Here is a 127,862-nt window from a genome sequence, read left to right as displayed (position 1 = left end):
AATATTTGTTCAAGTGTACAGGACTATAGACAAAAATTTGACATCTTAAAAAGGTCTTGGAAGAACAAATAAAGAGCAAATACATCAACAAAAAGGGAAGCTTAAAGCGTCTGAAGAAAACTGCTCCTGAAGTGATGACGTCATCAGAAGCTGTGAATCACCAGAAGCTGCAGTTCATCAGGAGATGCAACTTAAAGTTTCAAAAGCTGTTTAAAGGAATCAAACTCGTCTATGATTGAAGAAGACTGGAAAAGTATTACAACGACTATTTTGGAAGGCATTGGATGCTAATTCTTCAAAGAGCGTTGACATAGTACGTTTGTACGAAGTGTACAACCACTATCTCCACTACTCTGTTTTTGTCTCTGCTACAAGACAAGAAAAACAGCTCTGTCTGCAACAATGTTTCTTCTCAAAGGGAATACATTTGAAATCGATCCTTCATAGGACAACAACCATATTAGGCAAATGATCATTGGTGATTGATCAAAAGCTTCAAACGACTCTATTTTGAATGTGCTGGCAATTCAACGTCTCTTTCACACCTCTATATAAAAGAGTGAAAACTCAGAGTTTCATAAGAACAATACCATGAATTAAGTAAGCCAAAATTATGCTGAAATTGTTCTACACTTTAAAGTTCACTTAGAGTTTCTTATCAAAGCTCATATCTTAGAAATTCTAGAGTCTTTAGAGTTTGTATCTAATTTGTATTGTGAACACCACTGATTGTATATCAAGTGTTCAACCTCAAACATTTTTCTTGTAATTCTGTTTGAATTAAGAAGTCTCTTGCAGATGTGTTTGAGCAATAGAAGTCTCTTGATTGTGTTCAGGAGCATAAGAAGTCTCTTGCAGTTGCACTTGAGCATTTGAAGTCTCTTACTAAGTTTAGTAGTGAGCAATTGTAATCAGATATTACATAGTGAACTTTCCTTGGAAGTGCAAGGGGGACAAGACTGATTTCCGATTTGTGGAAGGAACCTGTATAAATTGCTTGTGTCTTTCTTCTCTCTCTCTATCTCTGTTTTATCTGCTGCAATTAATCTGAACTTCTCTTCAGAAGTAGAACTCTATCTGCTTCTGATCTGTATTTTCAGTTAGAAGAAAAAGCCAACACAATTCAACCCTTCCTTCTTGTGTTTTTCTCACCTTCATACATAACACTCTCTTCAGTTTTGTCATCTTGGGGGATCCTCAAAGAAATATTAGTCATTATTGCACATAATATGGCTATCATTTGTATGGGTCATATAGAACGAGAGAAATAGAAGAATTTTCAAGCATGAAGAGATCTCTCTGAATCACCTTCTTGAGAAAATAAAACTACTAACGTTTAGGTGGTTGAAGGGGAAATATCCTACTTTTGCTTTTGATTATCGTTATTGGTGGCAATACCCTCTTTTGCGATTGGGATCAATCTCTTAACTCTTGATCCATCTTTTTTTTCTCTCCTTTCTCATGTTTGACTTATTTTGTATATGGATTTTTTAATCCAATTCCTTCTAGCACACCTTATGTTGAGAGAGATTAGATTCGTAGTAATATATTTCATTTTAGCTTATTAAAAAAATTATTATTATTATATTTTTATAAGAGCCAACACATATGAAATGTAAAAAAATGGAGAAGGACATATTTAAACTCGTGCATTAACATAGTAAATGTCTTTTTAATGTGTACTCCTTCCGTTTTTAAATATAAGCAAAATTGACTTTTTAGGTTCATTTATTTAATGATGTATGTGGTTTATAATATGAATGAATCTAAAACATCAATTTTACTTATATTTAAAAACGGATGAAGTAAGTCGTATTTAAGGGGGTAATGAATGAGCTTGGTCCATCTACTTTAGATTTTTTGAAATCAAATATCCTCCCAAAAAGGGTCCGAATCAAAACCATATTCATACGGAACTACATGTACCGAAAAAATAAGCAAACATTTGTTTTTTTCTTTTACAAACATCTATATTACAATATTTTTTAAATCAATAATCTTAATAAAGAATTCTACAAATAGCAAATCAGTACTCAGTACTCCATGCTAATCCAATTGTACACATTGGATTGGGAAGAGTGATAACAATATAATAAATACAACATGCATATAAATTTATGTTGTCCCATAACCCATTCCTAGCAAAGTCTACTACAACCAACCAACTAAGATATTTTCATCACATACACTATACTGGAAATAAAAAAAATTGAATACTACATTTGTAGACACCAAATCATTCGTTAAATTAAATACACTAGCAGTCTAGTAGATACTATAATATTCAAAAAAGTGGAAAAGTAAATGGGCAGTGTATTAAGGTGTATGGTCATAATAATACAACGTGTGGAGAAAACTGCAGCCAACGAAAGCCATCAGAAACATCTTTTATTAACTAAGCTGAAAAGAAAAAGTTAAAATTAGAACAATCTTATAACCATTGAAAAATGAGTGATGGAAAATAAACCCATCAAATTGTAAACAAACACATTTCATGTGACCTATGACCAATTTGTGGCTCATTTATTAATCACGCTGGTTTAAGATTAGTTTCACGCTTAGTTGTCAAAAAAACAAAAAAGAAACCTTCTATTCTATGTTGTCACCGTTCCGATCCGTGCCATTTTGAAAGCGATTTACTCTTTTTTTTTTTTTTTGTTGCAAAGTATACAAATTAGGAAATTAATTGAGAATCTGGTTTGTAAAATAAATACTAAATATTATTTGCAGTTTTAGAACATCGCCACGTATTAGATGCAATAATTAAATATTTTCGTCAAGATCACTTTTTAACTCCAAATCGCTGTATAAAATGTTTTTCTCTTCCTTTTCAATTTAAGGGGTAATTAAGTTTCTGGTCCTTATAAATATTCACAGTTTTGTGTTTAATCTCTACAAAATAAAATCACACTTTATAGTTCTTATGACATTTTCCTTAATCATTTTAGAGACAAAAAATGTTGATGGAAATTTTTGACAAAGACTAAAAGTGTTGATGAATTTTTTTTATAGGACTAAAAATAAAATTCTGAATATTTATAGGGACAATTTACTTAATTAACCCTTAATTTAAATATTTGAGTTTTGTTTTCTTTTTGTTGTGATTTAGTCATCTTAGTGCGACGTTGTTTTGTCTGTTGTATTTGTGTGTTATTTTTTGTTTTTTTGGTCTTGTTCAAGTGTTTGTTTGTTTCATAATGTCATATCAGCTTCCATCTAGTGCAAATTACAAATTACAGTCGATTACAGTTGTCATGTTGCGGATCCAAAGACACGAGTATTATGAAAACTTCAATATCGACATATTTGTAGCTTTATATACTTTGTTGTATTGTGAGCTTGTTTGCAAATTTATCATTATTGAATTTTAACAAATTTGTATTGTATTAACGTACTTTATAAATAAATATCACACTAAAATGAAAAATAAAAACAAACATTATCGATGAAATCATAAGAACATTGGGAAAAGACTACAAATATTTGGAAATAATTATTTATTTATATAATAATAATTGTATACATAGAAAATTGGTGTAGAAAATAAATAAAAATGAGAAAGATAGACAATTGGTGTCGTTAAGGCACAGAAGCATTAAATGAGAGTTGGTTGATCGTAGTTTCTTTCAATCTTCTTTTCTCTTACACATTAAGCATTCTCCAACCAAGACCTTTCTCTTATAAATATCAACATTTTCATATTATTATTCTCAATTTTTTCTTCCTTTTTTTATTTATTACTATTTATTTCCATTATTTTATTATTATATAACTCCTCCTTAAACCCAAATCTTTGTACCATCAATTTCAAACCGAACGTACTTTACCAATTCTTCTTGTTCTTGTTGTTTTGTTTGTATCGATTCGTGCGATTTTTTTGTGTGAAAATCTAGATAAATGGATTTTGTACCAAATCCATGTCCTTCTCGTTCTTCTTTGTTCGGTTCTTTTGGGAATTTCGTTGACAAAGTTAAACAATTTGGTACCCTCGCAATTTCTGTTATCATTGGAAACATTTTCTCTGCGATCTTGACCTTCTGTTTTGCATTAGGTTTGATTCTTTTCTACAATTATTTCTCTAATTCTTTGTTTTGTTTCTGTATTTTGGGTGAATTTGCAATGTCAATGTGTTGTGTTTTATGATAATTTTGTTTTTCAATTTGTTGAAAATGATTCAGATGATTTTGTTTATGTGAAATTTAGAAGAAAAAAATGAAACTTGGGAGGTGGGTTTATGATATTTTGTTGATTGGGTTTGGATTTTTCATTGTTTTGGTTATGTTTTCTAATTTTGTTATTTTTAATGTAAACAAAATTTACAAAATTGTAGGTTATTAATGATCTTCTATTTCTTGGATTTTTAACATTTAGATGTGACAATTTATATGTTTGAAGTTTTAAGGTTTAATGGTTTTTTTTGTTTGTTTTTTGAATAAGGTTTAATGGATTGTTTTGTTCTCTGCAGTTGGAACATTATTGGGTGCTTTGACAGGAGCTTTGATAGGTCAAGAGACCGAAAGCGGTTTCATTCGAGGTGCCGCTGTTGGTGCTATATCAGGAGCTGTTTTTTCTATTGAAGTTTTTGAATCATCTCTTGTTCTTTGGCATTCTGATGAATCTGGAATTGGTTGTCTTTTATACTTGGTGAGTAGGTTTTGTTAGAATGAGATCTTTTCTTGTGTTGGAAGCTTTTTATGAAGCTATAAGATCGCAAAGTTTTAGTCCCCTTTGAGTTTCTATTTATCATTCACATTCGTAATGGCATGTTGTGTAGCATGAATTTTGATCCTTTTGAGTTATGCAGATTGATGTTATTGTTAGCTTGTTGAGTGGAAGACTTGTGCGTGAGAGGATAGGTCCTGCAATGCTGAGTGCTGTTCAAAGTCAGGTACTTTTGTTTTGTTCAAAAGGATTTTATCAATGAGATAGAATTTTGGCTGCAATGTTCATTTATTTCATAGTATTTTTCTGACACTTTTTTTTATCAGATGGGTGCTGTTGAAACAAGCTTTGATGAGGTTCAAAACATCTTTGACATTGGTGGTTCCAAAGGGTTATCCGTAGATTCGGTTTCGAAGATCCCAAAAATCAAAATCACTGCTGACAATATTGAGGCATCAGGGGAGAAAGTTTCTTGTTCAGTTTGTCTCCAGGTTGGTTTTTTTGCACTTTTTATTGTCACTACTTACTATTATTAGTGCTTACCCCTGACATGAACATGAACAAAGTGTTATTCTGTAATTTGATTTTGATCGATATTGACATTTTCTGATTATTGGTATGTTTCCAGGACTTTCAACTTGGAGAGACAGTTAGAAGTTTACCTCATTGTCATCACATGTTTCATCTACCTTGCATAGATATGTGGCTTTTAAGGCATGGTTCTTGCCCATTATGCAGAAGGGATCTGTAATTTTGTATATGAATAGCACTGATCGTAAAAGAGGTTTTTTTCTTTTCTTTTTCTTTTTTGGTTTTGTTTATAAGCTTATTTAATTCTAGGTCTTAACTTACATTTGATTACAGCTACTGAGAGCTAATGCAGTTATGTGATATCATTGTACTAAATTAGTGTAAAGAAAATTTTGAGATAAACCATTTTCAGCTTCTTGTATATAGATATGACTTATATGAAGTAGACGACCCTTTTGTAGCTTGTCTCCATTCTGTTTTGTTCTATACTTCTATTTTATCTTTAGTTTTCTAAACAAAGAACAATACCATATGAGACAGTAATCTAGCCGTGTGGATTTGTTCTTGCCAAAGTTTATGGAGTCTCACTTTGTTATGGTGCATGTGAATGGTACCTAACACTTGCCCAATTCTGAACATGAACATTTTATACGAGCATTTAAGTGCATCTTTAGATTCACAGCGAGTTTAACAGAATCACGATGTGCACGGTGATATTTTTTTGGCTTAATTGATCTGCCGGTTTCTTAATTCATTTCTTTTATTCAATTTGGTCCCATAAGTCTTAACTTTCTCAAACACGTCCCTTAACTTTTTTATTTTATTCAATTTGGTCCAATTTTGATAATTTTAATCCCCTAAAAAAGGAGACCGTTGGATTACGAAGGTCTATAAGATTTTATAGTGTATCACCAACACCTAAACCAAGCAAATTTCATCATCTTCATCATAAATAAAAATACAGGAAAAAAATTCCAGAAAAAATAAAAAATAATCATTCACAACTTAATTCTTCCACCACTAACTCATCAGAATCACCCCAACAACAACACTAAATCGTTCATAATCACCTCCAAAACTAAATCATATTCAAAGTCATGCGTTTAACCCAAGAACAACACTATGCACTGACAACTTAGACAACAACATATATTTTTTTGGATCTGGATTTTTTAAAAACTAAATTTGTTCCTTCCATCTTCATCTCCCTTCATCGATCTGTTTTGTTAAATCCTTTGTTGATGAACAATAACACGAGATGGTCTTCGTCTCTATCGACGAACGGTACGATCTGGGTGTGGTTCGCTCGTCCTTTTCCAAATCGCGGATTTGTATTGTGTTGGATTGTTTCTTTTTGTTCAAATCATGAGTTCTTAGCTTCTATTTTAAATGAACGGGTACAAAGAAAGACATACATATGTCCTCCTACTTCCTGCAATTTTGGGATGAAGGTTGTTGCTATGTTGTTATCACCATCATCATGATTATGCTTTTCTGGTGGTAAGAAAAAATTAGAGAAGAAAGGAAGAAAGGGATTACGCGTGAGAAGAAGAAGTTTTTGAATCCTATTTTTGAAATGGGTTGGATTCAGAATCTTGAACATATGAATGTTCCTTCTGTTCAAAAACCCTACATTCCAATTTTTTTTACAAACCCAATCTTCATCATTCAACCTTAATTTTTCTTTATCAAAAGTTATATGAGCACCCCAATGTTGTAGATTTCAAGGCTGTTTGTGAAGAGGACGATTTTGTTCATTTGCAACCTGTTTTTGGTCGCTGGTGGAAGGTTTTTTTTCCTTCTGTTTTTTTGGTGTTGCTGTTTGGATTTTTAACATACCTGCTGTATGTTGTTGTTGTATGTGTGTTGTTCTTCGCTTGGCACTTCTAGGTTAAAATAAAAATTTCTGATTTTATTGATGAAGGATGAATGTAGATGAAGATGAATAAAGGGGTTTAAATTAGGTGTTAGCGATATACTATAAAATCTGATAGACATCCGTGATCCAACGGTCTCATTTTCTAGGGGATTAAAATTATCAAAATTGGACCAAATTGAATAAAAGAAATAAGTTAAGGGACGTGTTTGAGAAAGTTAAGACTTATGGAATCAAATTGAATAAAAGAAATGAGTTAAGGAACCGGTAGATCAATTAAGCCTATATTTTTTTTTTTTTTTGTATGAAAACTATATTTTGGAGCTTCAATAAAACTCGTTTAAGTTTTTTCAATTATTTCTGACAAAGATTGATATTTGCGGCATATTCAAAAGGACAAAACTTAGCTCTATACATGTTATTCACCAAATATAACATGTTCCATGAGTTAAATTATTCAATTAAACTTATGTTGAAGATCAGTAAAAGTATCACAAAAATAAGTACACCTAAGTTTTGTCCAATGCACCTGATCATGTGGCAATACTTGGAGTTAAACAACATTAGAGTGGAGACTGTAGTAGCACCCTATAGTCTATAGATGAATTGACGAGAGTGTAGACTCTAGTATAGTATATAAAATTTATGACTACATTGAGTGTTTTGCTAAGTTGAATTATGCGCAGTTGCAATTATCGGATCAAGATTAAACGGTTCATATTACAAATTTCGATCTTGACTGAACGATCTAAATGTAGTCGAATGTGTCCAGATTTGTGTCTTGTACTCTTGCTTGCTTCTCTTGTAACTTTTAAGATGCTTTATCATTTGTCAAACCTTAAACAATCAGTTAATGCTTAATGTGACAGGTGATCAACAGTACTAGTAGTTACTACTTATTTATTGGGATTGAAACTTTAGTTTGAAGACAAGAACTATCATACACAAAAAAAGTTTGAATGCCATAATAAACCATATCAAACCAAGCAGACAATGTTACCATATCAAACCAAATCGTCCTTTCAAAGTCACCAACTCCATCAATGTTACCATTGTTCACTCATCTACCACATTAAATATTTGTTTTCCATTCTTTGCAAGCTCTGGGACATTTAAGGATTTGGATTTGAGCCGTTCAATTTAGAATTTATGGTCGAGATCTTTGTGATATATCCAATTAAATATTGAGATTCAAGACAGAGTAAAACAAATATGTTTTCTGAACAGCCGACTATTCGGATCTAGGCGTTTACAAATAAAAATACTTTGGAGGCTAAAAAATAAACAGTTGAAAAAAAATACTGTGATATTTCAATGTAAATGTTATTTTAACAAAAAATATATTTAAAATAACATTAGATTCTTGTGAGTCAATGACACAAAGTATTTCTTCACCAAATGACATTACATTCTTTATAAATAGATATGTTTGGGAGGCTAAAAAATGACACAAAATCATATTCTTGTGAGTTAAGATTTGTCAGAAAATAATATAAAACAATTTCTTCTTTTCTCTAGTACACGAGAGCAATTGAGAGAACTTTATTTTGTAAACTACCATTGATCTATACGTTTAATGTGAATGTGCAAGTTACGTCAAGAATTCCAAAGTATCATGAAGGGGTTCGTCGGTATACTCATTTGCATCTACTTGACAAAAATTGGTGGGGGCGAATCGAACTTAAAGCTTAGTGTGTTCACACACTCTTTAAAATTTATGTGCCCTTTTTATCATGTTCATTTTCATCTTCTTCTTGTTCAAGTTTTACGGTAGTTTACAATATAGGTCCTTTAAATTAATTAGGTTAAGTTTTTTCTTCACCAAATAGGTCCTTTAAGTTATTTAGCTTTAACAATTTTGGGAATGTAAGTTATTCGGTGTTTAAAAGTCATAGTTAAATAACTTAAAGGATTCAAGTGGTATAATATTTTTTTTAATGGATTCATATGGTACAATTAAATAATTTAAAGGATATAAGTGTTACGAAAAAACTTAAAGATTAACTTCTTACAGTATAATTAAATAACTTAAGTCTTTTTAACCGGTGTCCATGAAACACTAGTTAATGAATGCTTTTACAGAGGGCTTGTTGTGTAGTTTATAGGTGTAACTTTTTTGTCATAAACATCTATTTCTCAAAGAAAAATGGTTGTGGTAATCTAGAGTACTTCCAAGTGTGTAAGTAAAACTTCATGGAAGATTGCACAAGCCAATAATTCAATATTTCAGATCAACTCGAGAAGCAATCCTTCTAAAATACTCTATTTATATATATAAAAAAATTACTCTATTTTAAATTAAGTGTTGTTTAAAGTTTTTTTAGAAGATTATATATGGGATTTTGGGGTCTCGAATTGGCCTCCCTGATAAATCTAAATGGACTTGCAAGTTGAATGAAAATAGTGGTGGAGCATGTGTTAGCTCAACTAAAATGGGAATTTCTGACATATTATTAATGCATTTGAAGGTAATTTGGTTGCTGCTATCAATTATAACCTTTGAAATTCACACCGCATGCTTCTATAGGCTACCACCAACCCCGACAAAATGTGAGAAATTTTCAATTTTTAGGTATTTAGTTTTTATGAAATTTTGATTTAGATTAAAAATTATATGTATAAATATTTTGTATTTTTATATTATAATTAATCATCTTTATTATTTCGAATGCCATCAATAATATAATATAAATTATTTTAATTTAAAATTATGTATTCTCTTTATATATTATAGATTGTAGATAATGTTATATAATGTATGCGGTTAAAATGTCAAAATATGCGGTTAAAAATATAATTTGCATACATAAATTTTTCAATTAATATTTTTGCTTATATTTTATTCCGGAAGAACTATATATTTGTGAAATATTTTATTAAACCATAAAAAAAGTTTGATTAATCTCTGTGTATAACCTGGCTAATTTCTTCTACTCTTTATATCTCTTCGGTTTCGAGTGGTTTTCGTACCATATAAAGTGGTTTAATAGAAGATTAAATCATATTTGTAACGCCCGTTTCGAATTATTTAATTATTTAATTGAGTCTATAAGTTATTAAGATGAGTTTATATTATATTTATATGATATATGTGTGATTTAAGAGGTTTATATGATTGAGGTGATTTTATGTGATTTATGAGGAGTTGTGACTTATTTTATTGTTTAATAAAATAAGATTTGAAAATAAAATAAATATTGAGTTTAGGGGTTGTTTTGAGATTTTAGAGAGTTTTGGGGGAGAAAGAGAAATAAGATAAGATAGATGGAGGAGATATAAATAGGGAAACCTAGTTTAGAGAAAAACATAACGTACGATCAGTTTTGGAGAAAAGGGAGAAAAAGCCAAGAGAAGAGCAAGAGAGATCTAGGGCTGCGATTTTCATCCTATAAGGTAAGGGTGAGACTAACTTACAATTCTATTAATCTATATAATTCTGATGATCATATTTAGCAAGTGTAGGTTTGAATTAGAGAAGTCGGAGAATTAGGGTTAATGATAGAATTTGATGATTAAACGGTGAAAAGTTGTTAGATTGATGTAGAAACTGTTCCTAGACCTTAGATAATGTATAGGATGAATTTTGGAATCAATGTTAGGCTTTAAACCATGAGAATTAGTGATTTTTATGAAAAACTGCACTTCTGCCCGTAGCGACATTCATCGCTCGCCTCCCGAGCCATGATCCTCGCCACGACGAGTGATGAACTTCATCGCTCGCCTCGCGAGCAAACCTTACCCTCCTCGCGAGTTGCACCTTGTAGCTCGCCATAACGAGCAGATGAACTCGCCTAGCGAGCTTGACCAGAGAGCATGCAAGATTTCGTGATTTTGACTTTTGAGTTGATCTTTATATGCTTTTGAGTGCCTGAACATGTCTAATAATGATTAGGAAAAAATGTAGAATGAGATTGAACCTGGAAAGATTTAGAATGAAACCTTTTGAATTCTGACCTGAACTCGCCACGGCGAGCAGAGGCTCTCGCCTCGCGAGTGACCCAGAAACAGAGTGCCTTGTTAGGATTTTGCGATCTGTGTCGCACAAGTTGTTAAGGGTTGAACCTTGGGGTAGTATTGAGACTTAATGATGATGTTAATTATAATCTGTGAAGCTGTTTAAGATGTGTTGATGTTGATTATGATGTGATATAATGTTATACGCATTACTTGAGTTATGAATGTATAATTGAGATGTTGTTGACTTGCACTTGATATTATTATGTCATGCTGTTTTCGTATACTGCCTATGTTGCTGTTGTTATTTAACTAAGCTGCATGGGTCAGTCTAAGTTGATGAAGATGATGATGTTCCAAATTATTGGATTATATAAGAGGTTGTTGTTCTAAGATGTTTAAGAGGTCGAGTCCATGCATTAGCATTTCATTGTTGGGGGCTTGATGCCCTGGAGCCTTGTACTCAACACGATGGAGCTTTAGCTCAAATAGCGATGGGGGCTTGATGCCCTGGAAGTATATTAATACTTATAGCGATGGGGGCTTGATGCCCTGGATTGGTACCACATGCATATAAGAGGTCTAAGTTGCATAGTCACATTGTCGAGTCAAAGATGATAAGTTGCCAAGATGTTGAGCTGTGTTCCATTTATGAACTATTTATGAAGTGATATGTGATATATTATTATCCATGATGTTATTATGATGTTTCCAAGGTGTTAAATATAATTGTTGAATTATATGTTTAATATTATTGTTTTGTGAAATCTCACCCCTTCTGCTTGGAAATGTTGCTATTCGTATGAGTAACTTGCAGGTGATCGAGAGTAGGTTGTTGTGTTTGCTGTCGTGAGTGGCCTTTCCTCACCGAGTCTTAGGTTGCTCTGATACGTAACGGGATGGGGTCTTTGATTGCATGCTTCTATTCCTTTACGTATTGATTTATTGATTTATAATTAAGTTGTTTGAATTGAATTTATGAGGTGTTTGATGAGGCCTGCGTGCCAAGATAATTTATGTTGAAGAATTTAATCCGCTGCTATTACGTTAATGATTTATGTTGAAAGATAATTTGTTAATTATCTGTTTTATGATTTTAGAAGTGTAGCATTCCGTTATATGTTGTTTACTCTGATAAATGTTTATGAAATTTTTAAGTTGGGAAAACGGGATGTTATAATATTGATGGTGTTATTTCTCAAACGAGATCGGTGAACTGAACTGTTTTATTCTGGAAGCGGCGCAGTTGTTAGTCTATCTTGCATAAACTCGATGGTACCACGACACGTTTGAAACAGAACGACCTGATCGTGACTCAACCCAATAATATCTTCAATGGTGATTTCTTTTTTTAAAAGTTACTTTTCTAATTCTAAAAACAACAGAATATGTTTACGTGATGCATAAGGTACTTTTGTGCTTGCGCAAATTATGAGTTTCCCGATAAAAAACATCATGTTGATGTAGGAGAAGCCCTTGGGTTGTTTAATGCACTTCAATGGATAGCAGTATAGTTTGATAGTGTGAATTTTGTGGTCGACTTGAAGATAACTCTGCTTATACTTTTAATTTCAATAGTAATGAGGTAACGAAGTTTGGTCAAGTCATTATAACATATGAGAATCTCTTCTAAGATTCTCTGAATTTTGAGGCAAAAATATAATAAAATATTATTCAGTCTTTTCTTCCCGCAGCAACTTGATTGTGACACATATGCTCGAAAGATTTTTTTTTGGAGCATGGAATGGCAATTCAAGCTTTGTAACCATGTTCATGGCGAATAGCTAGGAATGAGATCAAGTCTTCCTTACCACTTTCTTCCAATAAGATGAATGATATTCGTAAGATCAATTTTAAAATTTTTGTGACAATCTTTTTTTTTTTTTTTTTTCCTTTTTATTAGATATTCTGAAATTGTACAAGCTCAGAAAAGTATATATTGAAAAAATGTCAAAATCAGTTTGATCTAGTGAGTAGCAAAATAGAATAAAAAAAGTACTACCTTCGTTCCTTTTTAATTGTCATAATTTGACATTTTACACAAACCAAGACAATCAACAATTGATACTACTTTTGATGCAATAAATTATACTTTTACTATAATGACCTTATTCATTTAATATCTCATTTCATATATTTCTCTCTCCGCAATAAATAACTAAGGACAATATTGATAAAACAACATTTAATGTTGCATTGAACTTTGAAAGTGACAGTTAAATAGGAACAAAATTTTTATCCAAAAGTGACAATATTGGTAAAAAGGAACGGAGGGAGTAAATGATACAATTTCAAATTTCAGCACAACTATAAGTTCAACCAATCATTCTATTCAAATTAACCAACGTCCAAGATGTCTTTCAAACTTCAAATTTAATTAACTTAAACTAAAAGACAAAACAAACATTACATGCAACAGATTCGCAGATGAAGAAAGGCATAAAAAGTAAAAAAGGGAAGAAAATATGACCTAAAACATATTCGACCTAAAAACATGTGTGAATTTAAATAACTTTAGAGTGAACTTTGATAAATGGATGGTAAAGGATTCAATATTATACCAAAAAATTGAAATTCAAGTGTTAAAAGTTTTAAATCTAATCACTGCAATCGAAGCTTCTCAAATAATTGGTTTGCTATATTTCACACTAATAAATTCAAAAATCCTTTTTGAGGAACAATTACAAACTATGAGTGTGTTTGCATAGATAATGATAAATGAACCTCTAGATTAAAGTTAACAAAAAAGCCATCATTTGCATCCTAAAACGAGATTTTTATTTTTATTTTCTTTCAAAATTCACAACTAGCCAAATCATAACTCATGATTAAACATAAGCCAGCCACTATATGAAAATTCCTTCTTCACCAAAAGCCTCACCACTGGAGGAAGAAGATATTTGTTAAGACATCATTCAAGATCTTCATTCTCTTCATGCAATTTAAAATTTGCACACCTATATAAAATAACAACAGTATTACACAACAAAGTCTAAGTAACATAAGATGATGAAAGAGAAGATTTATTTATCAAGTCACCGTAAGATGATGAAAAACATATACTTTAAGTCTCAAACAATCTCTTGAAACAGAGAAAGAACGTCCCTTTCTTCCCGCAATTTAAACTTTGCACACCTATAATAATCAAACCGGTATTAGAGAATAATGGTCAAGTAATATTAGCTAAAACTAGAAAGTTAAAATATAAGTGGTAACATAAGAAACTCACTCGAGTCCCTTTGAAAACTCATCTTATGATTAAAATTAATTACTATGACTTGTACGGAAAATAAAGTATTAGAAGCTACATTCTTACCTTGAGTGGATATTCAGCACCTCGATATTGTCTCCTTTCAAGACATCCTTCAATGAAATTAGACTTGGAATATGTGGGATTACTTCAAAAAACTTTGAATGACTCCCATGAATTCGAAAAACTTTGAATCCATATTTCTCAGGTTCATAGAAGATAAAACAATTGTAGCAATGATATAACAATATGGCAGCACCTTCTTCAAAGTGTTTTATCGGCCATAAACCTGAACCCCATGTAATAAGACAGCCCGAAGGATTGAACGAAGTATCAATGTTGTAAACTTTAGTCCATGATTCTTCAATACCATATTCATTCATAACCCACACTGAAACATCAGATAAAAATGTCCAGTCACAAATGTAAAGAAATCCCTTTAATTCTCCCATGATATGTCTGTTATCAACAATTCCACTATTATGGTTTCCAAACACATGCGGAGGAGAAGGAAATGACTGCAACCTCTCACTTTCAAAACAGAAAAACAATATTGACCTTTGCTGATTTTCATATCTTATCCAATGAAGTGCACCATTCACACAAGTGGGATACTCGAGACTCAAAAAAGAAATTTGAGGATCCACTTCAACATTTCTCAATATTGTTGTTCCAAGTGTGTTTATCTGAAGGATCACACGGTCATTGGCACGTTTACCATGTCTTATCCACATTCTTATTACCTTATATTCATTAGTATTAGGTTGGAATCCAAAACCAACTTGTCCTACCATTCTTACCCGAGTTCGATTCGTGGTAGCTTCAGGAAGTCTTATGAACTCCCCTGTGACTGGGTTGCAGATCACTGAAGGGTTTCCGGTAGTTGGTTCAGACAAACAAAGTAAACCATTGCAAGAATTCACAATATCAAACTTATCATAATATTTGTTGCAAGCAGTATAACTATAACGGTTTGTTCTATCCCTATCAATGTTCTCATTGTTTTTCCCCGAAACTAATCTTGCAGCACGAACAGGGCGATTGAATTCATTACTGATCTCGCTTCTTTTATCCCTAAATGATATGAGAGGAAGCTTGAATATAGGCTCAAGCTTGACATGTTTGTTGCTTCCAATCTCAAACTTTTCAGGTTCACACTCAAGAAGGTACATGGTTCTCGACACTCTAATATCGTCAAGGGTCCGAATCATAAAACTAAGTGGTGCTCGCTCAAATTGCAATTTAGCAAAATGTGGTTCTGAAATAAGTCTTTTCCAAATTTTGCACACACATTTACAAATGAGAAGAGGCTTGACGGGAAGTCGAAGCAGAATATTGGCAGTGAGGTGAGATGGAAGATTGTCAAAAAAAGGGAAAAGTTCATCATGACTCTCTGCCTCATTATCAACTTTTGTTCTTGCAGCATCAATTGAAACCTTTTTTCTTTTCATGACTACAACAAGTTGTAAAAAGGAAAATAAACAAATTAAGTTAAATTCAATCACATAAAAAAGGGATTAAAATTTGATTGATATCATAGAGGACGAAAAAGAAACTAAGAATCAAACACGAGAAGACAAAAAGTTGCTTTCTTTCAATCTGAAGTACGAACTTCATATTAAAAATGACAACTGATGCAAATAATCGAAAGGAAATTTGGAAAAACAATTACAATCGAATTAACAAACTAAATAAACTGATGTAAGTCATGGAAAAATATTACAATATGATGTTGATTATTTATATAAATAAGGAAGAATGGTCGATAAAAATCAGAGTGAAAGAATTACCTTGAAGAAGCTCAGAACCCTAATTGATTTGCTCCAACAAGATTGGTGAAAGAATGAATGGATGCTCTTGAAACTTTATAGGGCGAAGGTGTTATACCCTTCATTTAAAAATGTTAATGCATACAATTATTAACAGTATTCTATTCTATATAAAATCTTGATTCTTCAAAATTGTAACCGATCCAACAAATCTTTTTAGTTACATGCATGGTGCATACGACGTTCAATGATGCTCCAAACATTCACTTTCCTCCAAAACCTCATAAATAATTTAGCAAAAGACACCAAAACCTCATTCTTCTTCAATTCCCATTTTCCACTAATTAATTATCACTAATTGTCATTGTTTCCATTACTCAATTCCCCAAACTCCATCCTCATTATTTCTGAATATTTCTCATTGTGACTATTCTTCTTCTTTTTGTAGAAGTATTGATCAATAAAAAATGCAATGCATGGTTTTTGTTTTGCTTTCATTCACTTTATTCAATGCCTCTTTTATGTGAGTTTTTCATTCATGTAATCATCTACATATTATTTTTCCAATTCAAGTTCAAAGTGTCTCAGCGTGTGTTTGTAGGATATTTTTGTTTCTCTTTTTTGTGTCACCGATTTATTTTTATTTTTATTCCTATTGCAGGTATCATTTTTCCGGAGGTGTGCAATTGTAGTTGTAGTCGTCAATCATGTTCATGTCTTCTACTTATCTTGGTTTGGTGATATGATTTTCGATGGAACTGTTAATTAATTGGAGGTTGGCTCATATTTCTAATTAAATCTTTGATTACAACATTAATCAAATTGAATGTAACTATCTGAATTCTTGACTATCTTTCCTGTTTTATGTTTCTTAATCTTTGCTTATTCCATATTAATCAGCTATAGTGTGGTAAGAACATTTACCTGGAACGGCAGCAAAGTATTCTTACAAATACTAGGCTTAAACGCACTTCTTACCCTCTAACTTTGCAAAAGTTGCAATTTTGACCCCCCTGTAAAAAAAAGGCTTAATTGCACTTTTGGACCCTTATCTTTCCAAAAGTTGCGGTTATGGCCCCCTAACTAATTTAAATACAAAACAGACCTCTATCTTTTGATTCTTTGGCAGTTTTGGACCTCCAGTCCATTCGTGGGGTGCCACGTGGCCCCCTAAATAATACACGTGGCACCTCACTAATGGACCGAGGGTCCAAAACTGCCAAAGAATCAAAACATAGGGGGCTGTTTTGTATTTAAATTAGTTAGGGGGACATAACCGCAACTTTTGGAAAGATAGGGGTCCAAAAGTGCAATTAAGCCTAAAAAAAATGGCAAAAGTGACCCTTTTGCAAAACACCAATTTTGACTTGGTCAATCATATGTGTCACGCCAGCTGTGTATATTTTGAATTAAAAAAATAAAAAAATCCACATATTTATCAATTGAATTAAAAAAACGAAAAAGGAAAAGAAAGAAAGAAAGTTGCACGTGAGAAGAAAAAAAATGAAAATATGAACACACCCCACTACCCATCTCTCTCTCCCTCACCTTCATCTCTCTCACTCTTGACTGTCTTTCTCATCTTCATCCTTATTCTTCTTCAAACTTATAGAATCATCTTCATAAATTCATCAATTCAAGCAAAACTCGTAAATCAGATATCTAACACAAAAACAATTTCAGATATCTAACAACAGAACCATAACGTTGAAGATTAGCACCTTCTAAAGGTGATGAACACTCATCTGATTTTGGTTGTTTTTGTTTGCTGATAAAGAGAAAGATAAAGATTCAGATTTTAACAACATAACTTCATTGTTACTTCTGCTACTACCCCTACTACCACTATCGTTGTATACATGATTCAATTCACGAAGGTTTTGAGGAGTTTGATAAAGAAAAGGGTTACTGTTTATAACATCTATAGTTGAAATGAGTGAAAGATCGCAGAGAAAAGGTAAAGGTGAATAATTAGGGTTAAGGTGAATGATAAGGCAGCGACAGTTCTGAACATATTAAAGTTCGATTTTGGTAAAATTTTGCAGAAATCCCACCCCAAATTTGTAGGTATGGGTTGGTGTAAGTTTATGAAGATTTTAAAAGGAAAAATAAAATACCGAAACGCAAGGAACAACCAGAACAATGATTGAAACTTGTGTATCTGAATTGAAATCGTTGAGATCTGAAAGCGAATTCGAAGTTGGTGTTGGTGTTGTATTGCAATATTCATAATATTTTTTATTTTAATTTTTTCTTTGTTTTAATTAATTTTTAAAAAGAGAATTGGAAATTGTTAGGTTAAGAGGATGAAGAAGGAGATTGATGAAGAATGAAGGGAAGAAGAAGATGCCTCACGTGCCTCACCTTATTTTCCTTCTATTTTTCATTTTTTTTATTCTCTAATTACACGCATGGATTTTTGTTTTTTTTATAATTTAAAAAATACATAGCTGGCAACTTTTTAAGTTATGTGGCGTGACACCTAGGATTGATCAGGTCAAAATTGATCTTTTGCAAAAGGGTTAAATATGGGGGGTCATTTTTGCCATTTTTTTTAATAGGGGCCAAAATTACAACTTTTGCAAAATTAGAGGGTAAAAAGTGCGTTTAAACTTAAATACTATTGAACTAATGAATATTAGAAGTCCTTTCTTCTAAATGACATTATTAAAATCTTGTTTTTATACACAAATCTCACTCCTGACATTTATGTTGATATAAGAAGTAAAAATTACTTTTATGTTTTGATTCTTGAAAATTGTTGTGTTGACACATATGATAGGACTGAAAAATACATGTAAAAGACGAAAATATTCCTGCGGCAGTTAACTACCGAAGTAAGGAACCAGCTGCAGTTAACTTCCGAAGTTCCTTCGGCAGTTAACTGCCGACAAAAAAAGAAAGAAAAAAAAAACCTCGGCACTTAAATGCCGAAGAACTCATATGTATTAACAACAATTTTCTTATGTTTTTCAACCCTATCATAAGTGTCAACAACAATTTTCTTGATTCTTTTATCTTTTGCAAGCTTTAACTCATGCTTCATTGTCATTATTATTTTAAAAAAAAGCTATTTATAGCGAAATCATCCCTTGATTTTTATTGTGGATTTCCGCTTTATTTGAACCAGTATCCCTTGATTTCCGCACAACTCTCTTTCCTCATTGGCTGATTTCTCCTTCATTATGAATTCGGCACAAGTTTATTCGTTTGATATAGTAAAGCTCTTTTTTTTTTTTTGGTACAAAAAAGAGGGCAAAGCCCATTTTATTTTGTAGTACTAAGAAAGTTTTCCAAAAGTTGGGTTAATTATTAATTTTGTTCATAACTCTATCCAAATGTTCCATCACTTGCTACTACATACATTAATAACAAATAACTTTTATGATTGTTTTGTCGGTGTATACACGCAGTTTATATGTATATGCTTATAAATTTCATTTCATATGTATGATATTGCAATTTCACTTTTAAAAATATTAGCTATTGATAATTAACTTTCCGTGGATTGCGTGATGTACTAGTAAGAAAAATATTAGCTATTGGTAAATGGAAATGTATTGAAGTAGTGACTTGACTATAATCTTTTTTCATATCCGGTTTTTTATGAGCTTAAACAATATTTTATGACTCCTACCTATTATCGTAGATACTGGTCTTTTTAATTTTATTTTTATTTTTATAGAAAAACAGTTGTAACATACCTTCTTTGAGATAATGAGCTTAATCATTTTGTTGTTTCCTTTATCTTTCATAGCTTTCCATTATCTTACATAGGTTACATAATGGAAACAACTTTTTTTTTGGAAACAACTTGTTGCACTATCTTTGAGGAGTTGCGCATATCAAATAGACAAATCATTGAAGACAATTAAATGAATGCATCATTTTTTTTATAAGGGAAATTCTAACATATGTTTTTTTTTTTTCTTCAAGTAGTTTAGTGGTTAGAGCTCACACAGTTTAATTGTGGAGAAATAGAGTGTTCGGAGTTCGAACTCCGAACCCTGCATATAAAATGCAATATTCCTACCAACTGAGTTCAGTTCACGGAGATTTCTAACATAAGTAATTCAATATAAAAAATTTATTTTGAAAAGGGTTACGATAAGCCAAAAAAAATCCAACCTGGCAATGACTTTTATTGAGAATCCTTTGACTTGTCCAAATGCTTATAGTCTTCCATTTCTTATTTTTTTTTTTTGAAAGAATTACTTTTCTTCTTCATGTTTAATTGATGTGAAAATCTTGTATGGTCATCACAAGATTAAATATATGCTATTTAGACATATACACGAAAAAAAATACACATCTTCAAAATGTAAGATTTACTTTTTATTAGGAAAATGTCATTTTTTTTATAGACGAAATGACAAAGTCATTATAAACTCACACACACTAATGGAGGTACCGGGGTTCGAACCCCGATCATGGCATCCGACCTAACAATTTCGACATTTTACCAGTTGAGCTAGGACTTATGGATAGAAAAATATCTCTTTACATGTTCAAAACACTATATATATATATATATATATATATATATATATATTTCACTATATATTTGATCTTGCGATCATACAAGAATAATTTTTCATTGCTTTAGATAACAATTTTATTTTGGGAGATCGTTGGTGGCCGGTGTGCAAAGTGACCAATTGCACCTTGATATCGTTTAAATACCTCAAATTTACTTCCATATATGAACATACATGATTTATTTCCATTATAAACACACACAAAACATGATTTGTTATAAAAATAACTATATATTATTTTATTATAGTATTATATTTTTTACTCAAATTATAGGGTGCTAAAATATGTTTACGTACAAAAATACTTGAGTAAGAGTGAAACATATACCTTTTAAATTAAGTTATGTTCTCTTGTCAAAAAAAATTAAGTTATGTTCAATGGCGAACCTTCGAAGAATAAACTCTGGAAGAGAGAAACAGCTTCTGATATAGAAATTAGTAGTGCATGATTAGGAACAACTCAAATCGAAATTTGCATCTACGTACATCATCAATTTTTATTTTTTTTAAAAGAAACTAATATTTAGTCGACTCATTCTATATTTAGAGAAGAGTTTGAAATTTTAAATGGCACATAGCAACATCCATCATTATCACATGATAAAAATAATAAAATTTTAGGAAAAGGTTAAAGTTCAACTGGGGGTGCAGTTGGCTTCCTCACCGCTAAAATACATATTTTCATCAGCAAAACGGTCTTTGTTCACCAACTTTATTAATTTAATAAATAAACACATAAACTAAGTAAATTAATCAAAAGAAGTTTCCAACAGGGGTACGATCATATTCATATATGAATTGAACACCCATATATTTGGCACCAACCTTTTGCTAATGTAAAATCAACGTCGATCGCGGATGAGAAATATATATAAGACGACTTTGACTTTTCCTTTTCCTTGTGAATCTTAAACCAAATCATAAAATGCACAGTCCTTCTAGACAACAATTCAAGTGATTCAATAGTAGTCAATGGATATGACTCTTCTAAACGTGTGTTGTTGATATTATGCATGTATTGTATATATAATAATATCCACTTATTTGTTGATCAATCAATCCTTCAACAAAAAAACTTATTTGGTAATCGATGGTTGATATTATCCTAATTAAAATGATAATATCTTGTTCAACCATCTGATCATGATCGAACGGTCAATAACGATTGACTTTGTAAATGCTGAAAAATTGCTACTACATATAATCCAACTCCGAATATTTGAATGTTTCATTTCATGATATACAATGAACTTTCCCATTACACGCTTCTTGACTCTGCCATTGACATTTACTTCACACGCATATAAAACATAACTAGTACGTTATTAGTGTTATTGACTCAAACCATATATATTTTCCGAAATTTTTTCATATCACATGATACTATAGCTAACTTCAATTCAACTCATCGATCATGGCTATTCTTTCTATCTCCTACCAAACCCATAATTCTCTGTATGTTTCACTGTTATTAACGTTAATACTATTTTTAGTTTCACAATCACAAAGGTGCTATGGTTCTAGTTCATTCGGTTTTGATATCCACCATCGGTTTTCTGATCCGGTGAAGGGTATTTTGGGTATTGACAACATTCCTGACAAGGGAAGTCGTGAATACTATGTTGCTATGGCCCACAGAGACCGTGTTTTTCGGGGTCGGCGTCTTGCTGACGGTGGTGATGTTGATCAGAAGCTTCTTACGTTTTCTCCAGATAACACCACCTACCAGATTAGTTTGTTTGGATAGTAAGTGTTTTTTCAACCACTATTTAATTTTTTGTTATATTTTAATTTCATCTTTTTTCTGGTTCATATATTTTATGATGTTCTTTTGACATAGCAACCACATATGTTTGTGTTTGTTACATGAATAAAGTTCATAGAATCACATGGGATACTTCTTTTTAGAAAGAAAAAGATTGGGGGAGAGAGAGAGAGTATCTGAATTCTTTATGTGATCTAGAGACCAAATCTTTAGCCTTTAATTACATTATTTCTTTTCCATTTTAGATAATTTTTGGAATTGAATAAATTTATTTAAAAGGACTAATTTGATTGAAGATTATTTTGTCAAAATAATTATTTTAAAATTTTATTTATTTCATTCATATACACACTAAATTGTACTCCCTCCATTTCAAAATAAATGTCGTTTTAGTCAAGAAAAATTGTTTCAAAATGAATGTTACTTTCAGTTTTCAATGCAATAATAAAATTTTCTTTTCATTTGTAGCATTCAATTAATATTTTCTATTTACACCCCATGTTTTTCTGGTTACACCCAAATTTTCTTAAATTTTTTTATAATACAAAAATTGCCCTTTTATATAAATTTTCTTAGAACCCTAATTTTATTCATTGTCAGTGAGTTTCACCCTCTTTTACCCCACAAAGCGATCGATCAAATAATTTGATGTTCAATATCAATCTCCATGAAAATTAAAGAGTGAATCAAAATATTTTTCATCTATACTCAATTGGATATAAGTAAGTGAATTTCTTCTTCTATTTGCTAGTTTCAATTTTTTTCCTTCAACTGCAATGATGCACTGTACGATTACGGTTTTAATTTACATTGGCAAGGTTAACTTAAATTCAGTTTAAGTAGGTTCATGTAAACTTAGTTTACATGAACCTACTTAAACTGAGTTTACATGAACCTACTTAAATTGAGTTAACATGAACCTACTTAAACTGAGTTTACATGAACCTACTTAAACTGAGTTTACAAAATCGCAGAACAAGGAAAACACAAAATCAGAACTGAGAACCCATAACAAGAAAAACACAATCGATTGAAGAACAACACTTGCTAACCTGATTTGCTTCGAATTTTCTTTGAAATCATGAATGGACGTGAGAAAGTATGGTTTTGAAAATCTTCGCAGAACACAATCGATCAATTGGAGAATTATGGTTTTGGAAGAAGGGTTTTGGGGTGTAACCAAAAAAGAAGGAATAGGCTTTTTGAAAATCAAATTTTATGAAAGGGTAATCTTGTCATTTTGGGGTGCAACCATGATTAACTAGGGTGCAAGTAGAAAAACTCAAAACAAAATCAATAGTTGATTATGATAATTCGGTAAAATAAAATTATCTTTCTTTTAATTAATGTATTTCTTAATATATGTTTAAACCTTAAACAACATTCATTTTGAAACGGATGTAGTATAAGAGTTGTGTTATATTAACAACCATTTTGTTGGCAACTTATGGACAACCTTAGATTTACAAAGAAAAAATATGTATTGACACGAAAGCCAAAACAATAAAAAGATAAAGTTGTCATAAAATGGTTGTACAAATATCATTTTCATTGTATATTGCCTAAATTTAAGAGATTAAATTGGTAATTTTTTCTTCTGTCAACAAAAAAAATTGGTATCTATAGTCTCCGAAATTTGTACAAAATAAAAAATTGTGTGTAAGTCTTAGCTCAATCAGCAAAAATGCTGAAATTGCTATGTTTGAACACTTGGATGGGGTTCGAACCCAACTCCTCCATTTGTGTGTATGATTTTCAATGACAATTGTTATTTAGTACTATCTCCGTCCCTAATTATAAGGCCCTTTTGAAAAAATAACGGGAATTAAAATAGTGGATATTTGTATTAAATATGTTTGTAATTACTATTGTTTTTACAATTTTATCCTTTAAGAAAGAGGGTTGGCTTATGTTTTCAACATTCTATTTATTGTTGATTGAAGAAAAAGATGTATAATAAATAGGGACATGTATGTAAAGAAATAATTAATGTAGTTGGAAATAGAAAAGGGGTCTTATAAAAAGGGACAATTTTTTTTTTTTTAAAATGGTCTTATAATTAGGGACGGAGTAGTAATTCATTCATTTATGTGTGAATTTTAGGTGGCTATTGTCATTTTGTCTATCGAAAAAATATATTTAATATGGACCTTTCAATCAGAAGGCTACATCAATTAGGATGATATCTGACAAAGTGAAATTACTCTCATTCCAGTGGCTTAAAGCTAGGTTGCATTCGTTTGCTTTCAGTTACCATGACTGGTGGCAACACCCTATGTCTTGTATGGGTATTTACATGTAATCTTCTTTGTTTTGGTTTAGTAATCATGGTGTCGGGTATTGTGGCACCGATGAACTGATATTGTATCTTTTTTAAGTGATTCTCTTTTGCACACTTTGTGCGAGATGAATCACTTATGGTTATTAATTCCATTTTGGCTTGTTCAAAAAAATCTTACTGTTTTTTAGTAAGATTACTGAAATATTACATTTTTTTCCCTTTTTTATTAGTTTAAAATTCTAATTTAGTGTTTTTTCTTTGACTCAAAATCCATTAGTTTAATGGGAGGTACATATTAGACAGCTCCCTTGATTATTCTTTTCATTTTTTGGGTTATGGAAAATCATATGTGTGTCATGTATCTTTTGTTTTTCTAAATTCAATATGAATCTAAAAATACTTGATGGGTTTTGCCTTTTTGTTATGCATTCTTGATGTGGATGATAATAGTGTATATATATGTAGAGTGATTATTCATTGCTTATTTTCTTCTCTTGGTTTGTATTTCAGTTTGCATTTTGCAAATGTTTCTGTTGGGACACCAGCTTCATCATATCTTGTTGCATTAGATACTGGGAGTGACTTATTCTGGCTCCCTTGCAATTGTACCAAATGTGTCCATGGTATACAGCTATCAACAGGACAGGTATACTAAATTGCATTTATCAAAATCTTACTATATATGTATCAAAACTATACTATAGTTAAATCTTCCACTACTGCTGTTATATCATCTCTACTATTTGAATTTAATGACACTTTCTGTATTACTTAACAGAAAATTGCTTTTAATATCTATGATAACAAAGAATCATCCACTAGCAAAAATGTGGCCTGCAATAGCAGCTTATGTGAGCAGAAGACACAGTGCTCTTCATCATCTGGTGGCACTTGTCCATATCAAGTTGAATATCTATCAGAAAATACTTCAACTACTGGTTTCTTGGTAGAGGATGTGTTGCACCTAATTACAGATAATGATGATCAAACTCAACATGCTAACCCACTAATTACTTTTGGGTAAATTTTTAACATCTTACTCAGTTATATATTGAACATTATTTTTGGTAAAGGATTAAATGTATTGAATATACATGCATACATATATAAATATTTTCAGAATGTATTGTTGTTTATCTTGCATTATACTGTAGGAAAATTAAAATTAAGCACTTAAATTAGAAACAGAAAAAATGAAATTTATTATCACTTATTCCTCACTGGATTTTGTAACGAAATTATAGAGGAGTGTCGTATTTGTTCTCTAAAATTCCATCACCAGTTTAACTATACAATATTTTTCTGGACTTGCTTTTTTTTGTTGGCAATTTTAACATCTGTGTTTGTCATTGAATGCGTTGCAGTTGTGGACAAGTTCAAACAGGGGCTTTTCTGGATGGGGCAGCTCCAAATGGTCTGTTTGGACTAGGAATGAGTGATGTATCTGTTCCAAGTATCTTAGCCAAACAAGGGCTAACTTCAAATTCTTTTTCAATGTGTTTTGCTGCTGATGGCCTTGGAAGAATCACATTTGGGGATAATAATAGTAGCTTGGACCAAGGAAAAACACCATTCAACATTAGGCCGTCGCAGTAAGTGGTTATTGTATATTTATATTTCTTAGACTTCATTTATGTTTTTAGCAGCTTGGTTAACATTAAGGTTTCTGAAGTAAAAAAAATTGATTAACCTGCTATACCAAATTAACCTCAAAGGTCTATCTTTAAACTATTTTTCTGAAAGGTTTATATCAGAAGCACTGTGTATTTGAAGTTTTAACTTTTAACATTATCATTTTTTTTGCAGTTCAACTTACAACATCACTGTCACCCAAATTATTGTGGGAGGAAATTCCGCTGATCTGGAGTTCAATGCAATATTCGACACTGGCACCTCATTTACATACCTAAACAACCCGGCTTATAAGCAAATTACTCAAAGTGTAAGTATCAGTATTCTTAATTAATTATTATAACTTTTTTAAATAGGTAACTGGAATTTCATTTCATTCCACTTGAGTTCTTATTAATTAATTATTCCATTGTTTTTGCAGTTTGATTCAAAAATTAAGCTACAAAGGCATTCATTTTCTAATTCTGATGATCTTCCCTTTGAGTACTGCTATGACTTAAGGTGATTATAGTTTATAGCTTGAAAGATTTCTTTTCTTTTTAATTTCAAATTAATCACACCAAGCACTGATTGTTGGATGTAGTTGGAGATATTTTCGGTATAATTGAAGTTTGTTAAGTTAGTTACAAGTTGGATAGTATTAGTTGCACATTAGTTAAGATTTGTTAGTTTAGCTACAATCACTATGTAAAGTGTATCATACACTCAGTGTAATCATCTTTTCTTATTCTACCATCTGTAAAGTGTATCAGCTGCAAATTTGTTAAGATTTCAACTTTGTTTGCAGAACAAACCAGACGATTGAAGTTCCCAATATTAACTTGACGATGAAAGGTGGAGACAATTATTTTGTCATGGACCCGATAATAACAAGTGGCGGGGTGAGAGCATGAAATATAACTTTTTAGTTCATGAAATTGATAACTAATGTTTTTCGTTTCTCTTAACCTTATAAATGATTCTTATGGTATTCATTCCAGGGTAACAATGGTGTTCTTTGTTTGGCTGTTTTGAAAAGCAACAATGTGAATATCATTGGACGTAAGTATTTTAATTGAATTGAAGCTTTTAATAAGTATGTGTTTGATTTTGTGATGAAGAGTGTCGTAATTGCAGCATTGATTATTATATTTATTTTCATGCAGAAAACTTCATGACTGGTTACCGGATAGTCTTTGATCGCGAGAACATGACTCTGGGTTGGAAGGAATCTAACTGTGAGTACAATTCATACCCTTTGTATTTCAAAATATATATCTTCCTTTAACTTTCCATTAGTTATTAATGAGAAATTATGTTATGTTATTATCAGGTTATGATGATGAACTCTCGAGTTTACCTGTTAACCGATCGCACGCCCCAGCCGTGTCTCCTGCTATGGCGGTGAATCCTGAAATACAATCTAACCCTTCAAATGGTCCTCAAAGGCTTCCATCTAGTCACTCATTTAAGAAAGAACCTGCATTAGCATTTACAGTGGCAATTATCCTGCTTTTAGCAATTTTTTTAGCATAGATTTAGCTGTCAAGTGCTGTATTATTTAGATTAGTAATTTTTTTTTTCAGAATACACGAGAGAGAAGCATTATTTCTATACCTTTTTTTTTCCTGGAGTCTTGATAGCATTTTGATTTGATAGGGTTGTAAATAATGTAAAAGCACATCAGCATAGTTTTATACCACATAATTTGTCTTTGGATTCTTATGATCTCTATTATATTTAGATCACATAATTTATTTGTTGAAAAAACCATCAATTTGATCTCTAAACTATAATCTCTCACCAATTTGAACCCTAAGACTATAGAAATATTACTCGTCGGCTTTCAAAATAAGAGAGCAATAATGATATAGGGACTAAGTTGATGGATTGAAGATAGTTTAGAAACTATATATTATATTTATATAATTCAAAAACTAAATTGGGGAGTGTTAGTTAAGGAACCAAATTAATGGTTTATTTTTTATTTGTCAGTTTTCAAATGCAAATTTGTGTTTGTTGTGGCTCAGTGAACTATTTTTTTATTTTAAAAAAATAAATCAAATTAAATCAAATAACTTAAATTTAATTTGAATAGCCTACACGAATCCTAAGTTCAAACTTCATCACCTTCATCGTAACACAAAAAGTTAATTTTAATTGACACGAACATTCACCCAACTCAAAATAACTTTCCTTGCAAACTCTTGAACATGATAGAGTATATGGATGTGTTTACCTCTGTTAAATTATACACATAAAAAAAATTACATAAGATTTAAAAGAATAATCATATTTGAATCAAAATTTTGATGTCCAATAATCATCTCTCTGATCTTAATCGACCATATTCAGAAACACAATCAACTAACCTGTTTGCATTTTCAATTCACAAGTCAACCAACAGTACCCAATGGTCCTAAAAAGCACATGATTGCAAATAACAGCACCGACTCGATAGCTACTTTTCATCTAAAACGAAGAAGAAAATTTCATTATGGTATACATTTTGTGAAATCACCAAACTGTTCAGACATAAAGTAGGATTTCAATAATTAGATTCCTTTTAACTAGAAACCTACATCAACAGAAAAACAAACAACTGCAATAATTAAAGCTTTGATATAACATGATAAAAAGACTTGGACTGCAAGCAATGGCAGCAACAAAACAAAATTACGATGGCTCGGTCTTAACCACCTCATACATTCCTCCTACATATTTGAGGAGCGTTATTCTTTGCTACTCCCTCCGTTTAAATAAGTATCGCTTTAACAAAAAAAAATTGTTTTAAAATAAATGTCACTTATATTTTTTAAGATAGAATTATTATTTTACTTCAAAATATATTTTAATTAATTGAGTATACAATACTTCCAAAACATTAAATAAGGTTAGTTTAAAAACCTTAAACAAAATCATTTTGAAACGGAGAGGGTGGTATCTAGTAAAAGCAATGAGTATATGCATAATATATTGCTTGATTTGGTTAAATAGTAGGGTGCTCTTTTCCCATCTCTCAACAATGAGGGGAACGACTTTGTGAAAAATGAAGGAGAGAAGGAAAAAAAAAATTAACAGTAGTCTCGTCAATAGGAGGTTAATTTTTCTTTGTAATACAAAATTTCTTTAATATGTTGGAACTCGAAAAAAATGCACTAGAGTAAAAATTTTTAAGGTTTTAGAGAGCCTGATTGCTTTCATTTATCATACTCTTAAACTTAAAAATATATTAATCATTAACATTTTTTTCATTCTCTACACAAAAAAACACTCTCAAATAAGGTGGAATATTTTCCTCTCTTTTTCTCTCCTCCTCTTCTCTCAAAGCATTCCCCTCCCACTCCATTCAAAATGTTTGCAAAAATTTAAATAATAAATATAAGCTTTGGAAAAACTAAAGTTAAATAACAATAATACTTTCCTGCACCATGTAAAAAGTAGAATAAATAGAACGTGGCCACTAACCTCAATTTCGGTCAAAACTAAATGTTATCACCAAACTTTAAAAATAAAAATAAAAACTTACAGTAAACTAAAACAATTCACTCCTCACACTAGGACACTGCCAAAAATATCTGTAATAATCAAAGAATCCTAATAATAATATATCATGGGGAATGACCTTTTCTTATTGTACTCATGAAGACCATGCAATCATAGCTTAACACTAGATTTAGTTGTTGTTTTACTAAAACATTAGATTCAGTTAGAGTATCATCTAATCTAATCTAATTAATTTATTCTGAATGAGTGTAAAAACTCTACGCCGTCAAATTCCACCTCGCTTAAAAAAAAAATAGTAACATTTTACACCAGAACAATTGAACCTTCCTTAGTTTGGAGCATAAAGTGAATTGTCTGTTTGTGATGAGAATGCTTAAACATTACTACTTCTTTGACAATACTAGTTAACGAACTAGTCTTCTAGGGCCACATTATCTCATCTAATAATTAAGCTTTTACCCCTTTAAAAACCCATTGAACTCATCTTTGATTTCCACAGATAGCAACAGCTAAAAAATAATCAAAGTACTCTTAATTGACATGGCTGTCATGGTTACATTCTTGAATTTGATTATCATTTTTTCAGTGGTTTCTACAGGAAAATCACTCAGCTTAAACTACTATGAAAAATCATGCCATGATCTGGAGTATATAGTTTTGAAGACTGTGACGGATGCTACTGCTAGGGACAAAACTGTTCCAGCAGCACTTCTCCGAATGCACTTCCATGATTGCTTCGTTCGAGTATTGCTATATTGAACTCCTTTCTTCTTGACATTGTTTTTTTCCTTTTCTGTTTCCTTTTCCCGCACACCATCTATAAATTTGATTTTTCATTTGCATGTGTCGTTTTTTCCTATACTTTTGAAGGGGTGTGATGCATCTGTGCTGCTAAATTCAAAAGGAAAAAACAAAGCAGAAAAGGATGGACCGCCAAACATTTCATTGCATGCATTCTATGTCATTGATGAAGCAAAGAAAGCATTAGAAGCTAAATGCCCTGGTGTAGTTTCTTGTGCTGATATTCTTGCTCTCGCAGCAAGGGACGCAGTTTATCTGGTAATAAAACAAAGCCAAGAACCAAAGCTCTCTTTCATTGAGACTCTGTTATGCTGTTTACTTTAGAATTGAAACATGTAGATATGGAAACTTGTATTTGTAAGTTTCAACTGATAACTGATGGTACATCTATGTATATTCTACAGTCTGGAGGACCTAAATGGAATGTTCCAAAAGGAAGAAAAGATGGAAGAACATCTAAGGCCAGTGAAACAAGACAATTACCAGCACCAACATTCAACATATCACAGCTGCAGCAAAGCTTCTCACAAAGAGCATTGTCTGTGGAAGACTTGGTAGCTCTGTCAGGTAAGCTATTCCTAAAGTTAAAAAACATCAAAACTTCACCATTTTTCATGCTTTCATTTATATCTTAATGGAGTTTGAAGTAACATGTTTTGACCCATATGTAGGAGGGCATACCTTAGGCTTCTCTCACTGCTCATCTTTCCAGAACAGAATCCAAAACTTTAATGCTACACATGACGTGGACCCTTCGTTACATCAATCATTTGCAGCAAAACTAAAATCAATTTGTCCGTTGAAAAATAAGGCCAAAAATGCTGGCACCACTATGGACCCTTCTGCAACAAATTTCGATAATACATATTACAAGTTGATCCTCCAACAAAAAGGCTTGTTTTCTTCTGATCAGGCTTTGCTTGACAGCCCAAAGACCAAGCAATTGGTTTCTAAGTTTGCCGCCTCACAAAAGGCTTTCTTTGATGCTTTTGCCAAGTCCATGATAAAAATGAGTAGTATCAATGGTGGGCAAGAAGTTAGGAAGGACTGCAGAAAGATCAATTAAAAAGCCTTAATTTAGTTGAAGTTAATTATGATATTTCAGACAAATTATTGTGTGAAAAGTGGTGAATCACATTTTGAAGATGGTAATAAAATTGTGTGTTTTCATTTATAGAGATATGTATTCTTTTTTTGCTTTTTAAGAAGCAGAGATATGTATTCTTATATCAGTGTTATAAAAATTCAAACTTGTCTTGGCAAATCAATTTAGAAATATAGTTATAAGTAGTCTTAACTCTCAAGTAACAAGTCAAAAAAGGTTTCGTTCAGCCCACGAGCCCTGCTTCTCAAAGTGGTGATTTTCGATTTTTCATGGGAAAAAGTAAGATATCGGTCTTTTCAAGAACATGGCCAACAAATGTTTGCTACCATAGGCCATGATTTGAGATAACAGTTAACAATGCAAAACTCAACTCCATTAAAAAAAAAAAAATCCATTAAAAAAACAATGCAAAACTCAACATTTGAAAACAATTCAAAAACGTCGTAAGGGTTTTAAGCATGACCATTTGATAGCACAGCAAATATCAACATTGTAAACATCTTTTCAGTTACTGTATAATAAAATACCTGGTGATTCCAAAGAGCAAATCAAATCAAGCCCAAATATAATTTTTAAAGCAGTTGAAATACATAATGCTAGAAAACTCCTTAATGCGTGCCAAACCGCCCCATCCAAAAAGTTTGCTGCTTGGTAGTTGCTACCATGTTTTAACATCAAGCAACGATGAAATAAAAAGGAATTAGGTATGTTTTTTCTTCATCAAATGTATGTATAGCATGGAAGTACGATATCCATTTTAGGAGGTATTCTTTTAAGACAATCAAGTCCTATTCTATTGCTTGATAAACAACAACAAAAAAACATAAATAGCAGCAACATCGCCTAAAAATACAGACACTCCTAAATTTTATCATAAAACTTGGAGGTACCTCAAGCATTATCTTTCGATGTTAGAGCTATCTCCACCAATTGAATGTTACCACTTAGCTGAGAAGCCTTGAAGGATGGTAGGATAGAAAATCCATCAAGAAGCTTGAGACACTTCAACCCCCATTTTCGCATCAAGAACTCGATAAGGTGATGCCCACTGCAAAAGGTTACATGGCTAAGTTAAGAAAATATTAAAAAAAAAAAAATATAAGATGCAGAATGAAAAGTAAAGACAAAGTTGTTTCACAAGTTTTGAGCATCACTGAGAATGAAAAGTACCTTCTATTATGGTATGAAGTTATAAAAATTGATCCAGGTGAATTTTGGAGCAGGAATGTCACAGTGGCAAAGAGGTCATCAAAAGCTAAATAATATAAAAGAAAGAATGATTTAGTACATCAAATCCAAAAAGGAAGGTACAAAGACCTGAAACAGATCCTTCTCTCACCATTTGAGTCATACAACACGTCAGCGCCTAGAATAATTGTAGGTCGTAAATCAAATATGGACGAATCCCAAACTCCCCATGTCAGTCCTAGCACCTTCAAATAGAAGCCAATACATTCAGACAACACAAACAAGCATGATACAGATAAAAACTTCAACATCAATCATTGTTTAATAATCACTTTTCAGAAAATCCATGATATATAGACACAGTGCTAATCTAATTCTAATATTAAAATGAAAAGGCAAATTTTTTCAACAGGCTTCATTACTTACATTGCACTCAAGTTTATTCAAGTCGCAAACTCTTCTCATGTTATCAAGCACCTGCAAGTCCAGAACAAGCAGCAGTCATTTAAAAGATCTACAATTTTCAGAATCTACTCATTAGATAATCAAATGATAAATACTACTAACGAAAATAGAAGAACATTGTGTCATATTGACACACCCAGAAAACAGTTGGATTCAAAGCAACACTTAGTACACCTTTGGTAAACATACACACCTTAATTAAACTCTTATTAAAGCTTATGGACATACCAAACATGAGATTTTATAAACAAAATTTTTCGAAAGATAAGTACTAGAGTTAATGGGCTCACGGTGTAAAGTAGTTTTATCTGACATTCAATACGAACCCTCTATATCTGCGTATCACCGAAATTTCTGATTAAAGGGGGTTTTCGGTGTCCAACAAGTGTCTGTGTTCGACACCGACACATATGATACATTCTATTATGCCATTTTTTCAAATTACTATTGGTGTCAACGTGTCAGTGCCGTGTCTAATGTCTGTGTTGGTGTTTCATAGCTCTATATTGCCACACACATCACCACTTTTAAAATGTAGTTACAAGAATAGAGTAATGTGGTAAAATAATGAATTTTCACTGGACACCAGTGTAAAACTAATTTATAGTTACACCGACACTGCATGTCCTTTAAATCCTTTGAAACCATTGTGTCACATTGACAATCCCAGAAAACAGTTGGATTCAGAGCTACACTCGGTACATGTTTGGTAAACATACACCTTGATTAAACCCTTACTAAAGCTTATGGACATGTCGAATATGTGATTTTATAAATTTATCGAAAGACAAGAACACGAGTTTAATGAGCATACACTGCCTGCCAGTGTAGTTAAGTAGTTTTACACGTCTGATATCCAATATGAGTCTGCTATTTTGTCATATCATATCACCACTTTTAAAATGTAGCTACGAGAACATAATTTCTATTCGGTGCAAAACTAATTTACACCTATGTTCCATATCCTTTAAATCTTAAATACCGATGATTATACAAACTAAATTAACCTCCAAGACTTTCCAAACACTTCCTAATTTCAAAATTATCTAACTAAATAAACAAGAAGAAAACCTCTAATCTGGTGGAGTCATCAGTAAGAGTGACATTGGCACCAACTTTTGCCGCAACCAAACCAGGTAAGCAAGTTCCAGCACCAAGCTACAGCGACATATGAAAACAAATACAAAGCATGAACAATAAACTTCAAATAATCACAAATTTCAAACAAAAAAAAAAAACACACACACACACACCTCAACAACGTTAGCTCCTGAGAATCGGTGCTTTTCTTGCCAAATATACTCGCCGAGAATTACAGCAGAAGGCCAGACGTATAAGCCGTAATCCTCGCTCATATTCTGTGTGGAAAATCAGAGTGTTTGTTAGTGTGAGATTTCGGCGTGAGAAAATGCGAATTTGGGAAGTGGAAGTTGAGGACCTCGATAATGGAAATAGTGAGAGTTTCAGAGTCGTCGTTGAAATTGTGCTGAGAAATTGTACTCATAGTCATAGTGGCTGTATTATCAGAATCGGATTCTTCGTTCCGGTCATTTTCTTCCATGTCTCCCGCCAAAGAAAATGGGATTTTGGCCCGTTTGCATATACACCACCTTACACAAATGCTTATGATGTAAAGAGCTTATAGCATTAGCGATTAAGTTATAAGCTATTATGCTCAATAAGTTCTTTCCTTTTCGATATCAACATTGCGTTTGATCATTTTTATTTAATACTTTTAAATATTTTACAATGTTTGACTAAAAAAATAATAATTTTACAATTTAATTGTTTTTTTTTTTTTTATATATATATTTTGAAGGAATTCGTATTTTTTTTTTTATATAATCATCTCAATGTTACACAACATATGCTATTGCACATGAGAATCACAGTGATAGCTTAATAAAATATGACATAAGGCATCCAGAAGTCCTAGCTCAACTGGCAAAATACCGAAATTGTTAGGCCGGATGCCATGACCGGGGTTCGAACCCCGATACCTCCACTTGTGTGTGTGAGTTTATAATGGCTTTGTCATTTCGTCTATCTACCAAAAAAAAAAAAAAAAAATATGACATAAGACTCCTTCAAAAAAAATATGACATAAGGTGGGCGTAAGCCCTCTTGACTTAAGTCATGCTCGATACTTTATTTCAGTGTATCTCAACCACGTTCCTCTCCAGAATCATAACAATAAACACCATCAATTGTGTGAAAATCTTTGGTTAAAAAGGAAACTTCAAATATCTTCATCAACCACCCTCTAGTCCAATTAATACTCACCAAATTATTATTTCTTTTGAGGAGAAGAAAATAACAGAACTATCAACTATATATTTCTAACTCCCAAAATAAAACTATGCATTTCCAATTAAATTGTAAAGTGCCCAAAATTAAGCTATTACAACAATAAACTAGAGTTCATACAGTAAGTCCAAAACTCTAAAATCTTAATAACCAGAAGTATAATCTTGGACTGTTTAAAAAATAAGCTTAAGCGTAAATATATTGGGTAACAAACAAGTTATTGATTTATTCCTCCAATAGAAAGAAGGTTTTTCTTATAAGGTAATATATGACTAAAATGCTCTCCTTCAATGCAAAGCTCTTCTATCATCTGGGATTGTAAATCATACAAAACAATTTCATTGTCTTTGGTCCTGAAAAATACAAAACCATTCTTCCATGTTCCGATAGGAATAGGATGCTCGATGCAAGAAAATGGTCCAATACTATATAGTTTAGTCCATGATTCTTTTACTCCAATTTCACACAAAATTGAAATGTCAAAAGTAGTTGTACCAGAGGTCCATGAGATGAAGGCAATGGAGCCATTTAACCCCACCATGTATAACGACTTAGAATATACATCGCCTAAGGGTACAAGTGTTGTAAAGAACACCTCATTTCTCAAGTCAAATGATTCCACCTCTACTCCATCATACTTTTTACCATATTGCCACCAATGACACATTTCATTCGTGTATAGTCGTACACCAGCGATGTTAGAAAAACATGAACAAGCAGAGTCATTAACATCAAGTTTTCTCCAAGTGTTACTTTTAAGGCTATATATCTCCCATAAGTATTCATAAGATAAATCTTTCCATGGCGCATCACTCCATGAAATACCAAGTTCTTCACACTCTTCGTATTCTAAGTTAAAATAACCTACACACCTAATCAACTTATAATCATCTCTAACTATATCATAACCAAACCCAAGAGGATTAACTACAAACTTTTGATAAGGTGATCTAAAAAGAAAAGGACTTGGAGGAATGATCTTGAATTCCTCCGGTGTTGGGTTCCAAAAGGCAGTTTTTCCATTATGATATTGGTAGACGCAAAGAATTCCAGTAATACTACCAGAATCCAAAACAAAACCTAAAGGGTCATCCTCCTGAAAAGGATTTTGAAAATTTAATTTGACCATATTCTCACACTTATCACCAGAAAGGGAATAAAAATCTCTATTACTGGATTGTAGAATGATAGATGTATCATTGTAGTAAGAATGATTATGAGATATGAAATTGTTGCAAAAGATGTTCATGAAATGTTGGTTCTCAAACAAAAGGGTTCATGATTTGCGTACGCATCCAAATTTCTTTAAAGATTTTACAGGTAATTTTGACAGAATGCATAATGCAAGATCATGAGGTATGTGGGTCCTAACCTTTCCATGCTTCATATTCATGGGTTTTCCCATGTTTGACTGAAATTGTGTAAACAGCGGGCAAGGAGATTTTTATGATCGGAGCAAGAAGTGTGAGAGTGAAAATGAGGAATTCAAGCAAAGTCGAGGAGATGGCAAAATTAAAAACTTTTAAGAGAAGCGAAAGATGAATATCGCATATATAGGCAAAAACATGTTTTATTAGTGCTTGATTTTAATACTATAAAATATTATATGTTTTTGAATTGAAATATTATTTGTTAACTTAGATGAAAAGTATCCATAAAAAACTTAACCGAGAAGCAACCATAAAATATTCTTTATCTAAATTATATCTAAATTAACTGTTCCGTCAAAATAAACTAAATTACCTAATAAATAATACCATAAAAGATTATTTGTTAACTTAGATGAAATGTATCCATAAGAACCTTAATCGAGAAGCAAAAGTTACATATTCTTTATCAAAATTATAACTAAATTAATTTTTTGGTAAAAGAAATTAATTAAAATATAAAAGCATAAAAGATTATTTGCTTTTTTTAAAGGATAAAAGATTATTTGTTGACTTTGATTAAAATTATCCATAAAAACTTATCTGAGAAGTAATTGCAAAGATTCAATAAAAAAAGTTATTGCAAGATATTCTATATTCAAATAAAATATTCTTTATCTAAATTATATCTAACTTAACTATTTATTCCGTCAAAATAAACTAAATTACTTAATAAATAATGCCATAAAAGATTATTTGTTAACTTAGATGAAAGGTATCCATAAAAACCTTGATTGAGAAGCAAAAGTTACATATTCTTTATCAAAATTATAACTAAATTAATTTTTCGGTAAAAGAAATTAATTTAAAAATAAAACCATAAAAGATTATTTGTTTTCTTAAAGGATAAAAGATTATTTGCTAACTTTGATGAAAATTATCCGTAAAGAATATAACCGAGAAGTAACAGCAAGAATTACTGAAAAAAAGTTATTGCAAGAATTAATAAAAAAAAAAGTTATTGCAAGATATTCTTTATTCAAACTAGCGAAAAAGACGGACACTCACGTGTCTGTCTTTTCGTTTTTTATTGTACGCGTGTAGATTATCAACAATACTTTATAGAAATTTTGTGTGTAAATTACAAACGATGTTTTACACAAATTATTTGATATAGATTAAGATTATAAGTATATATATTTGTGACTTTCAAATGTAATAATCTCAACAAATCATATTTTTATTTTTCAATGACAACAACAATATAACAAATATAACAAAAATTCTTATCTATTTTAATAACATCAGCAATATAATATTATTATAGAAAATTTTGTTTAAGAGTATAATTCGAATAACAAATAAGTCAGCTCAAAATCTCTAAAAACCCCCTATTTTCTTTATATATAGTATAGATAAATCTGACTATACATAATTTTATCTCTTTCCGTGAGAAAAGGATTTTGTCATTGAAATATTCTTATAATTTAATAAAATTCCCGATACTTTTTCTAAATTTTTACTCCCTCCGTTTCAAAATACATGTTCAATTTTTGCAACGTGCACTATTCACTTAACTTACTTTTTAACTAATGTATAAATACAAATATTAGCATGTAAGATGTTGTTTGATTTGTCTCGAAAAATATTTTCAAAATATTAAATTTTTATAATTTTTTACTTTATATAATTAAAGATATTAACGGTCAAAATTGTTGTGAAATGATTGACTTGACATGTATTTTGAAACGGAGAGTAATAACTTTTTTTTTTTTTACAAAAATTAATAAGTTCCCTTAAAGGCTTCTTTTGGAGTATGTAGTTTGTTTTTGTCAAATGAATGATTTATTTAAGGCTTAAATTCTCTTTTGTTCCCTTAAGTATTTAATTGGTATCGCTTTGGTTCCTTAACTAAAATAAGATTGTTTGAGTATTTTAAGTTTTTTTTTAGTCTCGTTTTGGTCCCTTCTGTTAGGTTTCCGTTAGGTTTAATAAAAAATGTTAAGCGTTGACACGTGTCACCTTGTCATTGGCTCTGAGAATTTTTTTTATAAAAAAATAAATATTTTTTAATGTATATATTTTATTTTTTTGTAAAAAATTCCCAGAGCCAATGACAAGGTGACACGTGTCTAGAAGTTAACTTTCTTTTTTTTAAACCCTAACGGAAATCTAATAGAAGGGACCAAAACGAGATTAAAAAAAAAACTTAAAGTACTCGAACAATCTTTTTCTTAGTTAAGGGACCAAAGCGATGCCAATTAAATAGTTAATGGATCAAAAGAGCATTTAAGCCTTTATTTAAAGAAAAAAAATCATCTAATTAATCTAGAGTAAACTACACTCCAGAATTTAGGTACATCTGGACCGAACTACAAATTATCAGGATCTATTTATCCAAACAATTGGTAGGTAAGAAAAAAAAATACTGAAGTGCATTTCCCTCTTAAAAGAAGTTTGTATTATATTTTCATTCCCTCTCTTGTTAAAATATATATATTCATACTTGAAAAGTAAATACCTCGGCTGAATTACTTCCCTCCCCTAAGAAATGATTGAATTATGTTGAGAATTGTCTCAAAACTTATGAATGAAGGTTGGACAAAAATCGTGGCCCGATTTGGAGTCATCGGAGCACGATTTCTCAAGATCAAAACTCTATAAAAGGCTTCATTCTTATTGTTTGGAGAGAGGCTTCAAGAGAGAGAAACTTGAGAAATCAAAGGAGATAACTTTAGGGTTGAAAGTCTTTGATTAGGTTATTTTTTAGAGGTTCTCTTGATTTGGGAAACATTTGTAAACACTTTGGGTGAGTAAAAATCACTGAGTGTCTTGTTGATTAGTGAGTTTGGGAAAATGATAGAAATTAGTGTTTGTTTTTGTGAGCTTGTTGAAGCTAATTTCTTGTAACCATTTTGTATCTCTTTGTAAGAACTCATTGACAGTGGATTGGAGAGATCAATATCTCCCCCAAAGTAGGTGAAGTTGGACCGAAATGGATAAACATTTTTTGGTGTGTTTGTTTCTCTTCTATCTTTTGCTTGTGGTTTTGTGTTTTTCACTTAATTTCTATATTAGATTTAGATTTGTTATTGTTGTTGTTTCTTGTGGTTACTTTGATATTGGTTACTATTTTCCTTCGCGTTGACACCACATCATGATATGAAGAAGAAAAAAAAATTGAGAGAGAAATGATAATAGAAAAAACAATATATATTTTGTCCATGGAAGTATTAAGAGTAGAGTGAGTTAGTGGTAATATTATGTGTTAGTTGAATGAGTTAGAAATTTATGAGTAATTATTTCACTGAAAAATAGACTCAATAAAAAAACACCACATCATGTTAAAATGTGTAATAGACATGCACTTTGTCAACTCTCCATAACACATATTTTTCCAGTGACAAATTCCACCAAAGAGCAAAAGTAAAAGTATTTAAAAAAATCCAAAAAATCGAACGACATAAATAAAGTTATATTCAATATATTTTTTTTTAAGAAAATGACATAAAAAAAACATATAATCGTAATGTTCATAGTTATTAGGGAGCCTACAATAGGTTGGATCATCACATTTGACGAAGAGAAATTATACAAGTGAGATTGACACCACATCTTCATCCAAAATCTTAAGGCATTAGATATATCAATTATCTTGCTCAATATCTACTTTTGCATCCGATATAGAAGTTTAACTCACATATAACACATTAACATCTCTCCTTAAGTATGAGATTCTTTGCATTTGTGATTTAGAGACATATTCAAATAAGATCATACAGAAGCACAACATGCTAAAAATTGTTGGCTGATGATTTTTTGAAATGAGGTTTTTGTTCATTTCTTTAACGAGAAGATAGAAAGGAAATTAAAAAAAGAAAAAAGACGACAAAAGAATTTATGGGTTTGTTGATAAGTTGAATATATTTGAGTAATTATTTTACCGAAATATTAGACTAAATTAAAAACCCTCATGTCATTTTAAAATGTCTAAAAAGGATGTATTATGAAACGATGGAGATTAAATAGAAAAATGTAATGAGAATGACATAAAAAAAAAAAAACTAAATTTTAAGATAACAAAGTAGTTCATCATATTGTTAAGAATTTTTTTTTTTTTTGGGGTCGGGGGGGGCTAAATTGGGTTGGATAAGGCAGCACATTGTCATCCAAATTTTTAAGAAATTAGGTATATGAGTCCTTTTATTTATATGTTTTTTACTGATTACTCTTGCATCCAATATTCAATTTAGGGTGATGTGAACTGTGATTTCAACCTGTATCTGCTAGTTTAACAATTCATCATTTTCTTTGTTTATTTTGCTACTGTCGGTGCCGAGTTTTATGGCTTTGTTTGTTTTGTTTTATTAATAATACAAGTTAAAAATTGCTTGTTTATGATAATTGATTATTGTAAAATGGTGTTTATAGGATGAAGAAATTCTTCCCTGTGTTGTTTCACAATTTCACAATTTTCATTGTTGCAGGTGTTGTTTTTTAGTTCTGTTTAGGTAGGGGCTGTTAAGTGTTGTTTTGGTTCTGCTTGCAAAATTTTGTTTTGGTGCAGCTAGGTGGTGAGCTCGGTTGTGATGCAGGGGTATACTTATGCTGACATTTTGCTTGTTGTATATTCCGGCATCATGACCGAGTGGTTTTGGTGTTTAAGTGTGCCGCCTATATACGGTCACTTTTGTATTTTCTGTCGTTTTTTCCGCGAGTTGTGGGTGCGTCTTACATCCTCTCGACGATGAATAATATTTGCCGTAAAAAAATGTTATATATTAATTTTAGTATAATTGTATTATAGTTTCTTTAAAAAATTTGCCACACTAATATGAAATGTCTAGATCCGCCCCTGTTGGTCAACCAATTAAATAGAGAGGAACTAAACAAATTAATGACAATGATACAACGTCTTTACTCAATTTTTAAGTATTATGAAAGCAACAAAGCTACTTTTTTTTTTTAAGGAAAAAACTACCTTTTATATACCAAAAGGGATTTTTTTTTTTTTCTTGTTCATAATAGCTGCACTAAATCAAGTGAGAAAAAACCCAGATTTAGAAGATGAAAAAAGAAATCCTCTTAAACAAATGAGGTGAACCAAATTAAGAGGAGAAAACAACTCTAGTACACTGTCTATGATGTCAATGGCCCCAACAGGTCAATCAAAGCACACAGGATGCAACACAAAGAAAAAAGATTCGATTAAAAGTTTAGAACTCTTCTCAGAGATTTAAAAATAAAAACAAACAGCACAAAAGCAGGAATTCAATCAGGGTTCGCAGCTCCCTCAAAAAATAAAATAAAATTAAGGTTCGCAGCTACACTAGGTGCACAATGAGAATAACAAGAATTAGATCGCCGACCCGTGTGACGCACAAATTTAATATAAATTTTTTATATTTAGGTATATGTAAATCAACCAATATTAATTAAAAACATAGACACAAAAATTATACAAACCATATAGAGATAAAACTAATTAATGATTTATAATAGTAGAAAAATTCTTCCAAATACTCAGTATCAATATTATCTATCATAAATTGTCCCTTTTTAAATTAACCCGTGCACAATCTTGCTTATGCCAAAATAATATAAAGTGTGTAAAGTTACACTCTATAAAACTAATCTAATCAAAACATGTATAGGTAGTTTAGTCCTTTATAGAGAATATGAATCATAGATATTTGTAATCAATTAATTTGGAGAGGAGCAATAGTATTTCATTGCTACAAATATGCATTATTATAAAAAAAATTATATGTATTTGGATATTTCCCTTCAACTTAACAAAATAAATTGCATTATTTATTTGATATATACGAATAGTTGAAGGACCAAAAATACTATAATGTGTAAGATATTACAAATCCAATTTGTCCAAATCAATTTCAGCACTTTTATGTCTCAAAAAATCTAAATTAAACCCTGCTCAAGTGCTTAAGTTACTAAATAGAAAACTAAAACTGATTGTAATAAAGTATATCATGTCACATGACGCCAGCAAAGTAACAAAGCCTTTCCAAAATTACATACACCGTTAGCAAATAACAAACTAAAATTAAAATTTTGAAAGTAAACTTGGTGGTGAACTTAGCACTGCTTCAATGTGTGCCTGCAACCCCTTTTATCATAATTATCATTTGCAAAACTAAGATTGCTACTGAATTATCACTGGAAAAAAAATTACCCCAATACGAAAATCCCTAGATTGATAAACAAACTAAACCCAAGGTGTTAATACTTTTATTTTGGCTCTCAGCTCTGTTCCTTTTATGTAGAATGGTAGAACAATAAATAAGAGGAGTCAATTAAAATCAGGTTCAATATTTTCCAGTCTTTGTATTATTTCTATTTGAAAGATAAAGAAAAGTAATCAAAAACCAATTAGAATTTCTTCTTAAGAATAAAAATACATGAGAAATAGGTCTAATCTAAAATAATTGATCAAAAAACAATTAGAATGTTCTTCTTAACAATAAAAAGATTCATGTTAAAAAGAACAATTAATGTTGAAACAGAAAAAACAGAACACAAAACAATGTAGAACCAAACTTTTTTTTTTTTACAGGAAGCTCTCATTTGCTATTGGATTTGTAAGTATTCTACAAAGAACCGGCTTCAGCTCCTCAATATATGTCCAATCAGCCATGATTGTAATAGATATGTGACAGATGTGAAGTGTGAAGGGTAAAGGCAAATGAAGTTCTTAGAACAACACACGTATGTATAGAGAACATGTAGTGCACTGCATATATTCATGGAAAATAGGGTGGATATTAATTTACATGGAAGATATAAGAGATATGTTGGGAATAGATAGTGGAGTGGGAATGGTAGTAAATGCCATACATGTACATGCATCGACCTTGATTGATAAAGTTGGAGTGTAAATTTAACAAAACACGTACATATATAACACATGGAAAAGAGAGTGGATTAAAAGCTGCATAGATAACACGAATATGCAGCTTGGAAACAGAGAAATGAGTGTAGTAGCTATTAAATGTCATTTTCCTTATGCCATTTTCCTTATGCCTTGGGTACATGCATCGGCAGACTAAAAGTGGTGTGAGAGGGAAATTTGGATTTTGAACCTTGAGTGATGATTAGGAAAAGCACTAAGGAGAATTTAATGTTTTGATGATGGAGGGAAAATATTAGGTTAAAATTAGGGTATAATAATACTAGGATTATTACCCGTGCTAACGCCCGGGACATTAAAAATGGAGAAGCTAAAAAAGTTCCGATATTATTCATTACATAAAAAATAAAATAAATAAACATAAAAAGTATTTAAGGGCATACAAAATATTGGGTCACAGATTTTCGAATATCTCCTTATAAACTACATTTGAAGTGGTGCTGATACAATCCCCATTGTCATCCGTTAATAATTTCTTCAGACCATCCCTTGATGTAACACGTGATATTGCAACATATAGCTGCCCATGTGAGACGACCGACTGTGGAGGATAGATGCCAACTTGCTTAAGTGATTGTCCCAGACTTTTGTTTATAGTCATTGCAAAACACAAAGCTATAGATCCAAACAGCTGCAACCGCTAACCCTATAGATGCCAGCCAGCAGCTGAAACCAACAACTAAACTGCCAACAGCACCATGACAGCACCCTGAAACCACCAAAACCTGCACAGCACCACCAGAAAAGCTCCCAAAATGACAGCAGAACCCGCGCAAGATAAAGGAATTGAACGTAAGGAATGTTGAATAACTAAATATACTTCGCAATCATATTTTCAATTTATAAACACAGAGCGAAGTGGAAAGCACAATCATTAAAGGTCAGCATCAATGGACATATTGGTGTGTTTGAAAAAAAAAATACACATATGATTTTAAAGTATCAATCAATTTATTAACAGCATAATACATGATGGTAAAATCTATTTAAATATCATCAATTCACTTACAAACAAACCAAAAATGTAATGGAATAACAAAGTTAGGGAAAAGTTACAGGAACAACGATTTAGGATATATATAGTAGCATCTTCAACACACTTGGCTGATACGATGCTGCAGACGACAACGACGAAGGTGATGTCGAAATCGAGAGCATTGGTGAAGGGCGACGACAGGAGAGAGCTGCGGCGACGGAGAGAGCGGCAACGGCAGAGAATTTTGTTTGAATGTCTGAGAGTGAGGTGGAAGATGAACAACTCAAAGGGCGAAGAAATTTTTTTGAGTAAAAGCAATCTGAATTCCAACACATAAAGAAGGAATAATGGGAGAGGAGAGAAGAGAACTTAAAAATGAAGGAGAAAGAGGTGGACATCGATAAGTGTGGAGTCAATTTGGGAATTGGAGGATAATTAATGAGTCAAAACTTGGATAAATGCATAGGAAATATACATCAAATTTAAAAATTTGACTCAGATTAGATCAAAGGATGAGATGCATGCTTAGCCAAATGATGAGATCCAACGGCCTCCCTTGTTTTGGAGCCAAAACCATTTAGGTTTAGGGTTTGCAATTTCATTAGCAATGTTAACAAAGATTAGATATAAGTATGATTGCTTGACCATACAAGCTTTAGTAAAAAAGATTGATATGAGAGACTATACAAATACGGCTAATCAATTTCAATGTATGATGGTGCTGTCGCAAATCAATACAACAACAATAACCAAACATTTTCCCACTATGTGTGGTCGACATATCAATGCTCACAGTATTAGCTTGAACCTTGAACCAGATTGCAATTCAGGAAGGTAGGTTTGAGTCACTAATACATTTTTTCGGTCTTGCTGTATAAAATTTATTTAGATTGAATTCACTAATAAAACACTTCTATTAAATAATACACCTATCAAAAAAATAATACACTTTAAAAAAAAAAATACACTTTGATTTATGGATCAAATGGATTATCCATTCATTAAAATCTAATAATGGATGGATTGGATGAACTTTATTTTAGTTGGATGGATTGGATGTTTTTTTTTAAGAAAAAAAAAGTGGATTGTAATGGACTAATGAACCTTTTTTGATCCACCCATTACGATCCAAATCCATATCCATCTAATCCATCCATTTTGTCACGCCTAGGTTTAACATAATAGCTACCCGATCGAAATTCAATACATGTAGGCATGACATAATAGCGCATTAAAAGATAAAAGAGTGACACAATCATCAAAAACCAATGGAGCTTGATAACATTCACTTCACCCAAAGTATGAAATATGTATCTATTACAGAGAAAAACAATGCATACCAAATTTATTACACATGATTGTGGCGCACCACAACCGGAAAAAATAATCAATAGCTACTAAATTTTCTCTACTTGACTAACATGCCCCATCCGTTCTGGAAAATTATTTGATTTCGGTATGTTCCACCAAAATCTACCATGATCATTAGGTTTTCCTTCATTTTTTCTGCTACTATTATCTTTATTCAGCAAGGTAGGTTTGACATAATAGCTTGAATCATATGGAAGGTGAGACCGCCATGCGGCTAGGAAAAAGAGGTTGCATTTGATTCTCTTTTTTTTTTGGGTACAGAGTTGCATTTGATCTTTACAAAAACTTATTCTCACGATATATAGGTCCCCTATATGCTCCCAATAATTAATTTAGTAAGCTACAACTCATTTAGAATCCTAATGAGCTACTAATGAAAGCTTAGAATAACCACTTAAAGGTATTAGCCCATGATCTAAACTATTATTACATTATGATCCTTCACTTTTTGAGACTTAGTGAGTGCTTGGATTGGAGTTTGCATCATGTTTCTCACTTCCCAATGGTCTTTTGATGTGATTTTTGTGGAGCTACAACTGCAAGTTGGAGATTGCTTTTTGACAATGAAACCTTCCTATTAACACAAGTAAAATATTTAAATACCCCCAGCGGTAGTTAACTACCGTTCTCCAAACCGCCGGCAGTTAACTGCCGCTGGAACTCAACAGTAGTTAACAACCGCTGAGTTATGTGAATAAACAAGAACAGACCCTCATTTTTCCATTTTCCAGAAACACTAACACTAAAATCACAACTTCCAAATTTCTCCAAACTTGTACTTCACGAATTTGCGCCAAATTTCATCAATTAATTCACAAGTAAGTTCTTTCCTTTCTTTTTATTTACTAGGCTTCTTTCCTTTCTATTTACATGTAATGTAGTTTGTTTAGGGTGTTAGTTTTCATAAATTTGAGCAAAATGTTAGTTTTAGGTAGTTTTATGTTAGGTTAGAAAATTGAAAATTAAGCATGATTTAGATGCTTTGATGGATTGTTTATGATGTAATTGTTGTTTAGAGACAATGTAGGTACAATGTAGCCCTTTAGATGTTCAAATAACACTAATTATGCTCCTAATTTAGAATGCACATAAGGTGTTTGATAAAATGCATAAGTGAGGAAATCTTGCTTTTTTTGTGTAATTTTTTTTCAAATATCTTCAATTTTATAAAGTATATATGTTATAATTATTATAAGCTTGGATTTTTTAATTTTTTGGCAAGTTTGAAGAATGACATAATGTGGTATGTAATATAAATGTGGTATATTATAAGCTTGGATTCTAAGTGTGGATTTGTATTTTTTTTTTTTTTGAATCATTTTTTATATGTTACATGTTACTTGGTTGGATTTTTATGCTATGTTAAATGCCTTAAAAGTATATAGTTTTTAAGGAAATGCTTAAATACATTCTCCACGTCATTGTGTTTTTTTAAATTTGTTTTGAACAGATATGGCTAGGGACGAGGAGGAGCGGCAGCAGGTTATTAGAGAGGATAGGATGCGCAAAGGCAAAGCGGCGAGTACCGCTAGCGCTCGAAGAGAAAAGGTGGATCAAAACCCGTATGTCCCGAAGGCTCGGAAGCGGAGGGACGCGAGGCCAGGTGTAGAGAGCTCACAACCACATATGGATTACTCCTCCCAGGTGGTTGATCCGACACAGACGTATGAGTATGTGGATGGATTTCAGGGATATGATCAGATGGAGGAGGATCGAATGTTTTATCAGCCACAGGACGAGGCAGAGGATGATGAGGAGGTGCCAGAGGATGTTGTGGCAGATTATATGGAGGCAGAGAATGTTATTCCTGAGGGTGAACCTGAGCCTCAGACTCAGCGACGACGTCGTCGTGTTCCACCGATACCGCCATATCATGTTGGAGAGCCTCCCTATCCTGGAGGACCTGAGACCACGTCACTGTTGTCCGACTACGCGAGGCACATGGCGAACCCTCTTTGGGTGAACCATCATAATGTAAGTGTTTACATTATTTAAAATTCTTTAAATGCTTTAAAGTGATTATTTAAAATAATGTAGCGTAAATGTTTTAAGGTTTAATTACTCTTTTGGTCCTTAACTTATTTTTTGGTTTCGTTTTGGTCCCTTAACTATTAAAAATTTCGTTTTGGTCCCTTAACTATTAAAAATTTCATTTTGGTCCCTTAACTCTTCCTCCGTCAACCACTTTGGTCCTTTATGTTAGGATAAGGGACCAAAACGAAACCAAAAAATAAGTTAAGGGACCAAAACGAAACTTTTAATAGTTAAGGGACCAAAACGAAACCAAAAAATAAGTTAAGGGACCAAAAGAGTAATTAAGCCATGTTTTAATTATTTAAAAGAATGTAGCGTAAGTGTTTTATTATAATATTATGCAGCGTAAGTGTTTTAATTATTTAATATTATGTAGTGTAAGTGTTTTAACTATTTAAAAGAATGTATCGTTAGTGTTTTAATTATATAATATTATGTAGCGTAAGTGTTTTAATTATATAAAATAGTGACAATGTCTTAATTAATTTGAATTTCAGATGTGGCATGATCAGACGGGTTACAAGTGTATAAATGCAGGAAAAAAGATGAAAGAGTTTGGTAAGCCGAGGCGGGTTTGAGGTGGTTTTGGGAGCCTATGGAGGGGTCTGGCCTACATGATTTGATATACACGGGGCATTCTACCGTGACCCATGCCATGATACGTGCTATGTGCGAGAGGTGGCACACGGAGACGAGCAGTTTTCATCTACTTGTGGGGGATATGACGATCACTTTGGACGATGTGCATCATCTCCTACACATTCCTATTCACGGCCGCATGCTGGACCATGATGAGGCAATGGGTCAGGAGCGTGCGATTGATTTGATGACCAGGTTGTTGGGCATGTCAGATGCTGATGCTAGGGCTGAGACTATGACTGAGTCTGCTGTTCATATCAATTATCCCACACTAAAGCGGGTTTATGAAGGCCACCTGACAGAGGCTAGACGGCTGGAGGACCCACAGACGAGGGAGGAGCTGCAGGAGAGAGCCAGGAGGAGACAGTGGTGTGTGAGGAGTTTTCTTTTATATCTCGTCGGTTGTGCGCTGTTCACTAACAAAACGAACAGACACATCGACTTGATATATCTTGATTGTATGGCGGACTTGCAGGCGATTGGGAAGTGGTCATGGGGAGGGATGGCCTTAGCGTACCTGTACGACTATCTAGATGATTCTGTTATTCTGAATAATAGAACGATGGCTGGGAGTACAACTCTTTTTATGGTAATAATTTAATATTTATTTTCATTTCTTTATGAATTTATTTTATAATTTTTATTATCATGTTAGATTATTTTTTCCTAAGTTCGACTGCATTTATTTAGGATTTAATTTAAATTTTTTTGTGAAGCTTTTATAATGTATTTTATTTATTTGTTGCAGGGATGGATTTTGGAGCATTTGCCAGGTCTGTACCCAAGGAAGAAAAACAATGAGTGGACGTCGGAGAGACCATGTGCTGGGAGATGGCTTACATCCAAAGAGCATAAAGATGTGCACCATTACCGCTAACGGCTTGATCGCTTAGAGGTGGATGACGTAAGGTTTTCTACTTATGGTGATCATAGAGAGATACGCCCTTTTCAGCTTATTGTCACTTACTCAGGATGACTGATGTGCGGGAAGGAGAGGGGGTACCGTCATTTACCTGAGCGGGTAAAGAGGCAGCTTTTCTATGTACATGATGTTCCCAGACATTTGTCATCTGTCACTCAGGTGCCTACGCATGATCTCGCCACCGTGCTGCAAAACGCTCAATAAAATGTTGTAGAACTTGTATGTACAATAAAATGTTGTAGAACTTGTATCTGGACGTTCAATAAAATATCTAATAAAGTTCTTGGGTCAAATCATTGACTATTACGCTTGTATAAAAACTAAAATATACTCATTCCCATGATAATACATGCATTGCAATTAGTTGCAGAGTTGCAGTCATTCCTAAAGATAAAAAACTAATTAATCGAGAATGATAATTTCTCCTTCTTCCCAATTCTGTTAAGAAATTTCTCCTCGTTCAAATCTGTCACTCCCATAATCTCATCCTTTAAAACCAACCCCACAAATCACAAATCTCAGTTGAGACTTTTCTATGAATTATCCAACATTAATCTATCCAGAAAGTCATTTGGCGATATTAATTTTGTATCATACACCACACTTAAAGTCAACTTAATTCATATTTTACCGAAGACCAATCTCTCATTATACTTCCTCTACATTGGAGCATCCGAAGAACAAGTGTCATTTGTTTTCTTAACTTTCACAATTAGAATTGATTATGTTGTTTTTGTTAAATTTGAAATGATGAATTTTTGAAAGAAAAAAAAAAGTTGAAGATAATGAAGATTGACGAAGGTTATGAAGATGAAGATGTAGATGTAGATGATTAGGTGTCGGTGATACACGGTTAGATCTAATAGGTCTCATTTTTTAAGAGGTTAGATCTAATGAAATAGGACCAAATTGAATTATGGAAACAAGATAAAAGACTAAATTGAAATGTTTAATAATTAAGGGACCAATTTAAAAAAAAGAATTAAGTTAAAAGATTAAATGTGTAATTAAGCTTTTATATTTTTATAGTTTAAGGACAAAATTGAAGAGAATAATACTTTAGAAACTAAATTGATGGTTTATTTCATTAATTTTATATTTAACGGCATACATAATGGGTTTTTAAATAATAAAAGGCACACACAATGGGTCATGTAACTATTAGGAAGAGTAGCAACACAACACCCGATATCAAGGAAAGTATACATCCTTTTCACAGTCAATCAAATCTGGTGTACGGCAATTAGTATAGTTGTGGTTTTCGGTTTTGTCGACACATACTTGTATTTCATGCAAATATGTTTTGCCATCATGTTTTTCACATTTAATCCGTGGACTGGCTTTACCATCAGTATGCTTCTTAATGATATCGACAATTTTTTGTTTTTCTACATGGCTTTGAGGACCGGGTGAATAGCCCTCTTTCCCAAGGACTTCCTTTAGAGAACCGATTTTCTTATAAATGGAAAGACTGAGCTTGAAGAAATCAATTATATCCATATTGGAGCAACTTCCATGCGCTTTCCATTGCTCATCCCAAAAAGCAATGTTTATTAGTCGAGACTTTTCATAAACTAATAAATCCGGCCACACTTTATCAAGTTCTTCCTTCAAGTCCAACGGAAACTGATTGAATAAAACAAAACAAAAAGTTAATTTTCAAATCATATAAAAATAATGATAAACAATGAACGAAGAAAATAAATACACCTACATTGCCAATATCTATTGTCTTTTGGTTGGTTTTATCTAAACAACCACGTGGATCAGATATAACTCTGTTAGCAGGCCACAATCCATGCATAACGAATTCTGTTGGTAGAGGTTGAATGTCCTTACTACATTTAACAGTTTGGCAAAATGTCTTTGGCCATCTCTGGATCGACCATCATAAAATGCTCAAAATGGGTGGGAGGTGGTGGTGGTAATCGAGATGGAGGTTTTTTCTTGACAAGGTTTGGGGATGGTGTTGGTGTAAGGTCTGAAATACTAAAACCAATGATGAACATGAACAGAAGATTAGCTAATGAAAACCTAATTGCCATCATTCTCTCTCTCTCTCTCTCTCTATAGAATTGTATAGAATTATGATGATATGATTAGAAAACCATGTTGTGCCTTTTTATAGTGCATTGGAGATGCCATATTGTGCATTTGAGATGCTTACATATTGTGCATTTAAATGTCGTCTACTGATTTGAAGTAAGAGAATTAACAAAGGTAACTTAGCCAAGTAAACATACCAATTTCAGAACAACATATTAATTTAATTCAATGAGATGCTTTACTAAAATGATGCCCAGTTCTAAAAAATTAGTTTTTGGCTCAATATTTAGATTGAAGACGCGTTTTGGACATTCATTAACAATAACCAATACATATTACCCTTTAGAAAATATACATTTTTTTAGGGGAAAAATACATATTGAACTTTATTTCACGGGTTTATCATTCAATATCACTAAAATATACTCGTGTCATCTACTGAGGGCTATGCCTATGGGTATTGGTTTTAGATAGATAGACATTGTTTCGATTCCTACAAAGAAAAATCTAATAGTTATAATATCATTTATATAATTGGCCGATCGGTTTTGATTTGAGATCGGGAGTTAGTGTCTAGTTCAAAAAATTTGGGCTTACTTTGGTGTTTTCTCCGGTAGACCGGTAGTTGAGGTTTTTTTTTTAATGATTTGTTTATGAAGTTAGGTGGGTCGATCGCTTTTGTTTTTGAAGTCTAGTTCAAAAAATCATTTATATAACTGGCCTATCGCTTTTGTTTCTCAAGTTTTTGTGCTCGTTATGATGTCTTCTCTGGCGTACTGGAGGTTGAGGGGTGGTAAAATTCGAAAGTGTTGGAATAAGTCATTGTTCGAGTGTTTAATTGGGTTCAACTGTGAATGAGAAGTTGAAGTTATTTTTTCAGGGGTTTTGATTGGTTGGAGGGTTTATGGTGTGCAACAGTCGATAGGTGATACGATTTTGTTTATGTGGTCACCCGCGAGGAAGTGTGAGGATTTGGCTTTGATTTAGGTGTTGACTTTAGTTTTGGTGGTTAGATCTCTTATTTATGTGTTGAGGTATCCCACAAATTAGGTGATGTTTGTATTGGTGTTGTTATGGTTTTCTTTGGGTGTTTCGTCAATGTACGTCGCCTTTGTTTTGTAGTGTTTGCAGGTCTTTGTTCATCTTGTGCAGGAAATTAATTTTTTTTTATTTATAAATTTTGTCATTTAAAAAAAAATTATAATAGCTAAAATACATGAAGCATTTTTAAAATAATATGTCTAATTTATCAATGAGGGTTAAGTCTAAATAAATAAACTAGACTATCATAACATAACATGAGAGCAATTGTTCGAATCTCAGATGAAAGAGGAATTCACATTTACTATCTGACCTAACTCGAATATGACAACCCTATATGTAAAATATTTATAAAAGTATTTACTTGAATATTAAGATCATACAATATTAATTTTATAAACCAAATATAATATTATACTCTAAAGTTAATCCACAATTAGATCGACTGTTCGTGTTAGCTCGTGAAGTTGAATTGTGATCCTATCAAAATTTTAGTTTTGATTCTCTTTGATGTCAATTTCAATAGTCTACTTTATATTTTTTTTTAAATATTATTCTCTAAAGTTATAAACTAAAATATAAATTAAATATAGAGAATGTACACGAGTCAATTTGATATGCTCCGGACATTTGATCTTAAAATTAGTAGTTAATGAGTTTTTTGTAGAAAATATTTCCCATCATTTATATAATTATAACAACTAAAAACCATTTCCCACTTAGACCAGCCTCTCACTATACTTCCTCTGCATTGTAGCATCCGAAGAACAGGTGTCATTTGTTTTCTTAACTTTCACAATTAGAATTGATTACGTTGTTTCTATTTTTTTTATTTTTATTCTGAGTTAACCATCATCAATTTCGAATGTGATATATATTGACCAATATATAAAAAAGAGTTTAATAGTGGTGGATTGACGATCCAAAACAATTTTGCACACATAACCAATCAAAATTTTATGAATTGCCACATCAATTAATGATTTTAATTTATGTGTGCCAAACATGACTATTGAGAATGTTTTGATTGATTGTTTCTGCAAAACTGTTTTGGATTGTCAACCCACCACAATTAAACTCTATAAAAATAACAAGCATTCAAACTAAATTAACATAAGGGGAACTTTATTCCAAGAAATTTAAAAAAAAAAAAAAAGTTTGGTTAACAATTAAATCTTTTGGGAATACTTTTTTATTTTTTGCGTTTTTAAATAATAAAAGGCATACATCTTAAAAATAACACACCTAACCTTTCTCTCTTTGTGGGTCGTTACCAAAATCCTAGTTTCTTCTCCTTCATCTATCAATGAGGGGTGATTTATGATCAATTTTTGACTCAAAATCATCCCTCTAACTCGTTTTTCTCTTTCCATTTTATTAAAATAAGTGACATTCACATCTATTTCATTTTTTTTTTTTATTTTGTGATTTCATCGTCTTCGTGCGACGTTGGTTTGTTCCTCGTCTTTGTGCGACATTGTCTGTCTTTCTTGTTTCTCTCAGGTATTTGATCGGTTCAGATTGTCAGATCAGTTTCGATCTAGTGCAGATCCAATCAATGACTTTGGGGTCATTCATGTTGCAGATCCAAAGACATGGTTATTTCGGAGATTTAAATATAGTTATATGTGTAGACATTTGTACTTTGTCGTTTTATGCCATTAACATGGATGTTGTGAGCCTGTTCACAGATCCACCGTTTTTTTTAGCGAATTTGCATTGTATCGATGTACTCTATCAATTTGAATGAATGGATATCATATATTTTTGTCAAATAAAAAATAAAAGGCATGCATAGTGGGTCATGTAATAAGCATAATTACAAATTTTTCACAAATGAAGTCGTAGGGAGCATTCGGCGTTGTTGAATTCGATAAATCTCTTCTTTAGGTACCAAATCATCATGATGTGACGCTCATCCTTCAAGAGAACAAAATTCAACGGATCGAACGCTTTGAGTTCCATAAAAAAAGAATAAACCCTAACATTGGTAGGAGCATTCAGTGATGTTGAATTTGAAAATCCGCCCCTTCATGTACCCGGTAATCAAGATGGGACGCTCATCCTTCAAGGAAACAAAATTCAACAGATAAAACGCTTAGAGTTCATTCTGGCACATGACCTAGTTGATAATGAGATTAACCTGGAAGGAACGTTGATTCCAATGTAGGGAGCATTCGATGATTTTGAATTCCATAAACCGCCCCTTCAGGTACTCGGTTATCATGATGACCGTGTACCTAAAGGGGAAATTTATGGAATTCAACAACGTTTAATGCTTCTACCAATTTGAGGGGTTGATTTGACGGTTTATTTTTTTTTAAGGAACTCAAAGTGTTCCGTGCGTTCAATTTTGTTCCCTTTAAGGATGGGTGTCCCATCATGATGACCAGATACCTGAAGGACGGTTTATCGAAATAAACATCTTTGAATGCTCCCTACGTCGGAGGAATGTTCCTTTTAGGTTAATCTCATTACCAACTATGTTCGATGCTATAACAAACTTGAAGCATTTGGTCCGTTGAATTTTGTTTGTTTGAAAGATGGACGTCTCATCATGATGAACGGGTACCTAAAGGGATCACCTGATGCTCCTACCAATTTGAGGGGCTGATTTGATGGTTTATTCTTTTTTAAGGAACTCGAAGTGTTCAATGTATTGCTAGTTTGATATATTCTTTCATTTTTTGTCGAAAGACACTTATATTCATATTCAAAACATTTTTATTCATCTTGTTCATAAAACAAAACCACGAATATGATGAATATTCAAACGTTTTATGGAAAAGATCGACAGTTTGATCTTGCAAGCAACATTTTAAAACTAGTACATTATTGTTTACCAAAAACACCCATAAACATAAACTTAAAGACTAACACGATATTTTTGTCAAACCTAAAAGACCCGAACATGTATTTTGCCTATAAAAAAAGTTTATTATGTCTAGCGCCGCACATTTTGCTAGGGTTGAAATCGAGTGAAATGAGTAACATTATATTTTGTCGGGTTAAAAACGACTATTAAAGGATCCTTGTAAACTTAGCTCAATTGATAGAGACATTGCATAATATATGCAGCGTCCGAATACAAACCTCAAACATCCCACTTGGTCCACGTTTAAAATGTGTCGACTTCAACCATTAAACTATTTGATAAAAAAAAAGACAGAAATGAGCAACACTCACACGTCACAGTCTAAACTCCGACGTGAAAAAGTCATAAGAGAGGAAGTCATCAAAGAAAAAACCAAAGGGCTTTTCCGTAAACTCGTAACTAGCATCCAAAGCGTTATTGCAATCTTTCTCTCTAACGCAATTTTCTCTTTCTCTCCCACGCACGCACGCACACAACAACACATACAAAACAACCTTCTTCATCTTCTTCTTCTTCATTATTCCCTGCGCGATTAGATCGCACAATTTTTGGAACCCTAATCTACCACATTTTCTCTCACACCTTCATCTAAATCTCACAAATCACTCTAATCGAATCAAATCAACGTCGATCACTCTAATCACATCGTTTAATACTTATTATTATTCCTAATCATTCGTTGTTATCGATGGAAATGATCGGTAACCATTCTTCTAACCATTCCCCCGATAATCTCCAATCACGTCGTCTTCCGCCGTGGAATCAAGTAGTTCGCGGCGAATCGGAGTCTATCGCCGCCGTTCCCGCCGTTTCTTTATCGGAGGAATCTTTTCCGATTGTAACTGCTCCGGTGGATGATTCTACCTCTGCTGAAGTGATCTCCGATAACGCAGATAACGGAGGTGAGCGCAATGGTGGTACTGGTAAGAGACCTGCTTGGAATCGGTCTTCCGGCAATGGCGGTGTTTCGGAGGTTCAGCCGGTGATGGATGCACACTCGTGGCCTGCTTTATCTGATTCTGCTCGAGGTTCTACGAAATCGGAGTCGTCGAAGGGTTTGTTAGATGGATCTTCTGTTTCTCCATGGCAGGTTTGTTTCTGTTGCGATTCACTATAGTATTTATGTTAATACGATTTATAATACATACGATTTCAATGATTTGTACAGTTTACTATAGTTTGTTAGAGATGATTATGTTTGTAGTGTTGTTGAGTTGGTTTTTCATGTGTTTTTAATGTTTTTTTTTTTATGAAATTGAATTCATTGATGGTATCATGCATAATAATGATTGTAGTGAATTTCAGTAGGTTAGGATCAGTATGTATTGCATGTTATGTTAAACTAAATCAACAGTGGATACGCCTTTACCTTATGCATAATACTGTTACGAACCACTGACATGGACACGTCGACACTAGTAAAAATTTGAAAAAAGGAATTATTTGAATGTAATCACATGATATGTTGGCTATGAAGCACGGACACAAACACACTGACATGGACACGGACACCAGATACGGTGACACCGATAAATTTTTGAGGAAATGACATAATTCAATCTAATCACAAAAGTGTCGGTGTTGTGTCACCAGGACACGCCTTCAATCAGAAGTGTCCGTGCAACAGATTGTGTCGGTGGTATAGAGTTTTAGGGTCACTTTTCGTATTCTTCTCACTGTACAATTTGGAAAATGCAAGTACCTTTTTGGTCTGAAGTTATGGAAAATACACACAGGGAGCTGTAGTATTGATGTAGGAATAATATTGAATCAAATTGCTGTGTCTTTGTGACCAGATGGATTGTGAAATGCTGTCATTTTTCACTTTGTTATATTTGATTTTGCTGTGCACTTTTCTTTATTTTTATTTTTTGTTTGTATGCACATCGATATTGCTATTGTTTTAAGTGTCAATTATAGGGTATGGAAAGCACACCTTCTTCCTCTATGCAAAGACAAGTCGGAGATAATGTAAATGTAAACAATATGGCACCAACTCGCCAGAAATCAATCAAACACAACAGTTCAAATGCATCTTCTAATGGGGGCCACACACAGCAGTCTGCACCCCAAGTTTCGATAGCTGCAACGGGATCTCACACCTCTTCTTCCAGAGACCATACACAGTCTCCCAGAGACCATACACAGTCTCCCAGAGACCACGCACAGTCTCCCAGAGACCACACCCAGAGAAGTGGATTTGTGCCAAGTGATCATCCACAGCAGCGTAATTCATTCAGACATCGTAATGGTGGTCCTCATCAGCGTGGAGATGGTTCTCACCACCATCATAACTATGGGAACAGGCGTGATCAAGACTGGAATAGTCGTCGAAATTACAATGGTAGAGACATGCATGTGCCACCAAGAGTTTCTCCAAGAATTATAAGGCCATCTCTGCCTCCTAATTCTGCACCATTCATTCATCCACCACCATTGCGGCCTTTTGGTGGCCACATGGGATTCCATGGTATGTTGTATTAATGTCAAGATGATTTCTTTCAGGATATGAATATTCTCTGATGACTGTATTTGTTTTCAGAACTAGCTGCTCCAGTGGTATTATTTGCAGGTCCACCTCCACCGATAGATTCACTAAGAGGTGTTCCCTTTGTTCCTCCAATGCCTCTTTATTATGCAGGGCCAGACCCTCAGTTGCATAGCAAGATAGTCAATCAGATTGACTATTATTTTAGGTACTGCTTTTACTTTGGTCTGTTAATTTTTTTAAATTGCCTTTTTTGTTGGTTAAGAAAGTTGATTGCAGACAATTATACAACTTTTCTATTGCAGTAATGAAAATTTAGTCAAAGATATATTCTTGCGGAAGAATATGGATGCCCAGGGCTGGGTTCCAATAACGCTAATTGCTGGCTTCAAAAAAGTAAGTAATTTGGATGTATACAATTGCTTTTATGTGTGTGAGAGAGAGAGAGAGAGAGAGAGAGAGAGAGAGAGAGAGAGTGAGGTGAAAATGCTTATATTTTTGTTTTTATAGCTGACTTCATAACACACAATTATGCACTTTTTACTTTTACATTAATAGTTAAACTACTGCTGAAGTAGAAGGATTGAACTATATATAAGCATCTTCTACCTTTTAATGGAAGCCACATGTTTACAAATTTTGGCGCTTCTTGGAAAGGATCAGGTCATGACTGATTGATTGATTGCACATGCAATGTTTTTATATTGATAAATATTGTGTTATAATTTGTTTTGCTTGTTCTATGACAATCCAGCACGACAATGGTGTAGCATGTGTTGTCTCCCCATGGCTGCATAGTTTACTCTTTTTTTTTATCCTAGTTTTGCTTTCTATATTATATGCAGTTCTATTTGAGGAGTCTGGGCTCAAGTTGTGTTTAGTTATGTTGTGTATCACTAAATTAGACTAGGAAAACAACTTTTTATTTATTTTTTAATACAAGAAGTTGTTTTAGTGTCTCTAGGAAAAGTTTATAGCTTTTTTTCAGGAAATTCTTTTAAGGCAAAGATAGGTCCTGAAATTTTTCAAAAGTTGCACAACTCTTGCATTAAAATGATATTTTTTCTGTAATCCATATCTTGTTTGGACTTTGAACATCAGTAGATGAAAACGTGAAACATGCCTGCTGGGTATTATATGTTACAATGGATATTGTTTGGTTGTGTTGACTTCTGCAATAGGTGCCTTTTGTCAGGCTCCCTTGACTGGAAAAACATGAGTTTGATAGTTAAATACAACAAACCATACATGAATGTATGCACAATGAACCGTCAGAAGAATAAAAAGCTTGCAAGAAGATTTAAAGTTTGATCCTTTTAATTATAATTATTTGTTCTCTTGGATTTGTAATTATGTTACTTTTACCATATTAAGCATCACTGCTGTCATTATTATTATTGGTTTTGGTACTATCATCTCATAAAAGCTAAAGCAGACCATTTAATGGATACAATCATTGTTGTGTTTTTGATTTCTTGGTTACAGACCAAGAGTGCACCATGAAAATCTTTATGATTTGTTATCAATGTTGATTGATGCATTTTTGGTTTAGATGTAATTGCCTTAAAGCATAACCTGGAAATTGTATGCTCTGGTGTATACATAAGTTTATCACCTGAACTATATACCATCATAATTATGTCCGAAACTGGCGAGATGGAACTGGATATGTAAATGTAAGCAGACCATTTAATGGATACAATCATTGTTGTGTTTTTGATTTCTTGGTTACAGACCAAGAGTGCACCATGAAAATCCTTATGATTTGTTATCAATTTTGATTGATGCATTTTTCGTTTAGATGTAATTGCCTTAAAGCATAACCTGGAAATTGTATGCTCTGGTGTATACACAAGTTTATCACCTGAACTATATACCATCATAATTATGTCCGAAACTGGCGAGATGGAACTGGATATGTAAATGTGTGTTACTGTATGTAATACCTGTTTCAAGTTTTGGTTTGTAGTTTGTACTTATAGTGGTTGACTATTTTGTAGCTGACTTCATATATCATTTAGACTTTGTACCGTTTTGTTTTCTAAACCCATCTAAATTGTCTTAGAAATTCTTCTATTTGGATGTGAGTTGTAGCATTATATTATATTTTAATTAATGAAAATATTTCCGTCTGCCAGGTCATGGATTTGACTGACAATATTCAGCTTATAATAGATGCAATTCGTACTTCATCTGTTGTTGAAGTGCAGGTATTTTTTTGAATCTTGCATTGGAAATTTTAGTTTATAATTTGATTTGAATAGATACACAAATTTAGTTGGAAGATCAAATAAAGTGATAATTCTCATTTTTACTTGTTCTATCAATTTATTGAAACTCTTGTTTTCAATTTCATTCTCATTCTCATTTTTCTTAATCTTGCATTGGAGATTTGTGTTTATAATTTGATTTGATATTGCATCGGAATATCAATTTGTTGAACCTGCTGTTTTGATTTTCTTTCTTTATTTATACTATAGGGAGACAAAATAAGGAGGCAAAATGATTGGGAGAAATGGATCATGCCTTCTCCTGTTCAGTTTCCTAATGTTACAAGTCCTGAAGTGTTAAATCAGGACATGCTAGCAGAGAAAATGCGCAATATTGCTCTGGAGACAACTATCTATGATGGTGCAGGAGGACCAGTTGTTCTACCAGATAATTCAGAGCATACACCTGCATTTGGGGATTTGAGCTCTCCATTGCAGCTCTCAACTAGCGAAATTACTGGTGAAGTTGACATTCATGGCTCAGATTTCTCTACTTCAAGGAGAAATTAGAGCTGCAAACGTGCTTAGGCACTTTGGTTTTTTTTTTGGGAGCCCATAAGAGTTAAGGAGGACACTGGCAGGTATCTTGAAATTATCTCAGTCTTTGCATGTGGCACAATGAGATAAATTCTCGTGAGACATTTAGGATAACATGATTGTTGAATAGGAAGAAAATTCCGATTACAAAACAGAAAAAATGACTAAATGCGAAGATCAACCCCCTCCCTCTAAAAATGAAAACAAAGAAGGCATTTTATTTTTGGTTGTTGTGGACCTAGTGATGCGACTATTGTGATAACTTGTTTTTGTGGGATATATATGTATGTTCTTAGCCTTAGAGGACGGTTTTGCTTGCTTGAATATGCGGAGGAATTTTGGCTGTTTTGTTTCCCGACTGCCCCTCAGCTGCTTTTTAAAATCTGGGGTCAGCTTCCCACCGGTTTCAAGAGCTTTTTATTAGTTAATGGGCGTTGTATGTTGAATGAATCTGATGATAGCTACCTGCTGCTTCTGAGGGAGGAAATATGGCTTTCTTGTGGCTGAGCTTGTCCTAGGACCACATCAAAGATGCTTGCTTGATGTCCCTTGCTATATTCCGTCCTTTTCTTGTCTGGAATGACATTGATATTTATAATATTTTTCAGTTTTCATGTCTGTTTAAACTCAAATTCCGACGCCATAAAAAATTTATTGTTTTTTTTTTTTTTTGTCAAAATTTAAGACCCGAAAAAATTGTGCATGCTGGAGATTAATTTTCTATCTAGACCTGAAGAAGTTGCATGGATCATTGATATTTTATCCCTCTCTCTCTCTCTGTCTCTCACACGGTATTAATTCAATTTTTATTTTACTTGGTTTGATGATATGAGTATGTAATTTTTTTTAACTTTCGTATCTATTATTAATTTCATATTATCCTCAAAAAAAACTTATCACGGTCTCTACTCTCAACTGCCCAGTAGAGAGCATGTTTAACGGTGTCTCTACTCTTTTGCCACGAAGTTGCTAATGACAAGAGTGTCTTCATTGGCTTCTCAACCTTAGCCATTAAGTGAATAACAAGTGGGATAGCCAACACAGATCGTTGCTTCAGCTACTTAGTTTATTCGAAGAGAGAATAGGAAACAGGTGCTGGAGAGGTCACAAAGTGCAGCCGGCGGTAATGTGGTACTTGCAAGACGGCATTTGATGGCGGTGATACAGTTGTTTCATGGTGGCGGTGGTTTGGCTTTGCATGGGCTGCAGCGGTCACTCCTGTTTCCTCTATATTGAACTTCTTCTCTCGCACACTCTGGCCTCGTTGTTGCCAATTTTTTTTTATTTGTTTTGTTTTTTAGGAATGTTGGATTTTTTAATGGAGATATGGTGGTGAGGTTTGGGGACGCAAGATTTGCGTAGGGGACCACGGTTTTTATCAAGAGTCGAGGAAGGTATGAAATTCAAGATTTGGATGATGCTCTCAATGAATGAGTGTTATTGAGATTGTGTCCTTAAACATTTCAATTTACTAAAGTAGCTGATGTTTTAAAGGTAATATTTTAAGATAGTAAAAAATGATGGTAATAATTGTACGCCAAATAAATAGATTATCCCTAAAAAAAAAGACAAATAAATAGATTAACATTTACTTTGTAATCTTTAAAAAAAAAATACTTTGTAATTTATTTTGATGGACTGAAAATTTGTTTTTTTTTTATAAAAAATTTTAATGATAAAATATGGAGAAAAATGAGCTTTTTATTCATATAAAGAAGTTAAAACCAACCCTATTGTACTCCAATCCTTTTACCGATTAACATCTTAGAATATTTTACAAAACCCTTATCGCTTAGTTTTCGACTTTTCGGAAATATATTAGCTGATGAATTAGTAGTTGTTGTTCTTGTTTCGTTAGTACCTTTAGTAGTTCCTATACCTGTTATGTTTCTGGGATTATTTACAAGCGGTATTCAAGCTCTTATTTTTGCTACCTTAGCTGCGGCTTATATAGGTGAATCCATGGAAGGCCATCATTGATTAGTTATCAAAATAGTCTTTTTTTGACCAATCTGTATTTAACAGATTTTTGTTTTCCAAGATATATATATATATATACTCACTCCGTCCTAAAATGTAAGGAAAAAACTTATTTTTTTGTTCCTAAATGAGCGGTAATTTTTTTTTCCTAAAGTTATAAACCAAATGAGATATTATTTTAAAAATAATAAAGGTTGACTAAAAAAATTGCGTCAAACCAAATGACATTCGAAAACTAAAATTTTAACATGATAAAAAATTAAACAAATGACATCTAAAACTAACAAAACAGTTCATCGTAATGTTGTGACTTCTAGGGGAAGCCTCAACTGAGTTGGATAATCACATTTGGGTAAAAGTACCCATAAAAGTGAAACTAACACCACATCCTCATCCAAAATTTTAAGGCATAAGTTATTTGTGTCCTCTCACTTATATTTATTTTGACCACCTACTCTTGCATCCAATATGAAACTTTAACTCACATACGACAAATTAACTTCTCTCTCCTAAATGTGAGACTTTCTACATCTGTAATTTGGTGACATAACCAAATAAAGTAATATTGAGGTACAAAATGGTAGAAAAGGTTGGTTGATGGGGGTTTCATGAAGAGATGGTTATATTCATTTGTTTCATGAGTATAGAGAAAATGAACCAGAAAAAGAAATAAATAAAAAAAGGAATTTTAACATGAGAGAAATGATAAGGGAAAAAAATGAGTGTGTGCTTTTACCATGAGAGTATATGGAATAATGTGAGTTGCTGGTAATTTTGTGGGATTGTTGAAGAATTAGGAGTTTTGGGGTAATTATTTTACGACAAATTAGACTCAATTAAAGAATTGCAACATCGATTTAAATTTTTTAATAAGTATGTTTTTGTCAACTCAGTAGAACACATATGCATTTTTCCATTGTTAGATTCTACAAAGATCCAAAGTGAAGGAATTTGAAATAAGGGAGGTTGAATAAAAAAAAATAGCATGGAAGCGAATGACGTTCAATAATCAAAATTTAGGATAATTTTTTTAAATAAATGAGATATAAAAGCTAACAAAACAATCCATCATAACTTTGGGACTTCCAAGGGATCTTACACTGAGTTTTATCACCATATTAGACTAAGAGATACCATACAAGTGAGATTGATATCACATATTCACACAAAACCTTAAGCCAGTAGTATGTATATGAGTCATCTCACTTATATGTTATTCAAAATCTACTCTTCTATCCACTATATAATTTTAACTCACACTTGACACATTAACATCTCTTATTCAATTTTGCAACTCTTTTTATCCATAATTACGTGACATAGTCAAATAATATCAAACGAAGACACCATATGTTTAAAAAAGTTGGTTAGTGATGGTTTCATTGAAGAAGGTTTATGTTTCTTTCTCATATGAGAAGAGAGAAAGGAAATTAGAAGTAAGAAAAAAGATACGAAAAAAATATTTGAACATGAGAGAAGATAATGGGAAAAAAACTAATCATTGTGTGTTTTGTTTTGGAAGGTATAGAAAACAGTGTGAGTTGTATGATAAATCTATGAGTTTACTCAAGGAGTTGGAGATTCTTTGGACAACTATTTTACCAAAAAATTAGATTCAATTAAAAAAACACCACATATTTTTAAATATCTAATAAGCATATATTTATCAACCCAACATAACACATTGACCATTTTTCATTATCATTTGCCACACACGGCCAAAAGTAAATAAATTTGAAATAATTGAGGTTGAATGAAAAATTCACAAGAAAGAGAATGACATTCAAAAATAAAATTTTAAGATTGAAAAGTTAAAGACTTAATTGCAGATTTAGTCCAATATTCTCAGCAACTCATGAATTGGTCCGTTCATTTTAAAATCACTCAGCTTCACTGCTAGGAAATGCAAAATTAGTGACGGAAAAAATAAAATCCCTCGTAAATTCCTTGGTCGCAAAATTTAGTAACATAATTTAGAGAGAGATTTCATGTTATCCCTCACTAATTTTTGTTTTTTTAGTAGTCTTTTGGTCCCTTTATGCCATTTTTAGACTAGAAAACAATGATGTGATATATTTTAGATGACCTTGCATTTAGTCTGATGATGTAGAATGATCAATACCCATGTAATTACATGAAAACTCTTTTAAAGTTTTAATTTAAATATGACATATCACCATTTTTAAGTTCAAAAATCTGTAAGAGGCACCAAGGGCGTGTAATTTTGAAATGGAAGGACAATTTCCGTGAGTGAGTGAAAATAGAAGAACCAAAACTGTAATTAAGCTAAAATTAAACAAATGACATCCAAAAACTAAAAAAATAGTTCATCATATTGTCGTGAGTTTCGGGGCATCCTACATTGAGTTTGATCATCACGTTAGATTATAAGAAACCAAACAAGTGATTAGACACGACATCTTCACCCTAAAGCTTAAAGTAGTCGGTATATGTTGTTCAACATCTACTTCAATTTAATATTAAAATTAAATAAATGACATCCAAAAATTAACAAAACAGTTCATCATAATGTTCAGAGTTCAGTAACAAAAAAAAAAGTCTAGAGTTCTGATGGAGACTACAATGAGTTGAATCTTCACATTATGTTAAGGTTAATCATACAATTGACAACACATCATCATCCAAAATCTTAGTGTATTAGGTATATCGATCATCTCACTTGTATGTTTCTTAACATTTACTTTTGCATCCAGGGACAAATATAGACATTGGATACATGTGAGGCTAAGATAGTCTATCAATGTATTAAAATTTTAAATTGTCTCTGATTGTACACTTTATTAGTCAAAATAGTCCCTAACATTCAAATACTTCATTGATATTGTCATATTAGTCCTTCAATATACTTATTTATTGTCACTTCAGGGACTATTATAACTAACAAAGTACAAAATCATGGATTATTTTAGAAGTGTAATACACTGTGAGATTATTATGACTATTTAATACATATTCAGGGACCAAAATAACTATTACCATTTATATAATATATATATAAAAAAAATAGGGAAGGGCATGTGGGGCTAAAGCCCCACATAGCCCTAACATAGATCCGCCCCTGATTTCATACAAAGTGAAATTTTTACTAACACTTGACACAATATTTGTGTTCCACCACCAAGAACTTCTCCCCCGCAATGTTAAACATAAATAACATACCATCGTTGGACTTTCTGGAGGAGCCATCACCGGTCGATCGACACATTTGAGAAGGAACAACCACACAAGCGAGAATGATACTGCATCTTCATCCAAAAAATTTATGCTTAAGTATTAGTTTTTTTTTCTTCTTCCGCTTATTAGTTAATAAACCTCTGTTGTTTTATACCATGTTTGAATTTAACTGACACTAAATACATCATAATATTGTCTTCTTCAACTATGACGAAATTCTAATCCGTGCTTGGCACGAGTGTCCATACTAGTATTAACTCATAAGCGATAATATTGAAAAAACAATAATCAATTTTTTTGTCAAAAAATAAATAAATATCTTTTTATGAAAGAGATATAGATAAATAAAAATGATGTATTTAATCTATATTATTATAATTTAAATACATCAATTTTTTTGAAGAAAAAATACATTAATTTTTATTGACTCACATGTCTAATATAAAATGACCAAGTGAGTATTAATTTAAACTTTAAAATAATAAATAAAAGTAAAATCTTCAACTAAAAAACAATTGCGGGGTTGATTGAAAAAATCAATTGAATTTCATTATTTGGATTTTGGGGAACAAATTAAGTAAGTTCGAATGCCTGCCAAATTGCCAATCACAAAGACCAACTGTTAGCATGGAATTGGTTGGTACTTGGTAGAACTGGAACTTTACAAATCTCTTTTTTGGAAACCAAACGAAATAGTATATCGTGCTTTGGACAAGTGTTGTTGTTTCAACCTTATAGAGACAAAAAAAACATGGGTCCTTTTGGTTTCCTCTTCACCCTGCTTGCTTAATTTGCTTTCCAACTAGTAGTCCTATGTTTATGATCAAAAATACACATGATTTGAGTTGTCCAGATAATATAACATCCAACGGTTACTGACCATTATACCTTTTCAGACCAATGAATTATATCAATGTCTTTCGTAGGTGACAGAACACCCACTTTATTATTTATAGATTTATAGATAGGACAAAACACCCTTTAAAATAAGATAAAATAATTTCATATAACAATGGTCTTTTTCTGATTTATATTCTTTCTGAACACCTACGCTACACTCTCAACCTAGCTTGATGAGTCTCAATCAATCAATCCATAGTTTAGCAAGCATTATTATTTATTGAAACTTGAAACTCCTATTCTTCTTCTTTCTCTAATTTTGAACTAATAGTACTATACTCATCTTTAATAAATATGGTAAAACCCAAACTTCATAGAAATGGAAATAAAATTGTTACACGATGTGTTTTCATTTTGTATGTACCTAGTAAGGAAATAAAACGATAGAGGAGTTTTTAAAGGAATTTGTGTCTTCGCTTCATTTGGAAGTGATTGTTGAAAATGGTAATAAGCTGGAGAAGAAGTAAAGCTAGGAAAAAGTTAGTAGAGGGTGATGTAAGAATAGTTATAGAGATACTTTTATGGGAAAATGAGGCAAGAAAAAATGACTGGTTAAAGGAAAAGTCGGTGTGACCTTCCATGCAAAAGAAGAAAGGAGTTTTTTTATGTCCAACACTGTGTGTGTGATGTGGAGGAGGTCATTGGACAGAGCAAGACTCGACAGCTGTCATTTTAATTAAAGCAAACTAAGCTTGATGACTAGGACACATTTTAATTAATCTTTTTGACGGCATCAAAGTTAATTTAGTGAAATCTAATATGTTAATTATAATTTTAATTATGATTTTTTTTTTATAAGTTTATAACAAATTAACAATCAACACCCTTCACAAAGATCTCAAAAATTTCACCAAGACTCAAGAATGTGAAAATATTTTGTTAATCGGTCAAGTGGAAGTGTGGACCTGAAAGAAAATTCGTGATTTTTAAAAGTAAAGGAAAGAACTTAAGAACAAAATTTAGAACATGTACAAGGCTGAATTTTTGCAAAGATAATGATTTTCTATAATGGTGTAGTGGCTAAATAAACTCATCACATAAAATAGATATTTGTAAATATGTCATAGAAACTGATTACCCAAGATAGCAGAAATCAAAGTGTGATTTAAATTGATGCATATAACAAAAATATTTACACAACTTACTACTCCCTCCGTCCCTAATTATAGGGCCCTTTTGAAAAAATAACGGGAATTAAGATAGTGGATATTTGTATTAAATATGTTTGTAATTAGTATTGTTTTTACAATTTTATCCTTTAAGAGAGAGATGATTTATGTTTTCAATATGTTATTTATTGTTGATTGAAGAAAAAGATGTATAATTAATAGGGGCATGTATGTAAAGAAATAATTAATGTAGATGGAAATAGCAAAGGAGTCTTATAAAAAGGGACAATTTTTTTTTTTCAAAAGGGTCTTATAATTAGGGACGGAGGGAGTATTTAACAATTCAATTTTAGTATCAATATGTATTTATCATTAAAATGTTGTGAATTCAATGAAAATCACACGAATAAAATATTTGATCTGTGGAGCAATTAATAATCAAGCAACCAAATAAAGTGTATTGAAGTTATAAACACAAGCAAAAGTAGAAAATAACGATAGAAAAGAAGAGAGAGAACACAAAAGAATTGGTTTATCCAGTTCGGTCCAAAACAGACCTAATTTGGAGGAGAGAGCAGCCATCCGATCCACTATAATGATGAGTAATTTTACAAAAGAGATATCAATGGGTTACAAGAATAAGTCTTCCGCCTAATTCTACCCAAAGCTCCAATCTCTTCCCGTGACCAAGAAACTCAATCTTAATAGTGTTTTCCAAGGTGAATCAACTTCAACCCTAGTGTTTGTTGCCAAGAGCAACTCTATACAAACCCTACTTTTGTGTTGCCTCCCAAACCCTTGTTTTCAGCTCCCTCTAGCACAAGGTTTACATCTGATACAAGGTATGTATTTATAGTAAAAACATCTCTCATAAATTGGAACAAAATCAGACCCATAAAAATATGTTTTATTTTTATTGTTCTGCGCAAAATCGTACTCCGATTTTTTACAAATGAAAAGTGTCAATTCTGCTCCAAAAATCGTACTCCAATTTTAACAGCTTTCATACTTCAATTTTGAGTCACTTTTACAACAAAAAATCTCAGCATTAAATGATATTATATTAATTCATATTATATGAAAATTACACATGAATGATATACAACATGAACATTTCTTTCTTTAAGAAAATAATGAACAATTGTTTATAAATTTCACCTAACAAGTTGTATTTGTAGGTTTGAATTAAGTCAAACATAAATTCTTATATGTTGTCAAAATATCTAAATTTCATAAAACCGCATGTAATCAATCATTTCTATTTGTCCACTCGGATCACAATTCAAATGTTTGAACGTGAGAAAAATGTTTCTAAAATCCTACATAGGCATAATATGAACACATTATTTTAAATAAAGGGTCAGAAAAAAAAATTCTCATTATACAAATCAATTTTATATTTATACCATTTTATCAATTTTTTTTATCCATATAAGCCAAATTTAAATTCGAATATTTATTTTCTTTATCTAGTGTCTAGTGATGTGATATATACGGTGAAAGTGTATAGAACTATTAACCACACAGGTGCCCTCCTGTGCGTTCTGCAAACCTTTGAACATCCTTTTGGGAACGAGTTTGGTTTCCAAAAACTACAACAGGGTCGACAGTGTTTTCCTTAACAGGGGTGAGTGAATGAACAATCGGTACCAGAAACGTGGCTAATAATGGGTTGCTGTTGAGATCAAGTCAAGTATGGACGCTTTGGATTCTCATACTTTCTCTACTTTCCACCATTGTTGTGGCTATCAAATTGACGTTTGTCCTAATGCATTATAAGGGATGTGTACCTCCCCTAATTTATTTGTGGAAAAAACTAGTGAACGCCACAAGGAAATTGTTTAAGAACTCAAAATAAAGCAAACATGGTAAAAATATTTTAGAAGTGTGTAATCAAACTCTTCAAAATATATATAAGAAAAAAATTAATATAACTTTTTTTATTTCCTTGACAAATGGCTCACAATTTTATTTCATCTAATGTAAAAGTCTTATCATATATAATATATTATACATCTTAGAGTATTTTTAAGGGCGAGAGACTTACTCTATAAGTCATGATACAAAATAGACACTTTAATTAAGAAATGATCTATTTAAATGTATAGCTTTAACGAATATCGTCTTCTTGTTAGTGGAACTCACATGATCATGTTTAAATTAAGAAAAGTAGACGAATGATAATACATATATTATTGAGTTGTGCACTGGTTGATCTTGTTGTGAAGCTCTTAGAAGAGTGGCAAATGGCGAAATAAGTTTGAAATGCACCAGCTTCGTGCCTGGCAGTACAAGGAGCGACTAATTGGATTAAACTAACCCTAGATTACTTTAAATGTTATATTGATGTGTTCTTTTCACCAAGTTTAAATAGAGTTCGTATTGATATTTGTTTTGGAGAAGCGGTGGGTCTTCATGCCCTTTTGGAATAGGTGATGACAAATTTTGTCAAGTATACCAAATCATTTTAAGTACTAAGTTATTGTCTCCAAAATTATTGTTGTTTTCTACTATGCAATTTATTAAACTTATAAATTAGAATAGCAAATGGGGGAGAGTTTGCAAGTTTTTTTTTTTTTTTAATCTAAACAACTAATTGCTCATAAATCAAGTTTTTTTCTTCTTCAAGCTTTTCTATAAGAGTAAATTACACTCCCATCCCTCAGAGATGCTTGAATTACACTTCCATCTTCTCTTATGTTAAAATATATATTCCCCTCCCTTAAAAAATATAATTAATAATCCCCTCCCCTATAAGATGTTTGAATTACAACCCCCTCCCTTAATAATTAAATATGGACTACACTTTAATCTATTTTAGCATAAATAAATATTTTCATAACATGTATTAATTCTGAATCACCATTTAAATAAATCCGTTTCTTTATAATCTAAATGTCAATGACAATTAAATTTAAATATTGTGTTATTAATTTTATAATTTAGAGTATAAAATTCATTTTTGAATAACCACACTTAATCGACTTTAGTACTTTTTCACATATTTTAATTTTATTTTGGGTTATTTCATATTTTATAATAGAGTTTAAAACTATATGTTAATGAAATTGTGAATAAGAATAGAGAAATATATATATTCAAATTTTGATTATATTAAAATAAACTCGCAATGCTATTTTTCTTTGAAGTGTGGTAGATTATTTTTTTGTTAGATTATTAGAAATAAAAACAAATATTGAGGGACTAAAGCGTAAATTTTAACTTAAGAGGGGAAAGAAATGTAATTCAAGCTTCTCTCAAGGGAGGAGAGTGAAATATTTTCTAATATGTTTTGAATAAGAGGGGAGGGAAGTGTATATTTTAACATAAGAGGGGAGGGGAGTGTAATTCAAGCATCTTTGGAGGGGGGGAGTGTAATTTACTCTTTCTATAATCATTTGAGTACCAAGTTTTTTTTAAGGAAGAGTACCACATTATGTTGTTTGTCGTCTTGGTGCAACCTTGTATGATTTTTCTATTTTGTTCAAATTAGGTTCGATCCATAACATATTCACCACATGTTTGTCTTGAGGCACATGCAATAAATGCGCATTCAACCCTGTTTTCGCATATGCTTAAAAATCAAGCTTCTACTTAGACGAATTAAGTTTTCTGCGATTTTGGAAAAATGTGAAAAACACTTAGTGCAATCAGACAAACACTAATCAATAATTTGAGAGTCAATGTTATATATCTAAACATGTACAGTTTTCACTTTGATTTTGTCACGTTTGCATATATTTTGCTTTTATGCTATTAACCTTAGCGTTGTAAGTTTGCTTACAATTTTAGAACGTTAATCTGTGTTGTTTTTATTGAATAATTTTTTTTTTTAAGAAAAGTAATTTGGAAGTTATTTAAATATGATATTGAATCATTGAAACTGTAGCTGTAAGCATCTCGTACATACTGATCATGCAAGGAAGAATTGATGAGTAACAGTACTCTAGACTCCACTCTCCAGAGTTCAGTCCTTGACACCTTTCTCACTCACTCACTCTCTCTATCTCTCTCCCAATCTCTTTTCAAATCCCACTTTTTATGTCCTAACACATTGCCCTATCTCACCAAATGCATCTCGTCATCATTAACATCTAGTGAACAAAAACGGGAAGTGCCTCACAAATCAAACCCTCAATAGTGTAGTGTGTCCTTTTCCTTGTCCTTGTGTCTCAAAAAAGAAGTTAAATATCACCATCACAAATTTCATTTTCTCTTTGTAGAAACAAATTAACCATGGAAGAAGTTTGGAAAGACATAAACCTGTCTTCATTGAATGACCAAAACACACGACCCATGATAATGAGTACTCGTAATTCCACTTTTGGTGGTGGTGTTATCCTTCAAGACTTTCTCACTCGACCCCTTACTTTAGACCCAACAAAAAGCTTAGATTATTCTTCTAATAATTCATCTTCTTCTGTTGCTTCAGATCAAAATAACAATAATGCCTCATTTTATTGCCCTATCTCTACGACCCCACCACCTCTTGTCACTGCTCTTAGTTTGAACTCTCGTCCTGATTTTCTCTATGACCCTCTTATCAGACACAACAAGCATAATAATTCTCAGTTACTACTTCAACAGCAACAACATAACATTGGTGTATCGAATGTTTCTCCTTGTTTCGTAAATGCTTCACCGTGTGATCAGAATGTGGGTGTTCCTGCATCTAGTTCTTTCACTTGTTTTGGAAAGAGATTTGGTGAAGCACCTGATATTAGCCCCGGTGAAAGGAGAAATAAGAGGATGATCAAGAATCGGGAATCTGCTGCACGGTCACGAGCTAGAAAACAGGAAAAGATTACTTCTTTCCTTTTCTCTAAATTTAGTGTATGTTTGGTTGCATGATAATTTTGACAAAATCGCTAGTGACTTATCGTGATTATGCCAATCTAACCAATAACCTAAACATAAACTTAATACTACTCACCTGTGATGGTGGGTGGGAATTGAGATTCTAAATAACGGTCGTAATTGTATTAAAATTTGAATTTTTATTTGAATATTGTGGTGAAAGGTGGTCAAATAAAAGAACATGTTGCAAATGTTGGTGATTGATTTAGGTGGGGGCATTATTGTTTTTTTGTGGGGCATTGGTGTTTATAATAACCCACTTGGGTTGGTTTGGGTGTTGGTTTGCGATTTTGGAGTATTCATTTTAAGGTCTCGAGTGTAATTTTCTACCGTATTAATTTTAGTGGGTTAGTTTGAATTTTTAAAAAATGTATAACACCCAAAATATATATATTTTTTTTTTGGAATAATGGATTCATTTACTTTTTGTTGTGGTTATTTCAGGCTTACACCAATGAACTAGAGCAGAAAGTTCAATTATTGCAGGAAGAGAATGCAAGACTTAGAAGACAGCAACAAGAGGTAAATTGTCCCATTTCATTCTCTTTTAACCAAATACATTTTTTTTTCTTTCTAGTTATTAACATATTTTCATTTTTTATATTTTTAGTAACTACACATTATATTATGCTTTCAATAGTAGTAGTAGGATTGATTTTAGGGTTTTTCTTTTGTGTCAATGTGAATGCAGTTATGGGAAGCAGAAAGTGGTGGTCAGCAAAAGAAAAAGAGTAGCTTATATCGAACATCATCCTTTTGAGAACAAAACATGTAATATCTAACTAATTATGAACTAAACTAATTAATAATGTTACCCTTGGATTTGGATGTAAGTGTATTATGACTGAATTTGGTTGTGAAATATTAGTTAAGATATTTTCTTTTATAGTAGAAGATAATGGTTATGTTTTGAGGAATACACAAACAAAGGACAGGGGAATGTATGAAAGATGAATGTGCTTTTGCCATTACTAGAAGCAGGGGCCTCAATGGGGAAACTTATTTTGATGGGTCTTTTTTGGTATTATTATCGTCCTAGTTTGTTTTGACGTTTTGCAACTTTTATTTTTGTTTGACAAAATTATCTTCATGTGGAAAGTGAAGAGAGGAAAGGATTAAAAGCGTGACCAAAAAGCATATACTAGTGTACATAGCCAGAACCTAACATTATCAGTTTAGCAGGAGGGTTTTTGCAACCAAAGACACGACGTTTTGTTTTATCTCTCTAGCCATGACAATGACTCAATGAGTAGTACTCAACCACAACCAATAGGAGAGGTCCTTTTACTATATATATTGTATTTTTTCATCACTAATCTTGAGTTATTTGGACTTGTTATGGGGTAATCTTGAGTCATTAGTGGAAGATCTTTTTTCTTTCATCCTAAGTTGAATCTTTTTAAAAAAATTGTTTTAGTGTTAACCCTCTGATTTTTAGAGAAAGCGAGTTAAAACAATTTGGAGTTTGGTCGAGAGATAAATATAAGTGACATTGGACACTCCATTTTAGCGGTTGCTATAAGTGCATTGTTAATGAAACAAGTCTACGATTGTATGGGGTATTGGTGTTGTGTTTAGAGATAAAGATGGTGTGGTCATTGCTACCAATTTTTTTCATTACCATATTCATTGGTAGCAAAAGGCATATGTTTTTTCTGAAATCTTATAGCGGAATAAGATGTTTTTGATGTTGTCCTACCATTGAACGCTCATAAACAATGTCTCACCTATGTTAAATCTATCACTGATGGTTGTACTAATTTTAATGTCTTTTTTTTTTAGATTAATTTTTTTGCAAGAGGCTTGAGGTCAAAGGCTACGATACATGACCTGTTTTTTTTTTTTTTTTTTTTTTTTTTTTGCTTTGAAAAATGGATGTCAACCATTGGATTTACTTTGAAGCTTTTGAATGGCTGAGATTTGCAATAAGTGACCGACTAGGATTGTATTTTTTTAACATATATATTGATTTATAAAAATACAATTGCTTTTGGATTCAAATTTAAGAAATGGTGTTTTTGTCATTGTTGGAAAAATTGGAAAAATTCACAGCAAGCTCGTTCCATGTTTATTCCCTCCAAGTGAAAACTCAAGGGTAGAATGGATATGATAAAAATAACAAATTTTCTCTAACTTGCCACAATTTCCTCTCACAAACACGAAAGAAGCTGAAGCAAAAATATTTTCAGATATGTGTAACTATACTGTCTATTGCAATACCACTTGCTTTGACTGCCGGTTCACTTTTTATGATTGGATAAGGAAGAGCAAACATTGTAGGCAAGGAAGAGCAAATAATGGAGTGTGTGGTGTTCTTCAATCCAAACAGTAGAGCAAAAATGACTGTAATGGTGTTCAAGGAAGAGAGCAACGAAGCAATAAACCAAATCTAGATGAAAAAATAATTTTTATTTAAGATGAAATACCAACATTGCCCTTGCAGTTAATTGAATAACTTAAATAGAATTTAACTTAACCACATGTTATTTTAACAAAAAAAAAAAAAAAACTGTCTTTTTATACGCTCTCCTACGGTATGAGACCTATTCACCTCTCCTACCCTAAATGGCGCCTATGCTCTTTATAGTGTTGAGTGCATATAAATTGATGATACCCTACATTATATTTCTACAATCTTGATCTTTAACTTATTTGCTAGATTTTTTTAATACAATTATCTTAAACGTAAAAGAAAAGCTCAAGAAGTTAATTTATGGAGTATTACCAACTTTTCTTTGTCTCACTTGTTTTTATTTATTTATTACGTTAGGTTTTCTATATATGCACGTGTTTGTTTAGTCATTAATGATAAACAAAAATGGCAGTATCATCAATAAAAATTAGTGGTCCATTTCAAAAAAGAAAATCTGAACATATCCATTTCATTAATTCTCGTTCAAAGTCATAAATTTTATATCTGACTTCTACGTAATATAAACTAGTATGGACACTCATACGAAGTACTGGCTAGATTTTCGTTATATTTAATGAAAATATATTGTGATGTATCAAGTGTTTAGTCAAGTTCAACATTAAATAAAGGAGTATGTCTTAAAATTTTGATTGAAGATGTGGTACTCCCTCCATTTCTAAATATAAGAAAAATTGACTTTTTAGGTTCATTCATTTAATGATGTATGTGGTTCATAATATAGACCGCATACATTAAATGAATGAACCTAAAATGTAAATTTTGTTTATATTTAAAAATGGAGGGAGTATCATTTTTACTTGGTTGGTTGCCCTTTCTCCAATCTATCGATTCACACCAGTGTTAGCTCCTCCAACTGTGGTATCATATCACGATTAAAGGTTGCGGGGGAGCAAGAGTGGTCCTTAGTGGTAGACTACATGCACGAAGAGTCTCACACTTAATGGAGACATATTAATGTGTCAAGTGTTAGTTAAAATTTCACAATGAATTCAAGAGTAGATGTTGAGCAACATATAAGTGAGCTGACCCTTATACATAATGCCTTAGGACTTTGGATGACGATGTGATATCAATCTCAATTGTGTTGCTGCTTTTAGTCTAGTGTGAAGATACAATTCAGTGTATGCCCCCATGGAAGTCTTCAGTGTATGCCCCATGGAAGTCCTAACATTATGATGATTTGTTTTGTTAATTATTAGGTGTCATTTGATTAATTGTTATCTTAAATTCCAAATTTTGGATGTCATTCTTTTTCATGCAATTTTTTTAGTCTACCTCTATTATTTCAAATTCCTCCACTTTTGATCTTTGGTGGGATATGATAATGACAAAATGTAGGTGTGTTCTATTCAATTGACAAAATACATGTTTATTAGACATTTTAAATTACCATGCCTTTTTTTAATGAGTTTATGGTTTTGGTAGCATAATTACCTAGTAATCTCCAACTCTTTCAACAAATTCATAAAATTACCAAAACCTCACTATTTATCTCAATTTGTTAATTAAGTTATTCGCTTCCATTTGATTTAATTAATATAGCCATCTGACATATATATCACTATAGCGTTTTTAGTGTTTACAAGCTCAATTTCATTCACTAATGTTTTTAGAAGTTTTTCCTCGTACTCTCCTCTATTTCCTATTTTATAGTCTAAACAAAATTATTCATATTACTTTGCAAATCCAGAAAACCCTTTGTTGTCTTAGTTCAATGAGATCCCATCTTTAAATGGTTCTTGTATATTCATTTCCTTGAATGACAAAACAGCCATCTAATATATATTTATAAAACTTGCGATCTTTCACAAGAATTCCATTGTCGTCCAGCGGTTAGGATATCTGGCTTTCACCCAGGAGACCCGGGTTCGATTCCCGGCAATGGAAATTTTTTAACCATTATCACAGTCGAATTATTTGGTGCTGTGTTTTTTTAACCTTCCAATTCCAAAAGCTAATATCAAGAAATTTATCTATGGAATTCAAAAAATTTGCATTTCATTTCAGAAACAACATTTTGAAACAAAAAATGGAGAGTTCTTAGTAAAAAAAATGATTAGCATAAAGATGATATACACATTGACATTAGCACTACTTGCTTAAGATGATTCGTATGCCTTGCAGCAACAAAATTACAAAAGAAACAGAAAGTCTCTGCTTGTAGTAAAAGAAGAAAAATTCACTGGTGAATCTCTTTAGATCATTACATTTACATACCAGCTATATGGAAAGAAGAAAACCATATTAGCATCTCTTCACTGAACATTTCAGCACGATGATGAGACTTTTCTTCAACTCCCATTGAAAAACGACACAATGGACATGTTTTATGATGACCCTTTAGCCAACTATCTACACAAACCTTGTGAAATTCGTGTGAACAAGGAAGCACACGAATTTCATCTTTGTTGTTTAACATTGACAAGCATACACAACACAAACCAACATCATTTGTTGTTGATGAAGATTCTGATGATTGTTGATTGGTCTTGTTTGGGACAATTGAGGTGGCAACAATGTAAGGTAAAATTGCATCATTGTTTGTTTGGGTTTCTGCTAGGCCAATTAAATTGAAGATAAGTGATACAAAGCCTTGGAGTGTCATCTTAATTTTTGAAGGGTAAGCATCTCTATTAGATCCTTATTAAGAAATTGAGTGTTAACTAATGGGTCTTATTGTCACAATTATAGGTAGTGTTTAGTCATATAGCTTGGTTTGAAAGGGTGGTTAGATGTAAGGTTTCTGCGACAGTTTCTAGGGTCCAAACATGATGTGGTTATACCAACATAAGAGTGTTACTCTTGACCTATATATATAAACTACTGGATGCCTAACTTGTCTATAGTATATGTACTCGTGCTAGATTATATTTTTTCATCTTTTTTTTTTTTTTTTTTTACTTTCCTAATTATGTTAATATATTCTTGTCATTATCTTGGCATCTTCATATGAGACATAAAAATATGTTGATAGATATGGGACACTATTAAAATTTTCAATTATCAACATAACACAAATGATAGATGTTTTGGTATTTGAACTATGTAGTTGGAGATTTACTTGTATGAGAAAGCATTTAGGATTAATCCCTGAAGATTTGTACGAGAATAACTTCTTTTACCAAATTTTGGTCATCAGTTAAGTTTTAATTGATGACTATTTGCAATGGAGATACACAACTGAATGAATGCAAATGTGTGGATTCTACTATGGTGCTTTAAACATTGTTGGGTAAATCACAAGCAAACTCTTTATTTGACAATGACTGACCTTCTTAAAGGCTTTAGGCTTTGGATTAATAGGATATAGATTGCAAGGACAAAACTGTTTAACACCGACATCGAATCAAAATCCATTGTTTTGACACATCACCCCACTCTTGAAAGAATGGTTAGAAATTAATAGTGTAACATGGACACGCGATAATCTCTGATTAGATGATAATGTAAAAATATTTTATACTGGCAGTGCATCAATTAAACTCTTTAGCTTTTATCTAAAAGAAATGAAATAAAAGTTATATATTTAAATAAAATTCTTTAAAAGTTGGTGCTACAGCTGCTCCATTTTTACGCAACAAGGCAAAGGTGATATATGCCAATTCGTGATTCAACAGAAAACTTGATTGCTCTTGAAATGTGCAGAGCATCATAAGATCATATGGTATAATGAATTTAGATATATAGTACACTACACGCAAAATAAATTTGCAGATAGATTTCATTTGACAATCATGTGAATCTAAAGATATATGTGAATCATTTTCCTCTTTCACACTTAAGCTGATTTCAAACTAAGTTATTGGTAGGTCGTTTGTGTAAAACGTAGAAAGGAAGTGAAGATGTCAAGTAACGAGTCAAGTTGTCAATATCAGATTTATTGGTCAAATTACTTCTATGTAGTGTTTTTCTTTTGCCATACAAACAAAAAATATGTCACAATTATGCACGCTTTAATTACCAGCTTGGACAAAACAGATCTCTTGGCTGTGTGGTTTGTAAATGCATAGCACCTTAAAAATCACTCAACCTCAATACCAAGTAAAACTTGTTATGGCCGGAAAACAAGGAGGTTGTGGGTGTTATTATGGTCAAACTTTCAAGTGTGCAACGCTGCTATTTCTATCGTGATCTCCTCGTGATACTACTTATCGCTATGTTAAGCATTTTCCTTATAATAAAACTAGCTCAAATTGGAATATCTTAAAAATATGACGGAATTTGATGTTAAAAAGAAAAAACAGAAAACAAATAGAAAGGTGTAAGCAGGAAAAGACAAGTCAAGCCACCAGACCTCATTTGAGGCATACCATTACTTTCAACTTCAAATGTATTGTCTCAGTTAAGTAAGCACCTGAATCTTCTTCCAGTGTAGCAAAAAATATTCATGTACAAAAGTTATACAGCATGTGGTTGTATGCTGTCTTAGTTTAAAAAAAAAAAATGATGCACTGCTGCACTGTGGGAGAGGATCAAGTTCATTAGATCTTAAAGATACAGTTGACATCATTCATGTTTTCATGCCTCAGAAATCACAATGTTATCACCTTTAGCTTGATTCTCAACAGTAACAGAGTTCGATTAACAGAGCTGTTAATATTACATACCAAATCCTTCATACATATATGCAAAGAACCTTATCTTTATCTTCTATAGAAGTATTATGTTTTTTTATGACAATATAGAAGTAATATGTATCACCAACAAACTTTTAAAATGTATAACGTATAAACTTTGAATTATTAAAGAAAGAGATACAACAAATCAACCTACTAACATTGGTTAAAATATTCAAACAGTGAAAATAAGGTGTAAATTTAGAGATTTATTTTTCCATAGAAGGAAGAATCATATTTCAGTCCTCCCCAAAAGTGTTAAAGCATAACTTCTTTGTTACACAAAATTCTACCAACAGCATGTTCACAGAGAGTGTGACCATCATGAGGAAAAACATAGAGAAGACAAAAACATCCCTGCGAAACTAAACTCAAAACCTTAAATGTCTCTCAAAGTTCATCATCTTAAGAACTTCTTCCTGGATTCTCTTATAAATTGGTATCATTATCTGGTTTCGATGCATCTTCTTCGTTAAGTATCTTCCCATCTCTTGGAACCAAGCAAGGTATCCCATTCTTTATCTAGCAGGTAAAATGAAAACACAAATTAAATAAGTCATCACTAAAACTACATACACAATTTGATTACCAATAATTATCAATTACGCCGTAGTGCCCAAGTATACGTTTAGAAGAGAGTTTATCTAAACTAATTTTATTGACAAAAGTACTTGTATAAGTGTTTGGAGGAACCTATGAAAACAGTACACAGGTTGTTTAAGTTTATCTCATAATTCCACAAAAATTAAAAGAATCAGGTTGTTCAGAACCTATGCAAAGTTTACCACATACGTTTTCTCTTAAATTATACAAATAACAGTTTATATAAGCTTGTATTAAAAATTCACTTGATTAAGGCCCCGTTTGGATTGGCTTATTTTGAGCTTATGTGGGCTTATCTACTCCCATAAGCCTTTTTAAAGGTGTTTGGGTAAATAAATAAAAATAGCTTATCATAGTTTCATAAGCTGCTTATGCCATATTTTAATAAGCCTAAATTTTCAGCTTACCCTCCGGCTTAACAAGGAGCTTATGAATTTATGTAACCTTCTTCGATTCTCTCTGGATCTACTTTTTCAAAACATATATTTTTATTTTATTTTTTTGTTTTTAGAAAAAAAAAACATATATTTTAATTATAATGTTAGTTATCTTTGGTTGTGCATGAGTAACAAAATTGCTATATACTTATCTTACTAAAGTAACACACGTAACAAAGATTTTTTTTTAAGGATGATTTTTATTATTTTTTTGTTACGTAACAAAATGAAACTGAATAAAAAAAACAAACTTAATTTGTCTTTTTTTGGTAACAAACTGTACATTAATATCTATATATATGGTAAGTTTACAATCATAATTTCTCAAGTTTATATTTATATTATTATACTTTTTTTTAAAAGAAAGCTTATCATATATTATTATACTTGTGTATAATGATGTTTAGACTATTTATTTACACCTCGAATGTTAATTTTGTCTTATATGAATATTGATATTTTTTTAAGGACGAATATTGATTATACTATATATATAATTATAATTAATATATTATAATATTGTTTTTTACATCTTGATTAATTTTATCAAAAAAAATCTTGATAATTGTGGTTCGATTCTTTGATTTTTTCGTTAAATTAAAAATATTTAAGATTTCGATAATTGCTTATGTAATGTCACATCCAAACACTTCAATTTATGTAAGTACTTTTTAGTGTACATATCCAAACATAAATAGCTTATCAAGTATAAGAGCTTATGATATAAGCTCTAATGTTATAAGCCCTAATACTATAAGCATCTATATAAGTTGTTTATCCAAACGGGGCCTAAACCCATTACCGAACTCCAAACTGTCCTGATATTCAGTGATATCTTCATTTGGGTTGTGTTCGGAGGGGAAGGGAGGACAGTGATAAACTGATAATTTCTCTTTAGCAATCGAAGTTATTTAGTAAAGAGAAGTGCTATATGGTCCGAAAGATCAACAATACGAAACATGCGAATGTGCAGCTACACGCACAAGTGCCTCACCCTCGCCTACCACAATATTTTCACAAATAAATGAGCTCCTTTTTGTCGAAAAAACTAATTATAAACTATATACTCCCAGCGGTGGTCCTATTTATAAGAGACATTTGAGTCAACGTATATTGATGTGTATCTAGTTGAAATTTTGAACTAGATACATCAACTTTTGTTGACCTAAAAGTCTGTTATAAATAGGAGCAGAGGGAATGCAAGATTGGTTCCTTCAATGATATGAATTCCTGGTTACATAACCCTCATCATCAATACTCTTTTATGTGGTTCAACTCACTCTTTAGTAAATGCCCTGTTTGATGCCTGAAATTGTAGAGTTGTATCAATCTATTCTCCTACAAGTTTGTTGTAACTAAGTTGATAGTAGTTTAGAGACTAATAGAATAAATGACATAAATTGGTAAGGGAAAATTGCAGTAACCTCCCCTGAGGTCTTTATCTGAGAATTGCAAAATTTGATATGTAGTCAGAAATTAATGAAATCAGTTATTACTCATTGATTGAGTTTACAGAGGGAAATTGGGAACTAACCGGAAATGAAACGGCGATAGCATCACTGATTAAGGAATTTGATTCCTGGCAATACCTATAAAAAGAAAAGAAAAGAAAAGAAAAGATGATTAGGGTTTATATTTTGCAGCTAAATTGAAAAGAAATGAGGTAACTCTTTACCTGAGGGGTTGTTTGGAAAGAGGGCAAACGAGGAAGTCGGAGACTAGTGTCGCTGCTTTTTGCATCAACTCTTTGCTTACTCTAACCATTTCCAACTTCCAGATTTCTCTTCGATTCTCACTTCTTCTATCATTACATCTATTGAAAACCGCTAGTTACACCTGCTCTCACTATTTAATTAACAAATAATCCATAATAAATTGGATAGTAGTCCCGCGAGTATAGCTCAATTGTAAACAATGCATTATTATATGTAGGGGCGGCTGAAGTTCAAACCCCGAGCATTCGAATTCTAGTCACTAAACTACTTAAGAAAACAAAAACTGGGTAGTGTTTAATTTGTACTAAAAAATATTAAAGGATTCCAAAATGTATTTAGTCATAAATGAAAGAAGGGTTAAATATGTTTTTAGTCTATATAAATATACCAACTTTTTGTTTTAGTCCTTTTAAAATTTTCCTTCAACTTTTAATCCCTCAAAAATTTTCCATCTTCACTTTTGGTACCTCTTTTAAAGTAAACACATATGTGCAATTCATATTTTTGAATTTTGTAGAAAAATTCATAATAACAAAACATGAATTTTTATATAAACATCAGCATTTTTTTTTTACGAGAATAAACATCAGCTTCTTACAAGTTCTACCTACCATCGCTCTCCTTCGCTGTGAAGCTATTACAGTACGTAACTTCTCCAAGGTACTTTCGTTCATTCTTCACTCATCTTTGTTTATGACTAATCAGCATTTCTATATTGTAATGATTTTTCCAAACCCATTTTTCTTATTTGCTAATCACACTCTAAGCTAAGCTTGTAGTAGTTTTTAATATTAAATTCATACTCTCACATTTTCAGTGTTTAATTTAAACAAACTTCTTTTCCTTCTTGCTTCTTATGCTCTGTTTGGTAAAAAAATAAAAAATAGCGGATAACTGAATAACTAGTATATATTGGATGAACCTATAGTAGATGTCTTATAAGCTAACTTATAACTTATAGAGACAAGCTAACTGATTGAATTTGTAGTGTTTAGTACAATTAACAGTTGAAGTAGCTTAAAAGTATGAAATGACACTAGTGTTTAATTAATAGGGTTAATGGTGTTTTACCCTATGTAATGTAATATATAGGTCATTCAAAAATGAAAATTTCTGCAAAAAATAAAATAAAATTGGTTTTTGAATGACCTATTAGGGGTATTCCAAAACAATTTTTTTTATAGGGGGTAAATAAATAAATAAAAAAATTTACAGGGGGAAAAACGGGAAATGACCTATATTAAAGGGGGATAAAACACTATTAACCTTAATTAATACTCCCTCCGTTTTTAAATATAAGCAAATTTTGACTTTTAGGTTCATTCAATTAATAATGTATGTGATTTATATTATAGACTACATACATCATTAATTAAATGAATCTAAAAGTTAAAATTTGTTTATATTTAAATACGGAGGGAGTGTCTATTTTTTTCCAATTAAGATTGCAGAGGTAAAATTGAGATAAAAAAGTGATTAGCTATAAGCTACTTGAATTAGCTTATCAAAAACCGATATAAGCTCATGAAAATAAGCTATAAGCTCGTGTAAAATGTTAGTAACCAAACGGATATTTTTTAATCATACGGGCTTATAAGCTATAAGCCATAAGCTTAAATTTATGTCTTACCAAACTAACCCTCAGTTTCTCTTTTTGCCTCTGCGATATCTGTCAAATATGATTTTTTTAGGGTTTAAGTTACTTATTTTGTTTCCTTTCCTTTTTGCAATTTAGTGTAGCCATGAGAAGAAGAAAGGGCTCAGTTGCCCCTCCAAGGGCTATCCAAAAGTGCAATAAAGCAAAAGGGAAAGTTGATGAGGCAGAAAGTCATGAACTTTGCCCTTACTTTGCTAATCTTCCATCTCACCTCACTAACCACATTCTGCTTCATCTTCCCATTAAGTCTCTTCTTATTTGTAGATGTGTGTGCAAGATTTGGAAAACAATTATTTCATAACCACATTTTGCTAAATTGCAATTTGAGCGAGCACCAATTAGTCTCATGATTCGGACTTATGACTATAAACCGGAGGCAAGAATGTTGTCCCTTCTCGAGTGCGAGCTTAAGAATTTTGAACTTGGAAGCAACAATCATGTAAAGCTGGAGTTTATATTCAACAATGGGAGTAGGGAGAATCTTGTTGCTTGCAACATAGACATTGCCAACTTAGATGTTGTGAATTCATGCAATGGCTTGCTTTGTTTATGTGACCCATTTAGCAATGGCTTCCCTTTAGTGGTATGCAACCCAGTCACTGGGGAATTCATAAGACTTCCTAACGCTACCATGACTTCTACCAGGTTATCCACAAAGCGGGTAATAAACCAAGAGCATGTTGGTTTTGGTTATCAACCTAAAACTAATGATTATAAGGTGATAAAAATATGGACGAGACATGTTAGAGGTGACAATAACTTTGTGTTTGAGCGTGCGATCCTTGAGATACACACTGGGAACACCATCATGGAGAAATGTTGAAGTGGATCCTCAACTGTCTATTTGGAGTCTTAATTATCCGACTTGTGTGAATGGCGCACTTCATTGGATCAGATTTGATTTTCTGCAAATGTCAATATTGTGTTTCAATTTGGAAAATGAGAGGTTCCAATCTTTTCCTTCCCCTCCACATGTTTTTCAAAATGGTAGAATCGTAGACGGAATTACAGACAGGAGAATCAACATGGGAGAATTAAGGGGATTTCTTTACATTTGTGACTCATCCTCTCTCTTTGATGTTGCAACTTGGGTTATGAAGGAGTATGGTCTTGGACTAAGGTTTACAGCATTGATACTTCCGCCGGTCCTTTGGGCATACCTGAATATCCGTCTAGTGGTTTTTGTTGGCCGGTAAAACTGTTTGAAGAGAGTGCTTGCATATTGTTTTATGAATCGTACAATTGTTTAGTCTACTATGAACCCGAGAAACATGGATTCAGAGTTTTTCAAGTTCACGGGGCTCAATCAAAATTAGTTGAAGTAATTCCACATATTCCAAGTCTAATCTCATTGAAGGAGGCTGTAAATGGAGACAATGTTGAGGTGTTGAATGTCTACTCAAGGAGGTAAGGATGTAGCTTCTAATATTTGATTTTCATTAAGTAATTAAATTTGATGCTCCTTTTGAAATCGTAATTAATTTTAATCGTAAGACACGTATTTTAACTTCCTTTTAAAAACTCATGAACTTGATGTTACCTATTTTAACTTCCTTTTTTCCATTCTATTTGGAGAAAGGAAGGTTTGTTGTTACCTATAGATCTCATCACCTAAGGTTGTCATGTTTGATCAATCAATTGATTTTACAACTAATCTATTCATGTTTTTTTTTTGTAATGACAAATGTTAGTAATTAGTTGTTAGATTAGTTTTTCTCCTTCGCTTGGGTTTGAACCGGTACCTCCAACTCCTCAACCCTTAGCTCAAACCTGTTCAGCTATCCAACTAATCTATTTATGGTGTTGTTTATATTTGTTATAATTTTAGTTGCTTTTTGTTATCTACCACATTTAATTATATCTTAGCTCTCACTGTTAATGAAAAAAACTCATGTGGCCCCAATCTTTCATTACTAATTTCATCGTAGAAACTTCCTTTTTACCTTCTGTGTTGATGGAGGAGGAAAAAATGGACAGTTTCTATAATGTCAGCTTTTCGATCTTCTTTAGTTGCTAATCAGTAAATACTTTCTCGAGACTATTTTATTCCCAGAAAAATTGAAGTTTTAGCTAATATTATTTAACCGTTGTTCCTGAATATTGTTGTAATTTATATAGGTGTGCAAAGTTTAAATTGAGGGAAGAAAGTGAAGTTTTTTCCTTGGTTCAAGCGATTGTTTCTGACCTGACAAATACATCTTCGTCCTCATCTGATAGTGAAGAATTCGGTGACGACCTTCTCATCTGATGGTGAAGAATTCGGTGACATGCATACCTGTTAAGAAGAATATGTATGTTTTTGCTTTGATTGGTATTCATACCTCCTGCTTAATGTAGTTTGAGCCATGGTACATATGTAATATTGGTGTTGTTTTGTATAGGTGTGCAAAGTTTAAATTGCGTGAAGAAAATGAAGATCTTGAATGACGACTTGACTATTACCCTCCTGCTCTTGTGGTGAAGCTTTTTGTGAAGAACACAGCTGCTAAGAATTTGTTTACATACAACAGGCAGGGTCATGCTAAATTAAAATTACGGTTTTTTTGGAAAAATACAGATCTCACTTTAGGATGCAAAAGATGTCTTTTTTGTGAACTATAAACTAGATGTTTTAAATCATTATCTATGGTTTTATAAGACTGGTATGTTATCTAATGTCTTTTTTTATTATGTTTCCTAATCTCGTAATTGTGTTTTTCTTCATTTATCCCATCTGCCTGGATTCTCTTAGTCTTTAACTGCTCGTTGAAAAGTGTTTTTGAATCCCTAAGGGTGAAATACAATGAACGATCAATTTGAGGAGCATCATTTGCTTTGGTTAGATTTAAACTTTTTAACAATTGAATTTTTTATTTTATTTTTTGGCTTGATATTGAACCCTTTACCATGTGGTAAATCAAAATGCCCCAGACAACTGACAACATTGGTAATATCCCGACCAAGTACATAAACAACTCAGGTTATAATATCTCATTGTCCATAAACCATAATTAGTTTTATGGTTCTAGTTTAGTCTTTAAACTGGGAGGTATGAAAAGTGAAAAGAGAAAACCGCTGATGTATGTTAGAACTTGGGACAAATAGGGACGTCAATTATCATCCATTTGACTAGATAGGACTGGATGGAGTCCGGGTGCTCTGGATTAACCTGAGCAGATATTGTACTGTAAAACAAGTTAATTTGAGCCGTCTTTCTACTCATTGAATCAATCACATTTTGACATTTTCTAAAAATATTTTTTCTGTATGTTTGCTGTGAAACTTAAACAAGAGAGACTAAGTAAGTTGAGCAGCTTCAGCTTGTTTAAGCTTTGGTTGTAGAGTCCTGTCAAAATTTTCAATAGATGATCAGTGATGCTTACAATATGTCAGTTATAATTCTCTTTTTTTTATCTTATAGAATCTGGTAGAGTTTTGAACTGGTTTGGTGTTATGATGACTCTGTCCATCCATCTATATTTTCAGTTCTGGTCCTTAGTTGGGATCTATGGTGAAAAAGTGTGGCAATTGAATTGGAATATGCACTTATTTGTTCTGTTTAAGATCTTCAAAATCAGATAATTTTTCTAATAGTTCCTTTGGTTTGACTCTGGAGTAAGGCTGTGTGTGTATCTATTAGAAGTATTTGATTGTGAATTGTTTTCCTCTGCTACCCGTGTTTAAATTTTGAACAATTGGTTTTGGTTTTGTGTGTGGGAGAGATGTGTTAGTTTTTTGTTTGTTATGGCTACTCATATTCTTTGTAAAACTAGGGAGATTGCATGATTACATGGTCCATTGCTATTCATTTTTTGTCAAGGACCAAGAAGAGATATAAGTAGGCAATATAAATAAATGTACCTATGCTGTAATACTTGTAGTATATAATGGATGGTTATACAGAAGAAACTCATACCAGGGCACTCTAGAAAGTAGGATAAATCTTATAAATAGATTAAGCTATTCACTAATGCGTCAAAGAAGTATACAATATCATTATTTTGATAATTTTATAATAGAAGAAAATTTTCTTTCTTTCAAAAAAAAGAATAATAGAAGAAAATTTGATTTCACTACTTGTAGAAGTTAACAAATTTAGTAGAATAATAAATAATTAAAAAAAAAACATTTGTAATAGAAGAAACGAAAGAAGAAGAAGAAAACGTAATTTGACTTTTTAAAGGGGTCTGCTATTGTTATGGGAAAATTTTATGTGGCCTATCATAAAAAAACCTGGTTTCCTAACTTATAGCATATAGTTTATAAGTTTTATAAGTTGGTCTGAAAAATAAAAATTTTATTTGATAAGAGTCTTTTTTAATACGAACTTATAGTTTATTTTAGAAGATTATAGCCTATTTTTTCAATCGCTATTTCAAACAGTATTTGAATTTACAACTTATCATCTTTGTTTCATTTTTATCCTTATCATTTTTACTAAAAACCCATATTTATCCTTTATAGTTTGTTATTATAATTAAATTAAAATAATTTTATTTTAAATGCAAGGAAAGAAAACAATCTTCTTATAATTTCTCGTATTGCAATACTTCCATCCTTCTTCAAACATACGCATGTTTTCTTCTTATTATTACGATTTTTGTTTGGTTAAGTAGTCTAGTGACTGGGACTCACATATTTTAAATATAGAGAAATGAGGTGTTTTAGATTTCTCGCAACGAATTTTATTTGGTGTGATTTGTTACATATTTTAGCTCAACCACTAATTTTACTTAACCCTATAAATTCAATTAAGTAGCTTATTTGTCATCATTATATCATAGATTATGACTATCCCTTTACTTAGCTCTGTAATTTTAGTTAACATTAACGAGTAAACCATCAAATTGATTATTGTCTTTGTATCAAATTCTCAATTTGGTCTGTGACTCCATTAATGATTCAAAATGGTCCATGCCTCTATCAAATGCTTCTGAGATTGATCCCTGACTCTATTAGTTGTTGTTTTATATTTCGAACGTTAATGGTTCAATGTCTTTTGGATATTATTTAATGGTTAATGTTATAATACCTTTTGGATTTTATTTGGTACGGTAATGATTTGAAATACAAAACAACTAATAGAGCCGGAGACCAATCTAAAAAACGATTTGACAAAAACATAGACCATTTTTAGTGATTTCCTCATACATTAACACCGTAAATTCAATCAGGCAGTTTATGAACTATCCCTTTTAATTGTATTCTAGTTTTTTGGTTTAATCATCCACTATTTTTATTTTTTCCTAATCAAAAAGAGTTTAAGTGGATTGTGCTCCCTCCTAGTCCTAGCAATAGCAGGATTAAACCCAAACGGTTAAAAACGAGCTAAATTTGGTTTTGAAAGAATTCACCGTAATGGTTGCGCCGCGCATCATCATTCCGAGCATGAACATGTTCATTCATGGCGATTCATCATCTTTCAATCTCAAAACCCAGTAAAGCTCAACATCCAAATGAATGGCCAGAATCTACTCTCGCAACTTTTTTCCCTTCCGTAACCCCTTCTTCTCACGCCCCATCACTTCTTCCTCTTCATCTTCACCATCTTCACAATTCCTAACTCATCTTCATTTTCAATCACTACTTCAACCTTCTCATTGCCAAACCACTCACCACCTTCTTCAAATCCAATCCCTGCTCATCACTTCAAGCTTTTACCGCAACCCCTTTTTATCACGCACCCTTTTAAGCCGCGCTTCTAATCTTTGCACAGTTGATTTCACTTTTCTTATTTTTCACCATTTCAATAACCCTTTAGATACTTTCTGTGTCAACACTGTTATAAACTCTTACTGCAACAGCTATGTTCCTCATAAAGCTATTGTTTTTTACTTTAGCTCTTTGAAGATTGGCTTCTTTGCGAATAGCTATACGTTTGTTTCGCTTATTAGTGCTTGTTCTAAAATGAGTTGTGTTGATAATGGTAAAATGTGTCATGGGCAGGCTGTGAAAAATGGGGTTGATTTTGTTTTGCCGGTGGAGAATTCATTGGCTCATATGTATGGTTCTTGTGGGTATGTGGAGGTTGCTAGGGTGATGTTTGATGGAATGGTGAGCCGGGATTTGGTTTCGTGGAACTCAATGATTGATGGGTATGTTAAAGTTGGTGACTTGAGTGCTGCACACAAGTTGTTTGATGTAATGCCTGAGAGGAATTTGGTTACTTGGAATTGTTTGATTAGTGGGTATTCGAAGGGTAGGAATCCTGGTTATGCGTTGAAGTTGTTTAGAGAAATGGGCAGGCTGAGAATTAGAGAGAATGCTAGGACAATGGTTTGTGCAGTTACGGCTTGTGGTCGGTCGGGTAGACTTAAAGAAGGAAAATCGGTTCATGGGAGTATGATTAGGTTGTTTATGAGGTCAAGTTTGATTCTTGACACTGCTTTGATAGATATGTATTGTAAATGCGGGAGAGTTGAGGCGGCTAGTAAAGTTTTTGAGAGGATGAGTAGTAGGAATTTGGTTTCGTGGAATGCAATGATTTTGGGGCATTGCATCCATGGGAATCCTGAGGATGGACTGAGCTTGTTTGATTTAATGGTTGGGATGGAGAGAGTGAAAGGTGAAGTTGAGGTTGATGAAAGTTCAAGTGCAGATAGGGGTTTGGTGAGGTTACTCCCTGATGAAATAACATTTATTGGCATTCTTTGTGCGTGTGCTCGGGCGGAACTGTTGAGTGAAGGCAGGTCTTACTTTAAGCAAATGATTGATGTGTTTGGGCTGAAGCCGAATTTCGCTCATTTTTGGTGCATGGCAAATCTTCTTGCAAATGTGGGGCTTATTGACGAGGCAGAAGAATGCCTGAAGAACATGGCTAAATTTGATGGGTATATCTCACATGAGTCATTGTTATGGGCAAGTTTGCTCGGTTTGTGTCGTTTCAAGAGAGACGTTTACTTAGGGGAACAGATTGCCAAACTTCTTATTGACACGGATCCTAATAACCTAGCCTATTACCAGTTTCTGCTTATCATTTATGCAGTGGCTGCTCAATGGGAGAATGTTTCAAGAGTGCAAAAACTGATGAAGGAAAGAAAGTTAGACATAATACCCGGAAGCAATCTTGTGGACTTGAAAAATATTGTTCACAATTTCAAAGTGTCAAACAATTGGCGTGAAGGAATTGAAGCTGTAAACATAATGATGAATGAACTATCTCATAGATTTGGGTTGCCTTGTGCTGATTCTGGACAATCATCGGTGGACCAGAGAGAGTTGCAAAAACCAGGATGATAGATAAAGATAACCCTTAGACAAGTAGCCTTAGTATTTGAGTCACATTTTTTTTTAATAAGTTTCCTTGATTTTTACTGGTCAAAACAACCACTGAACAACCTTGGAGGATCTTAGTTTATATAGGTAGCTGCAAGTTTCTTCTCATGGGGCATCGATACGGATACTAACAGAATATCCCAATTTTGTTTTGAGGTGTTTAATTTATAATGAAGCTTTTTAGTGTGAATGAAATTTAGCATCAGTGGTTCTAAATTTGCTTTCTATTCTTTTATGTATCTATACTTCTTACAAAGCATTTGATTGAAATTCCACTGTGCGGCTCCGATTCTGGTGCATGGCGTTTTTTCTCTAATTTTCTGGTATATTTTTAGTTGTTAATGTGTTAGATTTTGTTTGTTTTTGATCTAATTCTGTGGGCACTGCCACAAGGTATCGAGCTAGTTTGAATTTTGCCCAAAATCTCCATTGAAAAATGAAGTGCGGCCCAATCTTGATTTTGTAGTCAGAAGTTTGAAATTTGGTAGATTTTGTGCCAGTGCTGTCAGGAAACGTTGAATAAGTTGCCTTTGTGTCAGCAGCTCTGTCTTTATCCGAATTGCCATTGTTTTCCTCTGGTTGAAATTGCTATAAATAGGTGTTTGACTACTTCAATTTACTTCAATATCTTCACAATAGTATCTTGAAGTGAGAATGAAAAAGTCCTTTGATTGTTTGTCTGAGATCGTTCCTGGGAAAGATGCGTGGAGGATTAAGCTACACATTGTAAGAATTTGGGAGGTTCCAACCTTTTTGAATCCTGATCAGACAAATTCTCGAGATGGTGCTCATCGATGAGAAGGTAAATTGATAATTAAGTTATTGCAGTTTCCTTGCTCATGTTTTGGTTCAAATCTATTTTTGTTTGTTTGAAATCTGTTTTTGAATTTATGGTCTTTTTGTTTTGATTTTGGTGAATTCGTAGGGTGCACACGATGTGTTTGATAAAATGCTGCTATGAATTCTCATCAACATTAGCATCACCACCAGGTTTGATGTTGCTCTTTTTTTGATTCATGAATATTTCAATAAATTTGATTATTTGTTTTTGCCATAGACCCAACCCATATCCTGCATACAAAGATTGATAAATTTTTAAATGATATATCCAAGTTCAATACCCTATTCTGTTTTAAATGATCCACCTCTCATATTTGTCCTTCTTCAAGTATAAATCACATGCTTATCTATATTGTTTTTATTCATCTTACTCAGCCATCCATTCAGTGTTGAAATCTCAATTATTTTATTAGTTTAGTCTATATAGACTGAGTTATTTTTTATTGTTACTAGCATGCCTTTTTAAAAAAAATTGTTTGTTGCTGTCTAATTCAATTGCATTGTTTTCTTTGTTGAAGACGGAAAACTCATTTGACGAAGGACGCGAAAAAAGAGAGTCGACAAGAGCAAGAGGACGCTAGAAAAGAGTACAATCCGACAAAGGAACAAGAGACGGGAAAACACCGGTGGAGTTTTTCGGTCAGTTTGATTTAAGGGTTTCTGTTCTCTTCTTCCCTTTTCCCCTTTCTTCTCCAACAATACCTTCTTTATATTTAGTTGCGGTTTGTCTTCTTAGTTTTTAATGCTTCTGCTATGACTAGAGGAACTATTGGGTTTGTGCATGGCTTTGCTATATTTGTAGTTGTTCCCACATTATTTTGAGGTATAGAAGCATGCATTATGCTTTATATATGCAATCTCTGATGCATTTTGCTTTCATCAAATAGACCTTTTGGAAGTAAAATTTAGCTTTAGAGGTATTGTTAATATTGGTGCCCCTAACTATTGACATGTTTATGTTCGGAGTTGTTATTTATTTTCTTTTGGGAATGAAATGGTTTATCACCAAGGCAAGGACTGGATCCTTATTTTCCAAATAGTAGCTTATCTTTCCTCACAATTTTTCTAAACTTTAGACCATTGTCACCTTTACTTTAATTTCATCCTACTATTTTTTCAGATTCAAACAGTTTTTTTTAATATGTTTCAGATATTTTTGGCAAGGATCATGGAAAATAAAGCATGCCTTCTGAGTTAAAGAGAGATTGTTGGAGATTCGTATAACAAGTGTCAAATTGCAGAAGTTGTAGTGAGATTCTTCTACCATTAAAAAGATAACACAAATGAAAGTTGATGTCATTTTTACATGGTTTTATCTTTCTGGTTGTACACTTTTACTAGATTCCTAAGCTTAGAGTATATATCTTTATGATGGATGCAATAGGAATCCTACATGTTCAAATTGTGACAATCCAACTATTATTAGTGAGATTTCACTAGAGCAACACCGTCTTCAAATTGAAAATTGCTAGGTTGAAGGATAAGTTAGACAGAGTTTGTGCACTTTCTGGCACACACTTATTTGATGAGATTGAGATGGTGAAGGCAAGAAACAGAAGGGTTTAGGCGGCAAGATTGAGTGATCTTCAGCAGCTGTTAGATTTATCTGAGTCAGTCGTAAATAGCGCAGGTTTTTTCAGTGATTTTTGGCTCTTTTCCTCTTCAATTGCTGGATCCTTGCGTTTTTGTTTCGATTTCGGTATCATTCCGGTTGTATGTTTTAGAATCTTTAGCAAAGTCTAGCTCCTTTTGTTGTATTGGCTTCAGGTACTTTTGTATCAGGAGTTCTGTTAGTCCATCTTGGACTATTGAACTAATAATGTAGGCTCCCTTGGTGCCATATTTGCTTTAATATAATTTCCTTTCAGCTTTTCCAAAACAAAACAAAAAAACTTAGCAGTGCTGAAATTAGTTACAATATTGCTAAATAATCAAGTGTTTTAGGAGCAGGATGGCACCATTATGTTAGAAATAAGCAAGTTAATGTGCGTGATGTTTTCATGTTCACTGTTCTTGATCCTTTATTGGGACTTTGTGTTGAAACTCTTTGAATAACTTTACTGAATATCCACTCAGGTTGGTCGTTCAATCAATGTATTCTGTGTTATTGTTATTTTGTTGTGTAAAAACCGTTGATGAATCTGTTGATCCTATAATAAACCGTTGATCCTTTAAGAGTGATATATTGAGCTGAATTATCAGGTGACACTGTACTGTATGAGTGAGCATACTTGAAAAAAAATGAAACACATTATTCGGTGTATTTTATTTGTTGATTAGCCATTGTATTACAACAATACAATACAATGGCTAATCAACAAATAAACCGTTGATCCTTTATTTGTTGATTAGCCGATAAATATGATGTAAATAACACACTTCCAGTGGAGAAAAAGGATACACGCTCAGCAAACAATAAAACCATTTACTCTTCTAATTTTTCTTTCTGGATAAATTCAAGTTGTTCTATAACCTCGAGTATATTCATTCATACTCGGGAAGATCGTTGAATCTTGAAGGGATTGGGCTTATAAGGCGGCTATTCTTTAAGAATACGACTTCGTCACACTTCAAGTTATATAACAATTTAGTGTAGTGTAGGTTTTTTGAGTTGTCGGAGGATGTTGATAGTTTTGTCGGTGGCAAAGTTATACAACAGTCTGAACACCGATTAAGTTTATTTAATCTTTGTTAGTTTATTCCCATTTACATTTAATTGAAGCTTATGTTTATTTGTTGACGATTATTTTGAGATATTGTCATGCCTAATTTTTTTTACTACAATAAGTATTCATAATAGTGAGATCATGAGGTGGAGTAGATTTTTGGTGGGAGTGAAATAAAGTGACAAACAAACAAACAATAGACGAAGGTTCATGTTTTAGAAGATAATTCTTCTTGACTGCCTGAGATGGTGTGTTCTTAAAGAAGCCATGTCGTTTTATGCAAGAGATGTCTGTCTCTTTCTGACTTCCACCAAACCATTTTGTCAGTCTCTTAACTTAAGTGACAAATATTCAAGCTTCTTAAAAAAAATAAGAGTGACAAATAATCACGACCATTTTTTGATTTCTAATTGTTTTATTTTATTCGTTTAGTCTGCCTTCCGAGTTTTTGCACCACATATTGGTAATGGTAGAAAAAATAATTCAACTATCAATTCCACCTATTTAAAACTAACAACCTTGACCCATGTTAATTAAAGGTTAAGTAAATTTAGCCTAGTGATTACCATGAGCGAATAATAAAAACCATGCTAAAGAAAGTTTTGCTTTGCGAAAGTTAGGGACGTGACTTTTTTTAGGAAAAAAGATGCGTTTTAAATTAACTTGTTTTCAACATTGCATGCATAAATAAGTCTCACCATTGAATCAAATGAGATGTGATGAAACTTACAAATGATAAAAAAAAAAAAAAAAAAAAAAAACATGTAAACAGTACATGACTAATATACTTGTGTATGTTAGCCAAAGTCGTGCGTATTTTGTCTGATATTTTAAAAACAATTGTGTAATACAAACTGGGCATTGCGAGAATTTTAACCTTAAACTTCAAAACAATTACTAGAATTTATGAAAAAATTTAGTAGATTAAAAACTGAGCTAATTACTGGAGAATTTTATCCTTAACTTCAAAACAATAAAAAAAAAGTTAGTTTTTGAATAAGTGGAACATGAAAATAAAGAAAAATATTGCGAAAATTATTTAAATCAAAAAGCCTTGTACCATACTAAACGCATCAGCCAATCATAATCAACTGTTACTTACAATTCAAGATGTACTAAAATCTTAGAAAGATAATGAAGATTCATGACCGGACTCCACAGAAATAAACCAAAAGATAAACATTGGAGTTCTTTGATGATTTAAAAAAGGCATAACATAAAACCACATGGTAGATCCTTGACTTAGATGCTAACAAGTTAAAACATATAATCATTCAAATGCCCATTGGTTTTCCCTACGAACTTCCTCCTCTTCCTCTGGTGAGAAATCATTCTTAATGTTAAAGGTCTTGCGAATCTCCTCAGGTGTCTTCCCCTTGATCATGTCTGCCACAGTCTGGCATGTAAGATCCAGCAGGTTCTTGATATTCAAATAATTAGCAGCCTACAAAGGAAAAAATATGATATCAGGATTCAAAGCAAATTTGTTATTTTTAATGGCAATGAGTTGAAGGGTGTAACCATCAGAAACATAGGATTACTACATCATAGTTAACTCAGACGACCGTCGTGAGAAAATGACAATCCATATTCATCATTTGGTTATCAATATGCAATTGTGTGATACAAACACTGACGATAGCATTGTATTGTGCAAGTAATCCAAACAAACACGACGAATACAGTGTTAATATGTTACCAACCCTTTTTGATTCATATATATGCATAAAAAGCCAGAGGATTTGACTACCCATTGTAGTTTCTCACATAACAAGCCAAATGAGAACAGAATATCTCTGAATATTCCCCTTTCAAACCTTAAAGTTTGGGGCAAATTATATATTCTCAAAGGATTTCACAATAGCAGCATCAACCATAACAATATCCTACAACTCAAGAACAAAAAGATAGCCACAAAAGCAGACAATTCAACACAACATCAAAACAATAGCATATAGCCCAATAGAGGCACAACTGTAACAGCATCAATAACAACAACCACAATTCAAACATCCATTGAAAACCCATTAAATTCAACCCAAACAAAAAACAAATTGAAATTGAAAAAAAAAATTCAACGATCAATTTGCAGCAAGCTAACATCTTTCTTGTATGAAAGAGCAAAATCAGAATCAACCATAGCTCAATCAATTGCCAAAACAAAAAACCCGAATCCTTTTTTGTTAACAGCTGCACATAAATATAAAAAAAAATAGAGAAAACCAATAAACTATCGAGATTTTTCAAAACCAGAAAACCCTAATTTAGGACCCCAAACATTCCAAAACAAAATCTAATAAACGATTCAACAAAACCCAAATCAAATAAACGATAAAACAAGAATTAAAACCCTAAAACTCACCAAGATAAGATCAAAAAGCGTAGCCTGATCAACCTTCACGAACTCAGAATCCCAAGACTTAAGCTCATCCTCGTTAGGCTTCTCTTCAGCAGCAGCAGCGTCAACATGCTTCTTGCAATACTCAATCACCTTCGCCAAGATCTTGCTGGTAACGTTGGGAAGAGGGATTCCACTGTCAGCGCAATCATCTTCGATCATATGCTTGATCGTCTGAGATTCCAAAGCCACCGCTTCATCGACCTCGAAGGTCTCACCGTCGGAACTCTTGAGAGTGATCTTTCTTGTTGAAGACATCGTGATCGTGATTGATTAGGGTTCCGTTGAGAATTGGAAATTGTTCTTCCCCTTTACGAGAAATAAAAACCCTAATTTTTTCTGAATCGGAAAATAGAGAAACAGAATGTGTAAAACTATGGGCGTGAGGGGTTTATTTATAGTGCTGCTACTAGAATGCAATCAGGGTCTCCTACGTGGAGGTTTTATCTTTTAAATTTGATTTTAAATTAAAAAGATTTTATTATTAGAACTCCTCGGAATTTTTTAATATAAGATATTTATTGATTGGTATTTTTATTGGTGAAGTAAATATTTATTTATTGGTCAAGTAATGCCTTTTTTTTTAAGGAAAATCAGTATCTTTGCTTTTTAAATTTTTAAATATAAAACTACAAGTATGTATTTTTTTTGGTACAAGTATTTTCTTTACCTCCTTCAGCACTTTTAAATTTGTTTTTTTCTTCTAATAATACCCTCAATTATCAATACAAATAACACATGTAACAAATATATAAGAATAAATCTAAATATCAAAATAAAAATATAACAAACACAAATGTTCAATTTTTTTTATCATTTAAAAAGTGTAACAAAATAGATGAATGTCTATATATTTAAAAAGTGTAATAAAAAATTTTACTTTTAATCGCTAGTGACCTATAACAAATGTATCTATACTATATATAATAGCGAAAAGACGAGCACTCACGTGTCCGTCTTTCTGCTCTTTTTATTGTGCCAACGTTTGAAAATTATGAATGATGTTTTTATGAAATTTTAATTTTGATTAAAAGTAAAAATGTAATTATTTTTTACTTTCAAATCCTAACAAATCAAACTAATTATGATTATTTATTTCAATGAAACCAACAATATAACAAAAATATATAAGTTAAATTCTTATTTTTTTAATGACACCAACAACAATCTTTATTATAGAAAAAGCTGTTGTTTAAGGGTATAACTGGGATAATGAAAATATAATATAATATATATATATATATATATATATATATAAATATATACATTCATCTAGTTTGTTACACTTTTTAAATGATAAAGGAAAAAACTAAACATTTGTGTTTGTTACATTTTATTTTAATATTTATATTTATTCTTATCTATTTGTTACATGTGTTATTTGTATTGAAAATTAAAGGTATTTTTGAAAGGAAAAATCCAACCCAAAAATACTGAAAGGAATGGTTTTCTTTATATATATATATATATATTATATTTGTTCTTTTGGGTTTGCTTTTTCTCCTTCTAAAATTACCCTCAACTTTCAACACAAATAACACATATAACAAATATATAATAATACATTCAAATATTAAAATAAAAGTGTAACAAACACGATATGAGTATATTTCATTTATCTTTTCAAAAGTGTAGCAAGTTAGATGAGTATATCTATACTTACTTTTTTACTATCCCAATTATTTCTTTAAACAATTTTTCTATAATAAAGACTATTGATGGTCTCGTTAAAAAAAAATAAAGAATTTAGATTATTAGTCTTCAAAAAGTTTTCCATCACATTTTTTTGTCCTTACTTTTTTAGTCAACTAGTATGTATCGTATCATTTGAAATTTTGAATTAGTTTCTTCCAAAAAACTGTTTATTATTATATTATAAGAATATCTCTAAAAAAAAATTAGATAAGGACAACGATTGTTTAATTGTCTTTCCACACCCATGTGTTAGCAATTGATGTGATTATGGTTGGTTTCAACTCATGTACTACTGAGGCATACTTTCAAGAGATAAGAGCAGATTTAGCTCAACAATGATGTTTTTTCCATCATCCCATAAATCCTTAATCTTAAGGCATAAATGATTTGGAAATATATTTTGTATCATATTAATAAGAGGATACTTGACGGTTCAAAGGATGGAGCCACATAATTGTATCTTCATCTCCAATTTTGTAGGCGGAACCATCATCAAACGCATCACGAGTTTTGATGATTGAATACCTAATAGGTAAACATGTCTTTGCTTTTTCTGAAAATATATTACCCTCTTTCAAGTATTTATCGGCAAGGATAATATCAAATTTTTCGCAAATTCCTTCTTAGGAGTTGGCAGTATTTGAAGATAATATGTACTTCCCAAGCCATATCTACGTACTTTGGTTCTTCTCCTCTTCTTCATTATGTTTCCCTTTTTCATCTAACACCATTAACATTCCACTTTCTTCTTAGTCAAAGTTTTCCTTCTCCACGATCTCAACCATGTTAGGTTTAGGGTTATCTACAATTTCATTCTGCATTAATCATTTTTGTAGAGTTGTAATAATTAATAGAGAAATATAAACTTTTCTCTCTCACTTCTCTCCAGATTTCCACCGTTATCCTCCTCCCACCTAATCCAACCTTTCTCCGGTGAGATGTAGATGCAATCGTTGGGTGGTGCGATGACTGTCTTTGGCCGTCTGCATCACTCAGCGACCTATTTCTCCTGGCGGCCGTTTTTAACATGTTGGATAGTTCGTGGTGGCATTGTTTTGCGGCACTTTGTAGTGATTCACGACGGTATTTGGGGGTGGTTTCGTGGTCGTGTTGTTGCTGGTTCTTGTGGTGGTTCGTGATCGTGATGTTGGTTAGTTTGTGGTCGTAGATCTAGATTCGGATCGGGATCTAGATCTCGTGGTGGTTTATGGTAGTGATGGTTTGTTATTTTTATGGTTTATGATTGGATCATGATGTTGAATCTTTGTGGTTAGTTATTTGTGGGATTTGTTTTTTAAGTTTTATGGGTTGCTGTTCCAATGGCATTATATAGTTTACGACAATGTTCCAGCTCTTCTTGTTCAGATTTGCCACTTTTTCTAACTAACCTTCCTCCATTGCCACACAAATAACTCTTTTTTTTACATTGATACCACAACTAACACATTACTTTATTGTATGAACTTCACCCATGTTTCATTTACGTTATGTGTTGGCTGCTCGGTCTTTGTTTTTTGGGTGTTATGGTTTTGTAGTGTCTCAACCTTTTTTGGGTGTGTGGTTAGATTTTGGCGTTTGTTTTGTATTAGGTGGTGCTATTTGGTGGTGTTATATGATTGTTAATGGAGTTATTTCTTGTGTGGTGGTCGCCGCTGTGTTGGGTCCATATTTGTCGTCGCTGACTCTTGTTGTGTTTGGGTGCTTAGAGTGTGGGTGATATTCGAGCTGAACTTGTTTCCTTTTCTATCATGATTTCGGTTTAATCACTGCCGATCCTATCGAATGCCTTACTGTTTTGTGCTTTGGATGTTGGTGGGCTGATTACTTTTGCTTCGAAATCAGGAGCTAGTGTCAAGCTGTAAGTGGTTTGGCTGGTTATGATGTCTTCTTCGGCGGATTGAAGATGAGGGGTACCTTATTGATTTGTCAAAGGAGTGGGGGTGGGGTAGAGAGGTAGTGAAAGCCAAAGGAGTGTTCAAATAGGACTTTTTGGGTGTGGTTTAACCATGGGGAGATGAAGAGGATGTTTGATTGCGCGAGGTGTTTCTTTGGAGTGAGTAGCGGCGATGAGTGGTTATGGATTTCGTTTCAAGTGGTTGTTGGGATAGAGTTTCTTTAGGCGGTGAAATTGGTTTTGGTGGTGGTGGGGTTCATGGGTGTTGAAGGTAGGTCTTAGGTGGGTGCTGTGTGTATTTCGTGTCTTTATTGGTGTTTATTTTGGGTGTTCCGCATATATATGGTGCCTTCGTAGTCTCTGATTTACCAATCTCTGTTCGTTCTGAGTAGGGGTCGAGTTTTAAATAAATTTTGCCGTTAAAAAAATAGAGAAATGTTAAAAGTGCCCTTAAGACATTGATTAAGAGGATAAAAATATAAATATTGCATTAAAAATGATGAATTTAACGTTTTAAAAGTTAAAATATTGATGCTTAATTTTCGAATGAGTTGAATAGAATAGGTATTGGATATTTAGCCGCGATGATGAAGATACCTTTGCGTTGGTTCAAACTATCCCGCTCTCTCATGTGTATTATGTTGTTGTGGGAGAAGCCTTGGGTTTATTCCACGTTTACAATGACTAAGTGACATGCAATTTGACGAAGTCGATGTCGTCTTGGATTCAAAGATTACAATAGACGCCTTCCACCATCGTGAGGTTGATGTTACAGAATTTGGACAAGTAATTTCAGCATGCCGGAGTCTTTTCAACACACACTTCTCAAACTTGAAGATTGAGTTCAACGAACAACAAGCAACTGAGGTAGCTCACACCCTTGTTGGGGTTGCTACATTAACTGTTAGTCCCACTATTTATTATCTTGTACCTCGTTGTATAAACTCTCTTATTTTTAATGAAATGTTATAAGTATATTCCTTTTCTTTAAAAAAAAAAAGTTAAAATATTATGTATTAAAAAAAGTTAAAAAGTTAAAGGCTTAATTGCACTTTTGGACCCCTATCTTTTCAAAAGTTGCGGTTATGGACCCCTAACTAATTTAAATACAAAACAGCCCCCTATATTTTGATTCTTTAGCAATTTTGGACCTCCAAGACACAAAAAAAAATAAAAATTGACACGTGGCATCTCACTTAGGGTGCCACGTCAGCGTTGACCGAGTCAACAATGGATTGAGGGTTCAAAACTGCCAAAGAATCAAAACATAGGGGGCTGTTTTGTATTTAAATTAGTTAGGGGTCCATAACCGTAACTTTTGGAAAGATAGGAGTCCAAAAGTGCAATTAAGCCACAAAGTTAAAATATTAAGTATAGTCCTAATGGAATCTTTACTGGATTTTCAACTGAGTTTGTGGGAAGAGCTTGGGACTTGGACGAGAACAATGTGAAGACACTCGTTGGAAAGCAGTCCGCTAAAGGGATTGTGAAGCTTGATGGAAAAATCAGCCTTCCTCAGCCCAAGGAGAAACACAAGAATGGCATGGCTTTGAACTGTCTGGAGGCACCATTGGATGTTGATATTAAAAATGGTGGAAGGGTTGTTGTCCTGAACACCAAGAACCTTCCTTTGGTTGGTGAGGTTGGTTTAGGAGCTGATCTAATGAGGATTGATTGAAGATCCATGTGCTCTCCTGGATTCTCTTGTGATTCTGCTTTGCAGGTTACTTACATTGTTAGGGGGAGCGGACGAGTTCAGGTTGTTGGTGTTGATGGTAAGAGAGTCTTGGAGACAACTTTGAAGGCTGGAGATTTGTTCATTATGCCGAGGTTTTTTGTTGTCTCAAAGATTGCTGAAAATGATGGAATGGAGTGGTTTTCTATAATCACTACCCCTAAGTGAGTTTTTCTTAACTTTTAATCAAGTTGCAGATACTGTTATCCTTTTGTTCTTTGTTATTTGTTGTTATATATGCATGTGATGACTGATAAGCAATGCACTCATTATCTGTCTAGTGTATAGACTATACAATATACATAGATTTTGGCTATTCTATACTCTCGAATTTGTGTTTCTTTGAAATTTGAAGTCACTCTCAACATAACATAAGAGCTTTCATGTTTCTTATTGAACAATTAATTATCATTAGCATAGAGTGTCTGTTTGGATTAACTTTTTTAAACTTATCTAATTGTATAAGTATTTGTGAAGCACTTTGGAAGAGCTCATGAAACAGGTCCTCAAACTGTTTTCAGCTTCTTTCCATAAGCTCTATAGGATAGCTTATGAAAATAGCTTGCAAATTATATGAAAATAGTTTGACTTTATTACTCTATCTTTTATTATAGAAATAGTGTATGCATAAACACTTATATGATATGCATTTGTGTTAGAAGCATTCAATTAAGTTGTTAATCTAAATGAGGCATTGATCTAGTTTTTTTACTGATTGTAGTGCAATATGAGAAATAATCAAGGAATATTATACTTACTATGATTATGATTTTTGTTTTTTCAGTCCTGTATTTACACACATGGCTGGAAGTTCTTCGGTGTGGAAGGCCCTATCACCTAGAGTTCTGCAGACTGCTTTCAATGTAGATCCAGAAGTTGAGAAGCTCTTCCGTTCAAAGAGGACTGCTGATGCCATTTTCTTCCCTCCTCCAAATTAAAGTAGAATATAAATATGCTGATGCAAGATATTAGCCGGCCCTAGCTTTTTAGTGAGAGAAACTCCAACTTCTCTCTAAGTTTTCGTTCTCTTTCACTCGTTTAGGAGGGGTGATTTTAGGTTAGGTCATTTTTTGATCTAAAATCACCCTCTGCATCCTTTTTCCATTTTCTTTCAATCTAAAATAAGTGATTTCCACATATATCAAGTGTTTTCTTTTGTGTTTTTTTTTCTTCGTGATTTCGTCGTCTTGTGTGACATTGTTTGATTCCGCGTCTTGTTGCGCTGTTCGTTTGTTTCATATTGATCAGCTTTAGTCAATCACATATACAATCGATGATTTGGACGACAACGTTGCAGATCCGGAAGCATTTTTTTGTAGGCATTTTGTCGTTATATACTATTAACTTGGATGTTGTGAGTTTGTTCGCAGATTAATCCTTTACGCTAGCGATGTTGATTTTGATGTATTCTATCAATTTGAATGAATGAATATCGTTTTGTTTTTGTCAAAAACAATAAATTATGTTGATGCCCATTTTCTTCCCTCCTCCAAATTAAATATAGAATTAAGATTTTTTTTTTTTTTATGGAAATAAGCTTCAATAAGCCGTTATAGACAATAGTTTTTATCTACTTTATGAAGTTTCTGGAATTTTTTTTATTTTGGATTTAAAAGGAGTTGATTGCCTCCATTGGATTTTTAGGGATGACCTCTATTTGATTTGTCTTTAATATTTGCTGCCTTAGACGTAGTTATTTTTCTTCCCATTAGATACAATTTTTGCTTTTCATTATGATACTAAAGAATGAAGAAAATAGACAGCCAAAGAATCTTTTAAATAGTATAAGTTGGGACGAATGGTCTCACACGGTTTGAATTCAAAGCTCGTTTTAGATTCACATTCTTTCAATCTACCGCAGTTTAATTTCTCTGCATCTAGGCTAATCGTGATGCATTCATAGCCTATATAATGTTAATAAAAATCGAGTAAAACAAATAAGAGGATGAATTGAAGAACTCATGGGCTTGCTTGCTCAAAAAAACTCATATTTCCCAATATTTACAAAATAAAGGACAACTTTTAAAAATATAAACAAAATAAAGGAACAAAATAAAGGAACAAACAAAAAGGCAAAACACAAGAAATTCATCTTCAATTATAGTATTTCATGTTTAGTGATCAGCATGTGATATTTCATTCCCTAAGTATGGTAAAAGAGGCAAAAAAAAATGGGATAATCCATTGAACAAGAAGGAAGAGCAAATTATAGCTAATGTTAACAAATGCCCTTTGAACATGAGCCATAAAACCAAAAGAAATTTTATTATTATATATATTTTTGCATAAAAAACAGTGTATTTATTAATTTTAAGTATTGCATGATGAAGATAAAAATTTCATAACACTATCTCTTTTTACAAATCCTTAAACAATGCCCTTATTTTGTAGTATAATGCGAAATTCAACTGTTAAAAGAAGCTTGTGTTGGTATATAGAAGTCATTATCATGTGCTGTTAAAAAAGTAAGAGCGACATTACCAAATAGATGGTGTTGAGACTCTGAAAAAAAAAAAAAAAAAAAAAACCACACCCATCAAGATTAACATGATGAAGTTGGTCAAATGGGTCTATTGTATGCAGCAAAAAATAAAAAAGACCTGTGATTTACTTTGCAGAATAACCCTTTGTTAGTACCAATTTTAACAGCAAGTAACTTACATTTTTTAACAGCGATAGCAATTACTTAAGACAATAACCCTCATGCCAAACCAACACATTAGCTCATCAATCATCATAAACAACTACTATTACTTACATTTCAGACCGCACTTAAGTTCAAGCAGTAAGATAAACGCTGTCCAGTGAAACATAGTCAACACTCAGCACAAAATAATCCAGAAGATAAACAAGTACTTAGCATATATAGCATTGATCTACATTGCGGAACTTTGATGAATAAAACAAACAGCATAAATCCACAATGCAAATTTTAGTTGAAGAGCATCATTCAAATGCCCATTGGTTTTCCCTACGAACTTCCTCCTCTTCCTCAGGTGAGAAGTCATTCTTGATGTTGAATGTCTTGCGGATCTCCTCTGGTGTTTTTCCCTTGATCATGTCTGCAACAGTTTGGCAGGTAAGATCCAGCAAGCTCTTGATATTCAAGTAGTTAGCAGCCTAAAAAGAAAAAATGCAAAGCCAATAATATATTTAATCAGCCTTATCCATTTAATCTAAATAAACACAACACACTGCAGTACAGAAAACAAGAGAGAATGCAAAATGCAATGGCAATCAAAGACGTTTTTGTGGGTTTTAACAACAAAATGATTATAAAATTAATCAGAATCCAAACTTCAACTTCCTAAACTATAATCCAGACTAATTAGGTTTTTTTAATAATGGAATCCAAAAACAATTTTCAGTAACACAAACAAACAGGCATATTTGGGCTCCTAAAATTTAAAAGAATAAACCCACATTTATTAGAAGTTGTAGCACCGACACTGCTAATCGATAGTGTGATCCAGAACCTTGACAAGTGATATAGTACAATTAATTATGACAATCTCAATATTTTGATGGTGACGACGTGTCCGATACCAACAAGTCCATGCTTTGTATGTTCTTTATTCATAAAAAAACCAAGATCCCTTGCGGCTAGTTTTATTTCATAAAATCATTGATGTTTGGTTTAATCTTAAAAATAACCACTTAATTCACTATAGTTCCATACAAACAATGATATCATTCTAATTTCTAAAGTTCTGTACAACAGTGAAAAAATATGATATTTTTGCTTAAAACTTGTTTCAACTGTTTCCTAGAACACGGTGAAACCAATATGATATGTAAAGCACAAACTCCTAAAACCAAACAAGCCCTTAAATTTCAGTAAACGCTTCATTAAGCTAAACCCTATGGATTAAACAAAAATAGACACAATCAATTACATGATAAACCACTTCTTTAAACAACAAGACAAAATTCACCGCAAAAAAGTTAACCTAATAACATAATCAGAGACATATCATCATATAATCAATAAAATTGTAATTAACTTCATCCCTAAAACCAATAAATAATCGAAAACAAATTAAAACAAATAACACAAACCCTAATCTACCCCCAAATCATCAAAAACCGACAAAGAAGCACCAAAATCAACAGAAAAACGATTAGATCTAAGAATAAAAACTCACCAAGATGAGATCGAAAAGCGTAGCCTGGTCAACCTTAACAAACTCACCATCCCAGCTCTTAATCTCATCCTCAGAAGGCTTCTCTTCAGCAGCAGCAGCCTCAACATGCTTCTTGCAATACTCAATCACCTTCGCCAAGATCTTACTGGTAACGTTGGGAAGAGGGATTCCACTGTCAGCGCAATCATCTTCGATCATATGCTTGATCGTCTGAGATTCCAAAGCAACAGCTTCATCGACCTCGAAGGTCTCGCCATCGGAACTCTTGAGAGTGATCTTTCTTGTTGAAGACATCGTGATCGTGATTGATTAGGGTTTGGATGAGAATTTGGAAACGGTGTTTGTGAAATCGCTAACCCTAATTTTAGTTAGAGAAGAAAATTGGGTAATGCGAAAAGTGCGATGGGTGAGGTTATTTATAGTCGATTATTGTTGAGTAATATCCGAGAGAGACTTTTGATTATCCAATGTATCACGGTTATGATTCTTCTACGTGTCAACCAATCATTCATTAATCTTTTTTGAAATAAATTATTTCATTTTTTTGTTAAAAAGAAATAAGTGTTTAAATTGTAGATTAATTTTCCCTTAAAAAATAATTGTGCTCATTGCTATTAACTTTTTTTTTTTGATGTGATAGAATAAAAATAAAGAATTTTTTTCTTATCTTTTTTTGAAAATATCAAAATGAAATAAGAGCCTTGCTATATCTCGCGAGAGATTATCTCACGAGAATTCCAAGAAAACAACTTTTTGTTATGTTCCATCATTTTCTTTTTCTTTTTTGGATAGGTTATATATCTTGCTTTCTTTCCTGCACTACTCATAAACAGAACAGGCAAAAAAAGAGACCACCTATGCCTCAAAAAAGACAAGGCCACCGCTTCTGTCTCTTTGCTACTACTGTTACTAGGCATCTTATAAACCACCATCATTAGCTCACTATATTGCAAGCATGTGATCATATATTGTTAGTTTAATCCAGTTGGATGTAGCTTCAAAAGCATAAATGAAATTGTTACAATTCTGCTTCATGAAAGATGAATTCAGTACAATTCGTGAAATACTCGTGATGAGCGTGTCGTGATGTTTAGCATTTTTGATGAAATAAATACCAACAACATATCAACCTAGCAGTTTGTCAAAAAAAACATATCAACCTAGCAGAAGATATACCAATAAAGAGAGCTCAACAGTTTTTTTTTTTTATTATGATAGTAATAAGGTAATAAATCTATATTAATTCGATGATATTTTAGAAACAACGTTATTGAAGACTAGTTGAGATTCGTTTATATTTCAAAATTGCGAGTTTGAATTTTTTTTTCCTGTTTAGGTTGCTTGAAAAAGAAGAAGAAGAAAATGAGGGAAATATATTATTTTTTTCGTGTACTTATTGATTATTTTTTTTTTAAATTGTGCTTACTCTTATTTAGTTTAGGGTTAATTAATTTTTTGGTCCCTATAAATATCTACAGTTTTGTTTTTAGTCCCTATAAAAATAAATCACACTTTTTAGTCCCTACAAAATTTTCCATTAGTGTTTTTAGTCCCTGTTAAATTAAAATTTATTTAATTATGCTTAAACTGAAAGATTTTTTACTGACATGTTCATAACATCGTAAAACACTCTTTTATAAAATCTTTTAGTTTTTTAACATGTAATAAATTAAATATGAATTTTTCTAAAAGCCAAATTTTTAAGATTATATTAATGAAACTTTGGACCTAATAATAAAATTTTGAGTTATCTTTTTGCGGAGGAACTTTGTATAATGTTCTAAATAAGTATGTAAAAAATATGTTGAAAATTTCAAAGTTTAAGCACAATTAAGCAAATTTTAATTTTACAAGGACTAAAAGTATGTGTTGGTCCCTCTTAAATTATAATTTGTTTAATTATGCTTAAAATTTTATATTTTTAAATGATTTTTAACAGATATGTTAAGAACATTATAATAATCTCTTTCATAAAAAATTAGAATTTTTTAACATGTAATGATTAAATATAATTTTTTTAAACGTAAAAAATTCAAGATAAACCTAACGAAAATTTGGACTTAAAAATAAATTTTTGAGCTAACTTATTGCGGAGAAACGTTTTATAATGTTTTAAACAAGTATGTAAAAAATCATTAAAAAATTTAAAATTTTAAGCATAATTAAGCAACATTTAATTTAACAGGGACTAAAAACACTAACGGAAAAATTTGTAGGGACTAAAAAATATGGTTTATTTTTATAGGGACTAAAAACAAAACTGCAGATATTTATAGGGACTAAAAACTTAATTAACCCTTTAGTTTATTAGTTTATTTACGTAAAGTTGCAAAATAATTAATAGGAACAAGGATTTTTTGTTAGACATGAATTTAACTCAAAGAACGACTCCTTTCAAACATGTTTATGTCAATTTTCTGATTAAATCTTAGTTTTATTTGAATAAAAGAGAGTTTGATATATCATTGTTAAGGTTTAAAATAGTTTTATTTGGAGAGAGATCCAATGACAAAGGTCTTGGATAAAGAAAGATTAATTATTTGTAAATATAGAGGAATTTGTTTATAGAGGAAACATTGAGGATATTTTCTCGAATATTTGTGGTGTATTTCATTTACCCATATTTTATAAGTATGTTGTACCAATTGATACAATACAATCAGGCCACATTAACCAAGCCATAAAATTAATAGCTAAAAAAAGGATCGGGAACCAAGAAATTGAGTTTCGTAAAAATTGATTTTTCTCATTAGACTGCATTGCATTTTTTTATTTGATAGGGGGTACACTGCTTTATTTATAAATTCAAAATTGGTCCAATTCAAAACTATATACGTGTCTCCAGTGAATATATGTGTGGGGTTGGGATCCTCTCCATAGTAGTATGTGTGTGTCTCTCCACTCTCCCGTGATTTTCTTGCTTCCTATTCATATCAATATATTCACTCAAAAAAAATAAAATCATATCAATATATCTTCTACATTTAAAAAACAAAACCTCCTACATTCCTCTAAAAAAAACACAAGTCTTCTAATTTATTTTTTTTAAGGAAAAGCCTTCTACATTCTTATTAATTTACCTTATTTGATAAGTCAATGACATCCAAACAATCTCAAGCTTACAAATATATTTACATTAATTTCTTTTTACCCACTTTCACCCGTATGAGTGTCTTTGATCGTTACTGTTTTTTACATATCATTATTTAATTCTTAAATTCATAAATCATAAAAATAATTGTAATGAAAAAAATATATATATATATACATACTGTCAAAAAATATATGAAAATTAAGTGAGTATTGCCATTTCGTCTATCTAAAAAAACAATGCAACAACAAGTGTAAGTAAGGATTAATGAAACAACAAAATAAACTAAACCTTATTAAATGAGCTTACATTCTAAATTACTCAATTGGTCATCGTACATTATCAAACGTATACAACCATCATCCATAAGCACCACAATACATTATATGTGATGACTGCAAAAACACTCACACTTGCTAAACTGAAACTAGAAAGAGGAAATTAAATGCTGTGTTAAACATAACTGAATCAAAGAAACAAAACCAACATATCACATTCTTGAGCAAGAAAAGGTCCAAACCCAAAATACAACAAATCTCAAGCCTCAGATAAGTTATCAGTTCAAAGGCCATCAAACAACCGCATGTGGTCTTCGAATGTCTCCCCGTGTCTGATTTTGCTCAGTGATCCATCATCTTCAACCTGAGATATTATACAAGAAATCATTCTTTAAGACGGGAAATATTGATGGACTAGTCAAAAAAGAAAAGACAAATATAGATCGAATTAAAATTGTGTTTTTTTAAGCAAAGGTGTAATTCTCATCATACCATTGCAAACAAGAAAGCTAATCAATATTATAATTTCCAAGTATGAAGTATAACAAGCAATATTTTTTGTTGATTTTTTCAATATACGCATCAAATTTCTAATTCTTTTTACCTAAGAAGAGATTTAGAAAAGCTATTAAAATGATACATTTTAAAATGGTTCTTAATTTGTCAACTGTTATTGAAATGTGTATTATTATCTCAAAACCACTTTCTCTTACTATATAGAAGCCAGTCTAACTACATTAGTAAATGAAGAAAAGCTGGTACATACCCAATACTCAGGAGGTCGCATCTTTAGATTGTAAGTAGATGCCATACTCATACAATAAGCACCGGCATCATGAACAACCAGACCAGTACCCTGCAAATGAAACTCAGATTAGATATTCAAACGTTAAACAAGTTTGTGATGTTGCCATCATTATCCAATGTTGTGAATTGCAGATCACTAAAAATAGTGCTGTGTTCAAATTCCTCTATGCTACAATGCTATAGTACTGTTGAAGTCACTATTTGACAACGCCTTGTACTGAATAGCGTATTGCGGAACTATAGTGATTTGTTCAGCTTTCGCTATGCTATAGCCGCTATTTGACAACGTTGAATTACCATCCAATGTTGTCAATTGCAGATTGCAAAAAAATAGCAGTTTGTTCAAATTTTGTTAAGTTGCAGTGTTGTAACGCCATTAGAGTTTCAATTTGACAAACTTCGTGCTAAATAGTGAATTGTGAAACACTAGTGATTTGTTCAAATTTCGCTACGCTATAGTGCTATAGCCGCTATTTAACAACATTGACATCATTATCATAGTTATGCTAGTCATTTAGCCTATATTATTTGTGCAACTATTTAAATATAATATCAATACATCATAGTACCTTGGCAGGAGTTGGAAGTTCTCTTCCTTTTCCCAAGAAATCTGCAGACTCACAAACAGGGCCAACTACATCAAAAGTTGTAATCTCGGCATTTGCTGGGGCAGGAGAAACCAGCTCTATATGCTGCATAAAAAAAGAGACTACGTTAAAAATTCATTGAAAATAAAACTGTCACAAACAAAGCTGCATTACGGTAGCATTAGCATCAACGAACTAAATGGTCTTAAGCTCTATCAACTTCCAGCAACTTCTTTACAATGCAATTCTTTAGACAAAGCTTTACTGCTGTGTTAACTTTAACTGGATTCATTATCCACATTCCCAACGAAACCATAAAATATTAAAACATTGAGTGAGTTTTAATAGTGCATCATATATTCGTTGAAAGCACAGGCACTTAAAGGGTCTAGAATCCTTCATAGGACTCCAGCATAATCCTTATAAACACTTTAAAATGACAAGACAAAAGAGACTAAGAGGTACTTGAACAAATACCTGATAAGCATCATAGAGACTTGGGCGGATAAGTTCAGCCATACTTCCATCAATCACAATGAAGTTTTTAGAGCCATTGGTTTTGACACCTGTCACCCGGCTAACTAAGCAACAGGTGTTTGCTATAAGTGATCTCCCTGGTTCAATGATGAGTTTAAGACCACGGGAAAGAACAAGCTCCCGTACCTACTCCAACCGTAAAAAAAAAATCAATTAGCAGGGATAATTAGTGAAAGGTACAATTAAATCAATTAGCGGTTATTTGATGCTTTTACAAATTTAATAGTTCTGAAGGGATTATTTACCTCATGTCCCTGCATGTCACAGTTACAAAGTGGATATATAAAATGAAAATGCTAAGAATTCCCATTTATCAGTGGTATTCCTTATTCTTATACCAGAATTAAAAACTTAATCACATATAAAATGCAAAGATAAAGTGAGTTAAATGAAAGTCCTCACAGTATCAATTAGATCTCTGGGTTTAGGAAGGACAGCACCGGCATGATAATAATCAATCCCAAGTCCACCACCGATATTCAAATAATCAACTTCAAAACCCTGAGCTCGAATTTCGTCAATGTAGTTGACCATAATAGTGGCCGCATCCCTGAAAATATCTACCTGGAAAAGGGGCAAAATAGCAAGCAACAACAATTTCAGCACTTATATTATGATAAAGATTAAGAATCAGCATACAACCGAGCAAACTGACCCTATCAGCATATAAATATAAACGGATCATAAAAGAAGAAAAATAAATAGAACAAAAGTATATCCCAAAATAATAAATGCACAATAAAAAAAGAAAACATAGAATGCAGAAAAGCATATCCCAAAGTAATAACGCACAAGATGAAGCAGAAAAGCAAAGACTTTTAAGGATAACCTTGGTAATGGTTGATCCAAGATGACAGTGGGCCCCTACAAGCTTTAGCTCAACAGGGTGCTCCTTGACAGCATCTAAAAACCACTGCAGCTTCTCATTTCTAATGCCAAATTTAGAGTTCTTATTCCCTGTGGCAACATAAGGATGGACCTAAGGATAACAAAGATAAAAACTTTTAGATTATAACAATAAATTTATAAACCAAATCATAAACCATGCCAATGAGAGTTAGAAATCCAGACATCTCAAAGCAATCAATCACAAACAAAGAAGAAGTTTTTGATGAAGGCAAAAACGAGAAGAGGGAAAGAAACCAATGTAATCGATGAAATTGAGGATTTTATTTAATTAATTCTTTTCCCACTCTGCAGAATAACTACCATAGGAATAAATAAGATCATTGCTTGTGAATGTCTTTTTAGGCAAGGAAACGTTATTGCATTTCTTCGGCAATTAAAAGTTCAATTCAAGTAGGAGCAACATAAGAATTATGTGCCCTAGTATGTAAATAGGACACCCTAGCAAGATTGTGAGCGACCCTATTTGCTTGCCTACATACAAAATTTATCTCAAAAGATGTGGGAGATGATAAAATAGTTTGACACTTTCTGATAATTGATCCAAATTCAGAAATCATAGTGAAAGGGTTTATAAGAGCCTCCATAACACTTTGTTGTCAGACTCGAAGTGGACCTGCTCCCTTACCCAACGCTTGAAGTGGAATATCTCTAATAAAATCTGCATCACTGGGGTTGAAGAGGCTTCTCACAAGATTATTGCGCCAAGTCTTCAAAATCGGGTCAAAAAGATGAGAGACCATAAGATGCTCCATTTTAAAGGTACGGAAGAGGATGGCGAAAGTTGAGGCTTAGTGTGGATCCAGGGAGGGATCCCACAAAAGGAGTATTTGGTAAAAAATTAAACATTTATTTTGTCCTACGGAAACTTCTTCGTGTCTGTCTAAACGGCGATTGCTTATTTATTTAGCAACAAATGATAAGTAGCATATTTTCTTAAAAAAATTTACTAAAAACTCTAAGAGAACCACAAGATGTAAGCATCAAACTCTGCAACTCAGTAAATAAACTAACAATTAATATACCTGCGGATCAACATCAGGATTAATCCGAAGCAAAACATTCACCCTCTTTCCAGCAATTCTTGCAGCTGCCACAATGTTTTCCAAGTCAAATTCACTGTCAATGTTGACAAACACGCCTGCTTCGGCAGCCAAAACCAAATCCTCCAAGATTTTCCCATTTCCATTAAAGATACACCTATCCATTAATACAGTGACCCAAAAATACACTAAGAATCTCATAGATAAATCAATTCATTCCAAATTCCAATCAATTAAACAAACCAATTCCATTGAAAAACTAACACAAACAAACATGTAACCAATTTGATATAATCAGGTAAATTCAAAATGAAACATGACAAAGCTGAATCAACCTTGTGGGATCAAATCCAGCACGAAGAGCGAGTTTAAGCTCATTTCCACTGACAAGAACAGCACCACAACCCAAGCTTCTCAAATGCTCCAAAATCTTGTAATTATTATTAGCCTTAATAGCATAACCAATAATAGATGTTAAACCTTCCAATGCATCTTTATATGCTTCAACGTTTCTAGTAATCTGTGGCTTACTGTATAGATAAAAAGGTCGTTTTTCAACAGATTCCATAATCTCAGCCACCTTGAGATTCTCACAGTGGAGATACCCATCTTCGGATTTGCTGAAACAATGGTCAAAATTAGTGATTTTGGTGGTTTCTGGTGGGGTTTTGGATAGAACTGCTCTGAGAACAATGGGTTTGGTGGTGGATTTGGATTTGAGAGGGAGAATGAAGTTTTGGGGTAATGGGTTTTTGGTGAATGAGTGATTGAAGGTTTTGGGGAGGGAACAAGAGTGGGAGAGGAGGTGTGTGCCTACCATGGTGATGATGATAGAGAGGTTTGGTTTCAAGAGTTGGAAATGAAAGTCAAAACCCTCGTTTTTAAGGCTCTTTTGATTATGTTTTTGTATTTACTAGTAGTATTATTTTTTTTCCGTTTTTCGTGCGCTCTATTTTTCTTCAACAAAATACCTTCTGGATTATATAATTCGAATTTGAGTTTTTCCTATCCTATGGTGAAAAAAAAAAAAGAGTTTTTCAATCGATTTGGATTTTATAATCCAAAAACCTAAAAAAAATAGGGCGCGTTATTTTTTTTCTTCTTCGGATTATAGAATTCGAACACCCCCATAAACACCCTTTTTTTCATGGTGTTGATGCAGGTTAGATTACGTAATCTTAACTGTACCCGCACCAATTTTGAACATGTTTGTAACATGGATAATCATTTTAAGGACAATATTAACCTTCCTAACTCTCATCCTTGTGTTTTTATGATTTTACTTTACAGAGATTTATCATTTTTTTACTTGGTTTTTTGGTTGTTTTTAAAAGCAAAATTCAAAATTGCAAAAATGTGAGAGATTATGATTGCTGATTATACGTATGGATAGTTAGGATTACGTAATTCGAACTCAGTTCGGATTATGAAATCTGAACTGCAAAGAGCATTTTAGGAAATTTTATAGGGTACGTGAAAGTGTCATAGGGTGGAAAAAGTAATAGTTATGGTTTTTTTGTAGTTTTGTCGAAAAAGGAAATGAGTTTTTCGGGCTTGATTTGGTCATCAAACAATTGGGTCATGTTGTTACTTTTTCGACCCTTCTTGTACGTGAAAATGATTTTGATTTGGATTAAAAATTATATGATTAGATTTTTTGCAATTTCATATTATAAGAAACTATATTTATATTTTTTAATAAGATTTGGAGTGAAAAAGCCCAAAACCATGTAGTATATATAAAGCATAGATATACACTCCCGTAGCAACAAACAAACAAACCGAATCTCTCATCCAACCCCTCTCTGTTTCTGATTCTCTCAATCGCAGGTTGCTTCCTTTCTTTCATTTTCTTACGTGTTGTCTCTGTTCTGATTCCTTTCTCTATATGTTTCTGCCTATTTTACTTTCTTTCTATTCTTATTATTTCATACTCTCAATGTTTCTTTACTGCTTTGCCTTAACTTATTATTTTTTTCATGTTTTGTTTCCTTGAATGTTATTGGTATTATTTGCAAATTGCAAGTATGTTCTTATGTTTTGTTTTACTTAAGACTTGTGCCTTTTATTTCAAATTATGAACACTTCATGAGTTTTTAGTAATGTCTTTATATGTACGTGTATAACTGGAGTTAGATTCTAATGTTGATTAGTTGAAAATACATCAATTTTCTACGTTTGTTTAATTTCTTTGTTTTTTTACTGGCTGGGAATCATGGAAGTTGATAAGGGTACTGGAGAGTATGAGATATCAGAAGAGAGTAGACTGGTGAGGGAGCGACAGGAGAAAACGATGCAAGACCTCACGATGAGGAGGCGTGCTGCTGCTCTTGCTATTCCCACAAATGACATGGCAGTGAGGGCCCATCTTCGCTATCTGGGTGAGCCAATTACCCTCTTTAGGGAGAGGGAGATGGAGAGACGAGACAGGTTGCGGATGATTATGGCAAAGCTGGATGCTGATGATCAGCTGGAAAAGCTAATGAAAGCTCTTGAGGATGAAGAGGCCGCAACTTCTACTCCAAATGACGAGGCTGAGGATGATCGGCAGTATCCTTTTCACAACGAAGGCTCAAATTCTCTCCTCAATGCAAGGATTGATATTGCTAAATATTCTTTAGTAAGGGCTGCATTGCGTATCCAACGTGCCCGGAGAAGAAGAGATGATCCGGATGAAGATGTGAATGCGGAGATGGACTGGACATTGAAGCAGGCAGGAAATTTGAATCTTGAATTCAGTGAAATCGGAGATGTTCGGAAACTTACTGGCTGCTCGTTCTCCCGTGATGGAAAAGGACTTGCTACCTGGTATGTTCTTTTTGCAAATTGGGCAGCTTAAAGTTTAATTTTCCATCTTACTTGCCTTGTCTAATCTTCTAATGCCTTTTTTCTTTTCTAGTTCTCTAACTGGAGCTACCAAGTTGTGGAGCATGCCTGATGTAAAAAAAGTTTCTACCTTCAAGAGGCACACCGAGAGTGCTACTGATGTTGCATATTCTCCTGTGCACAATAATCATTTAGCAACTGCCTCTGCTGACTGGACAAATGATCACAATAATGATTCAGCAACTGCCACTATTAACTGGACAGCAAACTATTGGAATGATCAAGGATCTCTTTTGAGAACATTTAAGGGTCATAGTGATCGTCTTGCACGCATTGCCTTCCATCCATCAGGGAAGTACTTGGGCACTGCTAGCGATGACAAGACATGGAGGTTATGGGACGTTGAAACGGGAGAGGAGTTACTTCTTCAAGAAGGTCATAGTAGAGAAGTATATAGTTTGGCTTTTCATCATGATGGATCATTAGCAGCATCTTGTGGAAAAGATGCTCTGGCTCGTGTATGGGACCTTCGAACTAAGAGAAGTCTTCTAGCACTAGAAGGTCATGTCAAACCAGTAAGATATCAAAGATCACCCTCTTCTCTTTTATCCATCTTTCTATCTGCTTTTCCATAGTATTTTGTCAGGCTGACCATTCTTGAATTTCATTTTTAGATTCGCGGCATCAGTTTTTCTCCTAATGGATATCATTTAGCCACTGGTGGTGAAGATAACACTTGTCGCATTTGGGACTTGAGGAAAAATAAATCCTTGTACACCATTGCCGCTCACTCTAAATTAATATCGCAAGTCAAATTTGAGCCACAGGAGGGTTACTTTTTGGTAACTACCTCATCTGACATGACAGCCAAGGTATACCTTTCTATTTCTTTCTACCTAGAATAACTATATTCTTGTAAAGAAGTTACTTAGTAGTTTATTACATTTGATTATACTTATATTTATGTGTTAACCCCAGGTTTGGTCAGGCCGGGACTTTAAGCATGTGAAGACACTATCAGGGCATGAAGCTATAGTTAGTTCTGTGGATGTTCTTGGAGGTAGGATTTCTACCTTATAAATTATTAAAAGCTAATTCTAAAAAATTGTCCCATTTGCTGCTTATTGTCCAAGGCACCGCACTATTATTATTAAAAGCTAAAATAACTGTCTCTGAATCACTCTCAATCCACAACTTAGACCAACCCATGTTATGGGCTCTTTCTATGGCAAAAATTACTTGCCTTATACTCAGCCAAAAGAGCACTGCAGTGACCAATGTTTTCTGCCATTAGTGTTAGGTGTAAAGACAAACATCTCTTAAAATAGTGACATAGGCTTTTATGCATCCAAAACTATAATAACAGAGATCTCCATTTATGAAAATGATCTCTACTGATTATGCAGTGTTGCCAAAGTGAAAGGAAATCCAGAGCAATGGATTTTCATTTTCTTTTACTTTCATATTTTGTCATGTTGAAAAATGAGGATTTTATTTTCCTTTTACATGGCCTTTTCATATGGCTTATAAGCTTCAACCTAGAATTTGTTTGGAAATATGGAGTGCAAACCTTGAGCCTGTTTTCAAAACATTATCATTACAAAACAAAGAAATAGAACATCTTATGTTCCAAAATCAAGCATATATGTACCATGTGCCAGTTGTTGCGTTTGGGAACTGTTTTCATTTTATGATCTAGTTTTTGTGCTTTGAAGGTCTTCGTTTTTTTCTTCCGGTGGAATATATTGCGCCTATTATATTATATATTGCACAAGTTTATTGTCACACAATATAAAAGCTTCAAACTATAATCCTGTTAGCATGGTTGGTTTGTGTCCATGTTGTTTTTGCCTTTCTTGTACTGATTTTGGTATGTATTCTGCAGATGGTGGGTATATTGTTACAGTCTCCCATGATCGCACTATAAAGCTGTGGTCCAGCGGCTCTACCAGTGAGCATACTATGGATGTTGACTAAGGCTATTTGAATGATATATGATCTGTACAAGGACCTTCATCATTTTTGTTAGAAACATAAGCTTAGATTGATTCTGTGGCTAGCATGTGGTATCACATATCTACTAATTTGAGTGACATAGGTTAAGAATGTAAATAATTCTTTCTTGCTTTATGCAGCATTAGTAAATTGTCTTTTATGTGACATGCATCATGTACTTCTGCTTCTTTGTTTTTAATTTTGCTCTTCCTTTTTTATATAAATACATATTTCACTTGTTAACATTTGTTTGATCTGATCATTACTAGTGACATGACACCAAACCTCAAAATGACAATCCAGTATTAACTTGTCTAGGTTGTAACCAAAAAAAAAAAAAAACTTGTCTAGGTAACCCTTCCAATGCATCTTAATAAGTTTGAAAAATTCTAGTAATATGTGGTTTACTATAAAGATAGAATGATTGTTTTCCAATCAATTCCATAATCTCATCCACTCTGCGACTTTCACAGTATAAATACCCATCTTTGAATTTGGTGAAACCAGGATGAAAAGGAGTGTTTTCTGGGGATAAAACTGCTTTAAGAACAAGGGGTTTGAGGATGCGTGGTTTGAGAGGGAGAATGAGGTTTTGGGGTAAAGGGTTTTTGTGGAATGAGTGTGTAGGATTTGGGAAGAGAACAAGTGCGAGAAAGGACGTGTGTTGTGCCTGCCATGGTGATCATGCAAAAGCCTAGTTCTCGTTTTTTAGTCGGATAGTCCCTTGGTTAGAATTAATTCAAGGTGAATAAGTGGGTTGTTTGGAAAACAAACCATGGTTCTAGTTGATATGTGAGAACGATTGTGCCCATATTTTTAAGTAAGAATATGGAAAATATTTTAATAGAAAACTATTACTATTTATGATAGAATTTGACTTGGTCTAATTGTTTTATTCTCGATTTATAAACATGTTTCTAATTTCAAATTTTTGTATCTCTTGAACGTCGCATTTGTGTTTATATTAGCGAATATTATCGAGAAAATTCTTATGGACAAACGCCGCTATCAGCACGTCTCATACTATTTCATTGTTTGTTCATTTTGGAGATTTTTGTAGTTGATTTAGTAGCAAATTTGATTTGAATTTTCAAAGATATTGATATAGTTGTGTTAGGTGGTCTAATTATTTTTTTTTGGTCAAGTAGCCTAGTGGCTAGAGCTCACACAATTTAATTGTGGAGAAGTGGAGTGTCCGGGGTTCGAACCCCGGCTCCTGCATATAATATGCAATATCCCTACCAACTGAGCTAAGCTCACGGAGATAATGTTAGGTGGTCTAATTATACAACAATATTAAAGACATATAAGTTTAATTAATGTATCTCTTATTTATTCTCATTAACATTCAATTGATACTTGTATTTATCTGTTGATTATTATTTCGAGTGACCTTGTTTTAGAGGTTACAAGTTACATGTCAACATATTTGTTTGGTCAAGATTACAGCTCAACATGTGAATACATTGTTCTATTATTGGAGATATGGGAACGCAAAAACAAATATGCTGCACGCAATACTTGAAGAGATTCAGATCTCCTATCCTCAAAGGTCAAGTTATTGTTACTTATGAAATGTGTTCACCAAGGAGATATGAGAGGTAACTAGGGAAAAAATAAGGATTTTATTCCCGTCACAAAAACAAGAAGAATGTTAACGAATACCCTTAGATATTAGCTGGTTAAAGTACTAAATGTACTAAGTTTGTAACAAAAAGTGGTGTAATTATAGCATTCACAAAAGTAACAACTTGTTAGCAAGACACAAAAAAAAAGATGTTAGTTTAATCATTTCCTGCATTAGCATTAGCGAGCAATTATGTTCATGATTAAAATTACGGTGACTTTGACAAAATCATAGCGGCATTCTGATTCTAATGAATTAGACAAATCTAACAAATTATCAACATAATATGCCAATAAATTAACTCAAACTATAGTAAACCATGAAAACAAAATATTAATGATACACCCGATAAAACTAGAAGCTACTTTTTTCGAGTACAATACAACACCATAGAATTACTATACATACATAATTTAAAAGAGGCAAGATACAGTGAGAATCAAAATACATGGTTCTTGCCTTCAAGTTAGAATTCCAGTAGCCTCTACATAATGTCTTTAGGGACCCTTGAATCCCTAAAGAACTAAATGACATTGTCATTTGTTACTTAAGATTCCATGTACTGGATAGGTGGAGGGCTTGTTTTGGTCTTATCAGCACCTGCAAAACGGTTAAATATCAAAAATTTGTATGCCACTTGAGCATTGATAAGAAATAACCATTTAAGGCTAAAAAACCTACAAAAATATTTCATAGTAAACAGAAATTTACAGCAAGTACAACAGGCTAGATAATATTTCAGTACAGCAAGATGAAGAATAGAGAAGACATACCACTAACCCCACGGATCTCCACTTCTCTCCATTCTTGTACAAGGGCACAACAGCAACACATCAAATGAGAGAGAAAATCATCAACAAAGCCCCCCTAACATAGAAAGTAACTGTGATTAATATGAAATATTTAAAAAGGCCGGAAAATGTAAGCATGCACATTTCCTCATATCTTAACAAATACATTATTCTATCGTAATTTTATTGTGTTGCAGGCCTACCCCTACAAGTAGAGAGACAGTTTCAAGGATTTTAACTTGTGACTTCTAATATAGGTCACATGGCAGCAATCACGGTGTTGCGCAAGGCTCGACAAATACATTATTTATTATAACTTGCATTGAAAATTAGACAAATAGATTCTACTTTGAAATAGTAAGTACAAGATTTGATAAAATTGCATAAAATGGACTAATTATGCTGAAAAATAACTAATGACTGCTAGCTAGCTGCTCTCATGTATAGGAAAATAGTTGTGGTTGTGAAATATATCCCTTAAGTAAAATGAATACAATTTACACAGCACCACAAAAATGGTACCATAAAAAGCTTTATATGTTATCAGCATCTTGAACGAAGAAAACTATATAAAAATTCACAAACACGAGGCATAAAGAGGTGATAAGAAGTCATATTTATGCAGAGGAAGGAAGGAATCATTACTGTGATGTTTAACATCTTCCGAAGCTTTCTCCTAATGCAACAAGTATAGCAACAACAGGACAAAATTAATGAATATGCCATCAATTCATTACATGCTTCTGCAGAGGCTGAAAAAACACAAACAAAATCATAATCACATTACCTCAATAATGTTTAAGTGTTTGAAATTATCTAGAATGAAGGAAAGCATAACAACCAGTGAGAATATTAGCAACATAGAGAACCCTAGGCATTATCTCATAAGTTATATAAACAATCTGAATTACAGAAAATCATGTCTTCATTACAGGTAAATTTCTTCAAGATATACACCGACTTGATTCACTAATTTCTAGTTTTGTTTGCAAGAAACATTACACAAATGTAGATTCATCACGAACACATACAAGATAGCTAACTTACACATGGGCCTGTTTTTTACAACTGTAGCAATCTTTGAAAATGTTCCACAAGGATAGAAGAATGTCTTCATACCTGCAGACCAAATACTATACCAATTACTAAGAATGAAAAGTATAGAGAGATTGGAGACCTATCTTTAGTTGATTTTTTATTTGTATTATGTCCCTATTTTTCTTCTGTTCATAGGCTCCTTATCTTTCTGTTTTTACTAAAACATAAGGGTCTTTAGTGTTCAGTGGGACCACACCTTGACAATTATTCATGCCTGATTCAACTTGTAAGGCAAACCATCTAGTCTAATTTAAGTTTCATAGAAAAAAAGGTGTAATCCTGGTTAAAAAAAATCATCGTATTTCTGATTAAAAAAAAAATTAATTCCACACACATCGCACAAGCCACAAACACATAAGAGCTAATTGAGTGAGTCAAAATTTGGTGAAAGAAGAAGAAAGAAAATAAAATTTACAGTATACTTATCAGTCTAATCTTTCAATTGAACAAATCTCAGATGCCTGTAACACTTATATATGTATTGGTATTTTTAGCATAATTCATGACAGAGTAATTTAGGGGCTTTGAACTAGTAGTGCTGACATAATGAAAATGCACAAGGAAACACTTTCAGTTGAATAGGTTGAAATAGTGAATCATAATGTACAGGTAATAAATCTGTGTGAAAATACTATTCTATTGCAGTTGACCAAACTTTTAAAATATCAAGTAGGAGAGAACATACAAAGAGAAGGTTCGGAACAACAAGCAAGTAGATCAGTGTGCCAATCTTCCTGCTGATATGAACCTCCGGTTGACATCACATCCTTTTGGGAAACAGAATATCTGTACGAGGCCATGTATATAAGCACCAAACACAGTCAATATAAGTTAATAACCAAAATAGTAAGGAAGATTAATTTATTAAAAATAACAATTATGATTTTTGCTTAACTGGTTTATCCCAAGTGAACCTACAACACCTTAAGTTGTCGAAGAGGGAAATGACTTACCTTGATTGTGAAAGAGTATCCACTTTCGTATGGTATTTTTCATCAGATGAATGAACCTTGTCATCATTGGAATCAGAGTAACTGTAATTCTCTTTCTTATGACTTTTTTCAGGTGAACACTTGTCCGGAAGAGAATACTCTGCTACTTTGGTGACCTCTAATAAACGTTGAATGACTTCACATTGATTCATATCCAAATTTGCTTGTGACCTTTGTAGCTCTAGGTTAAGCTTTTCCTTTTCTTTTTTAATCGCTTCCGGGAAAGTACAGTTGGGGTAAGAACAGGAGAGAGTTTTCTTCAGCACTGCAGTATCCTCCTTGTCAGGATCAGGTTTTAAAATAACTGTGTGCGCCTGTTGGTCCTCATCGTCTAATGTGTATTCCCGCTGATCATGTTCAATAACCTCAAGTCTCTCCTGAATGAGCAGAAAAGCAATTGATTGTCAATCACATTTAGACCAACCAAATTTACACATTCGGATGCTATCATTACAGTGAGTCAGTGACAATATAACACAGGTCTAAGTCCTTACAAATGTAGGGAAATATGCAAAATCCATAAACAATGCGATTGAAATTGTACAATTCACATGTGTGAGGACATCTCTCAGAAACATGATGAAGAGGAACAGGGATTGGATTAATTGATCAATTGATTACAACTTGGATTACCACCTCTTTGTATAGTAATGCTTATTAAAAAGAGTAAAAATGATACAACTAAAATATATGAACTGTGCTAGTCCTGACAAATGAGTTAAACCAACTCTACCTAAAGGACCACAATGATACAACTATTTTCTGTCGACACAAAAATACCAATCACAGAAGAGATGGCAGATAAAAAACATACCCTGACTCGAGCATTGTCCACAAGAGTGATAAGAGGAACAAGACGTAGGTATCTATCGATTTCATTTTGAGCCTTCCTGAACTGATAAACAATATTCCATCCCATTGCCAACAAATACAGGTAACTCCGATCTTGACAACTATGAACCAACATATAAGACCTTCTGAGTGCATCTTCAAGCTGCTCCAGAGGCTCCCTAGTTTCCGGGTACCTCTTCAGCTCAGATATCTTGAGCTGCTCCAACAAGTTCCCGATCAACTTCAAATGCATTGCAAATTGTCTGCAGTTTTTCTTATGCATCCTTGCAGTACTTGCAGCTTTCACAATCATACCAATCAACTTCACAGCATCAACACCAGTCAATTGCGCTATATTTGCAAAATCCCCCATATGGTCCCACGACGCCATCTTCTCTGATAATCAACCTAAAATCAAGCTACACCTTGGAACATCAGTTTCCAAAATTACATTTATAATCCTTCATTTCATCACATAACAACAAAATAATGTATACCCCAAAAAAATGCATCAAAAGAAAAAAGTTACTTGAAATCAAGCTAAATCACCTCATAACATGAATTTATAAAATTGCATTTGTAATCCTTAATTTCAATATTAAACATCATCAACACAACAATAACAAAAAAAAAACATGCATGAAAATTATTTATAATTTATACTTGACAATAAAATAAAATTCATTTTACCTTTGATTAAGCAAGTAACAGTATGCAGAAAAAATGTTAAGAATGGAAGATTTGAAGCTGGATCAAGCATTCATCTGAAAAATATTTTCCAGAAATAGCATTATCCTCTAAGATCTTGAAAACTGTAAAACATAGCAAAAGCAAATAGTCAATATACAATTGAACCTAATTACCAAAATAAAATATAAAAAATTAAACCTAAACAAAGAAAGGAAAAGAAAATTGAACAAAAAAAAATCTTGACACTGAAGAAAGAAACACTACAAACCAGCATGAAAATTGAAATCCATAGCTAAACTAGAGAAATTGAAACACTAATTGAATAAAGAAAATAATTAGAAAGAAGGAAAATAAAAACACAGTAACTGAATAGAGAGCATGATTAAAGAATTTTACCAAAAGAAATGAAGAATTTAGCATCGAATATACAAAATGCAGTTGAATTTAGTTTTTTGTTAAGTAGTGAAAGTTATTACTTGCACGAAATTGAAGAAGGGAACGTGAAAAAGCATAGAATTCAGGTGATGACAGACATTGCTTTGCGAGAAGGTGCAGTTTATTGTTGCTGTGAATCACCACTCTACTCTTTGTTTTGTTTTTGTGTGTGTTTGTGTTTGTTCACTCTCTCTCTCTTTCTTCATATCGTTCACAGTTTCGGTTCGGTGCTGTTCTGTACAGTGTCGTGTTTGGCCGCATGTGCTGTGAACTGGTAATTACGTAAATACCATTCTTTTGGTAATGTTATTACTACACTGCCATTTCTTCACTTCACGGAGTGTGTACACTGTAACGGCGTGATACTACGGACAGAGTAGACAGTGGGTTGACCTTTTACAGTTCCAAAAGCTGAGTACATACATTCATACAAGTGTTTTTTTAACACTGCGACACCTGGATCCATATTGTACTTAAGGGTACTTGCACATAAATTTCTTTCATCATAGCTCCTCAAATTTTGAGTTCAGCTTAGAAATAAGTAAAGGTTAACATTTGTAATATATACAAAGAAAGTAATTTATGTGTAGATATATTTTCTAATATGACTTATAAAGATGGTTTCTCTTTGATTATCCATATGCAATGTTTTACTCGAGTTAACTTCTTTTTTATTATTGTTTTTGGTGTTTGGGGGTTTTGTCCTATGTAATCTTTGATCTTACATTATAATTTGACATTCTTGTAGCATATTTTGTTTTTTGAGATGTTTTATGTTTAATATCTTTGCTTTTTAAAAACAAAAAAACTTACGTTTTTTTAGTTGGTGTTTCTACACCTCATCTAATTAGAAATTAATTTTTTGTTTTGGTTTCGTCCCTCTTGTTTTGCAAAAAGAAAAAAAAATATAACCACTAATAAACTTGAACTTAGTTATTTTTTATTAATAAAAAATTGTTATCAACGCATTCTATTCTTTAGTACTAACTATTTTATTTGATATGCATAAAATATGTAAGATTCAGACTTCGAACTCCGACCACCACAAAAAAAAAACTATTTTATTTGATGAAATCAATATACGGTTCACAATTTAAAAATTAATCAAACATAAAATGGTGAAATCCACATAAATTTCATCTGATTAAAGAGTGAGTGTTAAAAGAGAGACTCGATAGCACTGCACTATGTATTAATTTGACCTTAACTAAGGCTATGTTTGGATATTTTAAAACGAATGGAATGGAGCGGAGCGGAATGGAATGGAGCAGGATGAAATGGAACGGAGCGGGATGGAGTTTCCATTCCATTGTTTGGGTATTTTATAGAACTCATTTTACGACGGAACAGAACAAACTTGTTTATTCCATTTTTACCCTTATTTAAAAATACTATCATATATAGAATTGTATAGTTATAATAAAATAGTAACAATAATAATAGTAGCAAAAAAGTTTTAATTTTGTTTGAAAAATTTGTCCATCACGTTACCCCCACCATCTCCATTCGTTGCGTTTTTTACATTTTTTTTATTTAATTATAATGAACTTTCATTGATTTTCATGAGTAGTTTGGCTTTGTAGAAAGGATTTTGATGTATTGGACTGTCTAGTGCTATGTAGAACAGTGTTGTAGAGTTTGATGTTGTTGGGTATAGAGATAACGTGTGTAATTAAATAAAAAACTGGGTTCAATCGAAAATTCGTGGCTACCAATTGGAAATAAAAAAAATTGGGTTAAAAAGGTAATTGTCAAATTAATAGACCTCATTCCATTCTATACACCCCAAATTGGGAGGAATGAAAATAAAGGAAGATGATGGAATGGGATGGAATGGATTCCATCATATACCACTCCATTCCACTCATTTTTTAAATATCCAAACAATGGAACTCTATTATATACCACTCCATCCCATTCCATTCCACCACATGCCATCAATCCAAACAAAGCCTAAGTTTATTTATTAACTTCGTAAGTTTAGCTGTTTTGTTATAAATACATTTAAGATGAGTAAGCAAGTGTGTGACAACTAAGATTCACATGTGTTGCAAATTTGCCTAAACCTCTTTGTTCCTAATTATCTCTTAA

The 127,862-nt window shown here is 32.5% G+C and overlaps 16 protein-coding genes, 2 non-coding genes and 2 pseudogenes across 25 annotated transcripts; 10 read left to right on the top strand and 10 right to left on the bottom strand.

The window, feature by feature from the left end:
* The first annotated feature begins 3,580 nt into the window (after window positions 1-3,580).
* On the top strand, window positions 3,581-5,664 carry LOC11434003 (NEP1-interacting protein 1). Its single transcript, XM_003612198.3, has 5 exons — window positions 3,581-4,051; window positions 4,466-4,644; window positions 4,805-4,888; window positions 4,989-5,153; window positions 5,291-5,664. The coding sequence occupies exons 1-5, from the start codon at window positions 3,898-3,900 to the stop codon at window positions 5,411-5,413; spliced, it is 705 nt and encodes a 234-aa protein (XP_003612246.1). The 5' UTR covers window positions 3,581-3,897; the 3' UTR covers window positions 5,414-5,664.
* An 8,430-nt stretch (window positions 5,665-14,094) lies between these two features.
* On the bottom strand, window positions 14,095-15,724 carry LOC11428475 (F-box protein At3g07870). The gene is made up of 2 exons (XM_003612196.2): window positions 14,340-15,724; window positions 14,095-14,158 (listed from the first exon to the last, which is right to left on the bottom strand). Exons 1-2 carry the CDS (start codon window positions 15,722-15,724, stop codon window positions 14,095-14,097), a joined length of 1,449 nt encoding a protein of 482 aa, XP_003612244.2.
* Window positions 15,725-21,840: 6,116 nt separating this feature from the next.
* On the top strand, window positions 21,841-27,965 carry LOC11430289 (aspartyl protease family protein 1). The gene is made up of 10 exons (XM_003612194.4): window positions 21,841-22,326; window positions 25,137-25,272; window positions 25,405-25,646; window positions 25,991-26,218; window positions 26,433-26,568; window positions 26,680-26,759; window positions 27,046-27,139; window positions 27,239-27,299; window positions 27,404-27,475; window positions 27,571-27,965. The coding sequence occupies exons 1-10, from the start codon at window positions 21,995-21,997 to the stop codon at window positions 27,771-27,773; spliced, it is 1,584 nt and encodes a 527-aa protein (XP_003612242.1). The 5' UTR covers window positions 21,841-21,994; the 3' UTR covers window positions 27,774-27,965.
* Window positions 27,966-30,239: 2,274 nt separating this feature from the next.
* Window positions 30,240-31,809, top strand: LOC11428474 (peroxidase 64). Its single transcript, XM_003612193.4, has 4 exons — window positions 30,240-30,488; window positions 30,615-30,803; window positions 30,950-31,112; window positions 31,217-31,809. The coding sequence occupies exons 1-4, from the start codon at window positions 30,285-30,287 to the stop codon at window positions 31,609-31,611; spliced, it is 951 nt and encodes a 316-aa protein (XP_003612241.1). The 5' UTR covers window positions 30,240-30,284; the 3' UTR covers window positions 31,612-31,809.
* On the bottom strand, window positions 30,255-35,007 carry LOC11420576 (methyltransferase-like protein 23). 2 transcript variants are annotated; one of them, XR_003012427.2, is made up of 9 exons: window positions 34,742-35,007; window positions 34,557-34,661; window positions 34,375-34,461; window positions 33,265-33,315; window positions 32,990-33,083; window positions 32,821-32,905; window positions 32,541-32,698; window positions 32,178-32,308; window positions 30,255-31,592 (listed from the first exon to the last, which is right to left on the bottom strand). XR_003012427.2 is itself a non-coding variant. In XM_003612192.4 (8 exons), exons 1-7 carry the CDS (start codon window positions 34,862-34,864, stop codon window positions 32,542-32,544), a joined length of 702 nt encoding a protein of 233 aa, XP_003612240.4. In that variant the 5' UTR covers window positions 34,865-35,006; the 3' UTR covers window positions 30,255-31,592; window position 32,541. The 2 variants fall into 2 exon arrangements, 1 of the variants encoding a protein (XP_003612240.4); XM_003612192.4 differs by lacking the exon at window positions 32,178-32,308 and having other exon boundaries at window positions 34,742-35,006.
* Window positions 35,008-35,827: 820 nt separating this feature from the next.
* LOC120580617 (F-box/kelch-repeat protein At3g06240) lies at window positions 35,828-37,015 on the bottom strand. Its single transcript, XM_039834630.1, has 2 exons — window positions 36,983-37,015; window positions 35,828-36,706 (listed from the first exon to the last, which is right to left on the bottom strand). Exons 1-2 carry the CDS (start codon window positions 37,013-37,015, stop codon window positions 35,828-35,830), a joined length of 912 nt encoding a protein of 303 aa, XP_039690564.1.
* Window positions 37,016-51,041: 14,026 nt separating this feature from the next.
* On the bottom strand, window positions 51,042-51,654 carry LOC11423816 (ribonuclease S-6). The gene is made up of 2 exons (XM_024784708.1): window positions 51,565-51,654; window positions 51,042-51,476 (listed from the first exon to the last, which is right to left on the bottom strand). Exons 1-2 carry the CDS (start codon window positions 51,652-51,654, stop codon window positions 51,042-51,044), a joined length of 525 nt encoding a protein of 174 aa, XP_024640476.1.
* Window positions 51,655-56,210: 4,556 nt separating this feature from the next.
* On the top strand, window positions 56,211-61,869 carry LOC11418763 (la-related protein 1C). The gene is made up of 6 exons (XM_024783279.2): window positions 56,211-56,902; window positions 57,733-58,282; window positions 58,355-58,508; window positions 58,606-58,696; window positions 60,439-60,510; window positions 60,781-61,869. Exons 1-6 carry the CDS (start codon window positions 56,501-56,503, stop codon window positions 61,078-61,080), a joined length of 1,569 nt encoding a protein of 522 aa, XP_024639047.1. The 5' UTR covers window positions 56,211-56,500; the 3' UTR covers window positions 61,081-61,869.
* A 10,335-nt stretch (window positions 61,870-72,204) lies between these two features.
* On the top strand, window positions 72,205-74,401 carry LOC11424087 (protein FD). The gene is made up of 3 exons (XM_039834606.1): window positions 72,205-73,088; window positions 73,593-73,670; window positions 73,840-74,401. The coding sequence occupies exons 1-3, from the start codon at window positions 72,528-72,530 to the stop codon at window positions 73,906-73,908; spliced, it is 708 nt and encodes a 235-aa protein (XP_039690540.1). The 5' UTR covers window positions 72,205-72,527; the 3' UTR covers window positions 73,909-74,401.
* Window positions 74,402-77,397: 2,996 nt separating this feature from the next.
* TRNAE-UUC (transfer RNA glutamic acid (anticodon UUC)) lies at window positions 77,398-77,469 on the top strand. Its single transcript has one exon. It is a non-coding gene; the product is annotated as a tRNA-Glu (tRNA).
* A 2,822-nt stretch (window positions 77,470-80,291) lies between these two features.
* LOC11421842 (UPF0434 protein Ecaj_0131) lies at window positions 80,292-83,082 on the bottom strand. Its single transcript, XM_003612182.4, has 3 exons — window positions 82,914-83,082; window positions 82,773-82,827; window positions 80,292-80,720 (listed from the first exon to the last, which is right to left on the bottom strand). Exons 1-3 carry the CDS (start codon window positions 83,000-83,002, stop codon window positions 80,628-80,630), a joined length of 237 nt encoding a protein of 78 aa, XP_003612230.1. The 5' UTR covers window positions 83,003-83,082; the 3' UTR covers window positions 80,292-80,627.
* A 404-nt stretch (window positions 83,083-83,486) lies between these two features.
* On the top strand, window positions 83,487-87,260 carry LOC11434001 (putative F-box protein At1g53550; annotated as a pseudogene).
* Window positions 87,261-90,496: 3,236 nt separating this feature from the next.
* LOC11434457 (pentatricopeptide repeat-containing protein At3g51320) lies at window positions 90,497-91,825 on the top strand. Its single transcript, XM_039834629.1, has one exon. The coding sequence runs from the start codon at window positions 90,497-90,499 to the stop codon at window positions 91,823-91,825; it is 1,329 nt and encodes a 442-aa protein (XP_039690563.1).
* A 4,571-nt stretch (window positions 91,826-96,396) lies between these two features.
* LOC11429415 (SKP1-like protein 1B) lies at window positions 96,397-98,156 on the bottom strand. The gene is made up of 2 exons (XM_003612179.3): window positions 97,733-98,156; window positions 96,397-96,814 (listed from the first exon to the last, which is right to left on the bottom strand). The coding sequence occupies exons 1-2, from the start codon at window positions 98,024-98,026 to the stop codon at window positions 96,641-96,643; spliced, it is 468 nt and encodes a 155-aa protein (XP_003612227.1). The 5' UTR covers window positions 98,027-98,156; the 3' UTR covers window positions 96,397-96,640.
* On the bottom strand, window positions 96,889-96,975 carry LOC112422280 (small nucleolar RNA Z161/Z228). Its single transcript, XR_003012648.1, has one exon. It is a non-coding gene; the product is annotated as a small nucleolar RNA Z161/Z228 (small nucleolar RNA).
* Window positions 98,157-102,739: 4,583 nt separating the features above from the next.
* On the top strand, window positions 102,740-104,370 carry LOC11430288 (13S globulin basic chain-like; annotated as a pseudogene).
* A 1,423-nt stretch (window positions 104,371-105,793) lies between these two features.
* On the bottom strand, window positions 105,794-107,641 carry LOC11430287 (SKP1-like protein 1B). The gene is made up of 2 exons (XM_003612177.4): window positions 107,238-107,641; window positions 105,794-106,212 (listed from the first exon to the last, which is right to left on the bottom strand). The coding sequence occupies exons 1-2, from the start codon at window positions 107,529-107,531 to the stop codon at window positions 106,039-106,041; spliced, it is 468 nt and encodes a 155-aa protein (XP_003612225.1). The 5' UTR covers window positions 107,532-107,641; the 3' UTR covers window positions 105,794-106,038.
* Window positions 107,642-110,614: 2,973 nt separating this feature from the next.
* Window positions 110,615-115,367, bottom strand: LOC11429414 (diaminopimelate decarboxylase 1, chloroplastic). Its single transcript, XM_003612176.4, has 8 exons — window positions 114,822-115,367; window positions 114,469-114,643; window positions 113,367-113,516; window positions 112,940-113,101; window positions 112,478-112,663; window positions 111,983-112,105; window positions 111,373-111,462; window positions 110,615-110,970 (listed from the first exon to the last, which is right to left on the bottom strand). The coding sequence occupies exons 1-8, from the start codon at window positions 115,304-115,306 to the stop codon at window positions 110,890-110,892; spliced, it is 1,452 nt and encodes a 483-aa protein (XP_003612224.1). The 5' UTR covers window positions 115,307-115,367; the 3' UTR covers window positions 110,615-110,889.
* Window positions 115,368-116,196: 829 nt separating this feature from the next.
* On the top strand, window positions 116,197-119,481 carry LOC11434456 (U4/U6 small nuclear ribonucleoprotein PRP4-like protein). 2 transcript variants are annotated; one of them, XM_024783583.2, is made up of 6 exons: window positions 116,197-116,316; window positions 116,709-117,294; window positions 117,386-117,887; window positions 117,987-118,184; window positions 118,291-118,372; window positions 119,198-119,481. In XM_024783583.2, exons 2-6 carry the CDS (start codon window positions 116,780-116,782, stop codon window positions 119,287-119,289), a joined length of 1,389 nt encoding a protein of 462 aa, XP_024639351.1. In that variant the 5' UTR covers window positions 116,197-116,316; window positions 116,709-116,779; the 3' UTR covers window positions 119,290-119,481. The 2 variants fall into 2 exon arrangements, with proteins under 2 accessions (XP_024639351.1, XP_039690803.1); XM_039834869.1 differs by having other exon boundaries at window positions 116,202-116,316; window positions 116,697-117,294.
* A 1,726-nt stretch (window positions 119,482-121,207) lies between these two features.
* LOC11421841 (protein MID1-COMPLEMENTING ACTIVITY 1) lies at window positions 121,208-125,977 on the bottom strand. Of its 6 annotated transcripts, none has more exons than XM_024785099.2 (9): window positions 125,813-125,977; window positions 125,337-125,410; window positions 124,630-125,054; window positions 123,777-124,192; window positions 123,509-123,609; window positions 122,773-122,844; window positions 122,371-122,477; window positions 121,708-121,801; window positions 121,208-121,534 (listed from the first exon to the last, which is right to left on the bottom strand). In XM_024785099.2, the coding sequence occupies exons 3-9, from the start codon at window positions 125,035-125,037 to the stop codon at window positions 121,482-121,484; spliced, it is 1,251 nt and encodes a 416-aa protein (XP_024640867.1). In that variant the 5' UTR covers window positions 125,038-125,054; window positions 125,337-125,410; window positions 125,813-125,977; the 3' UTR covers window positions 121,208-121,481. The 6 variants fall into 6 exon arrangements, with proteins under 6 accessions (XP_024640867.1, XP_024640863.1, XP_024640862.1 ...); XM_024785095.2 differs by having other exon boundaries at window positions 125,337-125,458; window positions 125,733-125,976; XM_024785094.2 differs by having other exon boundaries at window positions 125,337-125,458; window positions 125,813-125,976.
* Window positions 125,978-127,862: the final 1,885 nt, after the last annotated feature.

The sequence above is a fragment of the Medicago truncatula genome, chromosome 5 (genome assembly GCF_003473485.1).
Source record: "Medicago truncatula cultivar Jemalong A17 chromosome 5, MtrunA17r5.0-ANR, whole genome shotgun sequence".
Taxonomy (NCBI): Eukaryota; Viridiplantae; Streptophyta; class Magnoliopsida; order Fabales; family Fabaceae; genus Medicago; species Medicago truncatula.
The sequence above is the reverse complement of the archived record's forward strand: the minus strand, read 5'-3'. Positions and strand labels throughout refer to the sequence as shown.

Excerpts from the sequence above, each read along its gene's own strand:
- LOC11434456 (XM_039834869.1), top strand. The coding sequence starts at position 116,702 with ATGGAAGTTGATAAGGGTACTGGAGAGTATGAGATATCAGAAGAGAGT. Across the intron at positions 117,888-117,986 it reads TAGAAGGTCATGTCAAACCA|ATTCGCGGCATCAGTTTTTC; the intron begins GTAAGATATCAA and ends TTTCATTTTTAG. Across the intron at positions 118,185-118,290 it reads CATCTGACATGACAGCCAAG|GTTTGGTCAGGCCGGGACTT; the intron begins GTATACCTTTCT and ends TGTTAACCCCAG.
- LOC11430287 (XM_003612177.4), bottom strand. The coding sequence starts at position 107,531 with ATGTCTTCAACAAGAAAGATCACTCTCAAGAGTTCCGATGGCGAGACC. Across the intron at positions 106,213-107,237 it reads CGCTTTTCGATCTCATCTTG|GCTGCTAACTACTTGAATAT; the intron begins GTGAGTTTTTAT and ends TTTTCTTTTTAG.
- LOC11429415 (XM_003612179.3), bottom strand. The coding sequence starts at position 98,026 with ATGTCTTCAACAAGAAAGATCACTCTCAAGAGTTCCGACGGTGAGACC. Across the intron at positions 96,815-97,732 it reads CGCTTTTTGATCTTATCTTG|GCTGCTAATTATTTGAATAT; the intron begins GTGAGTTTTAGG and ends TTTCCTTTGTAG.
- LOC11420576 (XM_003612192.4), bottom strand. The coding sequence starts at position 34,864 with ATGGAAGAAAATGACCGGAACGAAGAATCCGATTCTGATAATACAGCC. Across the intron at positions 34,462-34,556 it reads CAGGAGCTAACGTTGTTGAG|CTTGGTGCTGGAACTTGCTT; the intron begins GTGTGTGTGTGT and ends ATGTCGCTGTAG. Across the intron at positions 32,699-32,820 it reads ACTTCATACCATAATAGAAG|TGGGCATCACCTTATCGAGT; the intron begins GTACTTTTCATT and ends AACCTTTTGCAG.
- LOC11424087 (XM_039834606.1), top strand. The coding sequence starts at position 72,528 with ATGGAAGAAGTTTGGAAAGACATAAACCTGTCTTCATTGAATGACCAA. Across the intron at positions 73,089-73,592 it reads GGTCACGAGCTAGAAAACAG|GCTTACACCAATGAACTAGA; the intron begins GAAAAGATTACT and ends TGGTTATTTCAG. Across the intron at positions 73,671-73,839 it reads TTAGAAGACAGCAACAAGAG|TTATGGGAAGCAGAAAGTGG; the intron begins GTAAATTGTCCC and ends ATGTGAATGCAG.
- LOC11434457 (XM_039834629.1), top strand. The coding sequence starts at position 90,497 with ATGAGTTGTGTTGATAATGGTAAAATGTGTCATGGGCAGGCTGTGAAA.
- LOC11418763 (XM_024783279.2), top strand. The coding sequence starts at position 56,501 with ATGGAAATGATCGGTAACCATTCTTCTAACCATTCCCCCGATAATCTC. Across the intron at positions 56,903-57,732 it reads CTTCTGTTTCTCCATGGCAG|GGTATGGAAAGCACACCTTC; the intron begins GTTTGTTTCTGT and ends TGTCAATTATAG. Across the intron at positions 58,509-58,605 it reads CAGATTGACTATTATTTTAG|TAATGAAAATTTAGTCAAAG; the intron begins GTACTGCTTTTA and ends TTTCTATTGCAG.
- LOC11429414 (XM_003612176.4), bottom strand. The coding sequence starts at position 115,306 with ATGGTAGGCACACACCTCCTCTCCCACTCTTGTTCCCTCCCCAAAACC. Across the intron at positions 113,517-114,468 it reads ATCCTGATGTTGATCCGCAG|GTCCATCCTTATGTTGCCAC; the intron begins GTATATTAATTG and ends TGTTATCCTTAG. Across the intron at positions 110,971-111,372 it reads TGCGACCTCCTGAGTATTGG|GTTGAAGATGATGGATCACT; the intron begins GTATGTACCAGC and ends ATAATATCTCAG.
- LOC11428474 (XM_003612193.4), top strand. The coding sequence starts at position 30,285 with ATGGCTGTCATGGTTACATTCTTGAATTTGATTATCATTTTTTCAGTG. Across the intron at positions 30,489-30,614 it reads TCCATGATTGCTTCGTTCGA|GGGTGTGATGCATCTGTGCT; the intron begins GTATTGCTATAT and ends ATACTTTTGAAG. Across the intron at positions 31,113-31,216 it reads AGACTTGGTAGCTCTGTCAG|GAGGGCATACCTTAGGCTTC; the intron begins GTAAGCTATTCC and ends ACCCATATGTAG.
- LOC11423816 (XM_024784708.1), bottom strand. The coding sequence starts at position 51,654 with ATGCATGGATTGTGGCCTGCTAACAGAGTTATATCTGATCCACGTGGT. Across the intron at positions 51,477-51,564 it reads AGACAATAGATATTGGCAAT|TTTCCGTTGGACTTGAAGGA; the intron begins GTAGGTGTATTT and ends TTATTCAATCAG.
- LOC11421841 (XM_024785099.2), bottom strand. The coding sequence starts at position 125,037 with ATGGCGTCGTGGGACCATATGGGGGATTTTGCAAATATAGCGCAATTG. Across the intron at positions 123,610-123,776 it reads GATACTCTTTCACAATCAAG|ATATTCTGTTTCCCAAAAGG; the intron begins GTAAGTCATTTC and ends GGCCTCGTACAG. Across the intron at positions 122,845-123,508 it reads TTGTTCCGAACCTTCTCTTT|GTATGAAGACATTCTTCTAT; the intron begins GTATGTTCTCTC and ends TTTGGTCTGCAG.
- LOC11428475 (XM_003612196.2), bottom strand. The coding sequence starts at position 15,724 with ATGAAAAGAAAAAAGGTTTCAATTGATGCTGCAAGAACAAAAGTTGAT. Across the intron at positions 14,159-14,339 it reads GTGCTGAATATCCACTCAAG|GTGTGCAAAGTTTAAATTGC; the intron begins GTAAGAATGTAG and ends TGATTATTATAG.
- LOC11421842 (XM_003612182.4), bottom strand. The coding sequence starts at position 83,002 with ATGGTTAGAGTAAGCAAAGAGTTGATGCAAAAAGCAGCGACACTAGTC. Across the intron at positions 82,828-82,913 it reads CTTTCCAAACAACCCCTCAG|GTATTGCCAGGAATCAAATT; the intron begins GTAAAGAGTTAC and ends TTCTTTTTATAG. Across the intron at positions 80,721-82,772 it reads CTATCGCCGTTTCATTTCCG|ATAAAGAATGGGATACCTTG; the intron begins GTTAGTTCCCAA and ends TTTACCTGCTAG.
- LOC11434003 (XM_003612198.3), top strand. The coding sequence starts at position 3,898 with ATGGATTTTGTACCAAATCCATGTCCTTCTCGTTCTTCTTTGTTCGGT. Across the intron at positions 4,889-4,988 it reads TGAGTGCTGTTCAAAGTCAG|ATGGGTGCTGTTGAAACAAG; the intron begins GTACTTTTGTTT and ends TTTTTTTATCAG. Across the intron at positions 5,154-5,290 it reads CTTGTTCAGTTTGTCTCCAG|GACTTTCAACTTGGAGAGAC; the intron begins GTTGGTTTTTTT and ends GTATGTTTCCAG.
- LOC11430289 (XM_003612194.4), top strand. The coding sequence starts at position 21,995 with ATGGCTATTCTTTCTATCTCCTACCAAACCCATAATTCTCTGTATGTT. Across the intron at positions 27,140-27,238 it reads CGATAATAACAAGTGGCGGG|GGTAACAATGGTGTTCTTTG; the intron begins GTGAGAGCATGA and ends TATTCATTCCAG. Across the intron at positions 27,300-27,403 it reads CAATGTGAATATCATTGGAC|AAAACTTCATGACTGGTTAC; the intron begins GTAAGTATTTTA and ends ATTTTCATGCAG.
- LOC120580617 (XM_039834630.1), bottom strand. The coding sequence starts at position 37,015 with ATGGGAAAACCCATGAATATGAAGCATGGAAAG. Across the intron at positions 36,707-36,982 it reads TGAATATGAAGCATGGAAAG|GAGGATGACCCTTTAGGTTT; the intron begins GTTAGGACCCAC and ends AATCCTTTTCAG.